General features: G+C 48.8%; 7 protein-coding genes across 12 annotated transcripts in view; 2 read left to right on the top strand and 5 right to left on the bottom strand.

Moving 5' to 3' along the window:
- EPHA1 (EPH receptor A1) overlaps positions 1-3,284 on the top strand; it is a 14,620-nt gene extending 11,336 nt beyond the window's left edge. The window contains exons 12-18 of the mRNA XM_079711348.1: positions 1-157; positions 315-376; positions 496-702; positions 875-1,024; positions 1,288-1,481; positions 2,829-2,984; positions 3,068-3,284. The exon at positions 1-157 is cut by the window's left edge and continues 29 nt beyond it. Of these exons, the coding sequence (XP_079567474.1) occupies positions 1-157; positions 315-376; positions 496-702; positions 875-1,024; positions 1,288-1,481; positions 2,829-2,984; positions 3,068-3,146 (1,005 nt within the window). The 3' untranslated portion in view covers positions 3,147-3,284. The remainder of the gene's footprint in view (positions 158-314; positions 377-495; positions 703-874; positions 1,025-1,287; positions 1,482-2,828; positions 2,985-3,067) is intronic.
- Positions 3,285-3,486: 202 nt separating this feature from the next.
- ZYX (zyxin) lies at positions 3,487-12,357 on the bottom strand (the record flags this gene model as incomplete). The annotated part of the gene is made up of 9 exons (XM_079711516.1): positions 3,487-4,030; positions 4,615-4,735; positions 5,647-5,825; positions 5,960-6,129; positions 6,272-6,392; positions 10,605-11,123; positions 11,239-11,331; positions 11,473-11,672; positions 12,156-12,357. 9 exons carry the CDS (start codon positions 12,355-12,357, stop codon positions 3,926-3,928), a joined length of 1,710 nt encoding a protein of 569 aa, XP_079567642.1. The 3' UTR covers positions 3,487-3,925.
- An 18,137-nt stretch (positions 12,358-30,494) lies between these two features.
- FAM131B (family with sequence similarity 131 member B) lies at positions 30,495-37,521 on the top strand (the record flags this gene model as incomplete). Of its 3 annotated transcripts, none has more annotated exons than XM_079711050.1 (7): positions 30,495-30,564; positions 33,865-33,974; positions 34,278-34,313; positions 34,627-34,720; positions 35,034-35,231; positions 36,687-36,830; positions 37,049-37,521. In XM_079711050.1, the coding sequence occupies 6 exons, from the start codon at positions 33,921-33,923 to the stop codon at positions 37,519-37,521; spliced, it is 999 nt and encodes a 332-aa protein (XP_079567176.1). The 3 variants fall into 3 exon arrangements, with proteins under 3 accessions (XP_079567176.1, XP_079567175.1, XP_079567174.1); XM_079711049.1 differs by lacking the exon at positions 30,495-30,564 and adding an exon at positions 30,986-31,126; XM_079711048.1 differs by lacking the exons at positions 30,495-30,564; positions 34,278-34,313 and adding an exon at positions 31,099-31,126.
- A 4,153-nt stretch (positions 37,522-41,674) lies between these two features.
- On the bottom strand, positions 41,675-73,608 carry CLCN1 (chloride voltage-gated channel 1; the record flags this gene model as incomplete). The annotated part of the gene is made up of 23 exons (XM_079711660.1): positions 73,414-73,608; positions 69,979-70,099; positions 69,434-69,565; positions 68,711-68,839; positions 68,329-68,462; positions 67,056-67,133; positions 65,950-66,028; positions 59,653-59,778; positions 59,238-59,322; positions 58,913-59,014; positions 58,496-58,580; positions 58,072-58,221; positions 53,569-53,638; positions 53,272-53,382; positions 50,851-51,064; positions 50,483-50,616; positions 47,734-47,978; positions 47,339-47,450; positions 46,881-46,960; positions 46,594-46,632; positions 42,778-42,882; positions 42,590-42,676; positions 41,675-42,046 (listed from the first exon to the last, which is right to left on the bottom strand). Exons 1-23 carry the CDS (start codon positions 73,591-73,593, stop codon positions 41,675-41,677), a joined length of 2,970 nt encoding a protein of 989 aa, XP_079567786.1. The 5' UTR covers positions 73,594-73,608.
- Positions 73,609-81,346: 7,738 nt separating this feature from the next.
- CASP2 (caspase 2) lies at positions 81,347-96,476 on the bottom strand (the record flags this gene model as incomplete). Of its 2 annotated transcripts, none has more annotated exons than XM_079711726.1 (11): positions 81,347-81,478; positions 81,642-81,751; positions 81,892-82,041; positions 85,038-85,128; positions 85,279-85,407; positions 91,012-91,188; positions 91,466-91,560; positions 92,152-92,233; positions 92,393-92,560; positions 92,859-93,009; positions 96,388-96,476. In XM_079711726.1, 11 exons carry the CDS (start codon positions 96,459-96,461, stop codon positions 81,347-81,349), a joined length of 1,359 nt encoding a protein of 452 aa, XP_079567852.1. The 2 variants fall into 2 exon arrangements, with proteins under 2 accessions (XP_079567852.1, XP_079567851.1); XM_079711725.1 differs by having other exon boundaries at positions 92,372-92,560; positions 96,388-96,461.
- Positions 96,477-98,037: 1,561 nt separating this feature from the next.
- TMEM139 (transmembrane protein 139) lies at positions 98,038-98,970 on the bottom strand (the record flags this gene model as incomplete). Its single annotated transcript, XM_079711586.1, has 2 exons — positions 98,038-98,431; positions 98,645-98,970. 2 exons carry the CDS (start codon positions 98,968-98,970, stop codon positions 98,038-98,040), a joined length of 720 nt encoding a protein of 239 aa, XP_079567712.1.
- A 15,328-nt stretch (positions 98,971-114,298) lies between these two features.
- GSTK1 (glutathione S-transferase kappa 1) lies at positions 114,299-118,850 on the bottom strand (the record flags this gene model as incomplete). 3 transcript variants are annotated; one of them, XM_079711953.1, is made up of 8 exons in its annotated part: positions 114,299-114,607; positions 114,886-114,979; positions 115,332-115,448; positions 117,229-117,264; positions 117,434-117,534; positions 117,846-117,974; positions 118,174-118,255; positions 118,779-118,850. In XM_079711953.1, the coding sequence occupies 8 exons, from the start codon at positions 118,848-118,850 to the stop codon at positions 114,558-114,560; spliced, it is 681 nt and encodes a 226-aa protein (XP_079568079.1). In that variant the 3' UTR covers positions 114,299-114,557. The 3 variants fall into 3 exon arrangements, with proteins under 3 accessions (XP_079568079.1, XP_079568080.1, XP_079568081.1); XM_079711954.1 differs by lacking the exon at positions 117,229-117,264; XM_079711955.1 differs by lacking the exon at positions 117,846-117,974.
- Between the last annotated feature and the right edge of the window lie 22,804 nt (positions 118,851-141,654).

Below are 141,654 nucleotides of genomic sequence, written 5' to 3'. Positions count from 1 at the left end.
CTGAGAATCCCCAGCCAGGGTGCCAAGACTGTGGCCATTAAGACCTTGAAAGACACATCTCCCAATGGCCAGTGGTGGAACTTCCTTCGAGAGGCAACTATCATGGGCCAGTTCAACCACCCGCACATTCTGCACCTGGAAGGCGTTGTCACGAAGAGTACGAGGGGTGGTGCCCAAGGGCATGCAGGGAGGGAGTGGTAGAGGAGGGGTGAGACCACCGGAAGTGGAGGGAGATGCGCTGTCAAAGGCAGGAAGTCTGGTTCTGGGTGGAGACAGGGTGGAGGCTGCCGTGTGATGTGTGCTTTGTGTCTCAGAAAAGCCCATCATGATCATCACGGAGTTTATGCAGAATGGAGCCCTGGATGCCTTCCTGAGGGTAAGGAGGGCGGAGGACCAGCTTGGAAGGGGGATGAGCCACGGAGCCCTGGGCATTGGCTCTGGGTCCAGGAAGAGGAGACCCCGCCCATCCTCTAACTTGCCCACTCCCTGCTGCAGGAGCAGGAGGACCAGCTGGTCCCTGGGCAGCTGGTGGCCATGCTGCAGGGCATAGCATCTGGCATGAATTACCTCAGTGACCACAGTTATGTCCACCGGGACCTGGCCGCGAGGAACATCTTGGTGAGTCAGAACCTGTGCTGCAAGGTGTCTGACTTTGGCCTGACCCGCCTCCTGGACAACTTTGATGGCACCTATGAAACCCAGGTTAGAGCCTTGTACTTATCACATACACATTCTCCACACACACACACTTACATGCCGTACGTACAGTCAGTATGTACAGAGTACACGATGCATGCTCATGTGGACACAATAACTTCCCCTGCCCTTCTGTGCCCTGAAACACATCAGCCCTCTGCCCCACGTGCCCTGTTAGGGAGGAAAGATCCCCATCCGTTGGACGGCCCCCGAAGCCATTGCCCACCGGATCTTCACCACGGCCAGCGACGTGTGGAGCTTTGGGATCGTCATGTGGGAGGTGCTCAGCTTTGGGGACAAGCCCTATGGGGAGATGAGCAATCAGGAGGTGAGCCCAGGTGTTTCTCACACATCTCATCCCCACCCCCCCAAATCCTCCATGGCCCTTTCCTGCAAATAGCCTCATTTCTTCTTTCTGACCCACAGTTTGTCTGCATTCCTATCCACTCTCGTCCCCTTCACCTCACGCCCTGTTGTCTTGATTATAGCCATCCTGGTCAGGGGGTCTAGAGGCTCCACTGCAACAATCTTGTGTGAACAGAGCTTCCTCATGGGCTGCCGGGTTAGCTTCTCACCCTCTTCCTCGCTCAGGTAATGAAGAGCATTGAGGATGGGTACCGGCTGCCCCCGCCCGTGGACTGCCCTGCCCGCCTCTATGAACTCATGAAGAACTGCTGGGCCTATGACTGTACCCGTCGGCCCCCCTTCCACCAGCTGAAGGCACAGCTGGAGAATCTGCATGCCAACCCCCACTCCCTGCGAACCATTGCCAACTTTGATCCCAGGTAACCACCCTGGGGAGGGCAGATCTAGGAGAATGGAAATGGACATTTGGCCACATCCAGCAAGCGCTGGGCCTGTGGAGCTCCCGACAGAGTCAGGCATAGGAGGCAGCCCCAAATCTGCACCTTTGGGAAGACAGCGCTCTGATGGAGGAGATGCGGTGTCTCGCCCTTGATAGCTCTGGTTTGATGGAAGATAGGAAGCAAACACACTAAGATGCAAAGTACATATAAGCAGCTGCCAACCTGATACCTGCTCCAGGGAGCTCGGTCACTTAGAATAGGGTAGGGAAGACAGAGAAACCAACAAGAGCCAGACGGGGGATGCGTGTCGTGACTGAGAGGGGCAACCTTGTGGAATTCTGGGAAGGCGCCCAGATCCTGCAGCCAGCAAGGGTTGGGGAGCTGAGGGCATGCCAATTGCAAATAGTGCAGGGTGCAGAGAAGTTTGGACTTTATCCTGAGCCTAGAGAACTACGGACCAATTTTTTAAAACTGTCCACGGGCGGGACATGATCATTGAATTTTACCAAAAACATTGCCAGAATATGGAGAATCAACTGTTTGCAGGGGGTAAGATGGGAGAGACGGGCAAGGCTTCAAATGCTTTATCGGGTAAACCAGCCCTGGCGTGCTGGCCTCTGTATCAAACCACCATATATAACCTTGTTCTGGGAGAAAATGTGCTCCAAGTTCCAACTTTTGAAACTATCTTTTGGAGCACAACTCCCTTATACACTGGAGACCGCATGTGCTAATCTTTCTGGAATGTTGGATATTTTTCCCCCAGCAGATTTACTTTACTAATGGTTTTTGGCTCTGGCTGGCTTTAGGACAGGAACACTCATTGTATTGTGGGTGTCAGAGTGCAAGAATAACAGCCAAGGTTGGAGGTGGCAAGCAGGGGGCTGCTCCCAGAACCCGGGGGGCCACCCTGAAAAAAGCCGAGACCACACTGGCCTTCCAGGGCCTCTGCTCACCTCGCCTTCCTGCTTCCTCTCAGCTGGGATAGTTGATACTTCATGTCTTTACTGGCCCCCATCAGTTGTCCAAAGCTGGCCACTGCAGTGCAGATGGGCTGGTGGTACCTTCCGTTTGGACCTCCAAGGCTGCCGCTTGCCCCGGGTCTGTCAGTGCAGCAGGATTGTCAGCCTGCCCGGTGCTGTTGCCAGGAAACCGGCCAGGAAATGGGTTCACTGACAATGGCCGGGCTAATCCACAAAGTCTAGATAATCTCTGTGCTCAGACGTCCAACTTGAATGCTGCCTGCAGATGCACAGAGGCAGAGCCCCCGTTTCAGGAAAGCCCTGCATCCCCCTGCGTGTGACTGAGGTAGCCCATGTCCCACAGGGTGACCCTTCGCTTGCCCAGCTTGAGTGGCTCGGATGGGATCCCCTACCGGAGCGTGGCTGAATGGCTGGAGTCCATCCGAATGAAACGCTACATCCTGCACTTCCACTCCGCCGGGCTGGACACCATGGAGTGTGTGCTGGATCTGACGGCTGAGTGAGGACCCTGGGGGCCCGGGCAGGGGAGGGCTGCTGGGGTCTGAGGCCCAAGACTCACCGATTCCCTCTCCTTGCCCACAGGGACCTGGCGCAGATGGGGATCACACTGCCGGCACACCAGAAGCGCATTCTTTGCAGTATTCAGGGGTTCAAGGACTGAGCCTTCTCCTCACCCACCCTGTCCTCAGGGAGCAAGCATGGGACCATGGTCCCTTGACCTGCCAGACGTAGGACTTCGGTGCTGCTCCTGTCCACCCTTCCCTGAGGAACTGCCTCTGGAGCCAGGAGGCCTATTGTTTTAAAAAGGGGGGGGCGGGTAAAAGTAAAAAGATACTTGTGGGAGTTGGGGGAGGGTTTAATATATATTATATACATATACATATATATTTTTGTTAATAAACAGAAACTGAATTTTCAACTTTACCCCAGGGTTTCTATCCCTCTCTCTCCTCCATCTCACCCTCGAGGGCTGTAGGCACAAAAGAGTCAACTACTAAGAATTCTGGAAAACATCTTTTATTTGTAGCTGTAGCCACAACCTGGCAGCACAGGGGTGGGTGGGAACGTCCGCGTTTCCCGGCCCTCAGCAAGCAGAATAAGAGGCTGCTCGAGGGCCGAGGGCCGAGGGCATTGGTGCCAGCAGTGAAAGCAGCAGCGCTCAGTCTGGTGCCCCCTCAGGTGGGGAACCTAGACGATGGTGGGTGGTCCCTGCAGGATCGGGGAGGACTGGACCCCAGGGCTGGGACTCTGCAGCCCTAGGCCATGTTGGGTGGGGCCCTGAATCAGGGCACAAGGGATACTGGGGTGGGGTCTGGTATGGAGGGAGGGGCTCGACATCAAAAACTAACTGTGGGGACGGTGAAGGGGGGAGGTGTTCTCTTTGTGGGTGGTCGGCTAATGGGGAATGGATTTGCAGTCAAGAAGGGTGCCAGTCCTCGCTCAGGTCTGGGCTCTGGCGGTGTGGCATTTCCGGCAGAGCACGTGGCCATCCAAGGGGAAGCAGCCGTTGTCGTCCGCCTCAATGGACAGTGGCTTCCCACAATCCTGGGAGAAGGAAAAAGAGCACACTGGTGGGGAGGCCCCTAAGCACCCCACCTCCCCTCTTTAAATTAGGAAGGCCAGATGCTTCGTGGCTCAGCCAGGCCCTCGTTGTCTGTGTCTCCCAAATCACAGCCACCTCCATTCCTATCCCCGCCTCCATCACCACACTTTCACTGTTGTCCCCTAGGACTCTCCCCAGGAGGACGGGCAGTGGGTGGAGCCGCTTCCGAGGCGCCCACCCCAATAAAGGATGTGCGGCCTCTCCCACCTGTCTCACCTCTATTCTGACTCTGCTTTAACCTCACTGAGACCCCCCCAGCCCTACCAAAACAAAACAACACGCTTCCCTCCCATCGGCCGGTCCCCTTTCTTGGTCTATCGGAAACTCAGTGACCTCACAGAGGACCCACACCCCGCTGTCCTGGAGTGACGGGGAAGCATCTCTGCTGGGCGGGCGTGGATGCCGCCACTGTCCACCCTCAAAACTGCAGCACTGATTCCCTCCAGGGCCTGGCGCTGTCCATTGCTCAGCTGGTGAGCAGCGTCCCACCACCTCCCATCCCCAGGGGGCCGGAGTGATGGCCAACCTCACACTTGTAGCACTTCATATGGAAGTTCTTGTCCAGAGCGACCACACGCACGGTCTCCTCTCGGCCAGGCTCGGGCATGATGGGCTCTGTGCAGACGGAGCACCTGGGGGCATACTGCCTGCGGGGCAGAGAGCCGGGTGCGAGTCAGAATGGGGACGAGGGGCACCGGCGCTGCCCCCGAGAGCGCGGGGAAACGAGATGGCACACTTCTTGGCCCGCCTCGCCTCACATCTCTAGGTCGAAGAGGCTCAACAGAAAGGCCTAAGACTGGCCACCGTAACTGGCCCTCATCAGGGGAACTGCCCACCTCTCCCGTCACCCTCCCGAAGCACCATCAGCTCCAGGAACCTCTGCCACCAGGTCCTTACCCCCTGCCATACCCACCCTGCAGCTCCTGCAGAAAGCGCCCCCAGAGGACCCCATACCTGGGACCCCATACCTGGAACCCTGCCCCTCGCCGACCCCGCACCACGTGGCTGCCTCTGCCCAACTGCTGAGGGGCACAGAGGGGTGTGACGTTCTGGCCACCCAAGGTGGAGCCCTGAAACGTACGCCTCCCACACACTCAGAGGTGGGAATCCGAGTCTGCAGCGCCCCTGCTCCCGCCCTTAGCTGCATCATGGGATTCTGCCAGTGGCCTGAGCAAGTAGCCACCTTGTAAACACCGTTTCTAAGGGGAAACCCGAGTTCCAAACAGCTGATCTCCAAAGGAACTTTTAGAATCCAGCCTGTGTGTGAGATGAAATCACTCCAGCGCTCAGTGCTGAATGCAAGACCACACCCAAAATAAAGAGAGCCACGGGCCGGGGGAAAGGGACAAGCCAGCAGCAAGACTCGCTATCCAGGCCAAAGGCCGCTGGACAGCTCAGTCCATAAGAACTGGTCTCTGCTGTCTACAGACAGGATGTGGGGACAGAAAGCAAGTCCAAGGGTTTGGAGCTGTCCTGGGGTCAGGGGGCAGCCTGGCTCCCAGAAATATGGGAGCTGGCGCCCAGAGAAGAGCCCGGCGGGGGGGTGGAGGGTCCTCACCTGTGGTAGTCGGGGACGCAGTGGGGCCGGTTGGCCGGGTCCACGATGAAGGCGGTGCCCTCAAGGGGGCAGGCACAGACCACACAGGTGAAGCACTGCGGGTGGTAGGCCTTGCCTGTGGCCCTCAGCATGCGGTCAGTGATGGGCTGCCCACAGGCGTTGCACTTCTCCAGGGTGTCCTGAGGAGGCAGCGGCAGGAGGTTGGCAGGGAGCTGGCACCCACAGGCCAGCTGCCAGGGCACGTCTGCCCCCCGCCCACCCCACCCCCACCCCGGGCTGAGCCCCGCGTGTCCCCAGCCCGACCCTGACTCACAGTATAGCAGCCCTCACAGTACGGTGCCCCCTCCAGGCTGTAGAACTGCTGTCCCTGCAGCCGCTGCTCACACTGATGGCAGGTAAAGCAGGCGATGTGGAACAGCTGCCCCAGGGCGCGCACCGCGGGTTGAGCACGTGCCAGGGGCTGGTGACACCGGCCACAGGACTCTGGGGAAGCCGCAGAGATGGAAGTGAATGGGACGAAGGGCGTGAAGCTTGCAGGGGCTGAGCTGGCCTGGGCAGGGAGTGGAACCACAGACAGCGGGAAGCACGGGAACGGAGATGTCCCTGCGGGCGGGCGGGGGCTCACCGCTGGCCGTCACGTTCTGCCTCTGAGGATGCTCCATGTCCTGCATCAGCTGCTGCGTCAGCTGCTCCAGCTCCTCTACCTCTTTCAGGGTCAAGGCTCCTGGGGCCCCCGAGGAGCGCACCTGCAACCCCAACACTTTCCTCACACTCTCTGAAGGGTCACGCCCTCCAAGAACCCGCCCCAGAGGGCTCACCCACTTTCTTCCAAAAAGGACTAACTCCCTTCCCGTTTCCCAGATACTCAAGTTGGCTGGACCCAAAAGGCTGCTCATCCTCCCCGCCCGCCCCCCGAGGCCCAGCACCACACAGGGAAGGGGAAGGGGACGACACTTCCCCCCGCTTTGCCCGGAGCCCCTGGGCGGTCACAGGCAGGCCAGAAGGACTGAGCAGACGGAGGCCACGCACACAGCAGCGCAGGTCACCGAAGCACTGAACACACCAGGCCACGCGTCAACTCCACAGAGCATGCTGGGACACGGCCCCCGTGAAGAGACCGGCACGCGACGGCGTGTGCACCCACGCGCGCGCACACACCTACCCGTCCCGCCGGCTGCCCAGCAGCCCCTGTCAGCGTGAGGATACAACACAGGCGGGAGGCAGGTTAAACCCCAGGGCTGTCTGCAGGAGCCCAGCCCCCAGCTCCCACGAAGAGGTCCTGGGGTCCCTCCTTAGAGGGGGTTCCTGGACCACCTGACCCCGGTCCCTTCCCAGTAGGCCTCAGAGAAGGGCCACTCTCTAGGCCAGCCCAGCCCTCCTGTTAGGGGATCCTGAGACAGCTGGAGACTGGGGGTGGGGGTGAGGTTAGGGGGGCAGTGCCAGGAACCCTGAGATCTCCCGGGAGGAGGCGCTGCAGGGGCTGTCTGGCCTGTAGCAGCATTTCCAGGACACAGTGCCATGGGAATGCTGGGTGGGTCTCCGTTACTAAGTCCACCCGGGACAGAGGCCCCCGATACCGAATGCTCTACCTGCCCATGCCTTCACCGGCCTAACACCCGGAACTCAAAGCCTCCCCGCTCCTTCCTCCCGTGGCCACCTTTCCCCCAGCCCTGGCTCTACCACCCTCACACCTGTCTGCATCCAGAGTTGCATCCTCCCGGGGAAGCACAGATCCATTGATGCTCCAGCTCTCAGCCATTTTCCCCACGGACTCCTGCTACCTCCTGCCCGTAACTGAGTGCGTAAGTCCCCTGTAAGCCCCCTCTTCTATGTAAGCTTCACCTTTTCCTCTCCCAGTCATCCCTTCCTGGCATCTCGGGGACAAACAAAGAGGACACAGCCAGCCCTTTGTCTCTGGTGCCACTTAAATGCCTCTTCCATTCTTTAGTATGAACTATTCAGACATCAGCCCTCCTTGGGTACCCACGCTCCCCCACGACACACTCAGTCCAGCCACTGTTTTCCCTCTCTGCCTGCGAGCACCGAGGTCCCAGCTTCAACAGGCATGGCACTCAGACCTCTGCAACTCCGACAGCTCCAAACGTCCCTCCAACTCGGGCACCTTCCACCATGGGACAGCCTGGACCTGAGATTTATTGGTCTCTGCCTCCAAGACCCTGGGCTTGACCTCCCAACCATCACCTCCTCCCCCTTTTCCCATCCACACGTACTGAACGAACCTGCTCGGAAAGGCTTTGGTTCCTCTGACTCCCAACCCTCTCCACGTGCCTTCTGCATCCAGCCATTCTGGCTTGCCTCCCCTGAAGCCCAGCCCCTCGACCATCGACTCCTACAAGGCTCTCATGGCCACTCCTGCCACCTTCAGCCACCACCGCTTATCTGATCCAATCTCAACCCTGGGTCACGCCACCACCCGCTTCCTGCTTCTGCCTCCCAACTGCAGAAAGTAGGTGGAGAGATCCCTGAATGCTGCAGAGGGAGTTCACCGAACACTGGCAGCGCCCTCCGGCCCTCCAGCCGCAGCTCGGCTGCCTGGTATTTGGCTCCTGTGGGTTCCCAGTCGCCTTCCCCACAGCAGCTGTTCCAAACCCTTCCATCTCCTCCAGCCCCCAACTGCATCGTCGTCGCGCCCTGGCTCTCACGGATGACCTCACCTCCTACGTGACTGAGGAGCTGGGAGCTGGCCCGCTCGAGCTCCCTCTCCACGCAAGACTGCGGCCACACCTGCAGCCACACCGTCCAGGGTCTCTGGGCTGGGAAAGCCCTGGGGGCGGGGCGGTCACCAGCAGCGCTCTCCTCCCCGCTCTCAGGCAGAACCCCTCTTCCACGGGCTTCTTCCCCCTGGTTCCCACCCATACCTGAACCCTCCTCCCCTAATGTCAGAGACAGACACACACACACACACACACACACACACACGCACGCACGCACACACACACGCCTTCCTCTTCCTGCCAACCTCTGAGAACAGGCCACTCTGGCAACTGCCTTTTCTCACCATCCACTCACTGCTCAACTGTGTCCCCACCACAGGACATAGCTTCCGAGTCATCCAATCTCTGGCCTCATTTCAGTCCTCATCCTCCTCCGACCCCCACTGAAGAGCTCCTCGGACATCACTCTTCGCTGAGATGCCACCTGATCTGTGACTCTCCTCCTGCCATTCTTCCCCCTGGTCCAAGGTTCTTCCCAGGGACCCGGCCCCTCCTGTGTTAAGTGCCCCCGGGGCTTCAGTATCACCACATACAACCACTGCACATAGGCGCACCTCAAGCCCAGGCCCTCTCCTGCCACCCATCCCCCGTTTCTAACTGAATGACAGTTGCAGCTGAAAGAAGGTCCTCCTGGAACCTGTTGCTCAACAGGCTGACAGCTGGACCCGCCTCTTCCGGTCCACACCATTTCCCCTTCTGGACTTCTCTATTTTGTCAGCAACACTATCATTCCCCAACACACCAGGGCTTTTTTTATTTTATTTTTTTAACCCCTCCCTGTCCCTCCTCTCGCAACTGTGTCAGTTACTGAGCCTGGAGGCTCTTCCTCTGTAAAAGCTCTCCTCTCCGGACCTTATTTTTCATTTCCACTAATGTTATTGTCGCCCAGGAGGGAATCCCCACACGTCGCTGACCTCCTGCGTCTAGTCCACACCTCTGCTGGAAAAACTTTCCCAAAAGTTTCCAAAAGCACGGCTGTCACCAGACCTCCCCACCCAGGCACACACCACCTCAAAAATCATTACTGCCTCTCCAGGACCCACAGGCTCCCTGGGTGCGCTATTTCATTTCCTTCCCACTATGCGCCCTCCCACCTCTCTAAGCATGGCTCTATAATTTCCCCACAGGGACCTTCCACTTTCTATCCTCCAGACACCCCTGGTGTATCTGTGCCCTTGAGTTTTGCTCATGCTGTTCCCACCCGAATGCTCGTCCCTCTCCTCTCTGGATTCTTAACTCCCACTATCCTTCAAGGCACACGAGCACCGTGATGCCTTTCCCTAACTTCCCAGACTCAACGTTGACTCCCTGTTTGGAGTTCCTGTAACATAGGATTCTGCAAAACTCATTGGCACTTGGCATCTCTTCCTACCCTGTGCCTGTACACACACAGACATCCATGCCGTCAGTTAACTCCGTGGCTGGTTGGACTAGATAGGTGACTGGCAGGGTCCCTTCAACCCAGAAGATCAGTCTCCTGCACTGGAAGGCATGAATGGTCAGGCAGGAATGATAACTGTTCTGCTTTGGGCGTTCAGGTGCTGGATACAGACCCACAGCACTTTCCACACTTTAGCTCACTTAATCTTCCCAACCATTGTAAGGATGGATAGTGAACTGAGGCTCAAAGTTCGCCTAACTTGCCTGGGGTCTTGTGAGCCACAATTCTATTCCAGGTCCACTGACGCCCTCGGGCTCAACCCTTTTGCATCTCTTCCCTCCCGAGTACAGAGCACAGTGCCTGGCACTGAGCAGAAGCTGGCTGGCTCCGCCAGTGTTTACCAGTGACTCTTATCACCAGATGGGCCCTCGAGCAGTGAAAGCGCTCAGAGGAGCAGAGATTAACTCAAGACTCCAAGAAGGGGGAAGATCTGAAGTTGGACTGGTGATGATCTCATCCTTCCTCTTTAACTTTCTGGGGCAGGGCGCAAGGGAAGGTCAACCAAATCCTCCTCCTAACTCAGAGCCTGTGTGCTCCCCCCCGCCCCCCCACCCCCCGACTCCCAGTCGGGCCCCACCCAGCCCCAGACCCTGCCAGGCTCTCCTCCAGAAGTGCTTTCTCTTGCCCTTGTCCCACCATTCCAACTCCAGAGGCTGAAAACTATCCCACCACCCCACGCCCACCCCACTTTCCAGGACCACCTTCCTCCTCATTCTCGGACTCCTGACTTAGCCCTGCCCCCAGCCCCCTGGTGTCAGCCTGGTCTTCCCAGCCTCCCTCACCTGGTTTTGGTTTTGAGCCGGTGGGGGCACTGGGTGCTGCTTCTCCTGCACTTGGGGCTTCTCCTTCTGCTGAGCATAGGTGAAGCTGGGGGGCTGAGGGGAGCCTGTGCCAGTGGAAGAGGGAGCTTCAGGGGGCCCCAACTTCTGAGTGGGCTGTGACCCGGGTCCACCCGGAGCTCCAGGGCTGAACTTGGAAGCCACAGGAGTAAACTTGGGAGTCACTGGAGAAAACTTAGGGGCTGGAGATGGGGCAGGGGGACCTCGGGGCTGGGTGTTAGCCAAAGGCACAGGCTGGGGCTGGGGCTGGACATGGAGCTGGACCTGAGGCTGGGCCTGGGCCTGGGGCTGGGACTGCACGTGGAATTGTGTCTGGCTCTGAGGCTGAGCCTGCGACAGAGGCTGGGAGCTAGCAGGGGACTTCCAGGGAGGCAGGGGTGCTGTGCCCCCAGCTGCAGGCTTAGAACTGGACTTGGAAATGAATGGTGTGGTGACCGGTGGGAGTACATATCCAGATGACACCTGCAAGGGAAGGCAGAGGGGAGAGAGAAGTGCCTTAGCGAGGCTACTGCCCTCCGAAACTCCAGCCCCACGCCCTTCCTCCCTGCCCTGCCTTTCCTACTCTCCTGCCCCTTACCCGGGCTTTGAAGGGATCATTCTTGGTCATGTCATCCAGCAACGAAGACAGAGAGTCGATCTCCAGATCAATACTGCTCACCTTCTCCCTGGGCTAGAGGGTCAGGGGTCAGAGCACCCATCCCAGTCCTCCACTGCCACCCCACCCCCCATGAGGGCAGAGATGCGGGGAGGTCAGCGGAGAGGACCTTTCCTTGGGGTGTCCACTGTAGCTGCCTCTCCCAGGCCTCCATACCTGTGGTGGGAGCTGTATGGGGGCCTCAGGCCCTCCCTCCTCCACTAGCGGAGGCGGTGGGGAAGGGAAGATCTCCTCCTCCGAAGGCGCAGGGGGAAACGGTTCCTCGATCGGGGGAGGGGGAGGGGGGAAGGCACCTCCCAGAGCGCCCTCGGCGTCGTCGGCCTCCCCAAGCACGGGAGGAGGCGGTAAGGGAAAGTCTGGTGTTGGAAGGAGAGAGAGGGCAGTCAGCAGGGACCCCTCTACGCTTCCTTCAAGTTCCCTTCCTTGAAGCAGCAGCTCTAATCCCTAACCCAATAGCTCTCTCGAGGGTCCTGGGGCGTACGGGAAGTCAACGGGGTGGGGGGCTGGGCGCAGGACGCCCTGGGAGCACTGGGTCAGGAAAGGCCGGGGCTCAGCCGAGGAGTGGTACATCTCCCATTACACTACGGAAAACGGACCCAGAGGGGAAGATTCGTGCCCCACATTCCCGCCTCCCACCCCCAGGCGGGAGACCTGGAACAGTCCCAGGAGCCCTGGCCACCAGCCATGAGCTCCACGATGAGGTAAGAACATCTGCTCGGGACTCGGTGGCTGCGCCCAGCCCCCTCCGCTGCGACCTCTCCAGACATCCCCAAATTCCCGAAACCACTCCCCCCAGGCCGGCGCCCGCCGAGGTCCAGCCCCCAAGCTCGGCCACATACCTTCCGGGGGCGGCGGGGGAATCTCGCCCACGCGGCCCATCTGTGCGCGTTGGGCCCCAGCGGCCGAGGGAGGCTCGCTGTCCCCGGGCCGGAAAGGATTCACTTTGGGCTTTGGGGCCACCACCGGGCCGAACTTCTTCTGCGGGGCGTAAAAAACTGGAGCCGAGACGGAGATCGCGCGAGGCGGGCGGGGGGCCGCCATGGCCAGGCCGTGCTGCGGGGGGTGGGTGGCCGGGTTACGCAGCGCCGAGCCGGGCAGAGGACCCCCTCGCCGGCCCGGCTCCCCTCTGCGCCCCCGACCCCCGACCCCGTGGGCGGCCGCGGAGCGGCTCCCCGCGCCTCACCGCGGGCCGGACCGTGCGCGCCGCGTCTCGGGTGGCCGCCTCGCAGCCGGGTCCGCGGACTCTGCGTCCCGGTCCCGAGCTGCCTCCAGCCCGGCGGGGAGGGACGCGGGAAGAGGGAGGGAGGGAGAGGGCGGGGAGAGAGCGGCGCCGAGACCATACAAGGAGCGGCCCGGGGAGGGGGCGGGGAGAGGCAGGGAGGGCGGACGGGGCAGGAAACTCCCCCAGGAAGGGGCCCTGATCCTGCCCCGCGGCCGGAGGCTTCAGCAAGGTCCTCCCGCCCCCGCCCCCGCCCCCGCCGCCCCGGCCGGGCACGGACCGCCCTCCCCAAACACAGGCCTCTGATGTCATTTCCTGACTTGACCCCCTCCACACTCCCGCGGGTGCCCGAGATCTGACTCACGGTCCCCACTCCGGGCTACGCCGGCGGAGGTCGGGCGGGGGACCCAGAGGTGCCCAAGCAGCCCGGTGGCGCCTCCGCCCCGGCCCAGCCCCCTCCTCTCCGGGCCTGCAGTTACCTGCCTCCGCCACCTCCAGTGGCTCCTCCGCCTTCCCAGCCAGCCGCCAGCCCCGCGCCCCAAATCCCCTCCGGGTCAGCCCAGACAGGAGGGACTGGGATGGAACTGGGCTCCTAGGTGGACGGGGATGGTGAGTGGGGGGCGTCCTCCCCGCCTACGGCCCCCTAGGCCCTCTGTGCCCTGGGGCAGGAGTGGGCGGTGTGAGCACGAACCTCAAGGATCCTTTGGGGGATCCTAACTTCAAATCCTGGGCAGCTACTTAAGGCTTCGAGGAATTCGCATCACCCGCGACCCGCCTGCGGATCGGTTAAACATTGCAGGAGGGAGAGTCGCGGCGGGTGGGGCCAGGCAATGGAGGTGGGAGGGCGGGGCGGAGCGGAGGCGAGAGCGGCCAGCGCGCTTGGGGCCGGGGAGAACGGACGTGGGCGCTGGCTGCACGTCTGCGCCGGTCCTTTTTCGCCCACCGTGACCCACCCCTCGAGGAGGCGGTGCGCGGCCGGGCGGCCCTCGGGGGATTCGGAGACTGCGCTCGGTGGAGCCCCCCATTGGTCCGACCGGATTCCTCAGCCTTCTTGTGCCCTAGGTCACAGGAAAGGGACAAACCTGGGTTCGTTCTTTCTTTCTCTTGTCTTTGTATGAATTGAACATGGAAACTTACCGAATTGCCTCCTGAATTATTCCACACTCACTACCTACAAACTATGGACTCACATGGCCTTTTGGCTTGTAAGTCCAGCGTATCACCCTCAGACGCTTCCTTTTCTCTCACTCTGTACTGCCAGACTTCACTGCCATCTAAGGCAGTCCCCTCGCGCATACTCTACTCAGTATTTCCAGTCCCTGGCCTTCCAAATTGGCTACATCCTACGGTCAACCAGCATCTGCGCTACGCTTTAGAGATTGTCCAGACTCACCCCTTACATTTACCATGAGAAAACAGGCTGGGAACTTAAGAGATGGGCCCAGGGTCATGCCCATGGGGTAAGCTGCAGGATCTAGACTAGAACTGGGTCTCTTTGAGGGCTCTGATGTCAGAGCTCATTCCTCTCCACCCTGGTGTCAGGTGAAGCAACCCTGGGTACAGGAGAGCAGCGTGAGGTCAGGGGGGGAGAGACCCAGCCTGAGTGCCCAAACTAAGGGACAAGTCTCTTTGTTCTCTCCGCATCATTTTCTCCATGTATAAAAGAGTGATGATATTTAATCCATGTACCTTATTGAATTATATAACGAAATAAATGCAATATCATATCTGAAAATGCTGTGTAATACCCAGTATTATTATTCAATTCGCAGTTCTGACAGGTTAACCTAAAGCCATTTTCCCCATATGTCCCCTTCCAGGTTGCCAGGCACGTCTCTCATGGGCCTTGGTTTATGCATGCCGTCTCCTTCCTTCAACTTGATCAAATATTTAATTACACCTAAGACTACCTCTTTGTCTCCTTCTCAGACCCCACTGATCTTTCTTTTCTCTGGTGTCTTATTGCCTTTGTCACTGGTATTTCTCACAGCCACAAGCATGTGTAGCCATGTGTAACATAAAGCATGCAGTGCAGACCTTCTCTGACACGTATAAGCTGGTCCTGGGCCTGTCCCTGTGAAGATCTGCTAGAAATTTGATACTAGATTTCCTGTGAGACCAAAAGTCTCATCGCCAATCCTTCAAAACATACCCACTTAGGAAAGTTAGGAAGATGGTTTCCAGAAAGCATCATGACAGTAAAAGCCATCTGCCCTCTAAATGTCTCCTTAAGGAATGTGCATGTGCAAAATATAGTATATTTAATTGTTAGGCAGCTGAACCTATTTATAAATCAAGAATAGAAGAGTGCATAGGCAAGCGCAGTTTTACTGACAACTAAGAGCATTCGGGATGCAGAATGCTATTCGGGAAGCTAAGAGTTTTAAGCCAGTCATTGTAAATACAGGTAGAAACACAGAATATTCCAGAAGGACAGATTCACTAGGCCAGGATGTCTCAAGTGGAGTTGCAAGGTCAATGCTTTTAAAATGCACACAACCAAAATAAATAAATTAATTTAATTAAATGCACACAATGAATAGGAGCTGTCCTAATGATTTTTAGTTAGTTTTCTTAAGTAAGCAATTCTAATTGATCTCCTCAGGTACTGTGTGTAAAGTGTAGTGCATAAGTAGATGTTCCACCTAATCGTTTCCAACAGCTTGAGGCCAGACAAGAGAGAGGAAGTAAGAAAATGGGCAGTGACCTTTGCTACTTAAAACATCTCTACAGACCTCCAAGGATTTATATCCACCAGGTGCCAGAAAGTTTTCTTCAAGGGCACACAACATAAAGTAAGAAGTTAGAAAGTAGTAAAGAAAAAGAAGCAAAAAAAAAAAGGAAGGGGGCTTCCCTGGTGGCACAGTAGTTGAGAGTCCGCCTGCCGATGCAGGGGACACGGGTTCGTGCCCCGGTCCGGGAAGATCCCACATGCCGCGGAGCGGCTGGGCCCGTGAGCCATGGCCGCTGAGCCTGCGCGTCTGGAGCCTGTGCTCCGCAACGGGAGAGGCCACAGCAGTGAGAGGCCTGCGTACTGCAAAAAAAAAAAAAAAAAAAAAAAGGAAGGAACAAGGGCAATGGCAAAAAAATAAATTCTGAAATGAGAAGAGGGAGGGATGCAATCACGAGGTCCTTTCCATATGCTGGCTGCAGACGGACAGAGGGTCAATTATGTGCCAGGTGCTGTGCTAGGCTCACAAACAACAGCAAGAACAGCAACCACCGTAACAACCACGACAATAACAGCACGCACTTAGATAAAGCTTAGCATGGGGTGCTAAGCACAATACCTATTACCCCACTTAATCTTCACAATAAACCTGTGAGAAATGTACATTATTATCCCATTTTTCAGTTAAGAAAACTGAGGCGAACTGGATGTTAGATTTTCCACCTCCTAAACTGCAGAAAGTTTCTTGCAATGCAAGTATTTTATTATTTGAATAGAGCCCTGCCCGCTACTTACATCCTTGCAGTGCATCACTTGCTTCCTCAGGAGCCCCCGCTTGGTGCAGCTACAGCCTCTTCAGGTCAGCCTCCAACTCCATCCCCCACTTTAAGTCCTTGGGCCACCATTTTCTTCTTCCATTACATCGTACCATCAAATTGTGTCTGTCTGTCTCTCTGTCTGTCCATCCGCATATGTGTATACACACACATGTTTTGTGTATGTGATATATATATATGTATTATATATTTGTGTAATAGAACATTTCCAGAGGCTTCTCAAAGAATTGTTAACAGTGTGGTTGGTGTTAGGGCATAGAATTGGGGGAAGGCAGAAGTCTTTTATAACTGTTTTTTTCTCCATGAATACGTATTACTCTTATCATTTTAAAAAAGGAAAAGAAAGGAGAGAAATGACAGAGACATCATCTCTTTTTCCTTATATCAGAGTGTTTTCTTGCACTGAATACTGGGTGCACGTGGTCTACAGCTTTCCCACTTCCTCCTCCCAAATTTACTCCTCTCTTAGTCCCCACTTGCATTTGCTTGTCAGGACAAAAGAATCTCTCATCCGTGGGACTGCAGGCATGATGGAGGGTAGGGTGGGAATGGAGGTGGAGGGGGGTGAAGTGCCCAGCAAGGCCCAGGGATCTTTGTGGCAAAGCCAAGGAAGAGCAGCTCCCTGCTCTGCCCAGGGGCACCCACACCCCGCGCCCCACCCCTCCAGTCTACCCCTCATCCCCCTCCCTAACGCCCACCTCCACAATGGAAGGGATGAACTTAAAGCCACAGATACCCCCCTTTTCCTCCTTTCTTCCTGACATCAGAACATCATCGTCTGTGCACTTTTCTCTTCCATTCCCCAGCCTCAGTTCAACCAATATTTACCAATAACGTCTATGTTATAGGCACCCGGGATATAAAGATAAATAAGCCCAGTTCTTTCCCTCAAGGTACTCTTGATCTAGAGTAAAAACACTTAAGTAGGTATTTTAATATAATCAAGTAAGTGCTAAGATGAGATTACAAAGTTTTCACCCACCCAATAGTGCTGGCTTGGCGTGGCTACACTAATTACAATAGCTGGGTGGACTTCTCATTATTTAAACTTCATTATTATTATCCCACCAGGTCTGAAGCAGCAGTGAGGATTCCAGGACTAGGGGAGCAAAGCCTGCATAGCGCGTTTAGGGAACAGAGGTCGAAAGAGACACGGGGGCTCCCCTGGTGGTGCAGTGGTTAAGAATCCACCTGTCAATGCAGGGGACGCGGGTTCGACCCCTGGTCCGGGAAGATCCCACATGCTGTGGAGCAACTAAGCCCACGTGCCACAACTACTGAGGCTGCATGCCACAACTTCTGAAGCCCGCGCGCCTAGAGCCCGTGCTCCGCAACAAGAGAAGCCACTGCAAAGAGAAGCCCGCGCGCTGCAACGAAGGCCCAACGCAGCCAAACATAAATAAATAAAATAAATTTTTAAAAAAAGAAGAAGAAGAGGCACAGAAGTCTCCCTACATGCCAAGGTCTGAGCCAGATGGCCACCCAGAGAGCCTGCAAGCATCAGCCAGGCCGAAATGTGTGGTGGTCATAGGGGCAGAGCAAGGCAGATGGTCAGATGGCAAAGAGTCAGCAGCCAAGGGAGCTGGGAAAGGCAGACAGGAAAGGAGGCCCAGGCACCGACAGCAGCACAGGCAGGTTGCTGGCACTGAGGCCGCCGCTAGCGGAGCATCTGCTGCTTTCCTTCTCCCCGAACCCAGGGGAAGCCAAAAAAATCAGAGAGAGCCAGGGCTAGAAGCTAGATTGTTTGTCACTGAAAATAGCCGACTAAGTCACTACAGGAAGTAGACATGTCAGGGAGTGGGGATGTTAAATACAGATACATAACCTAGTTGCCTCCCCACCCCAGACCCTTTAATAATGTGGTCCTAATGTAAAGAAACCCACCAGGCTAGCCTGACGCAGGAAGTGAGTGCCCCTGAGCCAACCCTCAGAGCTTGCTCAAGCCTCCTCAAGCACCTTCCTGCCACCCATTTAGTTGTTGTTGACCTTGCCATCCAGATATATGCTGCTTCAGAACGTGGCAAATGGACCGCTCAGTCTCAGAAAAAGGGACAGGGACCCACCCCGAACAGCAGGTGGCTTCATACCAAGGCTTCTCAGCATGCTTGAGACAGCTGGAGACAGGCCTTCTGTTCCCATGTGTGAGATGCTTCCAGAGGGCACTTAGGCCGCAGAGCAACCTACCCATTTCCAGCACAGCAGAGGAGGCCTAGGACAGTGCCTGCCACCAAGCCAGGACCTCAGATACACTTACCGACTGAAACAGAGTTCCAGAACCATTGAAATCTCGTACTAGATCAAGGGAGATCCTGCGTTTGATAAAGCTTAAAGGCTTTCTATAACATCTTGGATCATTCATTTGTTTACTCCACAAGTATTTATTGAGGATCTACTAGGTGTGGGACACTTTGGTAGGTGCTGGAAATGTAATATTGAGCAAAACCAGACATGATCTGGAGCTCTCATGGAGGGTCCATGCCCTCGGGGAGTTGGCCAGGGGAGATATTAATCAAATAATCACAAACAAAATGTAAAACGGCCACTGTTACCAGAACCTCAGGAGAAAGATTGATGATGCAAATGCTTGAGCACGTAACTGACTGGGAGATTATGTGTCCTGGCTGGGGAGCTCGAGGGAGGGATGTCCAAGCTGAGATCTGAAAGATTAGGAGGCCTTAACCAGGCAAAGTGGGAGGGGAAGCATTCCATGGGGAGGGAGCAGCATTTGCAAAGCCCTGGGACGGCTCTGAGCACAGCCTGTCCCTTGCCTGCACTGAAGGAGGCAGGCGTGACTAGGGTGTCTGAGAGCGAGGTGTAGACACAGGCTTCAGAAGAGCTGGACAGGTGGTTGTGCAGATACTGATCATGTTAAAGCATTTTGACTTTGTCCTGAGAACAGGGAGGAGTGGCTGCAGAGTTTCAGGTTGAAAAGAATGGCATGAAAAGGCTTGAGAGCCTTGAAAATCTCCCAAGATTTCCAATCTTGGGACGGTGTGGAGAATAACAGAAGGGTCCAGTACAGATGTGGACAGACCCGTACAGAGGCTATGGTAGAGCTCTAGGTGCAATGGGGAGGTTTGTGGAGGTGGATAGATTAGAGGGCTACATAGGACATGAAATCATCGACGGAACCGAGTGATGGATTGAATTTGGGGCTGGGGGTTGGTAGGCGGGGAGAAAGAGACATCGGGGATCCAGCGCAGCTTCTGGCTCAGAAGGTGGTGCTCTCTGCTGAGAGCAGCAGGTCTGGGAGGAAGACTGTGTGTTTTGTTCTGGACGTGCTGGGAAAAAGAGGGTGTATGGTAAGCCGTGGGATATCCAGGTCTAGAGCAGAGAAAAGAGGACTGTGCTGAGAATCCACATGTATGAGTCATCGGCCTCTAAGTAGTAATTCAAATCTGTTATTGGATGACAAAGTCACCTAGCGAGTATTACCTGAGAAGTTGAGAAGGCTTAGGACGGGCTTGGATGGATGATAGTGTTTGATGGACAGTTGGAAGAGGTAGGCCTGACTCTCACAGTAAGGAAGCCCTTCCGCAGACTCCATAGACTACGCTTTCCAGGCCTCCATGTCTCCTCCAACAGGAGAGAAGAAAGGACCCCTCTTCCCTCTAATCCGCTTACACTCACCGCCTCGCCTCCATGTGCCCTGCCCCGAGACCACCGGAACTAATTACATTAAGCCCCTTAACCCCGATTGGTCAGTCACCGTAAGAAGCCCCGTATTCCCAGCTCACCCCACGTCTCTCTCCCTGCTCAGCTCCTGAATCCATCGCAGGTGTCCTTCGGAGCTCAGAGACCTACTGCCCATCCGTGTACAGCCATCTGTTGCCTGGGTTGTTCATCCTCATTCCTCAAACATTGTTATGTCCTAGCTCAGTGGCACTCTCTCCAATATGACTTTACTATTAATTCTTGGTGATTTCAGCACCACACAGAGGATCCTTCCTGTCCCTTGCCTCTCTGCCTTCTCTCCTCCCACCAGTCGGCTGTACCTCACTATTCTCACGATAATACCTCAACCGATGGTGACCAATAGAAATATGGTGTGAGACCCATGTGTAATTTTAAAAGAAACTAAAAAAGAAACTAGTAATTGTAATTTTAATAATATACTTTAACCCGGTATATCCAAAATATTATCATTTTAATATACAATAAATATTTTAAAAATTATTGATGAAATATGTTACCTTTCTTCGGTGCTAAGTCCTGGGAATTTGATATGAATTTTTACCCTTATAGTGCATCTTCATTCGGACTAGTCACTAGTAGCGAGTGGCTACTGCATTGGACCCAGTTCTAGACAGACCTTGTACCACTTAAAATTGAGATTTTAAGTAACTCAATTTTAAGTAACTTAAACCTCAATTTTAAGTAACTTTCAATCTCAATTTTAAGTAATCTCAATTTTAAGTAACTTTCTCTCCAACAAGCTCCTTCTGTCTTTCCAGCTCACTCTCTTCTTTTACATTAACCCTAACAATCCTTAGACCCAGTGGGACCTACACTTCATGTCAGCTTCTCTCTCTCCCTTTCCCATCATGCCCTCCTTACCCAGTTTAAATTCCTTGGGCAATCAGGAGCGTTACTCCCTTGAATCTGCTCTCAGCTCCCTTGTGCCTCTCTCTCACTCTGGTACTCACTGGGCAAAACCCAAACCTGGGTTCAACTCTACTCTACCAACCCCACACCTGCACCCAGGCAGCTCAGTGGGGCTGGAGAAAAACACACAGCCCTTCTGCCGAGCCTCATTTGAAATTCATGATGAGTTTCAGGTACCACTCAGCAAAGCTACTTCCGGTCAGCATACTAATTTCTCTTGTCCACTCACTTCCCACTCTTTCAAAAGACTTCTCTCTCTTCAACTTCTCCTTCCTCATCCTCACACACAGCCGATGAACTTGCCTCCTGTTGCACTGGGAAAATCGAAGGAATTGAAAAGACTGCCGGGGCTCCCCTGACATCCTCTCTCCCACCTGAGTGTGCATTCCTGCCCTTTGCCTTTCTTCCTCTTAACTGCAGTATAACAAACTACCCATAATCCTATTGAAGCCTCCTCCGCCACCCTTGTACTAGATTCTATTCCCTCTCACCTGCTCCAGGAGGTTGCTCCAACAATTGATGCACTTCCTTGAATTTCAGCCTTTCCCTCTCTACTTGGTCCTTCTCATCAGTATACTGATAGGCTAGTGTTTGCCCCAACTTAAAAAAATTTTTCCCCTCCCTGTCACTCCATTTCTCTGCTCATTTTTGCAGCAAAACTTGAGTTTTCTATACTTGCTATCTCGGGTTTCTCTTCTCTCATTTTCTCTTAACTTGCTGCAATTATCTTTTTTTATATAAATTTATGTATTATTATTTATTTGGGGCTGCCTTGGGTCTCCGTTGCTGTGCATGGGCTTTCTCTAGTTGCGGCGACTGGGGGCTACTCTTCATTATGGTGTGCGGGCTTCTCATAGCAGTGGCTTCTCTTGTTGCGGAGCACAGGCTCTAGGCTTGTGGACTTCAGTGGTTGTGGTGCGCAGGCTCAGTAGTTGTAGCTCACAGGCTGTAGAGCACAGGCTCTGTAGTTGTGGCGCATGGGCTTAGTTGCTCCACGGCATGTGGGATCTTCCTGGACCAGGGCTCGAACCCGTGTCCCCTGCATTGGCAGGTGGATTCTTAACCACTGTGCCACCAAGGAAGTCCTGCAATTATCTTTTACCCCTACGACTTCACCGAAATTATTCTTCTCAAGGTCAGCAATGACCTCCATGTTGCTAAACACAATAAACGCTTGGTTCCCACTTTTCTTGACATATCAGCTATATTTGATTCAGTTGTTTGCTCTCTCCTTTGTGAAACAGTCGTTGGTTGCCCCACTTTCTGCATATCACATACTCCTACTTTTCCGTCAACCTCACTGGTCCATGTTTTTCGGTCTCCTTGTTTGTCTACAGCTTCTCTGCTAAGCCTCTAAATGCTGGGGTGCCCCAGGGTTGAGTCCTGGTACCGCTTCTTTTACTCTTTCTTTGCTGATTATACCCAGTCTTAAGCCCCTAAATGCCATCTATATGCTAATAATTCCCAAATTTATATCTCTCTGTTGGACCTTTCCTATGACCTAACAACACATATATCCAAACTCTTACTCAAAATTCCCACTTGATTTTTTAAAAATATTTATTTATTTATTTAATTTATTTATTTGGTTGCACCAGGTCTTAGTTGCAGCTCACTGGCTCCTTAGGTGCGGCTCACTGGCTCCTTAGTTGTGGCACACGGGCTCCTTATTTGTGACATGCAAACTCTTAGTTGTGGCATGCATGTGGGATCTAGTTCCCTGCCCAGGGAACGAACCTGGGCCCCCTGCGTTGGAAGCACAGAGCCTTAAACCACTGCTCCACCAGGGACGTCCCTCCCACTTGATTATTGAATAGACATTTCAAATTAAATATGTCCAAAACTTAATTCCTACTCTTTCCCCCTAAAACTTGTTCTACCCATAATCTTCTTCATGTCACTACTAGAAATTCTATTCTTTGGCTCAGGCCAAAAACTTTGGAGTCATCATCAACATCACTCTTTCTTTGGCACTCCAAATCCATCACACCCTGCTGATTCTGTCTTCAAAACATTTCCAGAATCTGACCACTTCTCACCATTTCCACCACTGCCTTTTTGGTCAAAGACTCCATCATTTCTCCTGATTTACTGCAATAGCTCACATCCCTACAATCTACTCTCAATATAGCAGCCAGTGTTATCCTTTCATCTTACTTCAGAGCATGTTATTCTGATCAAAACTCTTCTTCTGGGGCTTCCCTGGTGGCGCAGTGGTTGAGAGTCCACCTGCCGATGCAGGGGACACGGGTTCGTGCCCCGGTCTGGGAGGATCCCACATGCCGCGGAGCGGCTGGGCCCGTGAGCCATGGCCACTGAGCCTGCGCATCCGGAGCCTGTGCTCTGCAACGGGAGAGGCCACAACAGTGAGAGGCCCGCATACCACAAAAAAAAAAAACAAAAAAAACCTCTTCTTCCCTATTTCACTCAGAATGAAAACCACAGTTGTTTTTTTTTTAATATAATGTCTTTTTTCACTTTCATTATTTTGGAAATAATAGGTATGCATAAGTGTTTTTATGTATATTTTCTATAATATACCTATGTCATATATATTAGCATATATATAAACATATATATGTGTGTATATATGTGAAGTAAATATTTTAAGTATGATTCAAAATTTCAATGTCTGTTTTAAATTGACTGCAATTTTTTTCTTTGCCTTTTGACCTCCTTCACCCTTTTCTCCCACTCTTCACCCCCCACCTCTGGCAACCACCAATCTGTTCTCTGCATCTGTGAGCTTGTTTTTTGTTTTGGGGTTTTCTTTTTAGATTCCACATATAAGAGAGTTCATATGGTGTTTGTCTTTCTCTGTCTGACAAATTTCACTTAGCATAATGCCCTCAAGATCCACCTATGTTTCCACAAATGGCAAGATTTCCTTTTTTTTTTTGGCTGAATAATATTCCATTATATATATATATATATATATATATATATATATATATATATATATATATATATATATATATATATATATATATATACCACAATTCTTTATCCAGTTATCTATTGATGGACTCTTAGGTTGTTTCCATATCTTGGCAATTGTAAATAATGCTGCAATGAATATGGGGGTGCAGATATCTTTTCGAGCTAGTGTTTTCATTTTCTTAGGATAAATACCCCAAAGTGGAATTGCTGGGTCATATAGTTGTTCCATTTTTAATTTTTTGAGGAATCTCCATACTGTTTTCCATGGTGGCTACACCAGTTTACATTCTCATCAACAGTGCTCAGGGGTTTCCTTTTATCCACATGCTTGCCAACACTTGTTATTTCTTATCTTTTTGAAAATAGCCATTCTAACAGGTATAAGGTGATATTTCATTGTGGTTTGGATTTGCCTTTCCCTGATAATTAATAATGTTGATCATCTTTTCATGTACCTATTGGCCATCTGTGTGTCTTCTTTGGAAAAATCTCTGTTCAGATCTTCTGCCTATTTTTCAATCGAGTTTTTTGTTTTCTCTGCTATTGAGTTGTAGGAGTTCTTTATATATTCTGGGTATTAGACCTTATCAGATATATGATTTTCAAATATTCTCTCCCATTCCAGAGGTTGCTTTTTCATTTTGCTGTCTGTTTCCTTTGCTGTGCAGAAGCTTTTTAGTTTGATGTAGTCCTGCTTATTTATTTTTGCTTTTGTTGCTTTTGCTTTTGGTGTCAGATTCAAAAAATCATCTCCAAGACCAATGTCAAGGAACTCAAGACCGTGTTTTCTTCAAGGAGTTTTATGGTTTTAGGTCTTACATTCAAGTCTTTAATCCATTTTGAGCTAACTTTTGTGTATGGTGTAAGACAGTGGTCGAGTTTCATACTTTTGCATGTCGCTGGTCGGTTTTCTCACCACTATTTATTGAAGACTGTCCTTTCCCCACTGTATATTCTTAGCTCCTTTGTCAGGCAGCAAAGTTATAGCAGAGTACAAAGCTCTCCCAGACTGGCCCCACCTATTCTCTGAGCTCATCTCCTATGACTCATTCTGCTTCAGCCACACTGTTCTCCCTGCTCTCCCTCCAATGTGCAAAGCACATTGCCGCCTCTGAGCTTTGCACTTGCTGTTCCCTCCGCTTGGAAGGCGCTTCCCCAGACATCTGCCTTGATCACTCTAGTATCTCCTTGATCACTCTATTATCTCCTTCTTGTCTTTCCTCAAATGCCACCTTCTCGGTGAGGCCATCCCTGACCACTGTATTTAGAGCTACATATACCAACACACTTTACTGGTTATCCTCCATTCCTTCACTTTTCTTCATATCCTTTATCACCTTAAATGTATCATTCAGTCCTGGGTTTCAGCACCAAAAACCACTACATCAATTATCTAATTCGTTTATTGCTGTCTCCTTTCCACTACTTCTCACTAGACCCTAAGCCCCATAAAGGCATGAGTTTCAGCCTCCACGACCTAGAATAGTACTGATATATAGTAGGAGCTCAATAAATACCTGTAATATAGAATGAATGAATGAATGGAATGAACTAACGAGCAGTCAAAAAGGCAGGTAGAAAACCAGGAAAGAGTGGTGACAAGGGAGTGGTCAACAGTGTGGAATGCTCCTGATGTGCAAAGATTAGAAATGAATAAAATCTACTGACATAGAGGATAGAGGAGACCCCTGTGTGAGCTGTTTCAGGAGAGTGAAGATGCCAGACTGGAGTGGGATGAGGGCTGAATGGAGGTGAGGAATTGAAGATGAATGTCAGCGGCTCTTTCAAGAGCATTGGCTGTGAAGGAAACTTGAGAGATACAGGGAGAGAAAGATCAAGTGGCAAATTCCAGCTCTTACCTTAGAATGCAGGAATTACTCCTACTCCTTCCCTAAACCCAGTTTTCTGGTCACTGTGGCTAGAAGCAGCGACTGCCTGATGTTACCTATTTGATTCTTCCTTGCTCTGTCAGTGGCTCTGGGATTTATGAGTGCTGAGAACTCGCTGGGTCTCCGAAGATCCCATCTGGTCCAGCTCTCTGGGACTGATGAACTCCAGTGTTGATTGCCTACCTGGCCTCTGACTCATGGTTGCCCAAACTCTAGGCCTGCTTCCTTGGTCCTGGCATCCTGCCTGGTCTGCTGCTGCCTGTGACCAGGACATGATGATGGTACCCTGAGCCCCTGCATATGCTTTGGGGCAGGAAGCAGTAAAGCACTGACACTGTTCCAGGTCCTCTGGATTAAAACCTCCCCTTCTCTGAGAGAGACGTAGGAGCCCATCAGCCCAGAACCCAGGCTTTTCTCATCAGAATGTTTGGATAATACCCCCAAATCTGAAGTGATTCTGTTCCAGACTTTCCCACAGTCCTGTTTCTCCAAGAAAAGACAGGGCAAATGCATTCCCTTGATAATCTAAAGAATAGACTATTAGAGTCACCAGGGAAACATTTGTTCAAGCATTCTTCTCTGCTGAATGGGAACCATAGGCTCCTTCCTGCGAAATGTGTACTCAGTCATGCTGACCCGCCCATGAAAGCTTTGGCTCATGCATGGAGGCGTGTATCTGGGGACAGAACCAAGGTGGGCAGGGGTGAGTGGGGAGCCACCACCGCCCACGCTACTAAGCTTCCTTATCGTACTCCACACTGGAAGGAGCTCACCTTAAATCCCTAATATTTTGCAAAGGTTTCAAACCTCATCTAAAAAGTCAAACGCACAATAACCTGTGCTGATGTAAAAGGTTTTATCTTCCTTGGTGTTCAACAGAACAGAGATTGGTCAAATGAGGCCTTTAGGCTCATTTGAAAGCAGAGAATTTCTGCTATGGAACATGTCATTCTACATAACTAGCTGCCCTGAGAAGTCCTTCCTTCCCCAGCAAACTTGTTCTGCTCAGGAAACCCCCTGCCCCAGCATAACAGCCAGGAACCTCATCTACTAATTACATTGGGAATCCAGAGGACGGTGCGCGTGGGAAAGAGAGCTCCACAGACCACCAGCACAGATTCTGTGGCCACTTCCTACTCTGTGGAAATACAACTTACACACTACCAACATTCCCACTGTGGACCCATCCATGACTTAAGTCTGAGTCTGCCTTGATGTGTCAGCAACCCAACCCCCAAGCCCTATTTTTCGTCTTCCTGTTCACTGGGTATTGAGGAGATTAATCCCTTTGAAAAGAATACAGACTTCCATCACCTTTCTCAGACTCTTCTGACTTCCACCCAAACCCCATGCTATTCCAGGCAAGCCAATGCCAAACCATCTACCCCAGCCCTTTTACCGAGCTTCTCTAGTATCAGCACACCCACTTCTGGTGCCTTAAGCAAATAGGGCCTCCCGTGAGCCACTAAGGGCTGCCCGCAAGCTGACTAAATTTGTAAGCAGCCTGAATCCCCTAATTGTTGCCTCGAGATACAGACTCAGATATGATACACAGATGTTTCTGTGATAGTACAGGTCTTTGGTGTCATGTTTTAGAGCTGCCTCTCCAGTTTTGGGGGGCAGGCCTGCCTTTGGTGTGTCTCTTTCACTCCTGCAGATAAAAAGGGACATATCAGGGCTTCCCTGGTGGCACAGTGGTTGAGAGTCCGCCTGCCGATGCAGGGGACACGGGTTCGTGCCCCGGTCCGGGAAGATCCCACATACCGCAGAGCGGCTGGGCCTATGAGCCATGGCCACTGAGCCTGCGCGTCCGGAGCCTGTGCTCCGCAACGGGAGAGGCCACAACAGTGAGAGGCCCGCGTACCGCAAAAAAAAATTTTTTTTAAATAAAAAGTAAAAAATAAAAAGGGACATATCTTTGTTCTTGGGGACCCAGTCTTCAAAATGGGATGATGGTATCTTGCTTGGTCCTTTAAGTTGGTATATTAACCGGACTATTTATCTCTTGCAGAATTAGAGACTTCCACCACCACTATCACCACCAAATATGTATTTAGAGGCCAGGGGTTCTTAAACTTTTTTGTACCCTAGATCCCTTGGCAATCTGGAAAATCCATGGTTTCCCTCTCAGAATAATATTAAATGCATAAAACAAAATGCAGATTACAAAGGGTACCAATTATATAAAAATACAGTTATAAAATTGTGGTCTAGTAGTATATCTGCTTCTTTATAAAAGCATTAAATAAGTAAACGTAGAGGTAGGTTCAATACTACTATAATTTCAAAGTAGTGACGAACATAAAGAATATTGTAAAAAAATCTGCAACAACTGTTGTATAATAGAAACATCTGCAATTTTCATGGCTGATAAAGACACAGTACAATACCTCTAATACAACTATGGTTTGCTGCCTACATGCCTAATTTAAGTGCATGGGGAATTTCAGTTACAAGTTAGTGAACATAATTTTTTTCCCATCCAAGGTTATGGATTCTGGATTCTGTCCATGAATCCTGGGACAAGAGTCCCCATTTTAGGCAGCACTGGCTCTCAACTTGGTTTGTCCTTCTGTCCAAGACCTATCCACAGGAGATTAGGAGCACAAAGCAGCAACCACAGAGAGGATGGAAGCATAATTTCACCTTGGTGTTGTGTTCCAAAGGGAACCAATAAGGAAGCGCCAGTGTCGTGCTTGGGCATTCTGCCAAAGTCCTGTATTTTTAGACTTTGGAAATGGACTGATTAATATTTTAATTTCATTGAGAGTCAATCTGTAACTGATGAGTGGAATTGGACGTTTGTAAAACATAGGCTTTCTTCAAGGAATCCCATAAATTATTTGGGATGGAAAGCCTGACAAAAGGCAGGAGAAGAATCTGTGTGTGTGTGTGTGTGTGTGTGTGTGTATGTGTGATTTTTAAACAAAAATTGATATACTGTAATTCTTATAGCCTGCTTTTTTATAATATCACAATGTATCATGAATAATTTTCAACAAATACAGTTATAAGATAGTATTAATGGCTGCATAATATTCTATTATAGGCATATAGCATAATTCATTTAATTAAGCCCCAGGTTTGAACATGTGGGCTGTGTACAATCTTTATAATTATTATGAAATTGTGCTCTGATGGATGCTGTAGATTTAATCTTTGTCCACATTCTATTTTTATTTTCTTAGATTATTTCTATAAATGGAATTGCTGTGTCACAATTTAGTAACAATAGTAATGCATATTTTAAAGATTTTTTGATCTGTACTGTCAAATTGTCCTCCAGAAAGGTTGTTCCTGTTCATAACAGAACTAGAATCTTTGACCTTGGCTCAAAGCAAAGAGACTGGAAGAATGTCTGTAAATGGTGAGAAGTAAGAGGATTCATGCAAGAAGCAGGAAGGAAGCATGCCAGTGTTGTGCCTATGCTAGTCTCCTTTTCTCTGATGCTGGAAATACCTTTAAGACAGAATTTGGGATGGGACTGAGTCTTCTAGACCTGGGATCCCTTGTGTTGTCTTGATTTAAACCATTTGGATAAATCCAGCCTTATACAGCTGTGCTAAGGGGACCCAAGGAAGGGTTTGTATCCATGTTTGGACCAGAGTAATACTGAGAATATATAATACTGAGAATATATAATACTGAGAATATATAATACTGAGAATACTGGAAGCAGAAAGCACCCCAAGGGAAGAGCAGTTTCAGGTGAGAAGGCATGAGCAGAGCTGGCCACCTGGTCCATTACTCCTGACCTGGAGAGTCAGTGCCTTCTCTGCTCAAACAATAGGGGTTTGGGAGCGTTACTATAGTAATGGAGGCTGTTTCTTCCTTTTATCTTTTTTTTTTTTTTTAACCATCTTTCCATTTTCTTTCTTTTGCAGCTAGACACTCTATTTCAGGAGGGCAGAAACCACTTAGTACCTCTTTTGTATAACCAACAAAAGCTGACATGGGGGGTGGAAAATACTTTCTAATTCCCTCCACTGTCAAAATAAGATAGGAGATCCTGCCACAAAGTGCACTGGACAATTAAAATCTAAGCCCACCCACCACTGACCTTTCTCTCTTCTCTCTCATGGTTCTATAGATGTAGATTTGGTTTGTTTCTTCATGCACAGAGACCAAAGATTAGTTCCCTTTCCATCATCCTATCTCCTAGATCTGCAATTAAATTATTAGTATCTTCCCCTACATCTCTCATCTGGGATTCCACAGAAGGCAGTGGTTGTCACCCTAAAGTTTAGCTTCCTATTCATAATCTAAAGATCAAAAAATTGCATCCGTTAAGACTTGGTCTCTCTCCCTGTTCCAGGTCCACACCAGGGCCCCCTGGCCCACTGCCCTATTCCCTGTCCAACCTCAGGAGGGACATAAAATCAGGTGGGCAGCAAACAGATCCTAGATTAGCATTTGCTTCTGACATTGGTGCTCACCAGATCGGCTCTCTTGCACTTTGGGGTACTGCTTAGATAAAAGGGTCTCCTTCTTTTCTCATGCGACTTTTCTGGATTCCACTTCTTGCCTGCTGTAACTGTAGTGCCCACCTAACCCTTGCCACTTAGATGTCTCTCTGTCTCTTACCCAAGAGGCCCTTGGTACCTACCCCATCTGACCCCACTAGCCAGAGGGCAATCCACCCCGCTCCTGACCGCTTCTGACATCCTTGCGCTCATTTATCAGAGAAGGCCGAGGCTCAGAAAAGTTACATTGGATATAAAACTGTCTTCTAGCCAGCCTCGGGTCCTGACATTTTTATTTCCCTCGAGATGGGATTGAATTATCTTCTATCCCCCTCCCCGATTGGAACTGGAGTAAGATTATCTGCACCATCGCCACACCCACGCCCGATTTTCCCGCGAGCGCCGAGCACCGGCAAGTCTAAAACACGATCCACTTGCGAAGACTTCGCGATCTGTTTGGGTGGATAAAACAGCGCACAGGAAACGCAGAGCAACCGGAGCTGCATCCAATCACGCTCCCGTTTGTGTCCCAGATGCAGCCCCAGGAAGAAAACAAGTGTTTGCGGAATTTAGCGGCCAAGGCCCTTCATCCAGGCTTTATTCTCACTCCCGCCCCACTTTCTCTCTAGACATCCCCAACCCCGAGCCTCAAAATCAATCCCCCAGATCCGAAGGGTGGGCCCGGGGTTCTTTACCGGCTCCTGAGACCCAAGGCGGGCATCCTCCGGGTCTCCAGCAGCCCCCGGGCGCGAGCCCAGCGGGGACCCGGCGAGCAGCCCCCGAGTGGCTCTGGGGAAGGGCGAGAGAGGCAAGCGGCGGCAAGGACCCCAGACAGCCCGGCTCCCCGAGAGAGCGCGGCGGCGGGGTCGGGGGCAGGGCGGGGAGGCGCCGGCGCAGCCAATCCCCAGGCCGCCCCCTCCCCGCCGCCGCGAGCCGAGCCGGGGCGGGGGAGCCAGGCGGCGGCGGCGGCGGCGGCGGCGGCGGCGGCGGCGGCGGCGACGGAGGCTGCCGTGGGGAGGGATGGAGAGGGGAGGGGGGAGCGGAGCCGAGCGGAGACAGCCGCGGCGCTGCAGAGCGGCTGGGGCGGCGGCGCGGCTCCCGGTGCTCCCCCCGGCGCCCGCCCCGCGTCGGTGAGGGCCCGGCCTGGAGGCCCGGAGCCATGGGCTGCATCGGCTCCCGGACCGTGGGTGGGTACCCCGGCGGCGCGGGCGCGGGCGCGGGCGGAGGCAGGGCTCGGCGGGGTCCGGTCCTCCGGCCCCTCCCCCACCAATCCCCGCGCCCCTCTGGGTCCCTCTCTCCGCACCGCCCGGCCCCGCCGCGCTCCCTCACTTTCCCTCTGTGCCCTCGCGGTCCCTGCCTTCCTCTCTCCTCCCCGCTCTCCCCTCGCGCCTCTCCGTCTCCCTCCGGCTTCCTTGCATTGCCCTTGCCCAGGCGCGGTCCTTCTCCATCATCTCCCCGCCAACCTCCTCTCTCCTCCGTCGCTCTCCCCGACTCTCCCGTCCCCCCACCCTCCATCTCCAGGCCATCGGCCTCGACTCTGCCTTCCCCAGCGCCTCCTCGCCCTCCGTCCATTTCTGGAGCAGCCCCCGTCCTAAGGACCCCCAGTCTCAGTCTCAGCCCCGAGTCCCTTTCGCACGCCCCCCGCCCCCGCTCCGCCTCCATCTGGCTTGGGTGTTTTGCCCCCATCTCTTTCCCTCTCCGTAGCCTTTTTCGGTCGTTTCTGCCTCCCCCGATTTGCTTTGTTCACGTGCATTTTCCCTCCGGGGCGGGGGCGGGGTGAGCCTGGTGCCTCGGGGAGGGGAATGGGGTCCACGACCGGAGGCAACGGGGCCGGGCTGGGTTGGGGTGCAGGGGAAGAGCCGGGGACGCCGGGGGGAGGCCGGGGGTTCGAGGGCCGGAGAGGGTTCGGGAGCCCGCTCCCAGGAGGGTGGGGCCGGCCGAGCGAGGGAACCCGGGGACCTGGCTGCACCTGTCGGCGGGGGCTGGCGGGGCGGGGCCAGCTCTTTATTTACCTTTGACCGGGGGAAGGAAGAGAGGCGCCTCGGAATTCTTCTCCCCTCAGCATTTGCCTTGCTACCCAGTGCCTTCTCCTGCACCCCGTGCACCCACTCCTCTCTCACAGCTCAGCAGACTGATTCAACCCTCTCCCAAAACCCCCAATTTTTCCCATTCCGACTCCCAATTTCTCCCGCCTACATGCCCCAGTGACCTCAGGCTGAGAGAATAATTCGTATTATTGTTATTACAAACACACTCACTGTCCGGAAGCCTGGTTTCTCTGAGACCCGATTTATCTCCACGGACACCCCCACTTGATCCTCTGCTTTCACCTCTTCTCCGGGTTCTTTCCCTCCCCCTCCCCGCCCCCCACGGCTCTGACTCAGCTCTCCCTCTTGTACAAAGGCCACCTCCCCTCAGCCCTCTCTCCCACTCTGCCCTCTCCATCTCCCTTCCCCTCAGAGGTCGTCCTCTGCCTGCCCCATTCCTGCTCTGTCCGCCCAGATGTCCATCTCTCCTCTTCCCTCCCAGCCACGGCCTCTGGTCTGACCCGTCTCACCATTCCCCTGTAGCCCCAAGGGAGAGTGTGCCCACTTTGGAGGGGCCTTACCCCTCGCAGGCCTGTCAAGCCCAATCCCTGCCTCTTGCAGCAGCTATGTTGTTGCATGCCGAACGCCTCCTGCTGCCCAGACCCCATTCAGTTCACCCCTCCTCAAGAGTGGACGCCCAATCCTACATTCAGAAGCAAAAAACTTTATGTGTAGAAAAGATCTATAAGGTCAGGTGGTTCACTTGGGTCTACCACCCGAGTGATTCTTCCCCAAGGCTTCCAGTTGGCATATGCGCCCCCCACCCACGGCAGCAGCCTCCCTTTCCGAGGAGCTGTGGCCTCGGCTGCAGAATTACCATCTTCCTAGGTCCTCCAGCTTGCCTGTCAGCCCTCAAACCCTGCCCACCCTCTCCCATCGTCTTTTGTCTTCTCTCTGACTCGAATTCCTATTCTTTTAGTTCCTATTGGAAAAAGCCCCCCTGCTCTCCTCCTGCTGGCCCCTTTCTCTCCTCTCTAATCCATCACTCGTCTCCCAAGAGTCAGGTGAAGTGATTCCGTCTCACCCGTTGCTTTCTCTGCTCTCATTGCTTCGAGGTGTACACACCCAGCTCTTGCCTCGATCCCCACCATATCTCCTTCCTGTCAGACAAATCCACCAGCTCCTCTGGAGGGGCCGCTGGGGAAGATGCAATCCTTGCACCTCATAAATAATAAAGCCAAAACTTAGGGAAGCTTGCCCCTGGACAAGTTCTGCCCTTATTTGTAGGAACATAAATAGAGGAAAAGCACAGCTCCCATGCACTCCCATACAGAAACCCTCAGAGATTCCTCAGGATAGAACGGAGACCTGTTTTCCTTCTAAAACCCAGCCACTGACCCTTCCATTTAAGCAACAACAAATGAGGCCATAGAACACTTTTTCCGAGTGTGCTATTCTTTTTTTTTTTTTTTTGCGGTACGCGGGCCTCTCACTGTTGTGGCCTCTCCCGCTGCGGAGCACAGGCTCCGGACGCGCAGGCTCAGCGGCCATGGCTCACGGGCCCAGCCGCTCCGCGGCACGTGGGATCTTCCCGGACCGGGGCACGAACCCGTGGCCCCTGCATCGGCAGGCAGACTCTCAACCACTGCGCCACCAGGGCAGCCCCCCGAGTGTGCTATTCTTGATTGAGCTCAGCATTAGTGTCTCTCCTAACAAAAATTTGGGGCGAGTGGGGATGTAAAAGAAAATAGGCAACCAGAAGGGGGGGGCGGGGAGGGGTCTGGAGGGCGTGGCCCCCGTCTGTGGCCTCAGCGTTCTGAAGGAAAAGAACGAGGCGGGGCCTTCGGGGTGGGCATAGGGAGGTGAAGGGGAAGCAGCTAACCATCTGTCCACCTCAGGAAATGAAGTGATTGCCGTGGACTGGAAGGGCCTGAAGGATGTGGACCAAATCAACATGGACAGCACCAGCTCGCTGCACGGGAGCAGCCTCCACCGGCCCTCCACCGAGGTGAGGCCCTCCGTGCCCAGCTGCCCTCCCAGAGGACCTCGAAAACACCCCCAGAACCACCATGCATCAGCCTAGTCCTTCAGCCACCTTCCTAAATTCCAGGACAGCCTCCCAAACACGCCTTCAGACTGACGCCCTCACAGAGCGTTTCTCTTCCTTTCCTCAAACACAAGCCAGATGCTCCCCACGGAGATCCCAGTTCCCTGTGTTAATCTCAGGAAAGCCCTCCCTACCTCACACTCTTCTGGAAGTCCCTGTGAGGAAGTGCCCCGGGTACCCACTCCCTCTCCTCTTTCCTCACAGCAAACCCGGACTGACTTCTCCTGGGATGGCATCAATGTGAGTGCAGCTCCCCCCAGGCCGCTCCAGCCCACCCTACCTCCTCTTCCTTGTCCTCTCCCACCTGCTGCCATAGCACACAGCGCCCCCTCCCTCCAGCGGGGCACTGGGAGCCCTCACATGCTTTAGCCACCCCCGGACTCTCAAGGGTGGTTGGGGGGTAGCCCTCCCAAGGACTCCCGGGTATAATGGCAGCCTGATCGCCCGTCCTAGCTCACGTCCTTCCTCCTGGAAACCGAGGACTGTCCTCCACTTATAAAGCACCTCATACCCTCTTGTTCCTGTGCCCCTCCTCCCGCATTCCCGATCCCAGCTCTCCATGGAGGACACCACGTCCATTCTTCCGAAGCTTAAGCGGAACTCTAACGCCTACGGCATTGGGGCCCTGGCCAAGTCATCGTTCTCAGGTGAGACTCTGACCTGGGGATGCGTGCAGACAGGAGACTCCCTGGGGCCTCCTGGTCTCAGTCTCCCGGCCCCTTCAGGCCTGAAGACGAACCCTCATCCCCAGACCCCGGACCTCTTTGCCCTTTCTGTCAAGCCTCTCCCATCCTCCAGGCTGCCCCTCATAGACAGAGTCTTAGGGCGTACCTGCCCCCTTCGTGGGATGGAGAGCCATGGGACTAGGGTGGGGGTCATGGCGGGGGGCAGGGGCGGGGCAGACCTGGTGCGGGTATTGTGTGATGTTCTGGAGCACCTGGGGAATGTCTGGCCCCTCAGGGATTTCGCGAAGCATGAAGGACCATGTGACAAAGCCCACAGCCATGGGGCAGGGCCGGGTGGCTCACATGATTGAGTGGCAGGGCTGGGGGAAGGCACCAGCCGTTCAGCCGCAACACAGCCACGAGGCCGTGCGCAGGGATACAGATGCCTACTCCGACCTCAGCGATGGCGAGAAGGAGGCACGTTTCCTAGCAGGTACTTGTTCCCCAGCCCCTCAAGAGACACCTTTTCAGGATGGCCAGAGGCCGACCCTTCAGCCTGATCCCCTATGGCAGGATTGGCTCTGTTCATGTGATACCATCAGACTTGATTTCCCAACTAGCTCTAATTTCAAGGACTCTGACTTGTTTATTCTAAGTACCCTCAAACTTATTTTTATTATCGTCTCAGAAGTTGAGGGGAGTTAACATGGGATTGTGGGTCCACCTGATGCCTTCTCTTCTACCTGGTGGGACTATCCAAACCCTGGATTCCCTCAGTACAGGAGGAGAAAAAAGAAAAAAAAAAAAAGGCAGGGATCTTAGGCTTCAAAAGTCTGTGCTTCCACTCATGTTTTATGATGAAAATGAAAGAAAAGCCTTGGGGCTCCCTTCTAGCCTTTGCCCATCAGCACACTGCAGTCATGAATTCAGTTACAGGGCACATTACTTGTGACAACCACCAGAAGATCAAGGGACCTGGGTGAGGAGAGGGTGTGTACAGAAGAGCTTTTAAAATTCAGTATAGGCATGAGGCAGGCATACGGTGTACCTACAACCCTGCCCGAGCCCTAGTGGCAGATCTCAATAAGATACCTAGGAAAAATGATAGATCTGGAATAGACAAGAGGGTTCTTTGGTTGGTGGTGTGGGTGGTGGAAGAAATATCAGTGGGGAGGGGAGACAAACGTAGTGGGTAGTGTAGGGCAGCTAGCAATGTAAGCTTCAGCTTACTCATGGCTTTGACCAACATGGGAACCCCGAGTCTACCCATCTTCGTTATTCTATCCTTCATCCCTTGTCCTCCCCAGACCTTGAACTTGATACCACTGTGGACCTACAATCCCTCCCATTTAGACTCCTCTGGCCTTGACTACCTAACACTAGCTACCATTCCTAAAAAAATTCCAAAGATAAACTTCTGGAAATCCCCAGTTTCAATCCCTTAGGATATCTCACCAGAAGACCCCCCCAACTCTTTCCCCTAGGAATCCTAAATCTGACCTTCTGGGAAGTCCCCCACGATTTTGCCTTGTTTCGGGGCATATACCAAGGCTGTGCTGTCCAATACAGTAGCCACTGGCCACATGTGGCTATTGAGAACTTGAAATGTGGCTAGTCCGAATGGAGATGTGCTGTAAGTGTAAAATATCGACTGGATTTCAAAGATTTCGTATGAATAAAAGAATGTAAAATATCTCAATAGTTTTATATGGATTATACATTGAAATGATAATGTTTTATATAGATTAGGTTAAATAAGATGTATTATTAAAATTAATTTCACCTATTTCTTTTAAATTTTTTTAATATGGCTACTAGAAAATTTAAAATTGCATAAGTAGCTTGCGTTATATCTCTATTGAACAGCGCTGCACTGATGCCCCCCGCCCCATGCATGTGTCTAAGGCTTCCCCGAGGTAGCTCGTGCTAACTACGTTTCTTCTCCCAGGTGTCATGGAACAGTTTGCTATCTCCGAGGCCACTCTCATGGCCTGGTCCTCCATGGATGGTGAGGACATGAGTGTCAACTCCGCCCAGGAGCCATTGGGCTGCAATTACAGTGACAACTACCAGGAATTGATGGAGAGTCAGGGTGAGGGATGGTTCCAGAATCCGACCCCAGAGGCCTAAGAGGCCTCCTCAACTATCTAGGCTACCTCCACGCATCTCTGTTCTAAGACTTTCTGTTCATATAGGCTTTCCTACTCCTCCTCTCACCCCCCGCCCCACATATCACCCTCAATTCTCTGTGCTGTTGTTACTGCCTTTGATATTCTGTGACCCCACCAACCGCCATGATTCTCTTTACAGATGCCCTTGCTCAAGCCCCAATGGATGGATGGCCTCACTCCTATGTGTCCCAGGGCATGTACTGTCTGGGGTCATCGGATGCCTGGGAAGCAAGCGACCAGTCCCTCATTGCCTCTCCGGCCACAGGATCCTATCTCGGCCCTGCATTTGATGACTCACAGCCTAGCTTGCACGAAATGGGACCTTCCCAACCTGCTTTGGGATACTCTGCTCAGGAGCCTCCACCTTTGCTGGGGGGAGACACTGACTGGGCTCCAGGGGTGGGCGGGGTGGACCTGGCAACGGGCCCTGCCGAGGAGGAGAAGAGGCCATTGGCGCCCGAGGAGGAAGAGGATGCGGGATGCCGGGACCTGGAGTCGCTTTCCCCACGAGAAGACCCCGAGATGCCCACCGCTCTCAGCCGGAAGGTGTCTGACGTCACATCCTCAGGCGTGCAGTCCTTTGATGAGGAGGAGGGAGAGGCCAACAACTAGCTTCCTCCCCCCGAATGCCCCACCTTCCACTCCCACCTGAGGGGCATGGCTGCAACCACACCCTCCCTTCCCCCAGCAGTACGGCTGAAACCTGGGCAGAAGACTGTCACGAGCCCAGGAGTCCTTGCCAGCAAAACGGAGGGAGGGCCAGGGTGGGATTTTATCCAGGCTTACACTGTAGAGACCACAGGTCCAGGAACTGAGGCCCAGGCAGCCAGATGGCCATGAACTTCGCTTGGCTGCGGGCTTCTGGGTCTGTGGTGGTGGAGCTCCAGTGTGTATCCTGAGCACAGGAGCGCAGAGCGGCCCGTGGCCGGCCCCTGGATCTCAGTTCTTTGCTCCCTGATCTCTCGTCTTCCAGGAGCCTTGACTGCAGCTGCCTGAAGGCCTCCTTTCTCCACGTCACTCTTGCTTTTCCCAGCTCTGTTTTCTCTGGCTGCGGCCCAAGCTCATCCGTCCTGTGAGGAACAGACCTCAGGGGCTGTTGGACATGGTTCGATGGGCACAGGGGAAGCAACGTACAGACCCCGTCTCCTCAGAGTGAGGGGGCTCTGCCCTCAGAGGTAACTTGGCTTCTGAGGTCAGGAGTCACGGAGGAGGTGGACGTGGCCGCTGGGATGCACAGGGGCACAAGGCCTGTCCAGAGACCAGGCGATCACTGGTGAGACCGAGGACAAACATGGCCACTTGTTCTGGGATCTTGACTATCCTGTGGCTGAAAGAGGACCCTAAGGATCTGGGAAAGGACCCCGCCAGGGCTGGCTACTCCAGCTCTTGCTTCCCTTTTCTGCCTTCTTCCATCTCCTGCTCTGGGAGCCCCGGGGCCCTGAGGGTGGGGAGGTGACACAGGATGCACGTGTCTTGGCTAGACGGGGAAGCATGAGGCTGTGTCTCCCTCCATCCACCCCTAATTCTCTGGAGCTGTTTACACTTTTCTCTCTGCCTTTTCTACATTTTTATAACTTCTCGGGGACTCAGGGTTGAGTAGGGTGGAGGGAGAGGTCCGGTGCTGTCAGGGCCCCAGCCGGGGCAGGGTGTTTGCCGAGGAGCAGCGTGGGCTCTGGGCTCCCTTTGCCCCTCTTCACCTCCTCCCAGGACTCCCAGGAGGGCCTCACAGGTGTCCCCCACCCAACCAGGCGTCCTGAGGAGGAAGGGAGGAGGATCTGGGTATTCTTCCTTCCAGGATGTTTCACAATGAGGCATAAGCCCCTGAAACTGCTTGCCCTCCACACCCACTTTCCATTCTGGTGGGGACTTCCGCGCAGCACCTGGAGCCCCAGCACTTCTGTAAGACATCCTGAGGGCAGAGGACAGGGTCGAAGGGTAGAGTGAAGAGACGGCACCTCCCCTGCTGCAGCGGTGCCCCAGAATGAGGAGGTTGAGAGTTGGGGTGCTCCTGTCCATCTGTGACCCTGCCTCCATCAAGCCCACAGTGTCCTACACTCGTGCCCCTGGAACGCACCCGAGGCCAGGTCCCACATCTTCTGGGGAGGGGGAGGATAGCTACCTGAAGTTGGTTCTTGGAGGAAACAGGAGTAGACATGGCGAGCACAGGTAGCTGAAGTCACCTCGTCTAAGAGTGTTAAAGGGTTGTGCGTGCTCACGTGGCCTCAGGCCCTCGCTGCTGCTGCAGGTCCTTGGGGTTTTGCATGTCACAGCTCCCTCCTCTCACGGGGTCCCCGTTTCCTTACCTTGTGCAACCTGCCCTCTCTAAGGCATCATCCTTTTCTCTTAATCTCACCCCCTTCGCGTCCCATATTCCGCCCCCGGACCGCAGCGGACATCCAGTCCAGGGAGCGGGTTCATGCATCACAGTTCCTTTTTCGCTCAGGGCTCTGCGGAGTTAGGAGAGGTCCTCTAACGCAGCGTTCTTCCCTCCCTCCTTCCCTGAGGAAGCCAAACGGTCCCTGCTGGTCCCTGCCCAAAGACGACTAAAACTCTGAAGGGTTCTGGCAGAGTTCGGACGTGTGCGTGAGCGGGGCACAGCATCCCTGGATGCTGGCATCACTGCTGACCAGAGGTCAGGCGGCGGGGGGCGCGTCTCCACTCTGAAGAGGGAGAAAACCTGAGGAGCTGGCCTGAGACCCTCTCAGGACTCTTCTGGAGGGAGGAACTGCCTCTCTGGTGCTGGGGGGGCCAGGGTGCATGGGGTTTGCTTATAGCCTATCTTAGGGGGAGGGGAGGAGCATGTGCAGGAAGAGGCTGTTGGGGGATGGGGGAGGGTTGCTTTTCCCTTGGGGTTAAAGGCTGTGCCGCACGTTTTACGGCAGTCCCAGAACGGGGCTGTTTTCATATCGTGGTGAATGAAACTGCTCTTGCTCATTGATTTTCTACTGGTGCGTGTGTGTGGGGGTCCCCTTTCACGTTGAGTTCACTTTATTAAAGGAAAATCCAAATCTTCCATCCCTCCCCTCCCGCCACCCCCGCCCCCGCCCCACCCTCACCCACACCTTCCTTCTCATCCTTGTGTCAAGGAGGGAATCTTGGTGAATGAGTTTATTACCTCTTCTCACCCCCACCTGTACATCCCATACTCCGTCTTCCAGGTCTAGGGAATATCCATTTTTACGGCCAGTCTTAGCATGTTTTCTTAATGTGACATTTCCACCCAGGCCCAAGAGAGATTCTATGACATATATTACAGAGAGACTTATATATAAATATATATATAAATATTATAGGTTATATACACATGGGCATGGGCTCGAAGGCCCACTGCCAGTCCCCGTCCCCAGGCTACAGCCTCTCTCTCTTGGCCTGGGGAGGCGGAAGGGATGTATTGTCGGAGAGGGCTCCAGGCTGTGTTCAATGGCACTAAACAGAATGTGGTGGCACCTTCGGCTGTGAGTGTCTTATTTGGGGGATGATGGAGGCCGGGCACAGGGTGGGGAAGGAGGAGAATGCTGGGGAGGGGGCACAACTGCAGAACTAAACGAGGCATAAAAGAAGGGATGGACAAAAGCCCTGGGGGTGGGAGCAAGGGTCTCTGGCTGCTCAGAGCACCTGGGACCACTTATAGAAAAGGCAGGGTGATGGCAGGCTCCCTGTCGCTGGTTTGGGGAGGGTAAGGATCTGACTTCCCAAGTGTGGGAAGCATCAAAAAGGTCTGCCATCTTGACGCTGAACCCCTAGAAGAGAAACACAAAGAACCAGTCCCTAAGAAGGTATAGTCTCTGAGTGAACCAGTGGCCCAGCTGCCCTGAGCTTCCACTCTTGGAAGGAGAAGCCCCAGCTAGAGCACCTCAAGGGCAGAGCTGACCCTTGGGCAGGACAGACCAAGGACTTCCGTGGAGAGGGAGTGACCTGGAAACTGGAGGGGGAGGAAGCTGTGATGTGGGAGGGGAGGAATTTCTGCCAGAGGGAGTTAAGTAAATCCATTGCCCGCAGGACTGTTGGGTACCGCCCCTTTCACACACAGCCTTCCTGCGACCTTTCCTCTTCCAGGCTGTTTCCCCACAGGCCCTTTATCCATGCCTCACTGCTTAAATGGAGGACAAAGGAGGGGGAGATGGGATTGGCCTTTTCCCGCCCTAGTAATGGCTCTGCCCGGGGACAGATAGTGGGAGCCAGGATGGCGTCTGGAGGCAAATTTCAGGGAATGGCTGTGGGCAAGTGGAGGGCGGGGTGGGGGGCTCTGAGAGGAGGGGCTGCGGACAGTTTGCGGGTATGTTCTGGGGCCATCCGTCCATGAGGCCATGAGGGGATCCCACCTCCTCCTCCAGCATGGCACTGGCAGGACCACAGTCATCCTGGGCCTCCCTTAACCCACCCCCCAGGGAAACTAACGGGGGCTGGGCAAGGCCAACAAGAACACGGGGACGTTGTGGGGCAGTGAGGGGCCCAGGGAGAGGCGGGCATTCCCCACCCACACACGGGCAAACTCAAGAAGCCCGTGGACTATCAAGGGCCCTTCGCAGGGGTCAGAACCACCGCCTGTCTGGGCACGGGGGGACATGCCCAAATGACTGACCAGGGCTACTCCTGCCCAGATTCTGGCTCCTTCTCCAACACGATCAGGATGACATTGTAAAATTCCTAGGAGAGGCCGGATATTGGTACGATCTCTCCAGCTTCAGGAAATGCCCTCTTCCACACGGGTCCACCCTCTGGCCTGGATCTCTGGACCGTCTTCGTGCGGCGGTCCGGGAGGCGCTCAGAGGACCAGTTCATCCTCATCCTCGTCATCCGTGGATCGCAGACTGGGGCCCTGCAGGATGTCGGCCAGCTCCTCCTCCGGCCCCGGAGCCCCCACCAGCTCCAGTTCCTCCAGCTCACTCTCTGCCTTGGCCGGAGCCCAGGAGGGAGGGGGCTCTGGGGAGGCGGATGGCACAGGGGGCTCTGGGGAGGCGGGAGCCTCATCCCCTGCCCCAGCGGCCCCACTTCCATCCTGAGGCAGGCTCCAGGCCTCGGCAGCAGGGACTGGGCCCCCAGGAGTCTTTCGAGTCGAAGTTGTACTCCGGAAGCTGGCAAGGGGAGGGCGGAGCTGCACCCCAGACTTGGTGTGCCCCTCGATGGCCTTCTGCAGCTGGGGGGGGACGGCAGAGAGGGTGCAACATGGGGAGGAAGGGAAGACAGGAGCAGTGAGAGAAAGAGACACGAGAGAGGGGCAGACGATAAACGGAAAAAACATGGGAAAGCTATGGCGTGGCAAGCAATGCACGCGAGGATGGATCCAAAGGAGACAGAAAAAGGAAACCAGGGGCGTGACGGACGAAAAGCCCCACCTACAGAGCAGTGACTCTCAAGACCCCTGACCCAGGACCTCCTTGGGCCCCTTCCTAGCAACCCTCAGGCCTTCTTCAGACACTTCCCATCTCCTCCGCCTTCCATGCACCACCACAGCGCACCCCTGTGAAACCACGACTCGGGCCCTGAACCCCCATCCCAAGCCCATGCCGTCCTTAGAAGGGCACAGGGCTGCGCTCCCGCCCCCCTCCAGTCTCTGCATGAAAAACAGGAGGGAAATCTGGAGGAACCTCCCGGATGTTAAGGCCACCCCTGCCCTCCCCCCACCCTGTATCCTGTGCCCCCCTCTTCCTCACTGCTCAAAGGGGACAACCGCGCTTACCTCCTCCAAGGCCAGCACCCCCGTGAGCTTCCCCATGCTGGTCACGTACGCAAGGTGGAGGCCGAGCAGGGAGAAGAGCGTGTGAGTCTGCGCGGAAAGAGCCGCAGGTCAGCACGCAGAGGCCCCGCACCTCCCGGCCCTCCCGGCAGCCCTGCTCCGTGGGCAGTGGGCATCGGGCAAGCACTTGCCTTGTGCAGCGACGTCTGCTCCACCAGCTGGAAGGGGGACTGGTCGATACAGCAAGAGTCAAAACAGACAGGCTGGCTCAGCTGCTCTTGCTCCCAGGCCTCAATCTGCCGGAGAGGAGGGCCGTCACCCGATATCAGAGCCCCCTTAAACCTCGGATCTGGACCCCAAACAGCCCTCCTCGCCCTGGCCCAGAAGCCTGAAATACACAGTGAACCGTCACTGCTCCTCCAGACCACGAGCCCTCTTCCCTTTTCCCCAGGGAGCCGCACCGCCCTCTTCCCTCCTCCAGCCCCAAATCAACCTTCACCCTCAGGTGCTCAGAACACGCTCCTTCTTCCTGGTGCCCCAAACACTTATTTCCAACCCATCTTTCCAGTCTTATTTTCCACTACTCCTGTAACACCCACAGCTCCAGTCAAGCCAGATGTGCTTCCGCTTCTGCGACTGCTGTTCTGGGTTTCCCCAAGAACCCCACCCTGTGCCCATACCCTACACCTGACACTCCGGGTCAGATGTACTCTGCCAGGCTCTCCTTTTCAGAAACGGCGTGGATCGCGTGCCATCTTAGGCTGGCGTTTGTCTTAATTCTGCCCCCTGGGTGGAACTCCTCCAGAGTGCTGTGTGGCATCAGTTGCTGTGTGTCATGGAGAAACCAGCACACTGACCTTTTACACAGCAGATCATGGCAAAGATTTGTTGGATTTGAAGAGCTGTACTGGGTCACATGGCACTTTGTTGACTCAAACAAATCGTTTGTGTGTGTGTGTTTGCTTGGTTTGGTTTACACTGTTTTGTCAATGACCGAAGCATTAAGGCAAAAGTTCAACTTTCCTCTGGATTTTAGATTTGCACGCCCCAAATCCCCAAGATTCTAAGTAATCCAGTATCGCTCCTGTTCTCATAACTGATTTTTAAATTTTCTGTAATCTCTTTTCAGGCAGTCCCTTCTGAATGAGGTACTACTTTGTTTTCCTGTTTGTCCAAATCTATACGTTTCAAGCTTCGAGGACATCGCCGAAGGCCATCCCCTAGTTCTCGTGTTCCTGCTCTTCCTGGACTGCAATCACACCTCCTCTAAACTCTCACCTTCCCTGACGAAAGGTTCACACAAAATTCTCACAGGATGGATGACCACTTAGCAGGTATGTTGCAGAAAGGATTTACTTATAGGATGGGGGGCAGACCCTTGCCAACCCTGGTTTGGCTGGTCTTGTCCTCCTGGAGCATTCTACGATCATTTCTGGCCTCCCTGGTTCCTTTTTTCCCTGCCCTTAGGGAACAACATGAACAGAACCATTTCCAGTGCACATGCACCAAGCACTTCCTCGGTGCCAAGCATTATCCTACTTGCTTCACTCATTGAATCCTCTGCAACAACCCTGTCATTATCCCCATTCTACAGATGAGAAAACAGAGGCATGGAGTGCTTAAGTGTTTGCCCAAGATTACACAGAGGTGGGCTTCTGACCTTGACTGCCGATCATGTTCCTGGGACCCCCAGCCTTTTTCTGCTCTTTGTCTGATGTGTTCCATGACTTGAAAAATCTCAGCATCAATGACAAACCAGGGCTCGAACTGTGTGTATCCCTAACAGAGCATCAGAATTAAACAAGTCATAGCACTTCCCTGGTGGCTCAGTAGTTAAGAATCCGCCTGCCAATGCAGGGGACACGGGTTCAATCCCTAGTCTGGGAAGATCCCATATGCCGCGGAGCAACTAACCCCTGTGCCACAGCTACTGAGCCTGTGTGCCACAACTACTGAAGCCCGGGCACCTAGAGCCTGTGCTCCGCAACAAGAGAAGCCACCGCGATGAGAAGCCCATGCACCACAACGAAGAGTAGCCCCCGCTCGCCACAACTGGAGAAAGCCCGCGTGCAGCAATGAAGACCCAACACAACCAAAAATAAATTAAAAAAAAAAGTCATAGCAAGGACTTCTGGCAACCTAGAACTGAATTCTTTGACTATTCCCAGAGGTATCATCTTGGTATTGTCCAGGGTGTCATCGTGATCTAGCCTGAAAACTGTGTTAAAGTGTCCTGAACTTTGAGTCCTATTGAATCTTATCCTTTCAAAAAGTCTTGGTGGTTCCCATGGGAGTTGAGAGCTGCTTAAAATCTTCCTTGAGAAAGATATCAGCTAAAAACGTATGATCTAGGGCTTCCCTGGTGGCGCAGTGGTTGGGAGTCCGCCTGCCGATGCAGGGGACACGGGTTCGTGCCCCGGTCCGGGAGGATCCCACATGCCGCGGAGCGGCTGGGCCCGTGAGCCATGGCCGCTGAGCCTGCGCGTCCGGAGCCTGTGCTCCGCAACGGGAGAGGCCGCAACGGGAGAGGCCGCAACAGTGAGAGGCCTGCGTACCGCAAAAAAAAAAAGTATGATCTATCTTCTTTTGATCCCTAGTTGCATTTTATTTCCAGTGGTCATTAAATAACCTCACTGATCAACTAGTTGGCTTTCTTCGGTGTATTAAAAAAAAAAAAGTATTATTGGTTTGAGCACCCTAGTAAGGCACTCCTTAATTGTAGTTATGACCTATCTGATTCCTGCTTGTGGGCAGAAGGAATAGTTCGATTTTTTTCTTCTGTGATCATCCATTTGATTTTTTAGGTCATTTATCAGAAATGTGTGTGTCGCGAGGGGTGTCAAGGGGAGAAGGTGAAGGCTGCCTCCCTCTTGTCACTCACCACCCCCTCCTTCAACCCTGAGTACTTTGAATTCTTAGCACATATATATTCTGGACATCCAGTGGATGTTTATTTAAAGATAATACACATTATGGTATTTTGTCAGCTACATACTTTTTTTTTTTTTTTTTTTGTGGTACACGGGCCTCTCACTGCTGTGGCCTCTCCCGTTGCGGAGCACAGGCTCCGGACGCACAGGCTCAGCAGCCACGGCTCACGGGCCCAGCTGCTCCACGGCATGTGGGATCTTCCCGGACCGGGGCACGAACCCGTGTCCCCTGCATCGGCAGGCGGACTCTCAACCACTGCACCACCAGGGAAGCCCAGCTACATACTTTTAAAGCTCTACCTTTCAGCCTTCGAAGCAAGCTGCATTCTCTTTTACTAAGTGGAATGGTTGCTAATGGATGTTGTTGGTGTCTCTCCACACGCCAGGGTAGTTCTGATCGGCACAGCTCAGCCACCTGCTCCCACTCACTGTGCCACGTTCTGTTCACTCCGCACAACCAAACCCACTCAGTGCTTGATTTTCTCTCTCATGGATTCTATAGGGGAATAGTGATTTGTCCCAATGAGGCACCACTGTCAAAATCTGCCCTCAGTTTGTGGTTCTTCCCAGTCTCGCTTCCTGGAATCTTCTCATTGTCCACTGTCTCAGGACCCTGATCAATCCAGCATAGTAACTTCACCAGACACTGAATTCCCCATCTTAGTTTCGATGCTGTTCTTCCACATTGGTTTGTGTAAGTGCTGGCTGCCCGGTGCCATTTTCCTGCAGGTAAATCTCACCCATCCCGCATAGCCTCTGCCTGGTCTAGAACTTCCCTAATGTCTAAAAGCTCCAAGGGCGATCCTAGCACCATGGGCCCATCTACACACAGAGGGTCAAAACTTCCCTCTCCTGAAATGACACTGGTCCCCATGAGGACACCGCCATGTTCCCCTACCTCCGAGCAACGTGCTCAGTACTGTCTCCATGGTCACACCTCATTTCCAACCTCTCAAAATGCTTTCCTGCCTAGACTCACACGTTACTCTTACAACACAATGAAGAAGGTCGAAAAAAGTGAGCAATATCTTCATTTGACAAAACAACCCACCCCAGGTTCCTGTTTCCTTTACTTACCTCTTCAGGTGACATGTTATCCACTAAATCCTCTGATTCCTAGAGAAGAAAGACATAGGTCCAAGTTCCTTCCCTCTTCTTCCAAGTGGAACCATAGCCATCCCTCCCTGGCCAAGCCACAGATGCCTCTTTCCAACCCACCATCCCTTCCATATGATGAAGCTTCTTCTTGGTGGGACCTCTTCTCTCCCGATTTAAGGATCATGGGTTTCTTGCCCCTCAAAGACAAGCTCCCTGTCCCACGTTCCCCACCCCCGCCCCCCTGCCCCCAACACATCTCCTCTCACCTGGGTCATTTTCTTCTTTGTGGGGCAAGCTCTGCCCAGCAAGCAGCGCAGCAGCGACTGAAAGATGGAGGGTCTTTGACCTGAGAGGAGTGGTGAGTGAATGGAAATGCAAAGAAAGCAATATCCATCCTGGGAGGAAATGGTCAGGGGCTTCAAGTGGTCCTGACACTTCGCCACAAGAGGTCCATACTTCTAGGTGCTTCACCTCCGTAGGAACTCCCCCCTTCCATCCTCCTAATCCAGCCCTTGCCCCCATGCCTTGGGATGGTAACATGGAGACTCGAAGAATAGAAACCCCCTCCCGCCATCCTCAGGCCTCACCCCTCCTCATAGTAGGAGCCCTTAGGTTGAGGAGTGCCCAGAGATAACCACAAGGCATGAGGCAAGGGTGAGGTGCATGATGGGAGAATCTTTACCTGCAGTCTCAAGAGTGAAGTGCACGATGGGAGAATCTTTACCTTCGCGCTCCGGTGCTTCCAACTGCTGTTTGTGGCCGGGCAGGGGCCCGTTGGGCTCTTCGGGGGGCAGTGGAGCAGTAGGAAAGGGGTGAGGAGGAGGAAGAGGAGGCAGCTGTAGAGAATAGAAAAAGTTCTCAGTCCTAGAGAAGAGCTACCTTTTCCTGCCTTTACCAGGTGGTGTCCTGGGAAACCTCTCTAACTCTATTCAGTTCAGAAGTCCTTAGAGCACTTTGAATTCTCACGGTACCATCATTTGTAAACTTATCTCCTTCAGTCCCTGGACCCAGGGGCACTTGTCTCTTTGACTTTGTCAACGATCAGCATCTTCCCTCTCTCTTCCTATTTTCCCTTTGCCCCCTCTATCCTGTTCACCTGGCCCTTCCCAGCCCACTCACCTCGGGCTTCCCATGGAGGTCCTCATCTTCATCCTCATCCACAAAGGCAAAGGACTCAGGTCGACCCTGGGGCCAGACGCCACGGTGCCCCTCCCCAGCCTGCCGCACCTTCCCGTCGAAGGGTAGCTCGGACAACTTCCTTGCCATGTCCTGGGCTAACTGCAGCCTCCGCTCAGGACACAGGTGATGCTGCAGAAGGGACTGCAGTTCTGAACGCTCCACGGAGCCCAGCAGGATCATCGAATCTGGGGGAGATCCAAGCTCAGCCTGAGGGCCCCCTCAATTACCCCCCCGCCCTGCTCGGCAGGATGGAATCAGGGACAGAAGCCCAGCACCCAATCTTGTTTCAGCTCTTACCCTCTTTTCCTAAAAACTCATTTCAAAAGTCTTCCAGGATTGATCTCTCTCAATCCCTATTATTTCACCCATTTAGCACTTAGAGCCCCAATTGGTAGTACACTAATTGGTGCTAATTTGTACTTATTTTGATGCAGCCCTTACATAGATTGTTTGTAAATAGGTGAACTTGGTATTAAAACAGGCTAATCAACACTGTCTCCAAAAGAAGACACATTAAAAGCCATTCATACTGAGGTGAATGAATATACTTTGAAAGAAGTCTACAAGGATATCTGATGTTTAATCACTTAAAGACTCTGGGTCCTTGTAGGTATAAACAGAATGCCTACTTTTCCTGGGAAGTTCTTTTATATATTTATCAGAATTCTGCTACTGTAATTAACATTTTCATTAAGTTTTGAGGCCATAAGATTGCAGCAGTGTTACTGAGACAAATCTTACCATGAGGTCTTAGCCATTATTATGAAAACCCTGCAGCCCATCGGCTGTACCCCTATTCCAGTGAGAAGCCACTGCTTTAGAGGCCACTGAAAGGTATTTGGGATTTGGGAAAATATTAAAACTAAGCTAATTTGAGTAGTTTGGATACTCTGATTATCTGAAATTAGAGCTAAAAATTTAAATGGCTCCAAATATCCCTAAATGATTCTATCACACTAATATAATCATTAGACACGTATTTATTTAATATCCAGTAAATACCTATAAGGAGGCAGTCTGAGTGAGACAGGTGTTAGTCTCTGCCCTCAAGGGATACACAAGCTACTGAGGAAGATAAGACATAGATATAGAAACCACAATAAGAAATAATACAGGGCTTCCCTGGTGGCGCAGTGGTTGAGAGGCCGCCTGCCGATGCAGGGAACACGGGTTCGTGCCCCGGTCCGGGAGGATCCCACATGCCGCGGAGCGGCTGGGCCCATGAGCCATGGCCGCTAAGCCTGCACATCTGGAGCCTGTGCTCCGCAACGGGAGAGGCCACAACAGTGAGAGGCCCACGTACCGCAAAAAAAAAAAAAGAAATAATACAAAGCAAGATTAAGTGCCAAAGGTGGGCAGAAAGGATGGTGAAGGAGGTGAAATCACTGCTCATTAAACACGTTCACTCCTTCATATGGAACAGTTTCATCTGCTCCTCAAATTGGGCATTAAAGGACAGCTATCACTTAGCTAGGCAGCAATGAGAACCACATAAGGGGCCGTAAGATTTATAGCCAAGCCTCATTATTCTCGGATTCCCTATTTGTGAATTCACCTATGGGCTTAAATATCTTTGTAACCCAAAATCAATATTTGCAGTACTTTTCCCATCATTCATAGACATGTGCAGAACAGCAAAAAATTTGAGTTACCCCACGCACACATTCCAAGCTGAGTCTGAACAAAGGGATGCTCTGCCTTTTTTTTTTTCCAGCTGTCAGATTGTAAACAAATGTTCTTTTCGTGGTCCATTGAATGCCATATTTTTTGCATTTTTTGTGTTTTGTGTTGGTGATTTTGTTGTTTTTTAAGGAGTTTTGTTTTTTTAATTAATTAATTTTATTTATTTATTTTTGGCTGCATTGGGTCTTCGTTGTGGTGTGCGGGCTTCTCATTGTGCTGGCTTCTCTTGTTGTGGAGCACGGGCTCTAGAGTGCAGGCTCAGTAGTTGTGGCACATGGGCTCAGTAGTTGTGGCTCATGGGCTCTAGAGCGCAGGCTCAGTAGTTGTGGCGCACGGGCTTAGTTGCCCAGCAGCATGTGGGATCTTCCCGGACCAGGGCTCGAACCCGTGTCCCCTGCATTGGCAGGCGGATTCTTAATGACTGCGCCACCAGGGAAGCCCAATTTTGCTGTTTAAAATTGCCCCTAAGCAGGAAGGCTGTGCTGTGTCTTATGGAGAAAAGAAGTGTGTTAGATAAAAGCTTTGTTCAGCCATGAGCTAACCTTCTGTTGGTCGTGGTGAGTTCAATGCTGATGAATTAACAATAGATATTAAATAAGGTGTCTTTAAGGAGAAACACACCTAAGACAAGTGTATACTTTGATTACTTGAAGAAAGTGTTGTGACCAGAGGCTTGCAGGAACCTCACCCTGAATTTCCTCTAGGAGCAATGGTTCAGTGTAGTGTCCCTAATTCAGTGTTCTTGGAAACTTTATAGAACATAACTACAAGGACTAATGAGAATCAGCTGTATTTCTTTCATTGGCTTTTTTAACTGTCTTCTTGTGCTTGTGTTATGGCTGTGTTTTTCCATCCTTGAAGGTGACCATGTTCCCTAAGGCTGGGCATCCTGCAGCAGCCTGGGTGGCCCCTTAGACAAGCCCACACCACAGTGCCGCCCTCCACTTCTGTGGAGCCCTTGTTCAGGTCACTAGCCCAGGAATCTGCTTCCTTCCCTCCCACTGACCTTTTGAATCGACCAGTGGTAAAGTCTTGACTGTGGTGGTCTGGAGCAAGTTTCGCAACTCCCCGTAAGTGCAAGAAGCTGAAACAAACTGCACGTCCCGTACCATGATGTCCTCAACAAAGACTGTAAATTTGCTGCAGAGGGAGAAAGCACAGGCAGGGTTAGCCTTACCATATGCCTGTCCCTTCCACTCCTCCCGTGAGGTCTGCCATGCATTTGATCACTCATAATATTTATTAAGTGCATGGGAATATAAAAATAAGTAAAAAGCAGTGCTTCCAGACGTTGACCTTAACCTTGTGCTCAATCTCAGAACCTCCCACACCAACCCCATCAAATCTGAACTAATTCCAGCTGGTGCCCCTGACCTGAGCTGGTTCCAACCAAGGTCAGGCAAGTAGGGTAGCTTCTTGACCTGGATGATGCTGTCATAAAGGGAGGGCTGCAGGCTCTGAGCCACCATGTTGGCCAAGATAACAGCCACCATCATGGGTAGGATGTGAGCGATCTGACCCGTTAGTTCGAAGCAAATCACGGCTGTGGAGACTGTGTGGGATACCGCACCAGTCAGCGCTGCTGCTCCTAGAATGAGACACGGGAGCGTACCGGTGGGTTAGGGCTGCCTTTCTTGTCATGGGGGCTACATGGGGATGTGACGGGAGTGACACAGGGTGGGGACACATGATCCTGGGCAGTGCCAACACTCCTGAGATAACCGTTTGTCAGTAGTAAGGGTTAGAATGCTGAACTGTTAGAAAATCGTCATTTTGATCTCATTCTATGACCTTGGGCAATTTACAAAAATTTTGTGTGTGGCCAAAGTTTCATTTATAAAATAAAGATGGTGATGTGGCATCTATTACTTGCTTTTAAAAGTTTGGATCACTCTTAACTGAGCATTTAAAACCCCATTTACAGTGTTTTACCTTGGACCTCAGGTTTTGTTCTGTTTTGTTTATAAATTTATTTATTTATTTTTGGCTGCGTTGGGCCTTTGTTGCTACGCGGGTTTTCTCTAGTTGTGGCGAGCGGGGGCTACTCTTCGTTGTGGTTCGTGGGCTTCTCACTGCGGTGACTTCTCTTGTTGTGGAGCATGGGCTCTAGGCGCACAGGCTTCAGTAGCTGTGGCACGCGGGCTTAGTTGCTCCGCGGCACGTGGGATCTTCCCGGACCAGGGGTCGAACCCATGTCCCCTGCATTGGCAGGCAGGTTCTTAACCACTGCGCCACCAGGGAAGCCCAGACCTCAGGTTTTGATGCCAAGAATTTATGAGTGGATAGAGTCAAAATTCAGGAATCATGCTGTGGACTTGGATCAATGAAATCCTGATTCTACTATTTCTCAACTGTACGAATAGAGCTTAATTCTTCTGGAATCCCATGCTCTCATCTCTAAGGTGAAAGGGGTCATTAGATAAGTCCTAAGGCCCTTGCAGATCTAAAACATTATGATTCCATAAGCCCTTTGACGATAGAATCTGTCTTACTTGTTTTTGGTTATGTTTTCCCACCAACCAAAATAGTCCCTAGTGCATTAACGATATTTGTTATTTAAATATGGGAAGATATTCTATGAGAAAAGATGCTGGGGAAGCCATACATCAAAATGGAACAAGAAAAAGTCACAAAAGGGAAATATTGGGAGGAATGATTCTACTGGATGGTGTACCCAATATCCTTCAGAACATAAAGTAACACAGGAGATCTACTGGCAAAGGTCCACCAGGGAGACTGGGGGGATACCTGAGAGGCACGAAGATGGGGAGTAAGAGCAGATGACTCTTATTGATGAAGGAGGTTTTTGTAAAGAACTATGACGGGGGAGTAAGGTCACTGTATGCACTATAAAGCTGGTTAGTTCTAAAGCAAAGGGAGGCATGGCCTTAGATGTTATGGAAGTTCAGTGAGGAGGGGAGGGAGGGAGGAAGCATAATAATTCTGGGGCATATACTGGTCATTTTGTTAGACATGGCCTTTGGTTGGAAGGGACTATAGATTTAATGGAAAAAGATTATCTCAGACTCTCAAAATGTTAGGGCTGTAAGACATCTCAGAAGTCATTTTAGAAGAAAGAAACTAAGGTGCAGAAAGGCCACTAACTTGCCCCATGGTCATCCAGTGACAAAAGACAGGGATGAGTCCAGAGCCCATGTTTCTTAGCTCTTAGTCATGTGCACTTAAGTCCCGTAAACAAGAGCACATCTGCAGGTTAGGAGGATTCAAGCCAGTCACCTGCACTGTTGTTTCCACGATTCTTTGGAAAAAAAAAAAAAAAAAGCCCTTACCAAGCATTCAGAGGTGATCCTAGGTGCTCTCAGCCTTATTATCTCATTTAATCCCCATAATCCCTTTTCTACATGAAGAAACTAAGGCTCAGAGATGTTTAATAAGAGCCAATGAGTCAGAGCCAAGGGTTGATTATGTGAATAAAAGTTGAATTAAACAGCATTAAATTAAAACCATATTGTGGGGCTTCCCTGGTGGCGCAGTAGTTGAGAGTCCACCTGCCGATGCAGGGGACACAGGTTCGTGCCCCGGTCCGGGAGGATCCCACATGCCACGGAGCGGCTGGGCCCGTGAGCCATGGCCGCTGAGCCTGCGTGTCCGGAGCCTGTGCTCCGCAACGAGAGAGGCCACAACAGTGAGAGGCCACAACAGTGAGAGGCCCGCGTACCGCAAAACAAACAAACAAACAAACAAAAAAACCATATTGTGTAGCCTGGAATGCAGATATCATGGGAGAGTTGAGTGTGGGTATTCGGGGTGACAGGAGGGTGGAATGTGTCTCACCAATTACTGCGTAGCCCCCAGGTAGGATCTTGTAGATGATGTCGTCAAATAGGATACCATCTGGGAAAAGCATGGCCATGATCTCTCCTACCAGCCTTCCAAATGCAGCTCCTAGGGAGAGACAAAAGGAAGGAAGGTGTTGAGAGATTCAAGGCCTTTATCCTCTTTTTTCAGAGCCATACCTCCTTGGGCGCTAAGACTAAATACAAACCCCCAGCCTTCCAGGCCTTTCCTTATTTTCTCAGTACACTAGATTGCAGCCATCAGTAAGATCCCAGGCTTCCCATCAGAACTTACCGAGCACAAACACAGGCATGAAGCCTCCGCAGGGTATGGGCATAGTGGTGGCCACGATGGACATCCAGAACTGGGGTAAAAAGAGGCGTCAGGATACCCTCTCAACTCTGCCCAATACACACACACACACACACACACACACACACACACACACACACACACTCAACCTCCTTCCCACTATCCTCCTCCTTCTTGCTTCAAGAGTTACAGAAATCCTGGGGTAGCTAATCCTTCTGGAAGCCATCCTGCCTGTCACCCTTCCTCCAGAACCAAAAACACATGGAGCGCTCAGGCTAAGAGCTCACCAAAGACAACACTATAAGAAGGTTCCTCCAGGCAATCAACCCAAATTGTTCCTACCTGGAGTGACAATATTTGCCTTTAGGCAATCAAAACAAGGAGTGAGGCCCCAGGGGACTCCTCTGTCACTGCCCCCAAAAGGGCCCTAGCCTACTGTATCCTCTTAGCCCAAAAAGGTCACCTCAGCTAAGCAGCCTGAGCTCTTGAAAGTGGAGGATACCTTTTCCTGGCCAGACTATGTTTCTGAAAAAAAAAGCCCCAGCTCCAAGTGGCAGACACCTTAAAGTCATAGTGACTTACTGCAGGACTGCTTTAGCTTCACTATGGTCGTTTACAAAGCCATCTATATGGCAAGCCTCACAAGGGAACCTGGAGTGAAGACAGTCCTGCCTGAGCCATTTCCTTTAACATCAAATCACCTTCAACAAAGGATCAGAAAATCAGATCGGTCCTGACCAACCTGCAGGAGCACATTGAGAGAGCCAGCTAAATCAGCCAGCGTGATAGAAAGGACCTCCAAGGCCAAGGTAGTATTCCAACAGGAATTGGGATGATTTTAGCAAAAGCAATAGGTACATTCTGCAGCAAAGAATGCAAAAGAACTGAGAAACCGAATGGAAAAAGGAGTAGTGGTTGAACTTTTGAAATATCTGTAAAAGAAATAAACATATGAGACATAATATATAAATTAAGCAACAGGTTTACATATCATTTCCAAAATAAGTAAGTCGATCTTAGAAAAAGATCTCAAACTAATTCGGTGAAAGATGACAACAGCTAAAGGTCAAAAAAAAAAAAAAATTGCCAGGCTCAAACTATTTACAATTTAAACACTACACCAACTTTATCGTAAACTAATGAGAAATAAGTTTCCTAATTTTCTGAACCTTAGAGGGAGATTCTTTTGAGCCAGGGCTGTCCTCAAGAGACAATGATGAAGGCTCTGAGAAGCCTTCATCCCTGAAGCTCTGAGAAGAGGCAAAATACATATGTCACCATGTCAGAATAGGACTCTTTAAAACAGTTGAGGACAGCCAAGTTAAATGTACAATTCAAGAGGATACAGATTGCAAATTCTTCGGGTGTGTCACAAGGGTGTATCTTGTTGTCTTTGCCTTCTCTCAGCACTGGCACAGTGCTCAGTAAATGCAGGCAGGATGTAGGTAGGTAAGTTAAGTAAGTAGGTAGGAAGGAAGGAAAGAAGAGAGTTTGGTCAAACAGTATTCATGCAAAGCAGAGACACTTAGAGCTAATATTTGCTTAAAACATCCAACAGTAATGCTTTCAGGGGAACTTGTTTAAACTGCGGGTGACCAGACACCACTGGAGGCTACCCCATCAGACTGTCTGGAGACAGAGGTCTAGGCGCTGACAGGCGCTTCTTAAGTGATCCTGACATATAACATTTTGAGACCCCTTGAACTATTCTGTACTGTCTCTTTGGAATAAGTCCACGAAAGCCATAAGGGATTTTGTAGGCTCAGGTTAATCTGAAAGCTCCAGTAATAAAGATAATAGGTGGCTGATTGGTCTGATTTCAGAGGATGAACTTCAGATTATCCTCCAAGATCAGTGTAAGAATAGCATCAGGATCAGAGGACACCGAAGTTATCAACTCCTATAGCACAGAGAATGACACTTGAGACTAGCATTCTTTTTGCGCTATTAGCACATGAAAGGGAAGATCCAGAAGCAGGGTAAGTGACCTGGAACACCAATAATTCCTAAGATTTTAGACACCCAGTTCTAGAGAACTGGGAAACTAGAGACCCCTTATCACAGATTCTACTTTATTTAAACCCTTCACAGGAAGGAACCATAGGAAGATTAGACAAGAATGCTACAGAGCCTCAGGCTGTACTGAGAACTGAGTGATCTAGGTAATAATGTTAGACTTATTAAAAAGGAAACTGAGATGTTGTAATGATATTCATACTCATTATAAACACTCCAGAGTTACAACATGGTGATGCCTTCCATGTTTTAAAATTGAGAAGATGGAAGGTCCCTTCATCAATGTTATAAACAGCTGAACTGAGAATCTTATCTGTGAGCACTGAGACTGCCAGAAGACCACATAAGCTAAATTTCAAATCAAACTGTGGAAAAATAGTTCTAAGTCACTTGTATGTTTTAATGTGCCTACGCACCCTATTGTCCACACTTTGGAAATAATAAGGGTATGGTTATGCGTCTAATGATAAGACAGTGAAAATGCTGGAAGCAGTGATTACTAGGTAATATCATGGATTTATAGCAGTGAATGGTTTTACATTTTAAATATTATAGAATAGCATAGGCCTGCTGCAAACTGTTGGGCTTGAAATATAGCCCAAGAAATGTGAGTTTCTTCTCGATTCACTTATTATGTAGACTTTGTTGAGGATGTAATTCAGTGAGAAATTAATAAGAATGATATACAGTTGAGTCCTGCTATATAATCCAAGTAGGTTTCTCAGAATAAATTTTAATCTGTAAGGTGAAATCCAGAGATACACTTGGGAATCTGAGGAAATGAGGTCAGGTGGGAAGGAAATGTTGAAAATACATACAGAATTTTGTTTCTCCAAAAATTTTCAAACGCTTAACATTTCAAAAGTATATATGATCCCAAAGTTACCATACAGCTCAGTCTAGAGGAGTATCAGAAAAACACCATTGTTATCACTGAACAAGAAATTCTGAGATGCCATCAAAACTTGGACTTGGTTACTGCAGATGGGTTTGTATGCTCAACAACCAATTACAGGAAGCTGGGGTTTATAAATTAGAGAAGATAAACTCTATAACGAAAGTCCAAAAATCAGACCCCTAACAAGACACTGAGAACTTCTTTATGATAAAAATATCAAATCTTTTGAAGGAAGAAATGAAAATGATCTAATTAATAAAGTGGGTGTGCAAAATATGGAAGCCACAGACCCAATTAATCCCCCTGGAATGGAATGAAAAAGAACATACATAAATACAGCCTCCAGAAACCGCACAGCAAATCCTGAGAACATAAGTAACAGAATTGGAACCTGGTGTGTCAAGCACCTGGTATCTCTAAGGATAAGACCATTGACAAGCACATTAAATGAGCAGCAAAAAACCACGAAGGAAATTTTAAAATAATTTTTCAACCATAAGCATTAGATTCACCAAAGATCAATAATCAAGTATTACATATTTGGCACACAGTAGGTGCATGAGAACATTTATTGAATAAATGAACCCACCTCAGCTATTACAATATAAATATAACTTAGTGACTCATATCCTGGGGAAATATAGATTCACAATCAGTATCAAGAATAAGTTAATAGCAAGGTACGAAAAAACATGAAAGTTTAATGTGGACAGACTTTCAAATGAAGGCCCTTAATATATAGAGGAAAATGCTGGGTTATTCAAGCAAGACATACTATGAATAAGGAGGCAATCATCAAAAAAGAGAAAAAAAAGGCAATCAGCAATTATAACAGATGTCACAACCAGTGATGGAAATAAAAATATACTTGTATAAGGCAGTAATTGAGAAGTCTATAAACACATGATCCTTGACGGGCAAATATGAAAAAGAACTGTTATAAAAGAGATCAGCTTTTGTTTCCTAATTGAAGTTAGAAGAAAATGGTTTAAGAATGGCAAAATCCTCACAGCCTCACTACCTAGAGAATAATAACATTTATAAAAATTATTTATAGTCACTAAGAAAGTGGATTTAAATATTTTATCCCTTTTGTAATTCTAGAAAAGAGATCATCCACTAGACTGGGGAAAAAATGGATATGCAAATCATCTGAAAATGGATAATCAGATGCATGGAGAATGAAGTACCTAATTATCTAACATGTGGGGGGATTTGGTTAATTTATCTGAGGTCTTTACACAGTTATCTGTATTGCTAAGCTCTGTATTGCTAAGCTCTTGTCCTTACTTACGTGGCTGCTGTGATGTCTCAATAATCATGCAAGCAGAACCTTGAGAAGGGTTATAATAATTATGGCAACATCACTAAGCTGACATGAATGGAACACTAACCCAGATATTGGTTCACTTCTCTAGATGAGCAACTTACTTATGTGCTGGTTTCCAAACTGTTTTTTTATTAGGTTGGACGAAGACCAAATGAAGTTTTACCCTTCCCTACCCTATGCACACCCTGGTTCCTAGGTTGAAAACAGAAGCCCAGGGAGCCAGGAATGTAGGGAGGGGTACCTTCATGATGAAGAAGAGGGTGATGATGACGACAACATTGACTTTTGGGTGGATCCACACAGCTGACTGGCCCAGGCTTTCAGGGTCCCCTACATGCTTTACCCACGTGTTGTTGTCAAACAGGGTACTGATGGCTTCACGAGGCATCAACTGTGAGAGGAGGAAGCAAAAGGGAGCAGTTCTCCAGGGATGTTGGGTACTTTCCTTTTTTTAAGAGAACCAATTCCCCAGTTTCATTGTTCAGGGGACACTTTTGCTTTTTTCTCAGGGACAGAGTCTATCCTGGGGCAAAAGCACATACGCTCAGAAGCCTGAGGGACACCTGTGCTCTTTCCTCTTTTCCATGTGGCCCCGTCCTGGCTTGGTCCCAGTCATGTGCTCAGTGACCTGACTCCCACCCTCAGAGGTCACCCTTGGAGCTGACCTCTCCAGCCATGAACTGTCCCATTCCTGGTGGAAAGGTAAAGGAGGCGATGACAAAGGTAACAATTCCAGGATAGAGCAGGCGGCTGAAAAACAAACAGAATTCATCCTCACCTAATTTAGCTAGGCCACAGTGGACAACTCTCTGGACTCTGGTAAGCCGAAGTTTTACTGTAGTCTACTACAGTAAAACTGGAGTCTACTGGAGTCTCAGGCCATTAGACAGAGCATTCTCTCCACCAACAAGCAATCTTTAAAGGGGAAACCGCACCATTCATCCCTGGTAGAGTATCAGGGCTTCTATATTTTATCACAAGCCACCTAAAGGCATATAACGCCTTCCACAAAGATTAAAAGGGAGGAACTCTTGGAGAAACCAGAAGGCAAACAGGTAGGGCAGAAGAAGGCGGTGACTCACTGCTTAGCCAGAAACTGGCTGAGGGCCTTGTGCTTCCGGACACCGAGCATGACTTGGCGATGCAGGTACACAAATACAGCTCCCAGGAAACCACAGCAAATCCTGAGGGTGTAAGTTATGCAGAAATGATACCCTCATCCCTCAGACCTGGCCACCGCAGGGAAACAAATAACAGGCACACACCTTCCCTTTCTACCCACCTCCCCCCAACAATTTACACTTCACCCACACCAACCCCACCTTCCCAGCTTGGGTCCCTTCCAATGCAAAGCCACGCCCCAGCCCTGGTTCCCCACTGTCCTCCAGAGCAGACAAACCCACTGACCCAATGGCTGCGAAGGCTGGGAGTTCCTGCAGGTCAAAGGGGAAATCCATTCGGAAATTGGTTCTGAAGAGAGCTGTGATGGTGACTACAGGATGGAAAGGCCAAGGATTATGGTGGGAGCATCACAGAAACGCACCGAGAAGGAACCAGGGTCATAGGTTTTAAGGATCAAAGCTTCCTCCCATCCCAATGCCTCCTTTTCTATTTGATTTCCTTTTTCTAACACTACTGGCTGAGACACTCTCCCCTATTCCATGACCCGTATCCTTGCCTTATATACACCCTTGGGCCTTGGTCTCACTTCCCAAATGATGCCATCCACTCCTTTTCTGCACTGCCCCACAGAGCTTCCCTCCACGCCCCATTACCAGCCTCCCTATTTCACGCTGCCTCCACCCCAGGGCTCCCCTGTTACCAGCATCCTTGTTCCACACGGCTAGCACTCGGAAAACAAAGGCGCTGAACGTGGCTGCAAAGAATCCTCGCCAGTAGTTCCTCACGGCAAAGTAGGTAGAGGTGACCTCGATGCTAAACAGCACTCCTGTAGGGGCAAGGAAGGAGGGTCAGGTGCAGACAAAAGTGTGAGGCTCTCTCCCACACTCCCACCCTGTGGACCCAAGGAGCTTTTGCTGAAACTTCAATCACAGGGGGAGCAGAACTGGGAAGTGATGATCTCTTAGAGTGTGCCATGCTCTAAACCATACACCTGCTCATGCTAGCAGTTTTTTGCAGGCCAGGGATGTGGTTCAACAAGATACAGAGAGGATGGGAAATGAGGGGGTTTAACCCACAAAACCTGAGGGTCAGGTGGTCGTGCCCTCTCCATCCCTTAGAAAGCAAGGTTGGGTAGGATTCACAGTTGTCTGGTATCCACGGGGATTTGAAAAATTTCTGCAAGAAAAGTTACAGAAGAGAAAGCTTCCAGAGCAGGTGCTCACCAGAGCACCAAGCAGAGCTCAAGATTTACAGGGACTCTCCTTAGCACCCCCCTCAATCTCTCCTCCCTTCTCCCATGCACCACGTACCATGCAACTTTTAGGGAAGAAATAAGAAAAATGAATAGGAAAGGGCTTTGTGAGTGGTGACAATACTCAATATTGCAAGAAAGGAAAGAGGATTCATCCACATTTTTAAAAAATTAATATTAAAAACCTGACTGAAAAGGACCAAATCCAGGGGGAAAACCAAGAGGCAGAAGAAGTTATAAACAACTATGCTTAAGAAAGGTGGGTGATGATCCCCGGTCAGGGAACTAGATCCCACGTGCATGCCGCAACTAAGAGTTCGCGTGCCGCAACTAAGACCTGATGCAACCAAATAAATAAAATTTTTTTTTAAAAAAAAGAGAGGTGAAAAAAAAAAAAGAAAGGTGGGTAAGGTAGAAGGAAACCTAATTAACAGTCCTAAGTTGTACTGTTTCTGAGAGTAGTTGCTGGAACACAAATGAGAAGGTAAATAGATAGAAAGATAGCCAAGAGTTGGTGGAGACAAAGTAAGGAAGCTAATAAGGGTATAAAAGATAGACTTAAAAGATGCAAAGAGGGCTTCCCTGGTGGCAGAGTGGTTAAGAATCCGCCTGCCAATGCAGGGGACACAGGTTCGAGCCCTGGTCCGGGAAGATCCCACATGCCGCGAAGCAACTAAGCCCGTGCGCCACAACTACTGAGCCTGTGCTCTAGAGCCCGTGAGCCACAACTACTGAGTCCACATGCCACAACTACTGAAGCCCGCGTGCCTAGAGCCCATGCTCCGCAACAAGAGAAGCCACCGAATGAGAAACCTGCGCACTGCAACGAAGAGTAGCCCCTGCTCGCTGCAGCTAGAGAAAGCCCGCGTGCAGCACCAAAGACACAAAGCAGCCAAAAATAAATAAAGGGGAAAAAAAAGATGCAAAGAAAATAGTCTTTAAACATACCAAGAATCAGGGCATAGTGGTTAGATGCAAAGAAAAAACTTACAAGAGAATTACCTAACACCTGGCTAAGCCTCATTTTTATCGGAAATGAAGAAGGAAAACAAGGAAATGCAGCCCATAATGAGATGAATGGAGAAGAGGCCCAGACCTAGGAAAGCCCGTGAACTAGACAAGGTTCGTCTCCCCTTGCTCTCTGCGAGAACGGCTGCTGGCCAGCCCAAGACCCCCAGCCCTCTCCTCCGTAGGTGACAGTCAGCGATGACAGGAAGTCATTTATGCCAAGGGAGTGTGGTTACTCCCTCGTGGAGGAGCTGCTGCATTTGGACAGAGGATTCCTCGTGGTTAGCTCAATGGCGCCTTCTCTGGGAAGGTATCCCGGATCCCCCTCCGCGGGTAAAAACAGCCCTTCCCTTACCTTGTTCTCTCGGAATTCTGGACTATCAGAGCACTTAGCACTTTCAGGTATAGTTATTTATTTACATCTCTGAGTTCCCCCAGGATTGAAAGTTCCTTGGAACCCCACGCCTAACACAGTGCCTGGTACATAATCAGGGCTCGAGGCCTGTTTCATGGATGCACAGAAAGGGGAGGGGAGGGGAGGACAGGCAAGGAAGAACGAGAGCAGAAGAGAATAGGTGGGGGGCGTTGCAGGAAGCGGGGAGTCTGAGGGGCGGAGCTTTGCTAACCACCTCTTGCCCCTGCTCCCCAAATCCTGTCAGGTAAGGCAGCTGTTTCCTCGGCCTAAAAGGAGGATTTGACACAGTGGGGAGTCAGGTAGAGCAAGTCTCTCTTTTTCTTTCTTTTTTTTTTTTTTTTTTTTTGCGGTACGTGGGCCTCTCACTGCTGTGGCCTCTCCCGTTGCGGAGCACAGGCTCCGGATGCGCAGGCTCAGCGGCCATGGCTCACGGGCCCAGCCGCTCCGCGGCATGTGGGATCTTCCCGGACCGGGGCACGAACCCGTGTCCCCTGCATCGGCAGGCGGACTCTCAACCACTGCACCACCAGGGAAGCCCCTGTCCTTTTCTTTACCAGTAACAAAACCAAAGTCGGCTTTGATTTGTCGGATGTAAACTATCCAGCTCATGAATACTTTACGACCAGTTTTTGAAATCCTAGGCTAGATTTTCTTTCCTGCGATGTGGTTCTGGGACACCTTCTCTAACAGTCTGTCACTGTGTACTTCGGAACGAGAGCTCATTTTCATATTCGCCTGAGCCAGACAGAAAATGTGCTGCTAAGAGGAAACAAAGCATTAAAAACACAAACAGCATTTGGAAACTCTCTAGTCTCCTAGGTTCCGTAATATTGTTCTCTTTCCCACCCTGAAGGCTCCTCTCTGCCTTCTCCCTGGCGCCTTTGCCTCTGCCCAGCCAGCGCCTTGTCCTTGGTCTCTGACAATGGCTACTCATAGACACACTTTCTCAATCTCATTCATGCCCATGGCTTCAACTACCACCTCCATGCTAACCTACTGGTTAACAAAGCAATGCTTTCAGCTCAGTTCCTGAACTTCAGACTCACCGAGCCAGCTGCCAATTTGAAATCACTTGGAGACGCCACAGGAACTTCAAATGCAACGTATTAAAGTGAAATGTATCAGCTCCCCCAGACCTGTTTCACTTCCTATATTCCCTATCTTTTTTTTTTTTTTTTTTTGCGGTACGCGGGCCTCTCACTGTTGTGGCCTCTCCCGTCACGGAGCATAGGCTCCGGACGCGCAGGCTCAGCGGCCATGGCACACGGGCCCAGCCGCTCCGCGGCATGTGGGATCTTCCCGGACCGGGGCACGAACCTGTGTCCCCTGCATCGGCAGGCGGACTCTCAACCACTGCACCACCAGGGAAGCCCCCTATATTCCCTATCTTGCTTGCAGCATCACTATCCACGCCATTTCCCTCGTTATAAAATTGGAAGTTAGCGTAGATTCCTCGTCCTTTCTTACCTTTCACATCCTCACATAAATCAGCCACCAGGTCCCATCGATTTTATTTTCTATCACCCATATATATCATCCTGTTCTCTATCTCTTCTGCCTCTGCCCAGTTCGGTCTCTCATCATCTAGCATCAGGACTATGACAATAGTCTTCTTGTTAATCTTGGATAAATCCTATTAATCCACAGGCCAGTTCTATCCTGCACAGATCTGCCGGAGTTGGCCATGTCACTTCCTTATTTGAAATTCTTCCATGGCTCCCCTTCACCCGTGACAGCGTTTCCCAAAGTCAGGTCCATGAGATACTATGAGTTCCATAAGAAGGTCCTTGCAAAAAGAATTCTGTGGGAAATGCTACACTTGGGATATTCACAATACATGTCAGCATATCAAACGTTCTGATAACTCTTCCAGTTTAAAAAACTACCTTTTGAACCCAGTATTTTCCAACTTATCTTATCTTGGAACACTGTTTACAGGTTATGTCTGTTAACACCATGAACTGTGTTCCATAAAACACATTCGGGATGCTTCTAGCCTAGAGAATGAAATCGACATTCTTGTGCATTTCCTACTAGGACCTTCATGATTCAGCCCCCACATACCTATCCAGACTCATTTCCTGTCATTCCTTCCCCTGTATCCTCTAGAAATGCACATATATGTTAATTTTAGTCCCTTACATCTTGACTTTGCAAGGCTGTCTCCTCTCTCTCCAGAATATCTTCCTTGCACTTTGCCCAGGCTGCCACTGGGACGCTTCTTGAGTGAACTGTGATGGTCTGCTTGCCTTCCTGTCTGCCCTTTCAGCCGTGGGTACCTGAGAGCACAGGAACCAGCACAGCGCCCAGAGGGCTCACGGCAGAGGGCACATATGGAAGCAAAAACATATTTGCCATTTTAGCCAAACACTGAAGCAAATTTCTTTCATCGGTGTAAGGAATTAAGAGTTGACCATATAGTGAATAAATTATTCTAATACTAATTTTTTTATTTTAGAATTAGTCTATGTTCATAAAATAAAAGCAATCAAGTAATGTTATCTGCAAATTCATTTAATATTTGCCATTTATTACAAACATCCTGAAAACAGCATTTTAACTTTTCAATGCTTAACATTTTCTCAAGAGCCATGTTTTATCTGTAACTTTTCTATTTGCCTCTCCCGTTCTCTACACAGGATCATGAAGAACCTTCCTCATTCACCCCAGAAATTCCAGTTTTATGCAAAAAATTCATATTCTCTTCACTCTAAAAGAATCTGATTAAAAACAAAAACAAAAAAAATGCTACCTTTCTAAAAATATTCTTCAGACCTTCTGGATTTGTAAGGCAAAAGACCAAACAAAGGTGAAAGCGGGTATAAATGCAAGTGCGAACATTTAATGTGTGCAGAAATTCAAACACACTACCTTTCACTGGCTGGGGACTATGGCTTTAATGACAAGAGCTGACAACAAAAGTGCAAACAGGATGCCAGCTGACGTGTTCGCTCACATCGGTGCAGTGTCAGTTCAAGTGAGCATGGTACATTTTCATTAACTGTAAATGTTTATCCATATATCACTTCTGAGCCAAGTCATCTTAGTTTCCTGAAGACTCCTCTAGGAATGGACTGATTACATGTTCATAATTGCAAGATACCTCTAACAGCTGGTGCGTTTAAGAAGCATATGCCTTTCCTGCAGTTTTGCTTCTCAGATTGTCAACATGGTGTCTTTTTTATCACCAATGAATCCAATGAGTGATCTATATAATCCTTGCTCTGTTAGTCTGGTTATAACTGTTATCAATGAGTAAATAAACAGATACAACAGCTTTCTCTGACCACGCCCACTTGTTAGTTATTCAGGACAAGGACAATAATCTGAAAGGTTACCCTTTGTCTAACATTAGTAGAAAGAGCTAAACTCAATCTTAAATTGCTGCCAAGGAAAAACGACACTGTAGTCCTCATTTAAAGCTGATTATTGGGACTTCCCTGGCGGTCCAGTGGTTAAGACTCCATGCTCCCAATGAAGGGGGCACAGGTTTGATCCCTGGTCGGGGGACTAAGATCCCGCATGCCCCAAGGCGTGGCCAAAAAATAAAAATAAAGCTGACTATTAATCTAAATAAGGTCCACCTAAACTTCTGTGTCCTTAACAACATACAACCAAAGGTAAGTCTTCCCTTGGAGAAGAAAATACATAGAGATGTCAATTATACTTCAATTAAAAACAACAATGACAGGCTTCCCTGGTGGCGCGGTGGTTGAGAGTCTGCCTGCCGATGCAGGGGACACGGGTTCGTGCCCCGGTCCGGGAGGATCCCACATGCCGCGGAGCGGCTGGGCCCGGGAGCCATGGCCGCTGAGCCTGTGCGTCTGGAGCCTGTGCTCCGCAACGGGAGAGGCCACAACAGTGAGAGGACCGCGTACAGAAAAAAAAAAAAAAAAAAAGACAAAAATGAATTATTCAAGAGCAAAAAACCAAGAGGAACATCCATAGAAGTCCCCTGTTAGAAGATGTAATACGTGAAGGGCAAAAATATCCAACAATACCAAGGGTTTTAATATAAGTACGGGACCCATAAAGGCCGCCTCGGTTTTCCTTCCTGGCTCTACCACTTATTAACAGGATGACCTTGCTCAAGTCACTAACTCTCTCTCTCTCTTCCTTAATATAGATCTCATCCAGCTTTGGGCAGGAAGGGATGTAAAGTCCTTAGAACATTGCCCGCGCATAGTAAATGCTCACTAAAAGCTATTCTTGCTTGACTCGTGTTTTAACTGCTCATACTCGAACTTGGGGATGCCGACAAAAACTGTTTTGGGAGCAAGACCAGGCAAGTGGACAGACGTAGGCGGGGGTAAATCACTTGCCTCCAAGTGGTGTCCCAAAGCAACAGCCGACTCCTACTGCACAGCCCACGGTCAGCATGTCAGTGTAATAGTATGGCTGCTACTAGGGGAGACACAAACAGGGAGCCAGATGGGAAGGATGGGCAGGGGGGCAGAAGAGGAAAGGAGAACAGGCAAGGGTGGGGAATAAAGAAGGAGCGGCTTAAGTCACAGGGAATCACAGTGGCCCCGTCTCCCCCCTGCGATCCCAGGCCAAGAGAAACTCAGTTAGTTTGGCAAACAGGAAGTGATCTCCTAGCACAAGGCCAAACATAGAAAATGAAATCAATGTTAGGCAAATATATGGGAGGAAGGTCAGCCAATAAATGGTCACCAGAGAGGGGCTGGAGATGGGGACAATCAGGGCAAGAAGTGTCAATAGCAAGAGAGACAGGAAAGGACTTCCGACAAACAGCACCAATAAAGCCGGCAAGAAATAGCCACCAGCCTCAAAAGAACAGACAGCTCTCTGGTAAAAAAAAAAAAAAAAGCGCGGGTGCCTGGAGTCCAGGGCCTGTGATCCAGGGTCACACCCTGAAGGCCCACCCACCAGTCCCTTCCGCGAGCTGCCTGTCCACCCCAAAGCTTGTGGCAACCGCTCCAACCCCTCGGGCCACCGGGGTAGGGAGGAAGTGGGACTTGCCTCCGACAGGGGCTGCAAAGCAGCATCCCACGCCCACCGCGCAGGCCGACACCAGGAGATCAAGCTGCCCAGGCACAGTCTGCAACAGAGAAGCTCGCGGACAGGGCGGGTGGAGCGCTGGGGCGGGGGAGAGCGCACGAGACGGGGTGGAAGGGCAGGAACAACAAAGGGACGGGGCGGCACCGGAGGGGAACTGACACCCGGGCGGCTGAGGCGCGGACCACGTGCCGAGCCCCGATGCGGGGGCAGGGATGGGAGGTGCGTCAGGGAACCGGCACAGGCTAAACAGCGGCATCGCGTGGCTGGAGTAGGCGGGTGGCGCCACGTGTGTGGGGACGAGGGAGCGTGAGTTAGCGCAGTGCCCGGCTCAGCATCACGGCCAAGGCAGCCCTGCCCCACCCGCCAGCGCGCACAGCCCCAGCTCCTTTTACCTTCTCAGCCTTACCTCGTACACCCCACAGAGCACGGACATGAACTTGCTGAGGACAGCGGCGCAGATGCTGGCAATGTGGACAAAAGGGCCCTGGGAGAGAGGAGAGGGACGAGGGGTCAGGGGCAGGGGGCCAGATGGGGGGCTTGGTGGCATTCTTGGACAGACATTGGTTGCTCCAGGCACTGTACCAGGGGCTGGAAATACAGACGTGAGCAAGATAGAGGTTCTGCCTTCGCAGAGCTTCATCCCAGGGAGGAAGCGGGGTGATACGCCGGCATATTATCATTTCAGAAAATGTCCCCCGCTCGCCACAACGAGAGAAAGCCCCCGCGCAGCAACGAAGACCCAACGCAGCCATAAATACATACATACATACACACATACATACATACATACGTACATACATTTGTTTCAAAAAAAGGGGGGGAAAAAAATGCTAGGGGCTAAGAAGAAATTGAGGGAGGGTCAGAGGAGAGAGACAGGAAAGCTGAGGGTGGGATGGGGAAGGTCACAACTGAGTAAGGCCTTGATGGAGATGAGGCGTCATTTGCATCAGGAAGAAGGGTGTTCCAGGCTGAGGGGACAGCAAGTGCAGCAGCCCCAAGAGGCGGGCAGGCTCCCGCCGTAGAGTGGCAGGAAGTGCCTGTCACTCAAGCTCAGGGAAGGAGCCTGATCACCATAGTCCCCCTAGGCCCCAGGAATAAGTGTGGACTTCATTTTAAGAGGAACGGAAAGCCATGTGAGGTTCCTGACCAGAGGGCAGACATTCCTGATTCCATTTTGAAAAGATAACTCTGGCTGCAGGGGGGGGCGAGAAGATAGAGGAGCAGAACCTTGAAAAAAAAACACAGCCTCTTTTAGGTCTCAGTTTTCACAGAATGTGTCTGGATTGTCTTTAAGGCCGTGGTTCTCAACTGGGGGAGATTTTGCCCCCAGGGGACATTTGGCGATGTCTGAGGACATTCTGATGGCCACAATGGGGGTTGGCGGGAGGGAGGGGGGAGGACTGCTGCTGGCATGTAGGGGGCAGAGGCCAGAGACGCTGCTAATCATCCTACAGTGTACGGGACGGCCCCCCAGAACCAAGAATTAGCGGCAAGTGCCAACAGTGCCCAGGATGCGAGATTCTGCTCTAAGGTGCTCCCAGGGCTGATGAAGATCTTCCCAAGTATCTCTCCTCCGGAATCCCCATGGTCCCACGCTGCCCCCGGAGCTCCCTCTAGACTCAGTGCTGCCCTCTGCCTGAGGACCTGCCCAGCTCACCCCACAGTAACTGGAGTCCTACCTCTTTCCCCACAGGGATGCCACTGCCCAGCCCCGCAGTCAGGGCCACAACCTTGGCCACAAAGGCCTTGAGGGTGAGATATTCCTTCAGGACAACCCCGCGAAGTATTGTCTTCATTTCAGGGATTCCAGAGCCTAAAAGGGTTTTTAAAAAATGATTGTGTGCAGGTTCAAGCTGGAGGTTAAAGGTAGATGGACATCCAGATAGTGGACATGAGGGTGGGGCGAGAGGTCTATGGGGGGAGGACAGTAGCAAAGCAGCAAAAGGACTGTCAGGGGCGTGGAGGAGGGAGGGAGGGAGGGGAGCACGGGGTCTCCAGGCCAATGAGATTCTGCTGGATTATGGTGATGGCATGATGGGGCAGGATCTGGGAAGTTCTCACCGACAGCCTGGGGAGAGATGAGGTGGCAGAAGAGGGCACTGAAGAGGATGAGGATGAGTGGGAAGGTGACCCAGACCAGGAACTGCAGAGGCATGTTGGGCTGCATCTGGTAGTAGGTCCACTTGTAGGCTGCAGAGACAGGCGTCTGGGCTTAGTCCTATGTGGATGGCATGTTGCCGCCATCCCACACTCGTGGCATGGAACAGCGTGCTAGGAGTGTGCTCCAGCCATGGCTATCCCGTTTGACCTCAGAAATGGCACTGTTCTCATTTGACACGTGGGGGGGTCTAAGCTGGGGGATGAGACGTGATCCGTTCAAGTTCCCAACACTTGTAGGAGGTCAAGTGGGCGCCAGTGCAGCAAACCACACTCTGTGGGCGCGTCATTAGAGGCTGTGGCGCACCCAACCACCCCGGTTAACCCGGCACTGAGGGGCTCCTGGGACTCCAGGTGTTTTCAGTTGCCTGAACTGAAAAGTCCTAGGAGAACTAGGACAAGTTGGTCACCCTGTGAGAGGGTCCCCACAGCTTGGCTGGTAGCAGGTGGGAGGGGCAGAAAACATGGATCCGGGTCTGGGTCTGGTCTCATCCTGGGCCACAGCTCCACCTGATCTCCTCTGTGCACCATCCTCCTCCCGAAGCCCCCCCAGCTTACCCTAGGTTGAAACTCTAGAACAACAGCTGTATGGGGAGGGCTGAGGGCAAAGGGCCAGGTTAAACCTACCCTGAAGGGTTTTGGCACTGACGTAATCCATGCACCAGCTAACCAGAGCCATAAGCAGCCCCAGAAGCAGCAGAAAGATCCAGTCTTCCCCTAATTTTCTTCTCACCACGAGTCCCAGACGGTGGATACAACCTAGGAAAAGAAAGTAAAGAGGAGCAGGTGACCAGTCACTACCGTGTGTGTGTGGCTGAGGATGGGAGGTGCAGGGCCCTCGGGGTCTTGTCTATACGTCTCATTCCCTGAGTTTCTTCCCACCTCTCTGCCCTTCGGAAGGCACCAAAGTCCAGTTCCCCACTGGCTACTTGGTTCCCTTCTAAACCCTAGTTTCTTGGGGCTGCGTGGGAGGGATGGTGGGAAGGACCTGGGAGCCATGTCTTCTCCTTAATACTTGGGGGAGGGCTTTGGCGTGCGTGGGGGGAGGGGGAGGGCTTTGGCGTGCGTGGGGGGATGGTGAGCCAGAAATATGCAACAGGTCTTCTGAGTTAGTGTCCTAATGCCTGTACCTCCTTCCATTCCACATTCCTTTATTCCCCAGTCCCCATCACCTTGACATTTAGAATAGTGTCCCTCATCCATGTTGTCCATGGAAGCACTGGAGTCCACCGTCTCGGGCATCCCCGTGTCCTGCTCCTTGTGTGAGAACTGTGCTTTGTGATGGCCATAGATCTGGACAGAGGGAGATGGGAAAGGTCTGTCTTGTTGAAGAGTTAAAAGAAATAGAGGGGAGCGTATAGATCCACAGATAAAAGAAACAAACAGCTTTTTATTTATTTTATTTTATTTTTTATTAGCTTCTTCTTTATAACAAAGTGAATCAGTCATACATATACATCTGTTCCCACATCCCTTCCCTCTTGCGTCTCCCTCCCTCCCACCCTCCCTATCCCACCCCTCCAGGCGGTCACAAAGCACCGAGCTGATCTCCCTGTGCTATGCGGCTGCTTCCCACTATCTTTCTACCTTACGTTTGGTAGTGTATATATGTCCATGCCTCTCTTTCGCTTTGTCACAGCTTACCCTTCCCCCTCCCCATATCCTCAAGTCCATTCTCAGTAGGTCTGTGTCTTTATTCCTGACAAACAGCTTTTTAAAATCCTGGGTGTTGAGGGCCTCGGGCAGGGTCACTGTGTGGTCATCCGTGCCCTCCGCTCCCCACTCTCCATCTGCACTTTTCCCACTCCTCACCCTTGTCTATCCATCCACACCCTTGCACGTCTGTAGTCATCTTGGTCAATAGCAGCCTTCGTCAAGGGGACCAATTTCTACTCTGAAGTAGGGATACAAAAACGGTGCTAAGGGCTTCCCTGGTGGCGCAGTGGTTAAGAATCTGCCTGCCAGTGCAGGGCACACAGGTTTGAGCCCTGGTCCGGGAAGATCCCACATGCCGCGGAGCAACTAAGCCCGTGTGCCACAACTACTGAGCCTGCGCTCTACAGCCCGCGTGCCACAACTACTGAAGCCCGTGCCCCTAGAGTCTGTGCTCCACAAGAGAAGCCACCGCAATGAGAAGCCTTTGCACCACAACGAAGAGTAGCCCCTGCTTGCCACAACTAGAGAAAGCCGGTGCACAGCAATGAACACCCGATGTAGCCATAAATAAATACATACATACATGCATACATAAATGTATTAAAAAAAAACTGTGCTGATACTGGGCATCTGCATCAATTACATGTTTTTGTGTCACTGCTTCCTGTGTCTCAGCCTCTCTCTTGTTTCCCCAGACTCCCTCACACTGATGTGGATGGGGTAAGGAAAGACTCGCAGGTGACTCTTCGTTGCTCTTGGCCTTGGTGTGTCTAGCTTTAATGAGGCCCCTCAGATGCCCTGGAGGCTTAGAGAAAGCCCATCCACCTCCGCTTCCTGTGCTCAAATGCACAAACTGGACCCAGCCCGGATAAAGCAAGTCAGTCCACTTCCTCCTGAAGCAGAGCTTGCGTGTTTGGGTGTGTGTGTGTGTGTGTGTGTGTGTGTGTGTGTGTGTGCGCGCGCGCGTGCGTGCGTGCGCAAGGTCTCTAACTGCCCCACCTCCACTGCACTAACTACGTCCTCTGGAGCCAGGGTCAGGCCAGGCCACGTTGCTGGTTCTGGGAGAGCCTGGGTGGAAGAGATCTGATTTCACAATACAAGAAGTAGAGTTTATGCCTGAGTCCTGGACAGGCACGCACTAATACCCTGCTCATGGCTCTTTCGTCTTCTGGGATGAGGTTAGTGACTGGGAGAAGCCGTGTTTCCCTCTGTGTCCTTCCTGGCCCCCGAGAGAAGACATTACCCACAGGGGGCCAGCACACGGGCTGCCTCAGCCCCCTTGGTTCCCAGGCTGGTGGAGATGAGAAGAGGGTGCTCCATACCAAACCTGGGCTGGGAAACACTGAAAGAGCCGGATCTGTGCTGGCTGGACCAATGTGCACCAGTCGAGCAGGGCTGGGAGGGCAGGGAGAAGTCAAGCCTGAAAGCATTCGCAGTGTCTGGATTCCTTAACAAAAACACCCGTGTGTGTAGGGCTGGGGCTGGGGCTGGGAGGATGGATGAAATGATGCTGACAAAATACTGATAACTGATCATTAGGCAAGGGGTACTTGGGCATTCATTACACTGCTCTTTCTGTTTTTGTATAAGTGTGAAATTTCCATAATAAAATTTAAACAGAGAAAAACTTAAGTCCAAACTCCTCTTCTTTGCTTTCAGGGCCCTTTGGAGCCCAGCCCAACCCTACTTCCCAAGCCACCTCAGCATTCCTTTCCAACAGGAAGCTTCACGCTAGTGTACCTGGTTTCCTCACTGTCACCAGAAGGTGCCATAACTGCACCTTTACTCAAGTTGTCATCCCACCCAGACCGCCTACACGGTGACAGTGAGCCCAGAGCCATGAGGAGAGGTCTTTCTGTCCAGCCCCACACAGTGTTCTAGGGTCCCCTCCTCCAGGAAGCCCACTCTGACTCACCATTGGAGCCTCTGCTGGCTTTTGTGTCCCAGTCCCCACCTGATCCTCTGGGGCTGCCCTTACCCACCACCCTCGGGATGGATCAGGACTGAGACGTGGATCCTCTTGACCCCCAGCGCTGAGCTCACCAGCCCAGGCCAGCCCTCAGTTTCCCAGTCCTGTCTAGACCCCATAAACTAGAGGAACCACAGTCCACCCCCTCGTTGGCTAAAACGCTTTTAAATCTTGATTTCCTGGTCCTCCTGAGAGGTTCCATCCTGTCTCTCTCTGCATGCACATTCACTGGCTAATCCTAACCTGTGTATTTATCTGTGACCAGCTCCCAGCCTGTCTTTCAGCGGTGCTCATCCCATTGCCCTTTCCTAGATGTCTAGAAGCCCTGGAGGATATTTATCCCTGGACATCCCTGATTAGTTCACGAGCCCCTCTCTCTGGGTACAGATCTCTGTACCCTTCCAGGTGCCTGCCACTTCATCGGTTCTTACTTAATGAATCCTCCCACCTGAAAGTTTGATTATATTTCTTCTGCTCATTTGACACCGGTCTATCTTTGATCACTGAGATGCAATTCAGTCCATTTTCTCCACTCATCCCAGCTCTTCTGCCTTCTGCAGAAGTGCTGATTTGTGTGTGTCCTGCCGAGGGTGGGGAGGGAGAAATCCGGCGGTGTCTGCGCGCGGGAGAGGGTGTAAGGACAGCTCAGGCACACAGAGCTGTGGTCCCCTCTGCCACTCACCTCGTGTGGGTTATGTAAGCACGAGCTCGTCATGCATGTGTGGCTTTGCCCTCTTCCCCCCAGGATTCGGGGCTTCTGTTAGTAAAGCTTGTGTTAAAGTACCCGTGTGTCTCTGTATAAGGAGCTCACAAGGCTGAACCCAGACCTTTGAAGAATGTTCATATTTTGAACACATGACCGCGTACTTTTTCAAGTTAAAAAGATCACAGTGTTCCCTCTTTCCACCTGATTCCTCTTTTCCCCCAATCCATGGCACCACCGTCTCCTCGAATCCACCGCCCCCTCCCCTTAGGACTTTACCTGTGTGGGGCGGGCGTTGGGACGGGGGCCTGCATCCCTCCGGAGCCTGTGCTGCAGGTCCCCACTCTTGGAGGGCAGTCCGTAGCTGGTGCAGTGTTCAAAGGGCATGTACTGGTACTGGGGGGCGCTACCCCACCAGGTGGGCTCGGCCCCAAGCCTCTGGGACCCAGATGGCTCCATGCTCCCTCCCCCGGCCAGGCCTCGGCCCGCTTGTCCCTGCCCTCCCCCCAGTAAGGCTCCTTAAGCCTGCCCTCCTGCTTGTCCCCAAGGCGTCTGGGGCAGCGTGCCCACCCCCAGCTATTTATAGCCATCTCTCCGTCACATGACCCCCCCCAGCCACATCTGATCTGCTTGGGGTCGAAGCAGGTGTGAGAGCCGTGCGGGGGAGGGGTTGGGCTGAGAACCTGTAGGACAGCCCAGGAGGGAATTCCCTCAGCAGGGCCAGCACTGTCCCCCTCCTTAGTCACTAGGGGGCTCCCAGCCCCAAGCCACTGGTCCGGCTATAAATATTGCCCAGACCAGGATGGAAAACGGCTTCGCAGGCTCTCAGACCTGTGTGCTGCCCCGGGTCTGCATCCTCTAAGCAACCCACCTCTTTTCTTCAGTCTGTGGGGACGTGAGGGCTGAGGAGATGGATGGAGTGATCCTAGGGTCCCGAAGCACCTGGGGTGGGGGGCAGCTCACCTGGCAGAGTAACCGGCGCCTCTCTGCCCTCTTTCCCTGCGGGCTTGTTCCCAGCTCTGTGTCTTCCTGAGGTTTAGTTCTCATCTGTCGAACCAACTCTCTCCCAACCCAGCCGGTGTTCAGCTTTCTCCTCCAGCTCTGCCTTTTCTGTCTGCCAGAGGCTGCTGGTGATGCTTTGGGGTCATCCCCTTGACCACACCTTCATCACCCCCTGGGTGTGGGACCCAGGGGTAATAGCCTTGTGTTCTGGCATTTCTCCCACCTCCCAGACTGGTACACGTCAGCCACACCAGCAGCCTGGATGTACAGGGAGGGAACTGAGCCTCCGTTTAGACCGTTTAGACCGTGGAGCATCCCTCGGAGGTCTATCAGGGCAGGTAAGATAACGGGGGGAGAAGGGGAAGTGGGCCAGGGGAACGAGGGAGGCCGAGGAGGGCAGGGAAAGGGCGTTTCTCGTGATGAGCCCGACAAACATAAAAGATGACAGGGAAGTACTCTGATATTCTTCCCTTTTCAGGTCAATAAATAATTTTTGGCCAAGGCCAAACTACTCTATTTGGCATCACTCTTTTTTGTTTTTTTTTTTTTGCGGTACGCGGGCCTCTCACTGTTGTGGCCTCTCCCGTTGTGGAGCACAGGCTCCGGACGCGCAGGCTCAGCGGCCATGGCTCATGGGCCCAGCCGCTCCGCAGCACATCACACTTTTTTAAAACCGGTTTTCCTAGTACAGTCCTTCCCCTCTGAGCTCTTCACTATAGAATAAAATTGATAAAGATGAGCCAATGTGTGGTTTAGGATCCATCACCAAGTGAGGTCTGGCCCAGGACAGCCAAAGTTCAGGGACTGCAGGGTAGGGACACTAAACATCTGGTCTACAATTACATTTTGTTCTAGGCTAAATGGGACTGTCCAAAGCAGGTGGGGAAATGAATACCATTAAAAGCACCTTTTCTAACATAAATCTGAAGGCCTATAATCTACCCACAAAGATTACAAATGTGTGATTTGAGGGCCTGGAGGTTTGTAGTATCTCACTCCTCCACAGGCAGAATATAAGAAAAGAGATCTAAGGGGTTGGTGTGAGATGAAAGAAATACTTTCTTAATAAAGAAAATAGAATGCCAAAATGAAATTATATTCTTTGCAGGGGGCTTCAGAAACAGAAAAGATTTTCACGCCTTTGTGGAGTATGGCTCCCCTGAAGGTAGTCAGTTTCTGTAGGGGCTTAATAATCCCAAGAGACAAGTAACTAGGGCTATTGCTATTTCTTCACTGTTCCTGAGAAAATCAGGTCCTGGTTATGGATTCCAAAATTTGAAAGCAGAGGTTATTGGCACTGAGAAAACCCTCATACTCCACCAAGCCACCTAGAAGAACCAGCAGCAATTCTAAAAACCAGATTCTAGGGACTTCCCTGGTGGTCCAGTGGTTAGGATTCCATGCTCCCAACGCAGAGGGCCTGGGTTCGATCCCTGGTCAGGGAACTAGATCCCGCATGCCGCAACGAAAAGCCCGCAAGCCACAACTAAAAAAAAAATATCCCATGTGCCACAACTGGGACCCAGTACAGCCAAATAAAAACCAGATTCTGAAATCAGGAGGGTCAAGGAAATCTATAGCTGCTAGTGCTGGAGGGCAAGGATTTGAGAGTAATGATCTTGAGTCTGAGATTAGAACTAGTTAAAATCTCATGGGTTATCAGCCTGCAGGAGAAGAAAATAAAATGTAAGCGGTGCCCCCCTCCATCCCAACACCCCATGGGTGACAGTGCTTAGGCTCTTATTTGGAAGGCTGAAGATGGGTTTCTGGGGAGTTCTTTGAAAAGCTCCTAAATTTGGAAACAAATTCATAAGCATGCATTTATCTATGAGATATGTATACTGTATATGTATTCTTTTGGGGTTTTAAGTAGACTTACTTGAGGTCCATGAGACTAGAAGGTTAAAACCTATAGGCTTGGGCTTCCCTGGAGGTGCAGTGGTTGAGAATCTGCCTGCCAATGCAGGGGACACGGGGTCGAGCCCGTGTCCCACATGCCGCGGAGCAACTAGGCCCGTGAGCCACAACTACTGAGCCTGTGCGTCTAGAGCCTGTGCCCCGCAACAAGATAGGCCGCGACAGTGAGAGGCCCGCGCACCGCGAGGAAGAGTGTCCCCCGCTTGCCGCAACTAGAAAAAGCCCTCGCACAGAAACGAAGACCCAACACAGCCAAAAATAAATAAATTTAAAACAAAAACAAAAACAAAAACCCTATAGGCTTATAGAATTTCTATTTGAAGGAAGGTTGTTGAAATGACCATCTGGGTCACAGGTGCAAGGGGACGTGTGTTAGGGTATAGGTGGTCGTGAACAAGCCAGCCCCTTGGCATCCCCACATCCATTTAAGCAGGAACTTTCTCCCTGGGTTAAACCCTTGTTTTCAGACTCCCACCTCTTCAAGTCTGGTCTCTCCAACCATTGGACGATACACCATTACATTCTCTATAAGGCGCTTTCAGTCATGACTTCCCCTCTGCACATCCAGCCTAGTATGGAACCCATGACCACCTACTTTCTGAAACTTCACCTAGGCAATTGCAACTTCCTCTGAACACACTTTCCCTTTGCAGTTTTCCTCACTGGCAGTCATTTCTCCTCTACTGCTTATTGGACCTTGCCTTCCAGATCCTTCAAAAATCCCTGGTCCCTTCCCATACCCTGCATATGAGGCCTTCCCGAGAGCACTGGACAGGGCTCTTTCTTCCTCCCCTTCTGTATTTTTGAACACGATACAGTACACTTTTTCCCTGTTCTCTGCCCCAAAAGGGCTAAGATGGAATAAAGTCTTTGGTCTCAGGCTCCTTCTCCCAGCTCAGTGGGAAAAATCTCTGGCCCCAAAAAGTGAGGAGGGAGAAAATCGCATGCTAAGAAAAAAGTCAGAGAAGCAATATTGTTAGCTGACAGCATGGACTCAAGTCGCCAGGTTGTTTCCATCCTGGCCTCCGTTTCCTCAGAAAGGCAGTAATTTAAGAGGGTTACAGAGAGAAAAGAACACATGCGAAAGTCATAGTGCCTGCCCCAAAGTGAGCTCTGAATGTTGTGTCATTAAACTGAAGCTCATTCTGTGAGATGGTTAACAGCCGTCTCAGATGCCCAGAGAGGTAGGTGTACACATGCAGGTGGGCTACGGGGTTAACAGATGGTTAACAGATGTGTAATGTGTTAACCCTGTGGGATCCACCATGCATCCTCATAGGGTAGCGTCCTTCATCCTTTTAAGGTAGCAATGATTTCCCCGTGTTTAGATAAGGGTGAGGTTAGCTACCTTAGCCACGGTCTCCGATACCTTAAAAGGCCAAGCCACCATTTGCCATCTATTTAATTCTAGAGTCCATGTCCTTAAAGCTACATCTTTTTTTTTTTTTTTGGATAATTGAAGTCTCGGAGCCTCATTTTCCACTTCTGAAAAAGAACCAGGGAGATGCCGCCCTCCTGGCCTGTGGGAGGACGGTGTAAAGCTGCATAGGCCTGGGAGATGCACCGAGCGCTCGGGCAACTATAGCTGTTATGAACCTCTTCGCCTCAGACCACTTTCCCCCTCTGCTCATATCCCATCGGCCCCATTTCTTCCTGTTTTCCTCTTCCCTATTACAGGAAACGGGATGGGGGAGGGCAGCAAACGGCCGCCCCCAGCTCAGGGATGGGGTATAATTTTAGAAAATCCCCTGGCAGAGGGGACAGAGATCTGAAATTCAACCTGATACCCTTATTCAAGGGTGGGGCGGGAAGGACGTGGAATCCAGCTCAGCATATGCTGCTCTCTAATTCCCGACACACCAGCCTCCCAAACTTTCCTCCCACTATTCCAGTGCCCCTCCCAGAGGCTGTGTCTCCGCCTCCCACCCCTGGAGAAGGTCCCCGGGTCCAGCCCGCTCTGCAGGTCAGTGCCCCTCCTCCACCCAGTGATGTTGCAGCTCAACTTCATCCCTCTTAACTCTTCCTCCTCTGGATTCCTGGACAAGCTTCCTTCCCCCAAGGTCCACAGCAGCTTCCTACCACAATGCTCCAACAGAATGTGTTAGTCCCCCATAGCCCACCTGCATGTGTACACCTACCTTTCTGGGCGTAGACACATCACACCCTGAGAACTCCCCAGGTTACACAGCCCACTGCTTAGACCTCTTCCATGCTGCCCGAGAATTCTCTTACGATCTACGCCCACCCTGGAAAATATTAAATCCAAGTTGGATCACGTGAGATCAGGAATTCTAGGATCCTCCTCATCCTATTCTAGCTCAACCTGCTTCTCCAGCCTCCATCCCATAATCTAAGCAATCCAGAACCAACACTGCTTGCCAATGACTCTTCCATCTCTTCTGACCATGAGGAATCCCAGTGCTGGTAGCCATATTTTGGCCAGTTGCCTGTGGCCATGACAATGGAGATGGGCTCATCCGAGGTGTGGATCTGGTTGTATAAAAAAGATCTGGCAGCAAAACAAGAGGTGTTGGGCTCTGGGTATGCATTGTGAGGTGGTGAGGAACACTGGAAGAAGCTAAGGCAATGGAAATAAGCGGGCTTTAGAACACAGATTATCTACAGATACAGAGACGTCAGGCACACGTCGGTAATAAATATGAGCGTTTATTTGGCACCAGATGGCAATACAAAATCCTGGCAGTGGGACGAGGAGAGGTTCTGTCACCCAAGTACTTCCATACGATACTGAGCCAAGGGCAGGACTTGGCAACAAGTCTCCGAACCCCTGCAGGACAAGTATTCACTGAGCACCTGAACTACGAGGCTGAGCACTGTGCCCGGAACCACGGGAGGCGTGGAAAAAGTTGTCCCACGTGTGACTTCTGTCTCCAGGAGCTAATAATACGAGTGGATAAAACAAAACATGTGGGAAAATAAAGTACAAATACTAAACTGGGTATTTTGCCAAAAGGGAAATTTTGTCAAAAAGTAGGAGTCAAGGGCCTCCCTGGTGGCACAGTGGTTGAGAGTCCGCCTGCCGATGCAGGGGACACGGGTTTGTGCCCCGCTCCGGGAAGATCCCACATGCCGCGGAGCGGCTGGGCCCGTGAGCCATGGCCGCTGCGCCTGCGCGTCCGGAGCCTGTGCTCCGCAATGGGAGAGGCCACAACAGTGAGAGGCCCGCGTAATGCAAAAAAAAAAAAAAAAAAAAAAAAAGTAGGAGTCTAGGTTGCTTCCTTCCTTCCGCAAACATTTATTGAAGACCCAAGACGTGCCAGGCACTGGGTACATATTAGTGAACAAAAGAGACAAGGTTTCTGCTCTCATGGAGCTTAAAGTAGAGACAGGAATGAACAAGTGAAGCACGCTAACTGATGATTATGCATTGAGATAAGTGCAATAAAGGGGATTAAACAGAACACAGTAATAAAGAAACATGATTCTTAGAGACAGAATGACCTGGGAAGGCCTCCACAAAAAGGTGGCATTTAAGCTCAGACTTGAAGGATAAAGAAAGAAGCCACCAGAGCCAAGAGTGGTGAGGAGTGGAGCTCAGTGGACCCTAGAAGAGTGTCTGATGGCCCAGGGCAGGAAAGACCTCAGAATGTTTGAGAAACTGAGGACAGCAGTGGGCTGTTGCTTACAGGGAAATCAGCACTTACTGAGGCCCTGCAGGCCAAGGTAAAGAGTCTGGATTTTAGTTGAGGTGTGATAGGAAACCAGAGGGTTCCAAGCAGGGGAGTAACAGCATCAGATTTATATTTAAAAACCCAAACCAAAATCTGTCATACAGAGACTGGATTGAAAGGGGCAAGAACAGCAGCAAAAAAGAAGGCTTTTACGAATAGGGAAGTTTCGGGCTTCCCTGGTAGCGCAGTGGTTGAAGGTCCGCCTGCCGATGCTGGGGACACGGGTTCGTGCCCCGGTCTGGGAAGATCCCACATGCCGCGGAGCGGCTGGGCCCGTGAGCCATGGCCGCTGAGCCTGCGCGTCCGGAGCCTGTGCTCCGCAACGGGAGAGGCCACAACAGTAAGAGGCCCGCATACCGCACAAAAAAAAAAAAAAAAAAGAAGTTTCATAAAAGCACAGATAAAGATGGCTTCTAGGGTGAACAAATAACATACATAGCAGTGGTCTCCCTGAAATGGAAAGTCATAACGGGAAGGGGAAATAGGCCACATAAAATCAAAAGGGGATTTGATACTGAAGCAGAAAGAGGGAACAAGGTACTACATCACATCCTTGAGCAGCCAAATGATCCAATTAAGCAGTATTTTAGATAGCGTTGGTGGCAGCAGTAAACAGGATGAGACGAAGGTAAAGAAGGGAGAAACAGGAAGCAGGGAGATAACTAGGAAGCTTTTATAGAGGGGACACTTCATAGGAAGAAAAACGAGGATAAGGTGACAGATTACAAAGTATGAGCAAGCATACCACTCTTATCTGCCTCTGCTGACACGCCCTGCAAGGCTTATTTCAGGTACAAAGCTCAGAGAAGGAACAACCAATTAAAAGATCTTTGAAACTTCCATGGGCAAAGATCAACAAGTAACAGATACAAGGCATCCAAACCCTAACCTCCGCTGAACGCTGGATTCCCTGAGCCCCAAAGAGCCAAGAGTGGAGTTGAAAAGACAGTCCTTCCAGGGGATGACATTCCGGAACTGAAGGGAATGTATGCACAGGTAAGGGCCCACCCACAGCAGCAGAGAGTGACTCCTGTCCTGCTTGGCCTTCTGAAACCAAATGAAAAAGGTCTATGTTAAACCAGGACACCTTTCAAACTCTCACTCTGAGACAAATGGGGCTGGGATGTGACAGAAAAGATGGGAGATGACCTCTGAGACATCTCAACTACAGTAATAAAAGCAATCACCAAACGCTTCCTACAAGAGCCCTGGGGGCAGAAACTGAACACAAGCATCGAGGAAACCCACACGCCCTCTCCCCATCGAGACACGATGTTCTTAACATCATTTGCCAGGTCCCTCAACTGATGCCAAACGCTCCAGGCAAGTCCCTCAACTGAGGCCAAACACTCCAGGCAACAGGTCCAGCCGGAGCTGGTTCCACAGGGAGAGAGCCTCCCATGGGAGTAGCCAGCCTGTAGTCTAAGGTCAAAGGTGGAGACGAGGTCAAAGGTGGAGACGATGGGCGTGTGAAACGAGCCTGGGATATTCCCAATCCCTGAGGGGGAGGGACAGAAACCATGCGTCCTGGAGACAGGAGGCTCTATCACGCCTCCTGTGGTCCAGCGGCCTCCTCGTGGCACGGGTGGTGGGAGGTGGCATCATGTGGGAGGGTGTCCCGGGAAGAGATAGAGGTGGCGGCACAGAGTGCTACAGTACTCGGACATCTCCTTGCATCGGTGGAACTCCGTGCCCGGGGCGTAGCCTTCCCGCTCCTTGATGAGCGCGTTCACCTGCAAAGGCAGAAACGCAGGGCCCACGGTTTGAGAATCGGGTGTTTCCATGATCCCAGCAGAAGAGGAAGGGTAGGGAGATCGTGAAAAACAGGGCAAGGGCGGAGGAAGGTAGAACAGCGCGGGGACGTAGAAGGTTCCTGGCGCCACAGAGCCGACTTACCTCCACAAGCATGTCGGCCACATGCTTGTCACAGGCCCTCTCAGAGAACACCTGAGTGAGGGCCTCCACGTACCAGGAGCCCCGCTTGGTGTTGCGCATGGCAGCAGTCCCTGCAACCAGGACAGCAGTGGGCACACAGCGAAGGTCCCGGGCACCCTCACACAGCTGGACGGACCTCGCCGACACCCGCTCCCCCGGCAGTCAGAGAGAGATGCCACCTTCTGGATCTCTCCTTCGGAACTCACGATACCTCTGAGGCAGGCGTAGCCACAAATCATGTCCGAGCAAGTGGGCAGTCGCATCTTCAGCCCCTCCTCTTTACTGGCATCGCTCTCCTCGCACTCGGGGGATCTCTCATGGTTCTTCCCGTCTTGCTGGTCGACCCCACGATCTGTTTCATCTGTACAAAGGCAGACAGAGTGGACAAAGATGTTATTTCCTCTCTTGGGCCTGTCACAGGCAAGCCCGAGTGCCCTGAAACCTTGACTGGGAAGAACCATTTCCAGCTGTTGCCTCCAACCTGTGGCTGATGAATTAAAAAACAAACAAACAAACGAACAAACACCATTACTCCCATTCCTCTGCCAGAGTACACCGATCACACAGAGGGTGCCCGTGACAGGCCAGACACCGTGCCCAAGCACATGCACATATACACAGCCTGAGCTTTGTCCACTCTGTGTAAGACAGGGAAAATGCTGAATCAAATACTCCTTGTAAACAGAATGAAAAGCCACCTGTGTCCATGATTCACTTGTTCAATTGTCAATATTCCTGGAAGTCAAACTGCTCCTTATTGCAATACACAATAAAATATTGATATATTTAGTTTTACTATATAAAAAAGAAAAACAAGAAACCAAAAATATGATTACTACACTTATGCTATATGAAAACTACAACCTCAAATCTATCTATCAATAAACATATTATAAAGCTAAGCATGATCAGCTGTTTTCAGGGTGTTTTGGGTATTTTTAAATCACTTATTGTTTATTAATTTCATAAGCCAAATTGTAGCTGGCGTGCAAAATTTAAGAGAAATTTAAAGAAACTTAAAATTGGGATAATTTGACTATTTTCTCCTACACAATGTAAAAAGAACACTGTTATTCAATATTAGCAGTAGATTCTCAACATAACCTGAGCACATGTCCAACCTCCTGACCTAGGCCTTATCTACCCCAAGACATGTTCTCCTCTGATGCTGTTGTCGTGGGGGCGGTAGGAGAGACACAGGACACACGGCTGTCACGCCGAAGGTGAAGGAGTAAGTATGCTTTCTTACACCTCCCTCTCCACAGGACCCCCAAGACAGCCTGAAACGGGAGTGAGGCTTGAAGGTCTGTGCAGAAAATGACCAAGATTCACTGATCCAATAAAAATTTATTGAGCAACTGCCATATGCCAGGCACTGTTTTTGTTTGAAGCCCTAGGGATATAGTGAAGAGAAAGTCCCTGCCCTTCTGGAGCTTACACTCCAGTTTAGGAGCCAGTCATCCGGGGTGGGGCAGTCCTTCTAACAGGCATCAATTATGTTAACTAAATACAGCGGAAGACAGTTGAACTCAGGCTTTCAAAGGAAGAGCTGGCTACTGGTCATGCCTTGAAGGATTTAATTTTAGAGAGAAGATTCACGTTAGCCCAGAAGAGAGCAATTCTTCCCTATCCAGGTCTAGTATTTGTATATAATCTCTGAACATAGGAGGAGAAAATGATCATGAACATGTTTATTTCCTTTTATTTTGCTAGTGACACCTCCTAAAGGAAACAGGCCAAGCTGAATGTGTCCCTCAAGAGAAAGGAGGCTCCTCCCTTGTCTTTGTGTCTCAGATCTATTAATCAATAAATGTTTTTTTTCACAGTATCCCCATATATGTGTTTTATATTATTGCTACGCTTTTTAGGCAGATTAATTTCCATCCATTCATTCAATATTTATGAAGTGCTACTACATATCAGGTAGTGCTCTGAGCCTGGGGACACAGCAGGTGCATAAAAAAGTAAGCTGCTGCCTGCACATACTCTTTTCTTAGCACTTTTCCCTGCTGTGGTAATTGTCCTGAAAAAAAAATTTATCGCATTATTTCTTACTTAAGCTCCCAATAGCTCTGTACTATTATCTGTCAAAGTCCAAAGTCCAAAATCTCAGCTGTAGCTAAAGGTATATTGTCACGTGGTCAGCCACGTGGCTGACACGGTCACCCACATCTCATTACATATGACTGATGCAGATGCTCAGTTTTTAAATTAGATTTGGGCACACTTCTGGCTCAGCACACCTTTTTTTGGCGGGGGGGGGAAGGGGATATCTTTTTAATCTTGGTATGCTTGTCATATTGCATTCCCCCCTTTTCCCTGAAAGGATCTATCTGTTACTCCACACCCATGTAAAAAATGTATTATTTGAATGCTTGGACAAAGTGACCTTTAAATCAAACTACAAGCCCCTTAAGGGCACGGATCATGTCCTAAGAGTCAGAGCTGGCACTTTCCGTGGATTTCCTATGAGCCAGGTACTGTGCTAAGTAAGTCCTTCATACGAACCATTTCACTTAATCATCACAACAGCCTGACCTTATGAAGTACGTCTGATGATTAACTACATTTTATACTGAGGAAACTAAGGTGCAGGGACATCGAGCAACTTCTCTAACTTGACATAACTAGTCAGTGGTAGAGGCAGAATTTGACTCCACATTTAGAGCTTTTAATTATTACTGTTTTCCTCCAAGATGAGAAGCAGGCCTCCATGTCTTCAGAGCCTAGTCGGGGAGTCCTGGCTCTTCAAGGGGTAAAAGAGACTGCGTGCAAGAAAGAAGAGGGACGGCAGCAGCTCAAAGAAGAGCGCGAGCCAGAGGCTGACACGGGGCTTCTGCGCTGCTTTCCTGCATGACACGTGAGTGACACAGAGAAGGGAGGAGACAAGAACGGAGTGCAGGTGAGACGAGAAGTAAAAGGAGAAAGTGGAAAGGGGGAGGACAGGTGGAGGAAAAAAAAGAGGAAGAGGCTCAAGTGAGAGGGCTAGGAAGCAGAGACAGCCGGAAAATCCTTAACTGGAATGAGTAACCAAAAAAAGCGCATCAGGGTTAATAAGCACAGAAAGAAGGCAGCGTCCTCAGGAAAGAAGGCGAAGACACTGGTAAAGAGCGTCTGGAGGACAGGATGTGGCAGTGCACAGAGAGCTGACCAACCTGAGAGCCATGGGCTGCCCAAGTCCCAGCACACCCCATGCATTGGGAGACACTTACAGAGCAAGAGAGGCGGTGGCAGCAGTGAACAGAAGGAGGTGCCCAAGGGATCCGATAGCACCTGAGAGGAGCAAACAGGACAGTGAGAGCTGGTGGGAGGCTGCCCAGGAGCCACACCCAGGTGCCGGTCTGCCAGGGCACTCACCTCCACGGCAGGCCTGGATGAAGAACATTTTCGGCTTGTTCTGCAGGCTCGGGCAGTTGGCATTGTCAAAGAGCCGAAAAACCTCCTGTAGCTGCCAAACAAGGGAGAAGGGAGGTCGGTGGTCAGCGGGACCGCCTGGGCCCTACACACAACAGCAGCCGCCGCTGGAGAGAGGGGCAGGCAGGCGGGAGGGGCAGCGGCCCAGCAGCTTGCGGAGCTGCGGCCACGGGACGGCACGCACCTGAAGCAGCGCGCCATCCACGCCATAGACGCCGCCCTCCATGCCGTGGGAGAGGAGCGCCACTATGCAGGAGTCCGTGACACGGTGGGCGGGCAGCTGGGCAAAATTCCGGAGCTTCTCTTGCATCTCCTAGAAGAAAGACACCTTTTAGCGTTGTCCGCTAGTCAGCCCCAATGTAAGCTTTTCCTCAGTGTCTGAAACCCTAAGCTATTAGAAGGTACAGTGTGTTCCCTACATTCCTGTGGTCAACGGTAAGTGAAGTCAGAGATGCACCAGAAAACTGCATGACTTCAGACAAAATTCTGAATATAATTTTACAATTCACAGACTCACTGACGTATGTTAAGAACTCCTGGATTAAAGCAAGTTATTAATGAAGCTAATCATGCACGAGCTAGCTAACTTTATCCATTCTCCAATCATCAACCTGATCCTTCTTCAGAGCATATGCCCTTGTATATAAATGGCACAAGGGGGACGGCCGGGTAAACTGTAACAGCTACAAGAACTGCTGTGTGACAGCGGGCTCGCAGGATCGTGAGAGTAGAGAACAGCAGTACTCCTTTGCCGTTTTCTGCCTGAGAATTTAAGTTCCCGGAGACAGTGATGATGTCTGTATAAAACGCTTTCTCCATGGAAGAACACACTCTATGGAGGATTCTGTACAGGGTCATGACTACATATATGGGCCAAGGGATCAGACAGACCTAAGTTGGATCCCTAGGTTCATAAATTAGAACAAGTTATTTAGCCCCTCAAGGCTCTAACACCCATTTTGTAAGACAATTAAGCGTAAATTTCCTCCAAGTTTGTAAAGATTAAATGAGATATGGCATAGAAAGGACTTATCACTATGTCTGGCACATACTGCAAAGATCTGCCATTACAATGTGCTTGTCTAATGAAGGGTAACAATATTATTTTTTCAAAGAAACCGTGTAGTCTAACTTAAGAATCTTTTTGATCTTGCACTAGATTGCCGTATATGAATAACACTCTAACTGAAGCATTATACCTAACAGTATAATAATATGATACAAACTTTTAAACCTATGTCTCCCTCTACAACTCAAGATGTCTGGATTGTCTCTGAGATGAGCAGAGAGAAAAAAAGCTCATTTTACTATGAACTTGATCAAAATATAATGAAGAATATGCTATCTAGGCAGAACAGTTATAGTACACATATATCTAACAGTCCATACACAGCCCCCAATAAAACACACACTTGTATAATACATTGTTGTGGTTCTCCAAGTGTGGCCCCTAAAAGGGCAGCATCAGCATCACCTGGGAACCTGTAAGAACTGCAAAGTCTTGGCCCCCAGCAAACTGTGTTTTCACAAGCCCTCCAGGTAATTCTGATGTGCTAACGTTTGAGAACTGCTTATCTGTTTGGAATAGTTCTGTTTGCACATAACTGAGACTTAATAAGAGACTTGAAAGTCTGCAATTTCACTGGAAATGGAGAAACTGGCTGTGCTGAAAAAGCATGTGTATTTTCTGAGCAAACAGAACCCAACCATAATATTGGAGATCTTAAGGTAATAAAAGATATCCAAAATTCATTCATTTTAAGAATATATCATCTCAAGAGCCTACATAAGTATGACTGCTCCTCTGGAGTTGACTGTAACAGAATTTAACTGTAATAGGTGAAGTTCATTTTGCTCCAAGAAGGGAGTAAATATACAGGTTAGGCACTCAGGAGCATTTTGCACTTAACTGAGATTACTAGGTCAGTAAATAGAAGACAACAAAGCCCAAAGTTAAGAACACACGGGCTTTGTAACTGAATTTAGTAAGATTAAACCATTCAATAAATGGGGGTTAGTCATTTGGGGAAATATTTCCGAAAGTAGCATAGCTTAAAATAGGATCTCTAGATCTATTTCCGATAAAATTACAGAACTTCTATAAATAGCAGGACTCTTAACACTTCCATGTGTTTTTGGCTGGGGGACACAGAAGAAAACTCCCTGAAATGTGAACTCCCTGAAATGATACCCACAATTTTACTGGCAGCTGTATTTTCCAGAGATGACCCATAGCTTGCCCCTATACCCTCAAATCCGTCTGTGACCAAATGCAAGTTACAAACCAATACCACCACATGGTGAAAGGAAACCTGCCACTTTAAAGTGTATCTCATTTCCTAATATACAATAAACTGTAAGTCTAGAACTAGTAAAACTCATGAGGTAGATGCAAGAAGAAAAGACTCTGATGATGAACAGAAGCACTGAACACCTACATGAGTGGTGAGGATAACAGCGTGCTCTCCAGCACTGTCAGGCGAAATGATTCTCTGAGACGACACTATCTCCAATTTTTAAGTGGAATTATCTCTAAAGCAAAAAGGAATAATACGGGGAGAAAAAGAGGATCTAAATTCTCTTGGTTCTGTCTCTTTGCTCACCAAATTATATAAAAGACTTGAGGGACTTCCCCTGAGGTCCAGTGGTTAAGACTCAACGCTTCCACTGCAGGGACCACAGGTTCAATCCCTGGTCGGGGAACTAAGATCCTGCATGCCTTGTGGCATGGCCAAAAAGTTTTTTTAAAAAAAAGAATTGAGCCTCTTGAGATGTTCTATCAGAAAGATAGTATCCTGTACAGATGCCTAGCGCACCAAATTATCACACCCACTGTTGCTACCTGGTTTTAACTGCATCTGAAAGTTCGACTGGTCACTGTCAGAAATCGATTCTGCAACGTCCTCCTCCTGTTTCTGAATCTCCAGAGCTGAGGACTAGGATACATGGAGGGTGATATCCCGAAGGTTCATTCCTAGCCCTTTTGCTTTTTCTCAAAGATCATAATCTCTCATTACTTAAAAGTCTTTTTCCTACACAAGTAGTTCCCAAATTTACATCTTTGGTCCTGACTTCCTCTGAGGCCCTCAATTCCTTACGTTCTCCATCTTCTTCCATAGGCAGTTATTTAATCACAAAGCACTGACAGTACAATCATGCCATTATACTATTTTTCACATATATTCTTTTCCTTTTGGTCCACTATCCCATCCAGGCCCCCACCATCTCATACTGGCATTATGATATTAACTCCAAACTGTATTCCCTGCCACTGGTCTCTACCTCATTCACTACTGTCATATTACTCTTCCTGAATCATCACTGTGAATGCGTCACCTTTCTATTCAAAAACTACTAACGATGTTCTAATGTCAACACAAGGAAGTCCAATTCCTTTGGGAAGACATTCAAGGCCCTGTGCATTTCTCCAATCTCATTTTTGGAACTCCTGTGCCCTAGACATTTGGTTCACCCACGAGGTCCCTAACACACACATTTCTAACCTGTATGCTGTTCTCCCCGTGTAGGACCCCTTCACTCCTCCTCTGCCTCAGTAGCTTCCATCCTTCACGGGCAGCTTAAGTCTCACATCCTCCACTTATCCTTCTGACCATATCTACCCAGGTGATGGTTTCTTCCTCTTAACTACTGTAGAAGACACTGTCTCTAGTCTTTTGCTGTCCTTAGGAAATAGGGGATGTGTCTCTTTTTTTTTTTTAAACTGATGTCAAGATTCCCTCATCTAACTGAGGTCCCTTGAACTCAAGGTCCACATTTAAAAAAATCTCTGGCAGCTAACATAGTTGCCCCCTGTTATAAGGTGCTCAAAATTGAACTCCACTGCAATTCAAGTTATAGAACAACGTAACCAGAGAATCAGAATCCAACCGGTCCTGGAATCTGCATCAGGGAATGGCATTAGTGAAGTGGACCCATAGGCCCATCAAAGCTACTGTCTCTAAGATAAGAATCAGTAGTACACAGCTGACCTGGTGCTTAGTGATATATCTTTAACTATCAAGCACATAAAATCCTTTATCAACTGCATACAATTTGGAAAACCATGACAGAATACATTCCTAGTAAAAAAAAAATGACTAGGCCAAAAGCTGTAAAGAAATGTAAATAGCATTCATTTTGTTAAGTGACCTTCTAATAGGATTCCCTCTGTAAGAATTACAGCTGTTGTCCCACCTTTATTCCCTTCATGCCCAGCAGATCTCTCAGGAAAGCATACAACCTACGTGAATACTTGATGTAGAAAGGAGCTGTTCCAGCCATGGTTTTGAAGCAAGGGTGGGTTTACTTCTTTGCCTGAGCTATTATTGGGAAGCTGGTAATAGCATGTAAAGAACAACATTCAGGTCCCTACCAATGAATCTGGCCTTACCCCAAATTTAGCAAATACACAATTATTCTCACAGAAGCAAGACAGCTGAGAAACAGAAATGAAGACCACAGACAATGCTGACCACCCTACCTCAACAGACCAAAGAGAATCTTCTAGGAACCTTAATTTTACCACGGATATTCCCAAAAGCAAGTTTAGGAAAGCACTATTATTCTGAATCAAAATAAAGAATTAGTTTTAATTTACCAATGGACTATTTTCAATTTCAAAACAGAACTACCTAAAGGTAACAAAGTCAGTGGTACAGCCCGGTAACTGAGGCTAAAGGGGACTAACTCCTAACAAGAATGCTTATGACCTGCAGGAACCTAGCTCAGAAGTAATCTACGCTCAGATCTGTCTTGTGGCCACACAACTGATAAGAATAGGTTATGTTAGGGACCTCCCTGGTGGCGTAGTGGTTAAGAATCCACCTGCCAATGCAGGGGACATAGGTTCGAGCCCTGGCCTGGGAAGATCCCACATGCCGCGGAGCAACTAAGCCCGTGAGCCACAACTACCGAATCCCGCGCACCTAGAGCCCGTGCTCTGCAGCAAGAGAAGCCACTGCAATGAGAAGCCCGCACACCGCAACGAAGAGTAGCTCCCGCTCGCTGCAACCAGAGAAAGCCCGCGCAGCAACAAAGACCCAACACAGCCCAAAGAAAAAAAAAGAATAGGTTAATTCATGAAATGACCACAAAACAGTATTTACAAGGACAATTCTAGCAAACCTTCATTTGTAAGAATTTTATCTGCCAACGTAATCTTGAGAACTGGACTCCTAAGCAGCAACGTCAACCAAGAAGTCACTGTCCTGTGTAACCCTGACTTATAAATATCTTTTCTTAGTTGGTTGGGTGCATATCAGTATCTCACCTCCTGAGGGACTGGGAATCAAGTTGCTGAGCATGTAAAGATGAGAACCCGACCCTGGACTATTCTTACTCAGGGAACGCACAGCCACCCTGAGAAGTCAACACCCAGGCAGCTGGCTGGCCTGAATCCTTTCTCTCTTTTCTTTTGTTTTCTTTTTATTATTTATTTTTTGGCTGTGTTGGGTCTTCGCTGCTGCGCGCAGGGTTTCTCTAGTTGCGGCGAGCGGGGGCTACTCTTCGTTGTGGTATCCGGGCTTCTCATTGCAGTGGCTTCTCTTGTTGCGGAGCATAGGCTCTAGGCACACAGGCTTCAGTAGTTGCGGCAGGCGGGCTCAGTAGTTGTGGCTCGTGGGCTCTAGAGCATAGCCTCAGTAGCTGTGGCGCGCAGGCTCAGTTGCTCCACTGCATATGGGATGTCCCCTGCATGGGCAGGTGGATTCTCAACCACTGCGCCACCAGGGAAGCCCTTTTTTTTTTTTTTTTAAACTAGATTGCAAGATGGGAGGCAGAACACAGCAAGTAAAAGGTAGGGAGAGAACATAACTCTAGTAAGGCACAACCCAGCAGGCAGAGGAGCATGGACGTTTCTGGCCCCCCAAGTGTTGTCCCGTTCTCTAATGCACACGTCAGCATGTCCTGCCTCGGGTACCTGTGCAGTCTGGTCAAGAAGAACATGAACTTTGTAGCCCAAGAGCTTGAAGAGGGTGACTAGAGTGCTGTGGTCCACATCCCCTCCAGAGCGGAATTCCAGGTCTTTGTCTCCAGTGAAGTGCACGTTGCTCAGCACCAGTGCCAGGCCACGAGGCCGAGACTGCAACCTATAGGCCTGGGGAGGGGAGGCCGATTAGACCATGAGCTTCTTGAGGACAGAAACTATGCCTCCCCCACTAGATGAGGCATTTCAAGAAAACAAAGACATCACATTCTTCTTCTTCATCCCACCAGGTCAAGTACAGAAACACCCACAGAACACATTCAATCAGCAATTATTTTCTGACTAATAAAGGCATGAAAGAAATGTATATACACAAACTAAGTTCAGATGCCCAGGAAGGGTATCTCATTTCCCAATGCTTTTCCTCTTGCCATTTTGCAAGACTCACCAGCTGGTAGTGCGTTTGATAAAACTCAGGAGTGCAAGACTTCACCTGAAGGCCGGGAGGACCATCTCCATGGTCTAGGGAGTGTTCCACTGTATCTGCGTCATAAAGAGCAGAAAAACTAGCACACAATCTACACAGCAATTCTAGTTCTTCATTATAACTTCAGGGAGCCTTTTAATACAATTACTGGTCTTGCTCACTTCCCTTGTTTGTAAGCTCTATGGGGGCAGAGACCCTGTTTGCTTTTGCTCACCACTGGATACTCTGCACTTTGCTTGCATATAGTAGTAGGTGCTCAACTCAGTGAATGACTGAATGGGGTATATGATAAAACCCTTGTTCTAATCACTAGGCTACTCAATCAGCAGGGTAGAGGCCCATGATGTAGTCTTTCCTCATCGTAAAATAACTAAGCTTTACAGAGGAGATAGGCCAATTATGTGCAGGAACTTCCTACCTGCACAAGTTGCTCCAAGGGCCAATCACCATTAAAAAACCATAGATGATGGACGAAAAACAGGCCCAACCCATAGCCCATCTAAACTGTCCTGCTGGTCCCTAACAAATTCACTGATGAAACTGTTCCAATATGAACGAAAATGGGTTTCACACTAGGGCAAAGTCAGATGTCAGTCAAGGAAACGGAAGTCAACCTGCGGGACCCATTTTACGCCATCGATTCTCACCTGGAGACAGGCGGCGCTGCTTGCGGGGGGGACAGGACTCACACACCGGGAAAGGGAGACTCGAGTTGTAGTCGCAGCTCAACTGTAAGAAAGCAGGACCCACCGTACCAGGCCTTAGGGAGCTGGTCCAGTCCAAATAATACAGAAATCTAGTCCTGTTCCCCACTTCACCACAGTCTCAAAAATGCCTTTCCCACCAAACCAACCCTTCTCAACACACCACATGTCTAGGGCTCCATACCGGTGGGAGGATGTGCTGAAGACCAGCCAGGGTTGTGAGCAACAGGTCCTCCAGGTGACCCTGCTTGGTCTCCCTCAGGGCCACACAGAAGGCATTAAAGGCCTGGGGGCCCCTCTTGGGCAGCAAGTTGAGGAGTTCCACATTCTGGCTGAAACTGCACACCTTGGCCTACAATACAAGAATAAAACAGGACATCACATTTACTTATCCAGCTGTAATTCTGTTTCTCCAGATGAGCTTCCTAGTAACAGTATCATCCATCTCAAGAACTCCTTTTACAGAAAAATATGTACGTGGGACCCCCATTATTCTTGAATTATATGTCTTTTCTGTTAAATGCTCTAGGGTAGAAGAGCATTTTCATTTCCTCAGTAAAGCACTACATCTTTTTCACACTTTACTATACTCTGTTCCTCTTCCTACCACTAATATATTTACTTGGCTTTTCTCTTTTGCCTTCAGATACCTGAATGTGCTCCCTCATTTCCAAGGTGATAATGTCCTTCTCCAGGAGATGTTCTAACAGTTCGCTCAGCAACAGCTGTTTGGCCAGCACCACTCGGTTCTTTTTGAGAGCTTCCTGATGGTCAGGATGCATGCCATATATTCCCAATATCCTACAGATAAAAGACAGAAAAGCTGTCAAGTACAAGATCTGGCACAGAGAAGTGGAGCGGAAGAGGTGTGGGTAGGAGAAATATAAAGAACAGGACTTACGATAACTAAAACGAGACATATTTTATTGAACGTGCTTAAAATCATAGAAGTATTAAGCAGTAACACACTGATCATAAGGAAATGATATACAATCCTTTATGGAGGATGTTCAACTGAGACCATCTTCTGAGATGAATGGTCTGACGAGGGGAAATATCTATCGTGACAAAAATAATACACACACAAGTACACATACTCACAAGAAGGAATATTCCTCCGTCTGACCCACCAATTTTCATTAAGGAGTATTCCAGAAAACATTTTACATTATTTATCTAAGCTGCTGACAGTGATATGAGTCTAAAATAATCCTTTTTTAATATATAAATTTATTTATTTATTTATTTTTGGCTGTGTTGGGTCTTCGTTGCTGCGTGCAGGCTTTCTCTAGCTGCGGCGAGCGGGGGCTACTCTTTGCTGCAGTGCGCGGGCTTCTCATTGCGGTGGCTTCTCTCGTTGTGGAGCACGGGCTCTAGGTGTGTGGGCTTCAGTAGTTGCGGAATGTGGGCTCAGTAGTTGTGGCTCGCGGGCTCTAGAGCGCAGGCTCAGTAGTTGTGGTACATGGGCTTAGCTGTTCCGTGGCATGTGGGATCTTCCCGGACCAGGGCTCGAACCCATGTCCCCTGCATTGGCAGGCGGATTCTCAACCACTGCGCCACCAAGGAAGCCCTAAAATAATCCTTTGTGATAAAATAATTTAATACAATGGCAAAAACTCAAGCCAATGGACAGCTTCAACATAAAATAAATCAGACACACACACACATTTTCTTAAGCCTACTCTTACCAATTACAACTATGGTTTTTATTTTTATTATTATTATTTTTTTTGTGGTACGCGGGCCTCTCACTATTGTGGCCTCTCCCGTTGCGGAGCACAGGCTCCAGACGCGCAGGCTCAGCGGCCATGGCTCACGGGCCCAGCCGCTCCGCGGCATGTGGGATCTTCCCGGACCGGGGCACGAACCCGTGTCCCCTGCATCGGCAGGCGGACTCTCAACCACTGCGCCACCAGGGAAGCCCACAACTATGGTTTTTAAAAAGGTAAGTTCCTGTGACAAAATAACACTAGAAATGACCAGGATCCTATAAGAACAGAATTAAGTAAAAAATCTGACGGAAAGTCACAGTAGATAAATGCCAATGATGAAAACAATACCTGAAATCACTCAAAGAGTTAAAGCATGTAAAGGCGAAATTATTTTGGTAATTTAGTTTACGAGGGATGTCTTCATTTCAAGGACTCCTTAGTTTTGCTATGCGTTTGGAAAGAGTTCAGCTTCTGTTGATGAACTCAAAGAATCCCATTTCCGGGTGAGAGGGAGACACAAGAGGGAGGAGATACGGGGATATACGTGTACGTGTAGCTGATTCACTTTGTTATACAGCAGAAACTAACACACTATTGTAAAGCAATTATACTCCAACAAAGATGTTATAAAGAAAATAAAAGAATCCCATTTCCAGTGTATAACATCTATGTGCCTAATTTATATAAATCCAGGGTGTGCCAGCCTGCTTAGTCACAGTTTCCAAGCACATGACAACAGTAAGGACCTGATGGCAGTGAGAAAGGAATATGGTACCAGCTTCAGATTATAACTTAAAAAACCTATTTAAAAATGAATCCCGGGGGTTCCCCTGGTGGCGCAGTGGTTAAGAATCCGCCTGCCAATGCAGGGGGCACGGGTTCGAGCCCCGGTCTGGGAAGATACCACATGCCGCGGAGAAACTAAGCCCCTGCGCCACAACTACTGAGCCTGTGCTCTAGAGCCTGCGAGCCACAACTACTGAGCCCGTGTGCCACAACTACTGAAGCCCGCGCACCTAGAGCCCGTGCTCCGCAGAGAAGCCACGGCGAGAAGCCCGTGCACCGCAACGATGAGTAGATCCCGCTCGCCACAACTAGAGAAAGCCTGCTCAGCAACAAAGACCCAATGCAGCCAAAAATAAATAAATAAATAAATAAATAAATAAATAAATAAATAAATAAATAAACTAAAAAACCCAAAAAGAATCACCTTGGAACACAGCAAAGCAGTTAACAATGACAACATGTATGAACGCTGGTAAAAATAAGTGTTAATAGTTCAATCGCAAAATGACATCGTAGCTGGATTCTGGGTATTTCCTCAGGATACACACCAATGGTGGGGTAGGTTTACTCGACTTTTTTCCCTTAATTTACCAGTAGCATTTTCTCCTTAAAACTTTCTCCTCCCTTGGTTTCCATGACACCATTCTCTCCAGTTTCCCTCTCTGCTTACTAGGTCCCCGTTTCCTTCACAGGACCTTTGGTCTGCCCTTAAATGTTGACATTCCATTAGGAAGCCCCCTCAAAAAGCCTCTCCCTACTCAGTATCATCCACACAATTCACTAATTCACTCCCCGTTCTTAACTCTAAGTTGTAGACTTGAATTTTCAATCAATAACTTATTAGGTTTAATCTGAAACAGTATCCATTCTACACACACCTAATCCTTGCAGGATTCCATACTACAGGGAGAGTCTCAAAGGTGGACTTTCCAAAAGTAACCACAATCACTTAGAACTTTAGGACACATCGGGAAAGGGGGGAGGGGTGGAGGAAAGGACACAAAGGCGATACTTAAGTCTTGATTCTGTGTCCTTCTGCAGGTTCTGGTTCCAAAGTCCTCAATTCATCACCTGGGTCTGGACCGGAAGGCATTAAGATCTGTTATCCTGGGTGATGTCTGCCATGATATGATTTAACTGGGGCAGAGGCTGAGACACACTCGGAGCCTCGGGAACCTCCTTGTCTCAGAATACTCAAACCCCAAAATCTGTGTTGACTGCTGTGAAAATCTGGTCATTACACCCAACGCAATACGGATCATGATATATTCAATCCGAAACAAATGCACATCAGGCAGAATTCCGAGATCTGCAGGTCTCATCAGTTTTTATGAGTACAGAGTTTAGTTCCTCAAAAGGGAACCGAGGGACAGAAAGAATAAAGAATCTTTTAAGAGAAACCGAGATTTGACAGGACTGGAAAGAGCTCCCCTGGTTCAGAGCCTCCGGGGTTGGAAGAATCGAGGCTGGGGAGTCTTTGCTCGAGAGGGACAAGGCCCAGAATAGATTCGCCCGCCCGCGCTCCCCTTGGGGGCTCAGCCGGCCTCCCACCCTTGGCTGGAAGCGTGGACACCGAGGCTTCCAGGGGCTCCGAGGGGAGGGGGCGCCAGGGCCATACTCCTGAAACCCGCGTCTCCCTCCCTGGGCCCCACTACGGACCCCTGGGACCCTCCCCACTCACCTGCGCCCCCTATCAGCGGTCATCAGCCCATTTTGCTGGAGGGCGGCCCGGGGGCCTGCGCTCGGCGCCGCCATTTCCCGCTTTTCCCGGGCTGTGCGCGCACCGCCCACAACCCAAACAAACCGCGAGCCCTCGCGTCCTCCGCATCCCTCCCCCGTCCGCCGGCGCGCAAAGCGCCTGCGCGCTGCTATCCCAGGTCCGCCCCCACGCGACGCCGGCCGCGCCGTCGCCGGAGCGCGCGCAGGCGCAGAACCCACGCGGCGGACTCGCTGTCCAATGGGGTGAGCGAGCGCGCTCGGCGGAAGGGGAAGCGAGGAGCCGCCCCGCCCTACTTGGCCATCCGATTGGCCGTCGGTTCCCGCGGAAATCACAGCTCCCTCCCCGGAACCGCCCACCTCTCCTCACCCGCCTGTTGCAAGAACCGTATGGAGATGGGTGTGGCCGGACTTTTCACTTTATTAATGTTAACTGTTGGGACCAGGGTAAGGAGGACAAGGACAGCACTAGAAGGCGCTAGACAGATACCCGCGCAAAGAATGAGCGTGGGTCAGCGATGGTTGGCTCAAACCTGCATCACAGGCACAGCACATGATTACAGAGAAGCTGGTGTTCTCTTTGTATCGGAGGAAGCAGGGCAGGGGGTCCTCGGGTAAAACCCAGCGGGGTCAGGCGCAGGGGTGAGGCTGAAGCTATTGCAGACAGTACAGGTGTTTCCAGTGCTTCATAATAGATGATGCGAGAGGGATCCTTAGATGCTCCACCACCCCTCGCCAAGGACCTCGGGTTTTCTCTTTTCTGACCATCATATCCACCCATCCTCAGAATCAGATGTCCCTCCCCCTGGGGCAGTTTACTCCACTGCTTCTAGATAGGATGGGACCCTGCACTGGGGACTGCTGTCTAGCCCCCCCGGGGCAGGAACTTCCTATCTGGAGCAGGGACCATCACAGTTTTGATCAGTTCTGCTCCTCTAGGAGGCTGGGCACACTCCTGGTCCCACTCAGCACTCCCTGTCTGCAGACTCAGCTGGTCCCCCATTCTGTCTACACGAAGTCTTCTACCCCTCACCAGCCATTGACCAAGGCAGAAATTGAGAGATGTGTGCATGAACTGGCTTCTGTTGCCTTGTATTGAAAACACAAGGGCTATGGGATCAGAAGAGCAGAATTCAAGACATTGGTGTGTTATTTACTAGCGATGTGCCCCTGTGCAAATTATCAATTTTTTCTGACCCTTAGGATCCTCATTTTTCAAATGAGGACAATCATACCTCATTTTTGTGATCTAATAGAGGCAAAGCACCTGGAACAGAAGCAACAGAGCTGTCACTCAGATATTGTTTCTTTTCTTCCTTCACTAGATTCTCTGGAATCTCCTCATCTCAACCTCAGTCTAACTCTGGAAATACCAGGTATGGGGTAGGTCACTGAATATTGCCTGAAGACTCAAATTGTGCCACCTACATCCCTGGGATGTGCCACCTGTAAAACTGGGAAGGGCTCACCATAGCCTCACTCCCCTCTGGGTTAAAGTCATCATTTGTGACATCCAGGTGGAGACAGTTCCTGACCCATAACAGGCACTGGGAAGCATTGTTCGAATGAATGAGTGGGTCTGGTGCAGAAAGATGATATATCCTGGGAAAGTCCTTTAGGGGGGTGTCCAGTTGTTTCCATAGAAAACATCATCATCAAGGGGACCAAAGCTGACATCGTAGGCAGGGGGTGGAGTAAGAGGTTCCAATTTGGGGGGCTCCTGCAAGCTCTGCAGATCAGGAACAGTGGACGCCACTCGTGGTCCCCGAAGCCGCAGGCTGACTGGAGGTCTTCCAGGGCTTCCTGAGATCACAGACCCCTCTGAGCCCACTCGCCTGTCCAGTCTGGCTTTCCTGTTCTCCCCTGGATGGCTAGGCTGTCCCACCTCAAGTTCTGGGGGGATTACAACACTGGTGTAGGAGGGTGGTTGATCCACCCCTGGGGGGTGGCACTGTGATTCCAACACTGTGGCCTCTTCGTAGGTTGGCACCTCAAAGGCTTCATTGTCCCTGAGCGGGGGGAGAAATAAGGTCAATAGTGGCTTCCTGAAAGAAGCCTTTTTTCCCTTTTCTATCTTCTACCAGCAAAAGACCCCTCCACTAGCCCCTGACCCTGATACCTATGACAGGGGGAAAGCAGAGGCTGTCCGCCTAGAGTCTAGAGGGACACAGGGAGAATGGTTCCACATGTAATCCTCCAATCCTGCCCACCCCTTAACTCACCGTGCATTGCTTGAGGCCCCTGGGCTCTCGGTCTGCATTGATTGAGACCCCCATTCCAAAACACAGGCCAGGAGGCAGGCCAACAAAAAGAAGCCACCCAAAGTAAGAAAGAAATAAGCAACAGGGGCGATGTCCGGCCGTATCCCCAGCAAAGCCAGCCCCAGGAGGAAGGAGGTGCAACACAGGAAGAGAAGCGGCTTCTGCAGAGTCCCCCACAATTGCCTTGGCACCATGGCCCCTCGCCAGGCTCCTGCAAAAAGACACACAGCTGTTGTGTCTAAACTAGCAATTGGCATCACCGCTGGGTTAGATTTCAAAGTAAGCATATTAGACACCTTTGTTTGGGTTTGTTTCTTCAATCTCAAATCAAATAAATGGCCCAGAGAAGTGATCTGCAGGGTCCCCTTCAGCTCTGGAATTCTCTCTAGGATCACACTGTTGTCCCAGGGTATCAGTATGTGTGGAATAGCCAGGAAACCAGCCCGGGAGTTCTGACTCCCAGCCCTCATGTGAGTTTACTATGTCAGAGCCCTGCGTTCCTTACTTTTTCCTTCTTCCCTATGGTCTCCCTTCCATCTCTGTATTTCTACCCATTCCAGGATCCAGTCCTGGGCAGGCCCTGCCTGGGGCCTCTGGACTCACGGCATCTCTGGAATCCAGGTGATAGGCAGGCCCCGCCCTTTATTATGGCTTGCATCTAACGTCCACCCCCCCACCTGCCCAGTCTGAGTCCCTCAGTCTGACCCTTTAGGGCACCACTTACCTTGTTTGACCCCGTCTTCCCATTTCCTCCCATCAGCCCCACGCTCCAGTTGGAGGGAGGAAGTGCACATAGACACAACAAAGCCACAGGACACAACTACCTGAGACTCTTACAGACAGAGGTCTAGGGCAATGGACAGAGGCCCAGATGATTCTTGACCTCTCCGTGCCCCATGTCTGGCACAGTCCCCCGCCCTCTACCGGCCCTCACTCGGTAAACTCAGATTTCAAGTTTCCTGCCTGGAGTTATTAGCACAGGGGCTGGGAGGCTGGTGGGGAGAAGCCTTTTCGTTCCCCTGCAACACAGCAGCAGCACCTAGGCAGCCACTACCCCCAGCCAGCCTGTCAGGAGTTCCCTGAGCTCTGCAGGGGAAGGAGTCACCGATTCTACAAAGGGGCCAGACGGCCTCCTTACACGCCAGCCCCAAAGCCACGACCCTCCTGCCCCTCTTACCAGCGCTAGGAGTTCCTCCCTCACCTGTCTCACCAGACTGCAAGGTAGGTAGGTTGTGGGCGGGGGTGGGAGGAGGAGACGGGGTGGCGCCCACTGGTTCCACCCACTTTTCTGCCCCAATCCTGCGCGAGGTTCCTCCTCCCCTTTTCTGCTGAAGGCTGAACTCCTACTACTGCCGCACCTTGATTTTTCTGCCTCTTATTTACTCCACCCATCCCCTCCAGCGCCCTAAAGAGAGAACTCCCCAGACTCACCCCCAGTGATCTTTGTACTTCGGACCAGAGTGAAATTCACATTTCTTCTCCCTTCTGCTCAATGCGCTTGGTATTCCGGGCAGTTTGCATTATATTTAGGTAACACGTTTTGTGCCTGGGAGCGGAGGCCACGGTTTATTTGATCTCTGCGGAACACGCAGTGCTTTGCACACTGTAAGCACCACCGTGGGCATGGAATGATGTGTCCTACTTCTGCTGCCAAAGTACCATTTCTGTAAGTTCCTTGTTTTCCGCAGACCTGTAAGACGTGTTGTGTATGCTTCTTGGCCCAGTTAACGCTTGATTCTTCACAGGCCCCCTCCGAGGTGACGCCTGCTGCGGAGACTGTCTCCACTGCGTCCGCACGGCGTCCCTTCCTTCCCTGCCCACACCTTTTCCCGCTATACAGTGACGTTCTGTTTACATACCTTCCTTCTGAAACCGAGCAGGACCCTGAGGAGCCCTCCGGGGTACAAAAGCCTTTCTGGGTCCCCTGTTTCTTGTTGGTAGGAAAAAGGCTTTAGCCTCCGAGACTTTCCCTGAGTTTCAAAGGGCAGATTCAAACAGTTTCTAATTATGGAAGGAAGGCAATGTAGAAACCGTGGAGGAGCAGTCAAGAAACAATAGCTCTGCGATGAAGCCAAGTCCTGGTTCCTCCTCAAGGGATATAGTGACAGTATACCCTTGAGTTCTTCTACAGGAGCTAAGGCCTCCTCCCAGGTGGAGGATGGTAACTTCAGGCTGTGCACAAAATTCCTGGAGCACCGCCCTGTTACCTTCCCACCAACCAATCAGAGGAAAGTCGCACACCTCACAGCCCTCACCTCGTATTTTGCCTTTGAAAACTCTTCCCCCAAACCATCAGGGAGTTCAGGTCCTTTGAGCAAGTGCTTCCCTTTCTTCTTGCACAGCCCTTGCAATAACTTTTCTCTGCCCCAGACACTGCCGTTTGGGCTTCTTGGGCCTCACTGTGGAGCAGACAAGCGAACTTGTGTTGGGCGGCACTTCTGTTGTGAGCTTCTCAGGGTGAGTGATGAGTGTCAACCATCCCGAATCTTTGAAGCTAACACAGCTCCTGACACATGGTAGGTGCTCACTGAACACGGTCGAGGCTCTCCTTAGAAGGCTCCCGCTCCACCTGGCCTCACCACGCACTGGAGATCTGGAACCCAGTTCAGTTATGGATCTGGCAGTAAGTCTGGGTGAGGCAGGTGCCGGAGGCGTACTTTGTTCCTGAGACAGGGCTGGACTCTGTGACTTCAGAATGTTACTAGTGGACAAACCGAAGAGGTAGCAGTCCTGGGGCACAGCCGGGGCTACTGCAGCGGAGGATGTGTGGCGTTGCGGGGTGGGGGTGGGGCGGAAGAGAGAGGAGGAGAACAAAAATGAGGACACGGGTGAGAGCGAGTGTGCCTGGGGTTGTGTGTGTATGTAGTGGTGGGGTGTCAGTGTCGATTCTCTGTCCCAGACTGGCAACGGAGAGGGAGGTGATCATGTAACAGGAAGGCTATGATAGTCGATAAGTGAGCTGTGTCTCTCTAGGAAGTGGGAATGCAGGGTGTGAGTGTAACAAGGAAGAGAGCCAATTTTGACTCCGTGTGGGATCTGTTGCTTTGACTTTAGCCTTTCTCATTGCTTTTGTGATTATAATCATACATAATGGCCTGCCTCAGGGAACCCTACCCACCTGTGAATGGCTGCAAGAAAGAAGAAATTAACACATCCCCTCCCCGAGGCTGGCCATTCCAAGAGAGGTTTTGCCAGACTGATAGTCCTTTTTACTTAACTTCCTCCCCGCCTCTCTCTCTCTCTCTATTCTACCTTTTTACTTTACTTCCTTCTCTGATTCTATAAAAGAAACTGGCATCCAGACCCCAATAAGATTTTTTGGGGGGGACCCTAGTCCGCCATCTTCTCGGTCTACCGGCTTTCCGAATGTTCCTTGCCTCAACACCTCGCCTCCGATTTATTGGCCCATCGTGTGGCGAGCACAGGGAGCTTGGACTCAGTAACAGGAGGAGAGCTGGTTGTTATGAAACCGGAGGGAAGGGGGCAGGGCACAACCTTTGAAAGCATGACATAGCCCGAGGACATGACATAGACTGATTAGAACCAAATGAGTCCGAGATGGCGGACAAGTCAACTTCCCCTAGACCTTGAGCCTCACAATACACTCACTGTAACACATCAGCAAGCTAAATGACACCACCCACAGGTGCCATGACAGTTCCAAGACCCACCGTAAGGATCAAAAAGTGGGCAGTGGCCCAATTCCTGGAAATCCCCGCCCCTTCCCAAAATAGCTGGAATACTCCTCTCACTCATTAGCCTAGGAAATTACCCACCCCTACAAAAACTGACAACCCCATATACCCTGGTACCTTTCTCACCTTCTGAGATGGCCCACAGTCTATGGAGTGTGTTTCTCTCTAAATAAATCCACTTCTTATCTATCCGTTTGTCTCTCACTGAATTCTTTCTGCGATGAGACATCAAGAACCGGAGCTTCATTAAGTCCTGAAACCAGGTGTGTGATCTCAGTTGGAAGACTGGGTTTTGGCTGGGTTTGAGTCCCCGCTGCATGGGTTCGAGTCCCAATCTGGGTTTAGGCTTAGTTCAAGTCCCAATCTGAGGGGCATGGTTTCAGTTACAGCTGGCCCTTTAAATCTGCGGGTTCCGCATTCACTCAGATTCATCCCACCTCGCATAGAAAATATTCAGAAAAAAAAAAATCTAGAAAGTTCCAACAAGCAAAACTTGAATTTGCTGAGTGCTGGCAACTATTTATATAACATTTACATTGTATTTACAGCTATTACAAATCATTTACATTGTTGGGTATTATAAGTAACATAGAGATTTTTTTTTTTTTTTGAAGATGTTGGGGGTAGGAGTTTATTAATTAATTTATTTATTTTTGCTGTGTTGGGTCTTCGTTTCTGTGCGAGGGCTTTCTCTAGTTGTGGCAAGTGGGGGCCACTCTTCATCGCGGTGCGCGGGCCTCTCACTATCGCGGCCTCTCTTGTTGCGGAGCACAGGCTCCAGACGCGCAGGCTCAGTAGTTGTGGCTCACGGGCCTAGTTGCTCCGCGGCATGTGGGATCCTCCCAGACCAGGGCTCGAACCCGTGTCCCCTGCATTGGCAGGCAGACACTCAACCACTGCGCCACCAGGGAAGCCCCATAGGGATGGTTTTAAAGTGTACAGGAGGATGTGCTGAGTTGTGTGCAAATACTACACCATTTTATATAAGGGACTTGAGCATCCTCAGATTTTGAGCATTTGTAGGGTTTCACTCCAGTGTGTACTCTATGATATCCAATGAGATGTGAGCTTTGAATGAAGGCTTTTCCACATTCATTGCATTTGGGGGTCCTGGAACCAATCCGCTACTAATACTGAGGGATGACTATCTTGTTTCCACCAATTTTCGTACTATTCAGCTCATAAGGAGAAAGTATGGCTGGGATCAGAAGGACTTGGACCTACAGTGAATATATTAATAGAAGGAAATTGGCCAAGAGTCATTGGTATGCAATGATAACTAAGAAGGCTTAGTTAAGGAGTGAGTTCTGGGGAGTTTGGGGAGTGTCGGCTGAGAGGTAAGAGGGTCAAAGGGTGAAGGCCTGAAAGTCTACAGTGTGAAAAGTCATGCAGCCTGGGTGAGGTGGGACCTTTGTAGCTTAAGGCTCTTGGTTGCTAGAAGGAGCCTGCACTAGAGAGATTTGTTAAGTAAGAACTGGATCCAAGTCATAGGGGCTGGACTGCTGTCTGGCTGTGCCCTACAATATATTCTCTATTTCGATAATTTTAAATAGATTTTCTAAAAATTCCATTTTTAAAAAAATATAAAATGTTACAAAATATTTAAAGGCTAAAGAAAAAGTTGTCCACAATCTCATCACCCTAACATGGCCACTTAAAATTTCTATACATTTCTTCCAGTCTGTTCACACACAAACCAGAATATACTCTAGTTGAGATCAGAGTATGTTCACCATTTTGTTATCTTTAAAAAAACTTTAAACATTGTAACAGAATTGCCTTTTGATATAGTTTTTATTGTAGTAATTTCTAACAGCCAATAAGGTAATATTTTATTGAATGGATATACCATAATTTAACAGAGCTTTATATTATGTTATTCAATAACATTGAGTTTATTTTATTCAATTTTTCTTTTTTTTTTCCTCTTGGTCATCAAAAATAATGCTTTAAGAGACAAAAAAGTAGATTAGTGGTTGCTAAGGGCTGGAGAGAGGGAGGAAGAGGAAGTAACTATGAATGGATTTATTGCTTTGGGTTAATGAAAATGTTTTCTAATTAAGTAGTAGTGATTCTTGTACAACTCTGTGAATATACCAAAAAAAAAAAAAAAACAACCCATTGAATTTTACACTTTAAAGGGGTGAATTGTACCTCTATAAAGCTGTTTAAAAAATATAATTCTGGACTTCCCTGGTGGCACAGTGGTTAAGAATCCACCTACCAGTGCAGGGGACACGGGTTCGAGTCCTGGTCTGGGAAGATCCCACATGCCGTGGAGCAACTAAGCCCATGAGCCACAACTACTGAAGCCTGTGAGCCACAACTACTGAGCCCGCGCGCCTAGAGCTCGTGCTCCACAAGAGAAACCACCGCAGTGAGAAGCCCGCGCACCACAACGGAAGAGTAGCCCCCGCTCGCCGCAACTAGAGAAAAGCCTGCGCGCAGCAACAAAGACCCAACGCAGCCAAAAATAAGAATATATATATATATATATATATATATATAAAATTCTATCTTCTTGGGTGTAGTTTTTCCTTCTTTTGGGGTTATTTCCTCCAGCTGAATTCTAAGGAATGTCATTACTGAGACAAGCATGGTGAAAGTTTTTATTGCCCTGAATGCATGTGGCCAAACTCCTTCCCAAAGTTTTTACTTTCCTTTTTTCTTTATCAACTTAGTATCCTTAGCAGAATATGAATTCACCATTTAATTCAATTGTCTTTCCGCTTTCTACTTGCCTGCTTCCCACAAAGCACCTGGCTAGAGGTTGGAACTCCCCTCTTGGCTGGTCTACCACGCTGCCTCATTTTGGAGAATAATGGTGCAGGGAAGTGGGTGGTCAGGGGAAAAGGGAGAAGTACAGATAATCCACAGACTTTCTGGGAAGGGTCACGGGTGTCTACCGCTGTGTGCTTCTGTGTCTCCAGATTTCTGTGGTTTTGTGTTTCTGAATCTGGATCTGTTTTATACTTACAGCCAACATGTGTGGAGTGTTTTGTATGTACTGCTCATTGTGCTAAATGCTTTACACAAATTAGGTAATTTAAAATATAATTTAATAAGGGGTAGTTATATCATTTTGTAGGTGAGGTCAGAGACTTGAGAAAAATACGTAGCTAATCAAGGGTGGGTCAAGATTTGAACCCACAGTCCCAGTCCAGAGCACTGGCTCTTTTTTTTTTTTTTTTATGACTGCAAAGATTTCTTTTTATTTATTTTTTTTTATTTATTTATTTTTTTTTTATTTTTATTTTTTGCTTTATCACAAATTTAATCAGTTATATGTATACATATGTTCCCATATCCCCTCCCTTTTGCGTCTCCCTCCCACCCTCCCTATCCCACCCCTCCAGGCGGTCACAAAGCACCGAGCTGATCTCCCTGTGCTATGCGGCTGCTTCCCACTAGCTATCTACCTTACGTTTGGTAGTGTATATATGTCCATGCCGCTCTTTCACTTTGTCACAGCTTACCCTTCCCCCTCCCCATATCCTCAAGTCCATTCTCTAGTAGGTCTGTGTCTTTATTCCTGTCTTACCCCTATGTTCTTCATGACCTTTTTTTTTCTTAAATTCCATATATATGTGTCAGCATACAGTATTTGTCTTTCTCTTTCTGACTTACTTCACTCTGTATGACAGACTCTAGGTCCATCCACCTCATTACAAATAGTTCAATTTCATTTCTTTTTATGGCTGAGTAATATTCCATTGTATGTATGTGCCACATCTTCTTTACCCATTCATCCAATGATGGACACTTAGGTTGTTTCCATCTCCGCAGAGCACTGGCTCTTAACCACTATGTCATCCAACTCTTAACACTTTTTTTTTGGCTGCCTAATTTAACACAACACCTATGACATTCTAAGATCCTTACCCTGGTCTTCCCTGGAGGAGTGGTTAGATGCCATTTTCCCCATTGTTTGTCATCTTAAGAAAAGACTGATTTTCAGATAGCAAAGGTAGCAAAAGAGAATATCAGAAGATAAGATAAGGTTATTGGCCTATAAAGCAAGATTAGAAATTAAGATTGTAGGCTCTATCAGGATTTTCATCTTTTATGAGCTAATTAAGACTGATTATAAAAAGTAACATTTTAACTGAACAGCTCTTAGAAGCCTCAGGTGCACCGTGACTTCTTCTAACACGGTGTTGGTGGTAGAAACAATTTGGTCCACATCCACAATCTCATTTGATCCTTAATAACAATTGTGGGGTGAATCTGATTATCATTTTCATGTTACAGAGGAAGAAACCAGCTCAGAGAAAGCCCACGATTTGTTTAGTTAGAATCAAACTCAGAATCTTGATCTTTTAACTCTGTTGAGGGTTTTTTCTTCTGTGTTAGTTGCCTTACAGCTCCTCCAAATGTGTAGGGAAGGTGGTTAAATGATATAACAGGAAGTAAATCAGAAACATTGATATTTTGGGGGATGGAAATGCTTTCAAAGAATCCCCAAGTATGTAAGGATAAATATTACCCTCTCCAGCTAGTTGTAACATTGTACAAAGCTCACTGGGAATGAACTGAGTGAACAGTGGTGTTCCGTGCTGTCAGGTATTCAGCACTATGCCACAAAAAGCAATCCTGAAATTTAAGAAACTGAGTGTGGTTTTTGCCAAGTAACACAAAAAGCATTGTTTTTATTAGAAACTTCTACAGATAGTGGCAACAGTGTCCCACATAACTGTGTCCCCACACATGAGAAAATAGGGCTGTATTGTGGTTAATCACATATTTTTTGGAGATGGCCAAACCAGGTTTCAAATCTCAGCTCTACCACTTAACTGTGTGACCTTGGGTAAGTACTTAACCTTTCTGGGCTTCAGTTTCTAATTTGTAAATTGGTGAAAATAAGCCCAAGCTTATCACCCCTTTCCCACCCCGCTCCTGCAGCCTGGCTATGGCCCAGGAGCTACAGCCAAAGTCTGAGTGTAATGGCCACACCAGGGACCCACCTGTAACAGGGCCACCATCCTGTCACGGGGACTGGATTTCACTATGGAGCATTTGTTTGTAACTTACATTGTACATCATCCTCTGCTAATCTCTAAAGTTATCTATCCAGGAAATGTAACACTTTTGATATTGGTCTCCAGGATTTTCTGAGGTGGATGGAAAGATGACAGCCTGACACGCTGTATGAAAGAGTTAATGATTAAACACAGTATCTGAGACAGTATCAATGTGTGAAAGTATCAATGTGTGGATATTAACAAATTTTTTTAAACATAAAACTTAAAGATATAGATTACTAAAGATAATTATTTTAGTTAAAAAAATAATCTATACTCATAGTATAGATTTCAACAGTTAAAAAGGATTAGAGGGGCTTGCCTGGTGGCGCAGTGGTTGAGGGACCGCCTGCCGTGTCGATGCAGGGGACACGGGTTCATGCCCCGGTCCCGGAAGATCCCACATGCCACGGAGCGGCTGGGCCCGTGAGCCATGGCCGCTGAGCCTGCGCGTCCGGAGCCCGTGCTCCGCAACGGGAGAGGCCACAACAGTGAGAGGCCCGCATACCGCAAAAAAAAAAAAAAAAAGGATTAGAGTAAAAAGTAAATCTTTACACCCCCAAACCTCAGTCTCTCAGTCCCCTTTCCTAGAGACAACTACAGTTTCCCAACTTTTTCTGGAGAGCCTCCCAGAGAGATATTGACCAAGCAAATGTAATATAATCAGGCTCCCTTTCTTTATACACATGGGAGCATGTCATAGATATTGTTTTTATATTTTGCTTTTTCTACCTAACAGCATATACTGGAGATTGTTCCTTATCAGTATGTACAGTTCAGCACGTATAGACCATTTTATTATGAGTTCTTAAAAACACAGAAAAGAATTTTTCAGTGAACACTCATGTACACACCATCTATATTCTATAATTAATATTTCATTATACAGGGCTTCCCTGGTGGCGCAGTGGTTAAGAATCCACCTGCCAATGCAGGGGACACGGGTTCAAGCCCTGGTCCAGGCAGATCCCACATGCTGTGGAGCAACTAAGCCTGTGCACTGCAACTACTGAGCCTGCGCTCTAAAGCCTACGAGCCACAACTACTGAGCCAGCGCGCTGCAACTACTGAAGCCCACACACCTAGAGCCCATGCTCCGCAACAAGAGAAGCGACAGCAATGAGAAGCCCGTGCACCACAATGAAGAGTAGCCCCCGCTCGCCACAACTAGAGAAATCCCGCGTGCAGCAACAAAGACCCAACACAGCCAAAAATAAATAAAATAAATAAATTTATAAAATAAATTTCATTATACTTTATTACATATCTATCCATCACTTTATCTATCCATCAATATATCTTATTTTTTGATACATTTCAAAGTAGGCTGCAGACATCAGCACACTTCCACCTAGCTACTTCAGCGTGCATAAAAGTAACAAGAATTAAATATTAGTTCACAGTTAACTTTTTTTTTTTTTTTCCGGTACGCGGGCCTCTCACTGCTGTGACCTCTCCTATTGCAGGGCAACAAGCTCTGGATGCGCAGGCTCAGTGTCCATGGCTCACGGGCCCAGCCGCTCTGCGGCACGCGGGATCTTCCCGGACCGGGGCACGAACCCGTATCCCCCGCATTGGCAGGCGGACTCTCAACCACTGCGCCACCAGGGAAGCCCTAACTTTTTTTTAAAGTAAAATTTGCATGCAGTGAATTGCACAGATTTTAACTGGACCATTCCATGAGTTTTGATAAAATTTACATTGGTATAACCCAAACTCCAATCAAGAGAGGAAACATTACTATCACCCAGAAAGTTCTATCATTCCCCTTCCCACTCAACCCCATAGGCAAAAAGATGTTCAACATTACTAGGGAAATGTACATTAGAATCACAATGAGATACCACTACACACCAATCAGAAAAGGTAAAATAAGAAATTGTAATAACACCAAATCCTGGTGAGGATGTGGAGAAATTGGATCACTCATGAATTGCTGGTGTGAAGGTAAAATGGTACAGCTACTCTGGAAAAGTATAGCAGTTTCTTTACAACACTAAACACTCGCTTACCACATGACTCAGCAATTGTACTCCTGGGCATTTACCCCAGAGAAATGAAAATTTATGTGCACACACAAACCTGTACATGCATGTTCATAGCAGCTTTACTTGTAATAGCCCCTGTGGTATTGTGATTGATAAGATATATATATATTTATATTTATATTTATATATTTATTTATATACACACATATTTGGATATTCAGATGACCAAAATATATTTCTTATATATATGTGGTTTTAGTCCACGGTTCCTGGCTCACAGCTTTCCTAAGCATTGACAGTGATAAGGGTGTCTTTTGTGAATGAAGTGACTTTTAGAAGCACCTAAAGATCGGGGGCCTGGTTGCCAGGAGAACCAACCAAGTGATTAGAGGGTTGGAATTTTCAGTTCCACTCCCTGATTTCTGGGGAGGAGAGAGGAGCTTGAGGTTAAATCAATTGCCATTGGCCAGAGATTTAGTCAATCATGACTATGTAATGAAGTCTCCATAAAAACCCCATTTTCGGAGAGCTTCCACAATGGGAAACCAGGATGCTTCCATGTGCCACCATGCTGGTCCCCAAGCTCCATGAGGACAAAAGCTCCTTTGTTCAGGACCTTGCCCTATGTATCTCTTCATCTGGGTTTTGAATAATATCCTTTAATATGCTTTTATAATAAATCAGTAATCTAGTGAGTAAATGGGTTTATTGAGTTCTGTGAGCCGTTCTAGCAAATTAATTAAACCCGAGAAGGGGGTCATGGGAACCTCTGGTTTATAACCAGTCTGTCAGAAGCACAGGTGACAACCTGGACTTGCACCTGGCATTCGAAGTGGAGGGTGGTCTTACATGTGGAATGTAATGCTATCTCCGGGTAGATAGTGTTGGAATTGAGTTGAATTCTCGAACACCCTGCTGGCATCCAAAAATTGCTTGTTGGTGTGGGGAAGCCTACACCTACACACACACACACACACACACACACACACGTTGGAATTTGGTCCAGAAACTTTTTCAGCCCCAAAGTGGAAACAACTTAAATGTCCTTCAACAGGTTAAACAAACTGGCACATCCATACCAAGGAACAGGACTCAGCAATAAAAAGAAAAAAGCTACAAACTACAGAGACACATAGTACCTTGGGTGGACCTCAGGGGGTTATGCTGAGTGAAAACAAGCCAATCTGATTCCGTTCATACAGCCCTCGTAAAATGACAACTATGTGAACAGATCACGGTTGCCAAGGGTTAGGGAAGTGGGGAGGGAGGGAGGGAGGGAGGTGGCTATAGCTACAAAAAGGGCAGTATGAGGGATCCCTAAGCTGGAAGCATTCTGTGTCTAGACTGTGGTTGTGGTCACATGAGTCCACAGGTGATAAAATTATATGGAATTAAACACAGACACACAAATGTGTGCATATCAAACTGGTGAAATCTGAATGAGGTTGATGGATTGTATCAATGCCAATTTTCTGGTTGTGTCATTGTACCAGACATGCAAGATGTCACCATTGGGGAAACTGGATGAAGGGTATATGGAATCTGTGTATTATGCCTGACATTTGTGTTAAAAAAAAAAAGGGCATTTCTCGAAGCATACACAAAAAAGTGAAGAGTGGGAAAGGGAGGACTCTTCACTTTTCATTTCACACCTTGCTCTGTTTTTTGTTTTTGTTTTACCACATGCATGCAATACTTTGTTGTCTTTAATTACCCCTTGTGTTTTGGTTCTGTAAAAAAGTATCACTTTTGGGACTTCCCTGGTGGTCCAGTGGTAAAGAATCCACCTTCCAATTCAGGGGATATGGGTTCGATCCCTGGTCAGGGAACTAAGACCCTACCTGCCGTGGGAAAACTAAGACCACGTGCCACAACTACTGAGCTCACGTGCCTCAGCGAGAGAGCCCACGTGCTGCAAACTACAGAGCCCACGGTGCCCTGGAGGCCGCACGCCATAGCTAGAGAGAAGCCCGCACACCGCAATTAGAGAGAAGCCCGTGAAGCTGGCGCCCTTCAACAAAGACCCACGCAGCCAAAAAAAAAAAAAAAAAAAAAAACTATATATATATATATATATATATATATATAATTTTTAAGAATTTTACCTAAAAAAGTTGTGTTTTAGAAGCATAACATTATTTGGTAAGCTTGGAATTTGAATTACAACACAAGGAAGTGGGTCAGTATTGAATTCTGAGCATTGACATAATTGCAAATTTTATATTACAACTGTTGATCAGAAGGAGAGGAGAGGAAGCAACTAAGTATGAAACGGTTTAAATTATAGAAAAGAGTTCCTTAATTGAAATAAAATGTAGCTGCATTTGGAGGCTTTTCCTTTTCTCGCTGTGATGGTTAGTTTTATGTGTCAACTTGACTGTGCTAACGGATGCCCAAAGAGCTGATAAAACATAATTTCTGGGTGTGCCTGAGAGGGTGTTTCCAGAAGACATTAGCATTTGAATCCGTAGAAGAGGTGGTTCTCACCAATGCGGGTTTTCATCATCCAATCCACTGAGGGCCTGAATAGCACAAAAAGGCAGAAGGGAGAATCTGCTCTGTTTGAACGGAGACAGCCATCTTCTCCTTCCCTCGGACATTGGCTCTCCTGGTTCTCAGGCCTTTAAACTTGGACTGGAACTGACCCCAGCTTTCCTGGGCCTCCAGCTTGCAGATGGCGAATGATGGGACTCCTCAGCTTCCGTAGTCATGTGAGCCAATACCTCACAATAAATCTTTCTATATATTTATAAACATCCTATTGATTCTTTTTGGGAGAACCCTAATATAATCATTTTTTATTCTATTTGGCATAAGTTCAGACATTAAAATCTAGATCACATGTGTATGGATTAGTCTAGAAATTGTCTCATTCCTTCAGTGAAGATTAAATTCTTCCATTGGATTAGAAAAATAGGATGCTAGGACTTCCCTGGTGGCGCAGTGGTTAAGAATCCACCTGCCAATGCAGGGGACACGGGTTCGAGCCCTGGTCCGGGAAGATCCCACATGCCGCAGAGCAGCTGACCCTGTGCGCCACAACTGCAGAGCCTGCGCTCTAGAGCCCACGGGCCACAACTGCTGAGCCCACGTGCCACAACTACTGAAGCCCACATGCCTAGAGCCCGTGCTCCACAACAAGAGAAGCCCACGCACCACAACGAAGAGCAGCCCCTGTTCGCTGCCAACCAGAGAGAGCCCGCGTGCAGCAGCGAAGACCCAACGCAGCCAAGAAATAAATAAATAAATAAATAAATGAGTAACTTTAAAAAAAAGAAAAAGAAAAAGAAAAATAGGATGCTAGAGCCTTTAAAGGAAGAGTGGCCAGGACTGGGAAATCTGCCTCTACAATAAGAGATTATACCACATCAGTCTGGGATGAGATTTAGGATTAAGTTAAGCAATCGATGAATTTAGGAAACAATGAAGATACACAATTGTACCCAAATGTGAATTTACAAATTTTTATTTTTTTTTACTTAAGTTTTTTTTTGTTTACCAGAATAAATGATCATTTAAAGAACCTATACAAATAAAATGAAAACATTTTGATGTATTTTATTCCAGATTAATACATTAATGCCCTCTGTAATGTATTTTTAACATCAAGACCTAATTGAGATCATACTATATAGTTTCATCTTTTTTCCAATCAATTATTATATCCTAAGAATTTCCAAATTTCCTAAAAATTTTTCACAAATATAATTTTTGATGGCTATGAAACCTTACATCCTGGATGTACCATAACATTAAAAAATCCTCCTGTTTGATATTTAAGTCATTTGGTATCACAAATAATGGTGAGACAAGCATCTCTATTCATAAAACTTTGTCTCTACTCACACTGCTCTCAGCGTATATGAGAACTTCAATATACTTGAATATATTTAACTGCAATACGTGAAAAGTTCCATTTTGTTTTAATTTGCCCCTATGTTTCCCCATATTTTTATCTTACATTAGCTGCACATGTCACAAATCTCCTTTGGAGGAAGGAGTGCTTATTTGGAGATGTACTTCTGACATTACTTCACAGGTAAGCCTGGTAGGATGATTTGAAGTCCTGGAGTATGCTGGAATAATGAAAGAGTGGGGAGAAGAGGAAGACAGAAAGTGATAGGGGATAAGAGGGGAAAATGGGATATGAGATGAGAAAGCCAGAGTGAAGCCAAGGGAAGATGGCATCTCCTCTTAAAGCCCCTCGAGCCATCTAAGTCGCCACACAGGCATCCAAGCGTGGTTTCAGCTTCTAAACAGAGTATTGCCAAAGAAGTGCAGACCCTATCGAAACACAAGGCATTCTGATTATCGTACGGTGGGCACACAAAGAGCAGGGACTTTGGGTTAATAACTGGGGGAGTGGGAAAGCTCTAGGTTTGTGTGGGAGGGAACAGGGGTCATAATAGGCCGGGAGAAAGGCCCGAGTTTTCCTTGGGATCTGCTTTGTGGGTGAGGGGAGGAACCATGAGGGGATGAGCAACTTCAGGCCGTGGCAGCTCCGGCCAGTCTCCTTGCCTGGCCTTGTCCTGGTTCTGCCGGTCAGAGTGGCGGGACCCCGTTTAAATATCTGGATGCAAGCTCAGTCATGCTCTGGTTCCCTCCAGCCTTCATTCCCCAGGGGGCTTCTGGCCCCAGCCCTGTCTCAGGCACCATGGCTGGTCAGAAGACAGTGCCCAACTGGTTAGTGGCAAAACCCATCCGGCTTACTTTTCTGTCTCTGACAGACTCAGGAAGCTTCTGTAGAAGAGAAAGACGGACTGTTTCCCGCTCTCTCCACATAAGCTGCCCCAAGGTGGGCAGGGGGCTGGGAGCACAGTGAGCTGCTCTTCTCAAACGCCTAGAATGGCCCGGATGTGAACGCAGGAACAAGAGCACACAAACACCAGGGAAGACGCAGACTCAGAAATATGACGCCTAATAGCGTTAGGTTTATTTTGTGGGAAGCAGAGTCTGGGGCTCTCGAAAGGCACTCGTGAGGCACAGAAGTAACAGCAGCCGTGAGACTGATGGTAGATGGTGAACTGCAGAGCCCCTCGCCGGCATCCCCCAGGGCCAGGGAGGAACCTCTATCAGACAGGAAACCAGAGTCCCAGGGCCCCACGGTAGAGGGGGGGTAGGGAGATAGTCTGCTTTTTTATACCAATAATCCTGCTGCTTCTGGGCTTCCTTAAAGTCTGGCAGTTACAGCTGGAGGCACAGGGCCCATCCACTTCTCTCCTGGATGGAGAAAATCATGCCAGAGGTTGGCCGCACAAGCCCCTGGGGCTTCTCTAGGACGAGCTCCGCCTGGCTTCAAGGTACAGAGGCTTCCTTCTCTCCTGTGGGAGAAGGTGGCCCCCTCCCCATTCTACCTCAGGCACACCTGTGTCTGTATGAGGCTCCATTACTGGAAGGGCCTAGAACGTTCTTGTTTTTGCTCTGAATCCATCCTTCTGGGCAACTGCTATCACGCAGGGGTGGGGTCAAGGGCAGCTCAGCATGAACCTGTAACTTACCCAGAAGATGTGCCAGCAACTCCATCCGGTCAGAGCCAAACAGCATGTAGGTTTCATCATCCAGGTGGGCCACAGTGACAGGCAGCCCAAAGGCCTGGAGAAAGCAGTCAGCGTGCAGGAAGGAGGGTGATGGAGCAGGTGGTTATTGGGCTGCCGTTGCAGGCTGCACGTCAATACTGGTCTGAGGTCACAGACACAAAGCAGCCAGAGGTGTCCGATAAGAGGCTCCGGGTCTCTGGGGAGAGTTTTGTGTCTCCTCTCTCACCATCTAGCTCCCTCCCTTCCTTTCCTGGGGTCCAGGGAAAGGAAGGGAGAGGGTGAGGGTGGTCTGGGAGAGCCAGGAGGGCTCACGGTTGGTGAGCAGCTTTTGGACAGGAGCATGGGGACCTAGGCGAGAGCCTCACCCTGTCTCAGCACTGGGGCTGGGGACATACAGAGTTGCTCACCCCGTATTTGCAGGCTGCCTCAGTGGTCTCCTTGAGCTGGTTCTTCACCTGTGGTGTTGAGACCCTTTCCAGAAGTTCCCGGGCTCGTCCCGTGGACATGCCAGCCTTCTCTGCAGCCTGAAGGGATGGGGTAGGGAACACAACTGTGTCTGCACTAGTGGGGGAGGGGAATCTTAGGAAAAAACTGTTTTTTTAATTTTCTGTCCCCATGTTATCCTGGCAATGCCTTTACCCACCCATGAGTGGAGGTCTATCCTTGCCAACAGGGGCTGTTTTTCCCTTCAAAATCACGAGATGGGTGGAAAGAGTGGGTGGCAGAGGCATAGTTGCAGAAATTTAATGCCAGAGGGCATCTTAGAGACCAGCTTCCCAACCACTTTGTCAACAGATGAGGAGCCTGAAGTCCAGAAACGGTACATGTCTTGGTCAGTGTTGAAGAGCTCGTTAGTAGCAGAGCCAATGCTAGAATCTGAGTCCCCTGACAGTAAGTCTGGGGCTCGTGCCTTCCTACTTCTTAGAACTCCTGAATCAAGGGCTGGGCTCTAATTCCTATAGAATTTCCTGCGGACTCTGGACAAGGTACACGGCTACAGCTATGAGTGTCTGGCTTCAAGAGAACGTTGAAGGCTTCAGTTTGGGGTTTGCCGGGATCGGTGGCTCTTCACTTTGGCTGCACATATGAGAATCTCCTGGGGGAGCTTTTGAAAATCCCAGTTTGCATGTCATCCCTGAGAACAATTACATCGGAATTTCTGGGCGGTGGTGCCCAGGTGATTTTAATATACAGCCAGGGTTGATAACCACTGTGACCTGACCTCCACGACCTGGACTGGGAAATGCAAAGTCATCCATGACGTTGTCTTTGACCACATGAGGAAATTGTGTTCTGACCAAGGGTTCAATAATAGGGCAGTGGTTAAGTAAACAAATCTACTGAATGGAATGCTATGTGGAAACTAACAATTATACTCTCCAAGAGTGTTAAGTGGCATGGAAAATGACTGTTAAATATTAAGTGAAAAAGCAAGCCTATGCATAGACTTTGCAAGAATAAAAACATGAAGGATATATCGGGCATGCTTTGTATGTTTAACTGTTTTGTGACTTGTCGTTTTATCTATTACATTTGAATATGCCTCAACTGTCTTTTGTAAACTTAAGGAAAAAAAATATGGTGTTGAATTTTCCGATTTAATCCTGCAGAAACACTTACTTTTTATAGCCCTATCTATGGCTGGCACACATTTTAACGTTTTGAGCTATTTCCATTTTTCTCACTCAGGCTTCTGCGTAATTTTGGCTTGAGTCAGTTATCTCTTTTTGTCTTTTTTTTTTTTTTTTTTTTTTTTTTTTTAGCTGTACGCGGGCCTCTCACTGTTGTGGCCTCTCCCATTGCGGAGCGCAGGCTCAGCGGCCATGGCTCACGGGCCCAGCCGCTCCGCGGCATGTGGGATCCTCCCAGACTGGGGCACGAACCCGTGTCCCCTGCATCGGCAGGCGGACTCTCAACCACTGCGCCACCAGGGAAGCCCTCTTTTTGTCTTTTTAAAGCCTGTTTTTAAAGGCTCCTGGATGTGATGGTGAGGTCTGTGTTGGAGTCTTTGGGGCCAAGACTTGCCAGTACTTCACACCTGCAGGTGCCAACATTTAACACCTCTCTCCCACTGACTTCTTGCATCAAATACGTGCTACCCATGTAGAATGTTGCACTTCCTCTTTCAACCATGGGATAGTCTTTCGTGAGCCCTCTTAGTTCCAACCCTTTAGTAATTTGGCCTATCAAAGGTTCTTTCTCCCCTAACTATGACCTCTTCCACCCAACAAGAAAATGATGTCCTCTTTGCCCCTGGATGTCAACTGTCCTCAGACTCCCCACGGGAGGAGTGGGGACACTCACGGCCAGGATGCTCTGGGGCTCTGTGATGTCTTCGTCCTGGAAAAAAGAGGACACTCAGTACGAGGGGGTGGTGAGGTGAGGGGTGTGATGGAGGACACTAGGTCAGTGAACGATGGGGAAGGCAGGACCTGGACCGAACCTAGGGCAGGGTCATCAAATCATCCAGGGTCTCCCTGCAGGTGGGTTCCCAGAGCCCCGCCCTCACCCGTGACCAGATGCGCATCCACAGTTCCCTGGACACTTTCTCCAGCAACTCCGGGTGCTCCAGTTTCACAACGGTGAGGAAGCGCATGGCTGTCAAACTTCCTGTGGGGCGGAGGCACTCAGAGGTAGGGCTCCTCTAGTTTGTTTCCCCATGGAAGACCAGCTCTTTCCTGCTTCTGACACCCCCCAGTGCTCCAAAGCCCTCAGGCTCCCACCCAAGTTTCTGATAACCCGTTTGTCCTGCTCTCCCTCCCCTGACATCCTCAAACCTTCTGCTCCCTGAACTCTGATCCTGAGTTTTCCCAAGGCTTGTTTCACTTAATGGAATCACCCGAACCCCTCCTTTCTGGCCCTGCAATCTCCAAATCCACTCCTCTCTATTTGAGGCCCCATCTATATCCCACTCTCTTCACCTTTTTCAAAGATCACATAGAAGAAATCCTTGGGTAAGTGGATGGGAACCTGGAGATGCTGTCCCAGGAGCCTAACGTCATTTTTCAGGTATAAGCCTTTGCGGGGAAGCAAAGCTGGCGGCTGGTTTCCTGCAAGTGGAAAGCTGGGCTCACTGGAGAGGGACGACCTAAGGGTCCCAGGACTGGGGGACCCCTACCGGGGTTTCAGGCAGAGGGCATGTTACTAGCTGCTGCCACCAATATGAAGACCCAGTGGAGGGCCACCCCCCTGGGCCTTTGCAATCAGTCTTCCCTCAAATCCCTGCCGAAAACGCTGCTGCCTTCATACCGCTGTCTTTCATGATCCCTGCAATTAAGGTCGGGCGCAGCTGCAGGCTGACATTCCAGATGTTCTTATACCGGCACAGGACCTGCAGGGCGGGGGCGAAGATAGAGAGTGAAAACGGCTGAGGGAGGGAAGGGTGCTTCACGGCAGTCATCAGCCAGAAGCTATAGGCGCAGACAAGGGGTTATGAGGACGTCCTAAATTGTTTGGTTTGAAAGGGCAAAACTCTCTCCACTGCTAGAAATCGACCCCACGACCTTTGCTCCTGTGGGCAGTTTTTAATCTGTTCTTCACTCCCCCCCACCCCACCACCAAACGGAAATCGGAGGGCTACGAAGAGGGCTTATATCCTTATTCTCTAAAGTTGATCATCTTCTTCACCACTGGGGGAAGACCCTGCCTTAGGCTATAAGGGTTCGACCTGGAGCCAGTGATCGTATCCGGTTTACCAACAAAGTGACCTTCAGCCTGGCTCTCTATCTGCTTGTCCTAAACCGCGTCGGGCAGCGCCAGGAATTTCACGAGATTGCGGTCCCTACGCCCTTCGCTCGCCCTTCCCTCTGCCCTCGTCCTCCAAGCCCCGGCTGAAGCGGCTCCCCCGGCGTCACCTCGAAGGCCAGCCAGGAATAGGGGGACAGCACATCGTAGAAGAGCTCGAGAGTCCGCGGCAGCGGCCCCATGGTGCGCCCGGGCGCACTCGAAGCCAGCGCGGTCCCGGAAGCGCGCCGGCGGGTACTTCCTTCCTCCTGCGCGCGGCGGCCCCGCCCCGCCGCCCGGCGGCCCCGCCCCGCCGCCCGGCGGCCCCGCCCCGCCGCCCGGCGGCCCCGCCCCGCCGCCCGGCCTCCCCAAGAGGACCGCCCCGCCCCGCCCCGGCCGCGCAGCCTCGCAGGGGAAACCCGCTCCCGGGACAGAGTCAGGGTCGGAGTGTGGGGGGCTACCTGAGGGCGGCCGCGGAGGGCGAGGGTGAGGGGCGTCCCCCGGGGAGCTCGCCGCTGTGGTGACCCGCCCACCTCGTGGTCACCGCCCTGCCCTGGGGTGGAGTGTGGGGCAGAGGGGCGTGGTTTGAGATGCCCTTGCCTCTTGCTTAGCTGTGCACCTCTGGCAAGCCTGTTGACCTCTCTGAACCACAATATCCTCGTCCCTCGTAAAAATAGGCATAAAAATACGGGATACATAATGATAACCCTACCTATAGACTTGTGAGGAGTGAAAGAGTTCCTGTTCACGTTAGATATTAGTGTTGGTTGGTAGTTACAAGAACTTTCTGGGACGGGCAGAGTAAGAAGTGCCCCAATGATACTTTTGTTTGTTTTGTTTTTAATTTCTCAAGAGTTTAGGACGATGTCTGGAATATATTTGCTAATCAATACATATTGTGAGTGAGTGAAGGAAAGGAGACCTTACTGCACCGATAATTGGAGGGATAATGGGAATGGTCGGCCCTACTTTTACCGGTAAGTATGTCACGTTGTCTTATACTGGGATTACATTTAATGCAAAGAAACAGAACTTTCTAAGTTCCATTTAATTTTATTAAAATTATTTTTAGTATTACTAATTTTATGAATTTTAAAACATAATAAGCCTTCCACTTCTCATTTGTGCGCATTGGAAAAACAACCCTAGGCCTTCAGAGTACAAGGACACAGTGGAAACCTTTACATAGAGTAAAACAAAGAAAATGGAAGGAGAAATGAGGTTATCTTCACTCACTTTCACATTAAACTAATTGCTTGATGATCACTGAAACTGAAAAAAATTATACTTTGTTTTCCTCCAATAATACTGATATTAATTTAAAAGTATCCAAGAGCTAATTTAGCCCGGTAATAAGATTTTATTTTGAAAATACCTTTATATTTGGAAATAATTTTAGACTTACAGAAGAGTTGTAAAGGTAGTACAAAGAGTTTCTGCATATCCTTCAACCAGCTTCCCCTAATGTGAACATTTTACATAACCATGGTATAACACCAAAACAGAAATTAACACTTAAAAATTAACTAGATTACAGGCTTCATACTGCACCCGTCTTTCCATTAATGACTTTTTCTGCTCCAGGAACCAGTTCAGGGTACCCCACAGCATTTAGATGTCGTGTCTCTTTAGTCTCCTCTTTTTTTTTTTTCCCCCAAGTTTTTATTTATTTATTTATTTTTGGCTGCTTTGGGTCTTCGTTGCTACACACGGGCTTTGTCTAGTTGCAGCAAGCGGGGGCTCCTCTTCCTGCGGTGTGTGGGCTTCTCATTGCAGTGGCTTCTCTTGTTGAGGAGCATGGGCTCTTAGGGGCGTGGGCTTCAGTAGTTGTGGCTCACGGGCTTCAGTAGTTGTGGCTCGCGGGCTCTAGAGTGCAGGCTCAGTAGCTGTGGCGCACGGGCTTAGTTGCTCCTCGGCATGTGGGATCTTCCCGGACCAGTGATCGAACCCATGTCCCTGCACTGGCAGGTGGATTCTTAACCACTGCGCCACCAGTCCTCTTATCTATGAAAGTGTTTTGGCTTTTTCTTGTGTTTTCTGATCTTGACACTTTTGAAAAGTATTGGGCAAGTATTTTGTAGAGTGTCCCTCAATTTGGCTTTGGTTTTTTCTCGTGCCAAGGCTGGGGTTATGGATTTGGGGGGAGTATACCACGGAGGTGAAGTACTCTTCTCCTGCACTCGAGTCAGGGGGTTTCCAACATAAACATGATTTATTATCAGTGATGTTAACTTTGATCACTTGGTCACTGTTGATCAGTATTTCCCTCCTTTCTGTGTTCTATTCTTTGGAAGGAAGTCACTAAGTGCAGCCCACTCTGGGGGTGGGATTAGGGGTTGGGTAAATTAAACCCACCTTCTGGAGGGAAGAACATCAAAGAATTTGTGGACATATGTTATAACCATCACAGTAATTAAGACATATTTTGGGGGAGATACTTTGAGGCTTGCATAAGTCTTGTTCCTCCTTAAACTTTCACCTACCAATTTTATCATTTATCAGTAGAACTTGCCTGCAGCAATGATTACTGTGGTGTTCTGATCAAGATTTTCTATTTCCCTCATTTCTTCTTCATTTATTAATTAGAATTCTTCTGAAAGGAGAATTGTCCCATTCACTCATTCATTCATTTGATGATTTATTTATATCACTGTGAACTCGTGGATATTTATTTTTTTTTTTTTTTTTTTTTTTTTTTTTTTTTTTTTTTTGCGGTACGCGGGCCTCTCACTGCTGTGGCCTCTCCCGCTGCGGAGCACAGGCTCCGGACGCGCAGGCTCAGCGGCCATGGCTCACGGGCCCAGCCGCTCCGCGGCATGTGGGATCTTCCCGGACCGGGGCACGAACCCGTGTCCCCTGCATCGGCAGGCGGACTCTCAACCACTGCGCCACCAGGGAAGCCCGATATTTATTTTAAGAGTCATAGAATGGTAAACATTGATCTGAGTGTCTATACAGTGCCTCATGCACCATTATTATTATCACTGTTATGAATTAGATTGGGCCCTGTTGTGGGTAATATGGAGTGGGAACAACAACAAAAAATATGTACACTTCTGCGCAGAATGATCTGCACTTTGCTGAAAGGAGTGTCTTGGTACTGATTAGTTGGAACTAGAAATAGCGGTGTAAGTCAATGATTTAAGGTAGCTAAAGTAACTAATAGTACTTAGTAACAGAGGAACTAAACATGATGTACTTATCAAGCTTTGGAGGAGGGAGAGAAAGGGTAGCGTACGGAAACTAAATCCCAGCTTTCACACACAAGTTAGTGAAATAGCCTGCATTCAGAACATCGCTAGAGCTTTAATCATGTAATTTGGAGTTACATATTTGAAACCAGAAATGCTTTAAATAAGTTGCTTTTTAAAATCATTAAAAGATAGATTATTAAATGGTATGGGACAACTGGTAATTTTAAACAAAATGTAACCAGGCCCATACCTCACACCTTACACAAGGAACATCTCTAGATGGATCAAATATTTAATGTTAGAGAAAGAAACCAATAAAGTACCTGAGGAACTTAGGGGAAAAAACCTTTAAAAAAATTCTGGGAGTAGAAACAGCTTTGCTAACTAGTACCAAATGCAGAAGCCTTAGAAGAAAAGATTTATATATTCAATTACATAAAATTTTTAAAAAATCTGTTTGGCAAAATCCAGCAAGTCAAAAAATAACTGGGAAAAATATCTGGGTTCATTTCACAGTCAGAAAGGTAGTTATCCTAGTGTAGAAAGAGCTAAAACATCAATAAAGTAAAAGAACAGAAGCCCAGTGGAAAAGCAGGCAAATGATATGAACAGAACATTCACAGAAATAGACAGATGGCTCTAAAACACCAACCTGCTTGTATACACTTACGAAAACTGTGAGCTAAAATTACATTATGATATGTTTTCATCTATCAAGTTGGCAGAGATCAAAAAGGGTTATGACTCAGGTAGTTGGCAGGAATCCATGGAAAGTCATTGTCTTATGTAAGTGGTGGGAGTGTAAATCAGTACAACCTCTAAGCAGGGCAGTTTGGCAATATCTCTCTGTTTTAAAAATGCACACACCCTTTGACCTAGCAATTCCCTTTTTAAGAATTTATACTATAAACATGTTTACCTACATGCAATATGATGTGCTGTGAGGTTATTCCAGTGTTGTTTGTCATAAAAAATATTGGAAAACTACCTAAATCTTCATCCATGTGGGTCTAATTCAATACAACAATATTTATAATATTTTCAACTTTAAAAAGAACTTGGAAGCTCTTTATGTGTTAATATTGGATGATAGCCTGTATATTAAAAAGTGAAAGACAAGGTGTAAAACAGTGCAAATAATTTGCTATCTTTTTTTTGCAGGGTTTAAATACTCTCTAAGTGTGTGGATATACACATGCCCATATATGCTCATTGATACTGATATATGGAGAGCTAAAAAACTGATAAAACCAGTTGCATTTGAGGAGGGAAGCTAGGTGACTGGGGGCAGGGCAGGAAGCAGACTTTTTGTTGTATATCATGTTTACTACTTTTTGATTTTTGACCCATGTGAGTATATTATCTACCCACTAAAGGAAGACGAGAAAGAAGGACAAAGAGAGGAAGGAAGGAAGAAAAATTTAAAAAGGAAGGTGCCTTTAGGAATTTGTACTGGCAGAAAAGGGGGGAGGAGATTTCAAGGAGATTAACTTACATGATTTATTAGCTTTTGTATATTTTACTTTGATTTAAGGAAAATGTCAATTATGAAGGCCATGTAGCAACACATGTGACACAGTTTTAAGATATAATATTTTCCAAGATACAACTGAGTATTTACATCACTGGTTCTCAGCGCCTGACATTTTCCTAAGGATATGCCAAGGGTGATGTGAAGTTCTGTGTGCTAGCTTCCACACATAAGAAACCATACCAAAATGCAAGAGACTCAAGTTGACATTATTATGGTTCTAGTGTTGGAATATGCTGTGCTATATTAAAAGAGGTAAACCTTGGCAAACCAGGTTTTTTTTTTTTTTTTTTTTTTTTGTGGTACGCGGGCCTCTCGCTGTTGTGGCCTCTCCCATTGCGGAGCACAGGCTCCGGACGCGCAGGCTGAGCAGCCATGGCTCACGGGCCCAGCCGCTCTGCGGCATATGGGATCTTCCCGGACTGGGGCACGAACACGTGTCCCCTGCATCGGCAGGCGGGCTCTCAACCACTGCACCACCAGGGAAGCCCCAAACCAGGTATTTTAAATACGATTAATAACAAATTTAGTTGGAACATCTTGTAGCTCATCAGGACATACCAGTGTGACAACATCGCAGCCTGAGAACAGCTAATATATGCTGTCATTATACCCTTGTAAAATACTCACATATTGGACATAGGGACAAAACCAAAACACAATGGAAAAAATGAAAATAGCTGTATTAGGGATTATACATAATTTTCTTAATTTCTAAGACTCCCTCTCAGGCTTTGATAATTTCTTTTTCTTCCCCCTTCTAAAACAGCTTTATTGAGGTATAACTGACATACGATAAACAGCACATATTTCACGTGTACACTTTGCTAAGTTTCGACATATGCATACACCTGTGAAACCATCACCACAATCAAGATGTGAACATACCCATCCCCACCCCCCGCGTTTCCTGTGTCCCTTGGCAATAACCACACCCTACATCCCCAAACAACCAGTGACCTGCTTTCTGTCACTAGAGGCTAGTTTGCATGAATCTTTCTGTCACTGTTAGATTAGACTTTTATACATTAAAGATATTTATATTCCAAAATAAATTTTAGAAGCCAGAGCCACTGTTTCCAGTTGTCACAATTGGGAGGTTGATTCCTGGAGATTAGAGAGAAGGAGCTCTATTAGGGATTGATTTTATGATTGACACCTGTGGAAAGGAAGGGACCAGAAGGGGAGGAGAGAGATGCTGGGCTGTGATGCTGTCTTAACAGAGGCCTCAGCCAACCCCCAAGGAATTCTGAAGCTGAGCTGGCCCTTCAGAGTTACCCCGAGTTGGGTGACTTGCTTGCCTGTTACCTGCCACCCTCCTCCCCCAATAAACCTGTTATAGGATGTAAGCTGCCCTGGGAAGAGGGCTTGACCTTGGCTGAGGTGACTTCCCACCTACAGGCTGTCAGCTGGCAACACCCCGCGAGATGGGGGTCATGTCTGAAAGGTGATCTGTGCAGAGCATCACAGTGCTCCTGATATAATAATTCTGACATTTTGCCCATCCTGGGCAAAATATTATTATTAGAGCAACAAATGTCAAATCGTGGAAAGGGAAGGGGTGCTGAAATATTTTTAGAGATTTTTCTTAGAATTTGAGAGGACAATCCTTAAATTCAAGTGTAAAACACGATTCATTGGTTCATCGATTCACACTTCCATTCCACTAGAGCAGGATTTCTCAACCTCAGCACTACTGACATTTTGGACTGGGTAATTCTTGCTGTGGGAGCTGTCCTGTGCATTGTAGGATGTTTAGCTGCATCCCTGGCCTCTACCCACTAGATGGCAGTAACATGCTCCAACCCCAGTTGTGACAAAATATATGCTAAGTGAAAGAAAACAGATGCAAAGGACTCCATATCATGATTTCATTTATATGAAATTTTGAGAGACGACAGAAAGCAGATCAGTGGTTTCTCCTGAGGCTGGGAGTAGGAGTGGGTATTGACTGAAAATTGGCACAGTGGAACTTTCTTTCCTTTTTTTTTTAAAATTTATTTATTTAATTTATTTTTGGCTGCGTTGGGTCTTTGTTGCTGGAGTGGGCTTTCTCTAGTTGCGGCGAGCGGGGGCTACTCTTTGTTGCAGTGAGTGGGCTTCTCATTACAGTGGCTTCTCTTGTGGAGCACGGGCTCTTGGCGCGTGGGCTTCAGTAGTTGTGGCGCACGGGCTTTGTTGCTCCGCAGCATGTGGGATCTTCCCATATCCCCTGCATTGGCAGGCGGATTCTTAACCACTGCGCCACCAGGGAAGTCCACAGCGGAACTCTCTGAGGTCATATAATTACTAGATGTCTTCTCAGGGTTTGAATCACCCCACTGCATTGGATGGACCACATTCTGTATATCCATTCACCAGTTGATGGGCATTTGGATTATTCGCAGCTGTTTACCATTATGAACAACGCTGCCAGGATTATTTGCATACAAGTTTTCTTGTGAAAAAGTTTTTATTTCTCTTGGATAGATACCTGGCAGTGAAATTATTGGGTCTAACAATCAGTTTATGTTTAACTCTTTGAGAAACTGACAAACTGTCCACCCAAATGGCTGTTCAGGTAGGTACTATTATCACCCTGGTCCCTGTTTTATTGATGGGGAAACTGAGGCATGGAGAGATTCAGAAACTTGCATAAAGTTATAAAGCCTATAAGTGGTGGAGGTGAGAATTGAACCTGTGGAATTTGGAGCTGGTCTATGTGAACCTGACCCTAAACTTTGGTGGCCACTTCCTGGGTTGGAGACTGCTCTCCGTTTCAAAGAATGCACCTTGTGTTCTTTCCCTGACCAGATTTTGGTTTTGAAACTGCTAGAGAACATGTTATTCAGCTCTGTCCCTGGGAATTGTGCCTGAAAGAATGTCTGTGATGTCCTTTTCCTTCCAAGGTCATTCCCTAAGCAAATTTCAGGCCACTCAAGTATTTCTATCTTCGTGTTCCTTCCATGAGAAAAATGAACAAACCTAGCGAGTGTTTTGCAAATGGGATTTGTAAACTCTCCAGTGATCGAGTCCCTTTCTTGGACCAAGAAACACATCCTTAGGACAAAATAACATTCTAGCTACTGGCTCAATGTGTGTGTCTGGTGGATTTTTTTTTTTTAATGCGGCAGCTGGTAGCCAACAGTACACGTGCCGATGATGGTGTGTGGGCCGACTTGCAGCCACTCACGGGCCAGTTGCTCAAAAGACCCTTTGCATCTGACTGGTTACGCCTCCTGATTTCAAAGGCCAGCACAGTCATCACTCGCTCTGCTTCCAAGATTTGATATGATCACCACTGTCTGTTCCCTTCCTTTGCTGAGGACTGCAAAAGGATGCCACAGCCCTGCCCCCCTCCGTGCTCTAAACAAACCAGGGGGGAGATGCATGTTTAGGCCTTTAGGTTACTGTACATGTGCTTGACAATATGCACTTTGAGGGATTGTTCTTAAAGAGATGTGAACTACACACATCTCTTGAGAGAGTGTTGATCACAGTTAAGGTTATGGTGAGGTTCTGCTGGGGTCTTTGAGCTCTAATAATATATTCTTAGGGATGGGTGTTTTCTAGGTGTCTTTACTCTGGGAATTTTACTTGCCAAAAATCATACAGGCTGGTAGGAGGCACAACTGTGATCCTAACTCAGGTCCCAAATCTTAAGCCCTAAACTGTACTGCCCATCAAGACTCCTATCCTCCAGAATCCCTTTGTGAACCTGCAGGTTATGCTAAATGCCTCTCTTCTGGGTTCCTGTACCGCCCTGTGCATTCTCTTACCACGTCTTTGCCATAGTATATTGAAATGTTCAGTTTCTCCCATTGTATTGCAAGCTTCTGCAGGGAGGAAGACATGTGTGTTGGTGTGTGCCTGTGTATGTGTATGTGTGTGTGTGTGTTTTAACCTCAGGTACCAAGTTAAGTTAATCATTCCCTTCAATTCATAGCTCACTATGACCATACATACAAGTCTCCACACTTTTTTTTTTTTTAATTTATTTTTGGCTGCGTTGGGCGTTGTTGCTGCGCGCGGGCTTTCTTTAGTTGCGGCAGGCGGGGTCTACTCTTTGTTGCAGTGCGCGGGATTCTCATTGCGGTGGCTTCTCTTGTTGTGGAGCATGGGCTCTAGGCGCGCGGGCTTCAGTAGTTGTGGCATGCAGGCTCAGTAGTTGTGGCTCGTGGGCTTAGTTGCTCCGCAGCATGTGGGATCTTCCCGGACCAGGGCTCGAACTCGTGTCCCCTGCATTGGCAGGCGGATTCTTAACCACTGTGCCACCAGGGAAGTCCACACACTTGTTTTTTTAATTTAATTTTCTCTTCCACTCCTCCGCCCCTCATATTATTATGGCTAATAACAACCTCAGCGCTTGCTGATGGGCATGAAGTGTTTTTATTGACTCTGCTCATCCTCACAAGAGCCCCACCGACCAGTCAGTTACTATTATTATCTCTCATTCTTCAGATGAAGAAACTGATTAAACACAGAGGTTGAGAGACTTGCCCAAGGTGACCGAGCAAGTAAAGCAGCAGAGGCAGGATTTGAAGCCAAGTGGTCTGGCTCCAGAAGCCCTGTTCTGTGCCTTTCCCAGACGCGCCGCTGTGGGTGATGACATCCCACAGCTGTTCTACCGCTGTTCTGTGTGGGAGGTGTTTTCCATATGCGTAGGTGGTGCTGGGCTACAGATCTTTTTTTTGCTTGTTTGGCATCCAGTTTATTTTGACAGTGAAGATACGGAACCGTTGCATCACCCCCCGAAATACCTCCTGCTGCCCCTCTGTGGGCTACAGATCTTGTTCGCTTCTTCCACTCGTCTCTGCACCCTCTCCACGGTGCTGTTTGTCCCTCTAGCTCACTGAGTGTGAGTGCTGCATGCCATCCTGCACCGGGCACCCACTGTACCTTGCTGACCCGTCTCCTCTCTCGGGGTGCCTTCAGCTCCGACCCCCACAAATCATGCTGTGAGGGCCATCCTTATCTCTGTTCCCCATGAACTTGTGCTACAGTTCCTTTTTTGGAATGTACCCGGGAGTGAGTTTCTCAGTCAAAGCATGTGTGAATCTTTTATTTTACCAAGTCCTGACGGATTGCTCTCCAGAATGACGGTGCAATTTCACACCCCTTCCAGCAGCACCAAGCTTTCTTTTCTTCACATCCTTGCCAACATTGGGTAATTTTTGGCCATTCTGATGAACGTGAAGTAGTATATTATTGTTGTTTTAACTTGGATATTTCTGGTTACAGGTGAGGACGCCGACCTCTCCTGTTGTGCGTTTGAGTTTCCTCTGCCTCTGTGTGTGTGTGTGTGTGTGTGTGTGTGTACCCCAGTTTTCCTTGTACAGTCTAGCTAGTGGTCTCCTATGTTGTGAATGTTTTCTCCCTGACTGTCATCTGTGCATTTCATTGAATGGAACTCCAGCCAATTTTTGAGCTTTTGGGATCTTGCCATTCCTCACCCTTTAGTCACAAAATTATTCTATATTTTCTTCTATTCATTTTACCTTTCACATTTAGGTCTTTTATCCATTTGGATTTACCTTTGTATAAGGTAAGAGGAAGGGATCCAACTTTATTTTCTTCCCAACAGTGAGTCTCATTCATAGTACCACTTAATGAATGATCCATCCTCTGCCCACGTATATGTGGTTCCCATGTTATCATATCTGAAGTTCCCATGGATAAATGAGTCCATTTTTATGCTCATTTTCCTGTGTATTAGTCTCACTATAACTTCGTAGTATGCCTTCATATCTGGTTGAGGTTAGTATGCCTTACTATCTGTAGATGCCTCTATTCTTCTATATAAGTTTTAGAAATAAGTTGTTGAGTTCCTTTAAAAATTAATATTTTATTTCTGGAAAAATCTTGTAGATTTGTTGATAAGTAAGTTCCTTGCTTCTATATGATTCTTATTTACCTTTATATCCTTACTGCTTGGCCTAGTATCTCACATATACAGTAGCTAAGTAAATATTTATAGAACTGAACTATTGTTCAGTTGATTTAGGTCTCCTTTCTGGGCAGTGAAACGAGTGATGTGGTAATGGACATCATATTTGAAGCCATCTTGTCTTCTTTTGAGCAAGGGGAGAGAGATGAGAGCAAATATCGGGGAGGTGACCCCTCTGTAACAGGGACAACTGCGACTTTGGTTTGATTTCTTATAAGATTGAAAATATTAATAGCTTCTGCCTAGAGTTTTTTATTTTTAATATAAATTTATTTATTTAAAATTTATTTATTATTATTTTTGGCTGCGTTGGGTCTTTGTTGCTGCGTGCAGGCTTTCTCTAGTTACGGAGAGTGGGGGCTACTCTCCGTTTCAGTGCACAGGCTTCTCATTGCGGTGGCTTCTCTTGTTGCGGAGCACTGGCTCTAGGCAGGTGGGCTTCAGTAGTTGTGGCTCGCGGGCTCTAGAGCGCGGGCTCAGTAGTTGTGGCGCATGGGCTTAGTTGCTCCGCAGCACGGGGGATCTTCCCGGACCAGGGCTCGAACCCGTGTTCCCTGCATTGGCAGGCGGATTCTTAACCACTGCACCACCAGGGAAGTCTTGCCTGGAGCTTTAGAGGTGGCTACACTCAAGGGTCAATAGCTGGGTTCCTAATGGATTTTCAGAGGAAAATATGAAGCTTAAACTGGGAGATGAAGGAGGAAAATTTTTGTCAGTTTATTCCTGTGATTGAATTAATGACTTGTTTCGTACCGAATTGCGAATACCTCTGCGGAAAGGGTTTGTGCTACAGAAATGAGGAGGGTGCCATCTAGTGGCAGTAAATTTATACAACACCATTTGATTTTCAGTCCCAAGTAATAACAGGAAATGCGTTACTGTACAGTGGCTGCAGTATGTTAGGCACTGTTCTAAGAATTTTGCACGTTATGACAGTAACCCCATGAGACAGACATGTTATTACCCTTATTTTAAAGATGAAGAAACTGAGGCTCAGAGGAGTTAGGCAACTTGCCCAAGGTCACAGAGATACTACTGTGTTAAAATCTGGACTGTGTGGCTCTGGAATCAGTAGGTACAATCTTTCTGCTATTTTGCCCGAGAGGAAGAGGGAGTGTGGGGCTGTAATTGGCTCCTTCCGCCAAGAGGGCGTAGATAGTGTGCATCTTTTCCCCGCGATCCATCCACTGACATCTCCTTGGTAGTTCAAAGTCCATCATGGTGGGAGAATTTACCCAATGGAAATCAGAAAATTCTACACATTAGGGATTTCTTTCTTTTTTTCTTTTCCTTCCTTCCCTCCTCCCTCCCTCCCCTCCTTCTTTCCTTCTTCTCTCTCCCTTTCTTCCTTCCTTTTTCTTTCTTTCTTTCCTTGCTTCCTTCTCTCTCTCTTTCTCCCTCTCTTCCTTCCTTCCTTTTTTTCTTTCTTTTGTTTCTTTTCTTTCCTTCTTTCCTTCTTTCTTCTCCAGAGAACCATTTGCCTACACACCCTAGGTGAAAATGTCTGAGAAGGCAGACATACAGCACTAAGCTTTCTTTGAGAAAGCTGGAAAAGAGATTTGGAAAGTAATTAAAACCTAGTTTGACGGGGGCAGAGGGGGATAAAGAGATCTTAAGACTTTTCTTCTTGATTTTTTATGTGAGAACAGAAACGGGTAGTTTATGACTAATGTAGAACTCCTTCAAATGAAGACAGACATATTGAAGAGTAATGTGAAATTGTTCAACTGCTTTATGAGAAGAGAAAACAGAATAGTTGCAGGGTCTGTGTGGCATCACAAATGGCCAAAGAGACAGAGGAGTCAGGAAAAACAAGCAGAACCATTTTTAGAGGAACTTAAGCTAAATACAGCGGGGCCTACTTAACCATTGTTGAAACAGGCAAAGTAGAATTGGAAGAGCTAAAGTTCAGAGAACACACGTATGGCGATCTGAAGGCAATCAAATCACAGACTGAGAATGGTCATGGCATTTAGGGGAAATGACACAAAGTTGCTATAGTTTTCTACTTTAGAACCCACAAAATCCTTTGGGCTAAAGCTTCTAGAAATACTTGAATCATAGAATAACCCTACTCAAAACTTTCAATAGATGGTACTGACAAAATGTTGATAGTACTTGAGGCTTAATACATAGAGGATCCTTGTATATTTCTTCTCTTTTCTGTATGTTGGAAATTTTCCATAATTAAAATTTAAAAAGAGAACCAAGCCCTTGTAAGTGATTATATTCCATAGAGTGAATAAAATAAAGCATCAAGATCTGTCAGAAAAAGTAGGCCTGAGATGCAGTTTGCAGGGCTTTGCATGCCAATCTGAAGATCTGTGGGTAACGGGAACCCATTGGAGGATTTTAAGAAGGTGGCATGTATGTGCATGTGCAAATCTGCTCGTAAAGGAAGGGCACTGGAGAGAATAGCATGACTGCAGTTGGAAGGTAATACTTGAAATCTGAATATCGCCTCAGTCATTTGGGTGATGCTAGGGTGACCAACTGTTCTGATTTGCCCAGATCCGAAGGTTTTTCTGAGATGTGGAAATTTCAGTTTTGAAATCTGGATGGCTGGTCACTTTAGCGTTGGCAGCAGATGAAGTGTACAAATTGTGAGTGACTTCTATGTTTGAAGGGTGTTGATGGATAAGGAAACAGGAGAAAAACCAGGCAGCTGAACAGATTCTGAAGCCAAGAGTAGAGCGTTTTAAAAGAGGGGTTGGTCCCAATGTCCCCTGCCATGGAGGACCAGAGAGCATAGAGGCTCAGGCCATAGGGTTTGACTTTTTAGAATGACCTTCAGATCAGGACTTGCCAGACACATTCCTCAGTTACTTAGCCTTTGAAAACACAAAACAAAACAAAAACTTCTGCCATCAGGTACAGTGAATATAATCAGTGCCAAAAAATTAAACTGTATTAGTATTTTTAGATATTAGATACGGGAATTAATTAGTTAAATAACTCATGATAAGATAAACTGCAGGGCTTCCCTGGTGGCACAGTGGTTGAGAGTCCACCTGCCAATGCAGGGGACGCGGGTTTGTGCGGGTTTGTGGAGGATCCCACATGCCGCGGAGCGGCTGGGCCCGTGAGCCATGGCCACTGAGCCTGCACGTCCAGAGCCTGTGCTCCGCAACGGGAGAGGCCACAACAGTGAGAGGCCCGCGTACCGCAAAAAAAAAAAAAGATAAACTGCAAAGGCAAAGGCATTTTAGTCAATAACAATTGATTAGTTCACACAAAGGTTAAAGCCATATCTTGCAGTATTTGGAGATATTTAATTTTTGTACATTAAGATAAATCTCACATAAAGTTGAACACATCTTAGTCAAAAATAAACATAATAAATACAGAACATAAACACACAGCTAACTTAACACACTCCAGAGCAAATGATTTTAGCCTCCTTGCTCATCTTCCTCATTGTAATTAACTGAGGAATGGAGTCCACTTGGCCCTTCGTTCCGCTGCGTTGTGAAGGAGATCCTGGGCCGGGACTTCGGGGCAGAGAAAGATTAGTTAGTCTTCCAATGTGATCGTGGCTGGTTTACTTTTGTCAGAAGGCTGCCTCAGGCAGCTTGGAGGGCAGATCACAGGCTGTACATTCTCTCAGGTTTGCAGCTTGGACTTTGAGCTTCATCCACCAAGCTGTCTGGGCACCGATTCGCTGGAGCGTTGCTTAGTCTGCTCAGATGCACCTGAACCAGAGACCCACCAGGTCACGTGGCCTTTCCTTTCTGGTACCTCAATCCCTCTGTGGCCAGAGCTTGCCCGTGACTTAATCTACTTTCTATTGCTGTCTCCACACCCTCCATGAGCACATAGAGAGAGCTTTGCCCAGTTCTGCTTCCTGATGCCACTGCCTGTTAGGACCTTCTCAGATGGGATGGGGAGCCTGGGATAGGTCCCCAGCTAGGGCAGGGAATCAGGGGTGGCAGGGGGGAAGTGAGGGGGTGGGGGTAGGAGTTAAACCACGGTTCCTTCTGTCTCCAACCTCAACAAAGGATACAGAACCCAGCTTTTCTTTCCCATGCCCCCATGTGGATCTCCTGACAGATACTCCATTGTTCTTTGGGGGAGCCAGGTCATGGCTAGGAGTAAATGCTGGAGGGTAGCAGGGCCCCATATAGACATGCCCTCCAAGTGGCTAGTCTGTGTTTTCCAAGGCATTTTTTCTGGACGTTTGTATCCAAAGGTAAGCATTTTTCTCACTGTATTGATGAGGTTCAATGCAGTGAATTGAGGTTCTATTCCACTGAGAAGTGAGATGAGATGAGAAACCAAACTGGGATCCTGTGAGGTCTCCTGTCTTTTCTGAGAGTTGAATTGCCACCCTCTCCCTGCTAAGGGTTTCAGTCATTCATGGTCCCAGGTGCAATCAGGGCCACCAGCTGTGGTATATTTTCTAGCATCTGGTTTGAATAACTATGGATTTATTTGCCGTCTCTGAGGGCTCTGGGGAGGAGATGCAAACAGCAGCTTTCCCTAGGGAGGGCTGGATGTACTAGGACCCCTATCTCTTGTGCATCCCTAGGCGCTGATGGGGATTTGTGAGGATGCTCAGGGAAACATTTCTTCTCTCAGCCCTGATCTTTCCTAACTGGCCAGTGAGTCTGAGAGATAAGGATTCTGTCCTGAGTTCCTCTCTCTCCAACCCAGAAGGAGATAAAGCAAGAAGATCAGGACTTACAATAATTTGTAGAGAATGAGTTTTAATTGTGAACCTTGGAGTCTTGAGGCACAGCCCTGACCCCACAGTACACAGACGCCACTGAAGTATTTCCCACACAGTAATTTAATGAGTTGGTCTTTCCTAGCCTCTGAGATTGGGGAAGGGAAAGTTTTGTTGCCTTGACCTTTGAGTTGTCAGCACCCAGTTGAGTGAGTAGCCCGTATGCTCCATACACTTTTGTTGGATGAATAAATACCCTTACCTTTGTACGGAGGTTTATGGTTTATTATGCACATAGGTATTATTTCCATTGACCCTCAGAACAACCCCTTGAAGTGGATATTCTGATTATCTCTGTTTTTTAGATGGGGAAACTGAGGCTGAGACAGGTTTAGTGACTGTCCCAAGATCACCCAAGTGAAGACTCAAATCTAGATCTTTGACACCAAAGATCTTCCAGGTCCTTCCCATGTGCTGCACTGACTCTAGGCCTTTCCTGCCATCATATAATAAACCAACCAGTTACCCCCCATCTGAAAGAAGGCAGAGATACAAACATTGCCCCACTGGATCAGTTCCATGAAGAGAATGGCAGCCTAATGTCCAGCCTGACAGCAGGAGTTGGCAGGGGCATGATCATTTCAGAGCTGGAGGCATAGCCTTCAAAACATTCCCAGGGACCCTGTAGGGACTGGTTTGCCAGTCTTTACTCCTTGTTATCGATTGAATAGCTTGAGGGTGGTATCTCTCAAAGCTTTAGATAAAAACTCACTTGGAGACTCTGTGTGTGTCCTTAACAGAATCGTGGTGGTGGCAGAGAGGGGACCAGGGCATTAGATGTCTGTTTGTTTTTCACAAAGAATTAAAGGGTTCCCTGCACTGTTGGTGGGAATGTAAATTGATACAGCCAATATGGAGAACAGTATGGAGGTTCCTTAAAAAACTACAAATAGAACTACCATACAACGCAGCAATCCCACTACTGGGCATATACCCTGAGAAAACCATAAATCAAAAAGAGTCATCTGGGGCTTCCCTGGTGGCGCAGTGGTTGAGAATCTGCCTGCTAATGCAGGGGACATGGGTTCGAGCCCTGGTCTGGGAGGATCCCACATGCCGCGGAGCAACTAGGCCTGTGAGCCACAACTACTGAGCCTGCGCGTCTGGAGCCTGTGCTCCGCAACAAGAGAGGCCGCAATAGTGAGAGGCCTGCGCACCGCAATGAAGAGTGGCCCCCACTTGCCACAACTAGAGAAAGCCCTCGCACAGGAACGAAGACCCAACACAGCCAAAAATAAATAAATAAATAAATACATACATACATACATACATACATACTCCTGTTCTCTGTTTAAAAAAAAAAAAAGAGTCATCTACCACAGTGTTCATGGCAGCTCTATTTACAATAGCCAGGACATGGAAGCAACTTAAGTGTCCATCATCGGATGAATGGATAAAGAAGATGTGGTACATATATACAATGGAATTTTTACTTGGAAAATTAGAAGAAAAACCCTAACCCTAACCCTTGAAAAATGGAAGAATTAGAAGATTTGGCAATATTGGGTCTGCATGGTGAATTGTTTGAAGTAGAATAGTGGCTGCCCATTTAAAACAGGCATGTATGCCCTTTTCAGTGTTACAGTATCCACCAGTTCCTCTTGACCCTGAGGCTTTGTGCCAGTGTGCTTGCCCTATTATACTTGTTATAATATACATGGAAGGATAATAAAGTGGATTTCCCTAATCCCAAATGAATTTTATTTCAAATAAAGTGAGAGATTTATTTTTATCATAAAATTGTATTATTAAATCATATTTGTTTAAAAATAGCACCAGACAAAGCAAAGCAGTATACTGCCAAGTTAAGAAAGCATTGTTTAGAGAAATGAAATTTCATGCAAAATTCAACACAAAGACTGGTACAAGAATGACTTTATTCATAATAGCCAGAGACAGAAAACAAGGTTCTTGGACACATTCTGCATCTTCAGTAAGAGAGTCACGTTACTTACGTTACTTCTACTAATAGAGGAGAGGAGCATTTGTCAGCAGCTTTCACGTGTTACAAAGCAGTGAATTCAGGTTTCCCTGGTGGTGCAGTGGTTGAGAGTCCGCCTGCCGATGCAGGGGACGCGGGTTCATGACCCGATCCGGGAAGATCGCACATGCCGCGGAGCGGCTGGGCCCGTGAGCCATGGCCGTTGAGCCTGCGCGTCTGGAGCCTGTGCTCCGCAACGGGAGAGGCCACAGCAGTGAGAGGCCCGCGTACCGCAAAAAAAAAAAAAAAAAAAAAAAAAAAAAAAGCAGTGAATTCATCTTTCTTATTCTGTCCCAAGTTATACAAGTTTGTAATGAATAACATCTCCCCAAATTTCTTGCACATAATTATTGATTTCCATGGATTTGGTAGCATCTTCTGTTGGTGTTCATTCACGTTTATCTCTGATTTTAAGAGGTGAAAGCATAGGGGGCGTGTGGGCAGGCACCGCATTTATAAGGATGGGGGGCCGATTTATTTTTTATTTTTTGATCCTTTCTCATTTGGGGAGCTAGAATGGAGGCACCTAAATTTTGGGGAGACTCTCATGGTGGAACCAAACACCAAAGGTTTCAGATTCTTAGCTATTAAGTTCAAAAACTTTGGTCCAGGTGTAGGGTAGAACAGATTTGGAAGAATATGTGATTGGGGAACCATTTTCCTTTCACTTCTGTCTCAAGCACCACCATGCAGACTAGAAAATGCTTTTCCAAGTTAGGGAGGAATGAGAGAAGTGGGAGGGAAGAGTTGGAGAGGGTAAGCGTCTCCCTGAGGGGGGCCCTACGTCTTGGCCCATCACTCATGGCTGCGTGGAGTTGTCAGTGGCAGAGGGGGCTCTGCAAGCTTGCTCCCGAGTCTCCCACAGCCCATCCACCCTTGGGAGAATCACTGTATCTTCCTTGTGTTCACAAAAAGGGTTTGGAAATTTGCTGATGGAGTTAGGAGATTCCAAGGGGTCTGGTGGTCGGTCATACCAAGGAGGCTTTGCAAGCTTGGGTTCTGTTGAAGCCAGTGCAAGGACAGAGGAACATCCACCTCCTGCCCCCCTCCAAGTCTCTGTTTGATCCCCAGACAACATATACCTCACCTCAGGGATGGTAGGAAGGAGGACCCCTAAGAAAACCTTGTAATCCTAGGGTTCAAGCCTACTGTGACTGAGAAAACACTAAAGAATAATTGGTTTAGGGAGCGGTGTCAACTCAGTGAGGGGGATAAACATGAACAAGATTTCCCCTTTAATCATAGTGCTCAGCTCTGTGCTGTTGAATCTATTCCCATCCTGTTGTCGAACCCAAGTTCATGTGCCCGATGCACAGTGAGGCCAAACTGCAACAGAGTTTGGAGCAGAGAAAGGTTTATTAGTAGAGGAGGTGCCGACTCAGAAGATGGAGACGTAGATTCATCTCAAATCCAACTGGTTGGCTGGCTGGGGTGTGAGGTTTTTAAAGGCAAAAAAGCTAAAGGGGAGGGGGTCTTTGTGATCTCACCTTTCTGATAAGACCTCCGTTGCAGACTTCCTGGCACTGTCGTGTGACTCGGGGTGTCCTTGGTGATTGTGATTGATCTGTGAGCGCCTGCAAAGCAAACTAGCAAATCATGGTCTTGTGATCCCTTAACTTCTTTCCAGGAGGGAGCAAAAGCCTTGGCTGAAGCATCTTATTATTTACTCAGAGCTTTTGTGGTGGTTCAGAAGCTTCATTTCTTTTTCTTTTTTTTTTTTTTTTTTGCAGGCCTCTCACTATTGTGGCCTCTCCCACCGCGGAGCACAGGCTTCGGACGCGCAGGCCCAGTGGCCACGGCCCACGGGCCCAGCCGCTCCACGGCATGCGGGACCCTCCCGGACCAGGGCACGAACTCGTGTACCCTGCATCGGCAGGCGGACTCTCAACCACTGCGCCACCAGGGAAGCCCAGCTTCATTTCTTAATTAGCCCTCCTGGTGTCATCAATTTTAAGTTCACTTGGGGCAGCTGGTTGAAGCCACAGGACATTATCCACAGTTTGGGGTCATAAGTCAAGGCATTAGTTTAAGCTAACCATCATGGAAAAGATTTTGTTGGGCTTGCTTTTCCTTTGTTTCTGCATTCCCTCACTTCCCTTGTTGTAACTGTTTGAATCTGCTTTGGAACTCAAGGAAAGGTCTAGGAGTCTAAAACCTTTTTCTACAAACAAGAAACAGGAGACATGGAAAGGTTTTTGTACCCGGTGGGACCCCACAAGGTCCTGCTCAGTTTCAATCCCGTAGTGATATCTCGGGCAGGTTGCATCTTTCCTAGTCTTTTTTGGTTATTACTACTCAATCCAATTTAGTGTTCATATTTGGTTTAAACCTTACCTTCTCCCTTTGTCCCAAGCACAGTTTGAGCTGAGACCCATCTGCTTGGGTTGGATGGGAATGGGATAGGCTCTGAGACACCGGTCTCTCCTTCCTCTTCCTCCAGGGTGCTGGTGTGGAGAGGGAGGCCGGAGGATGTCTCATTATTTTACTGGCTGCTGTGGTAAACGTACTGTCTTGTGGGTGCTGCTTCCCCTACACCATCTGGCCGTGGTGCCTCTGGGGGCCAGGCATCCCTGTACTGGCTATCTCCTGAGGAGCACAAGTGAGTTCCTTGAGAGGGCTTTGTGGCACTGTCCAGCATGCTGCCCATGACTCATGTCACCCTCCTCTTCTCTCCCTCCCCTCATCTTTTTTAAAGTATGACCGAGGTGGAGGGTTGCTGTTGGGATCCTGGCTGGTTACAGTAGGGCTGGCATTTCCCCATTTTGGTAAACTTTCAGGGTAAGTACGTAGCCTTAGTTCTTGGCTGCTTTCTTTAATCTGTCCTTCTTAACCCTGTCTACATTACCAGAATTGCCTGAATTACCTGAAGGGCTTAAAAAAAAAGTCCACACCCAGGTCTCCCACCCTCAAAAATTCTGAGCCATTGTCCTGGAGAAAAGCTAAGCATTGGCATCTCCAAAGCTTCCTATTGCAAGTCTAACTTGGAGCAGGGGATGGTTGAGAACGACTACAGGTAAAGGGTACTTTCCTGGGTGGTTTATAGTGTGGGCTCTAGGGTCAATTCTGGGGCAACAGGAACCAAGCCCACCCAACATCTTCATGGAAGTGACTGACTGACCTCCTGGAGGAAACTAAGAGGACAATTCTCCCACCAGGTAGAGGGATACCAGATCCAGAGGTTGAAAATTATAATATTTTTAAAAACTGAGATTTGAGCTTGTGAAAATCACTTCTACTACATAGTGTTAGGAAAGCAAAGATATTTCTCATATCTCTATGAAAAGGAGGAAAAAGAAGATAAGCCTAGAGGGTCAAATGTTCTTTATAAACTGAAAACCATTCCTATGTGCTTATTTGGCAAAGGATATGTGGACAAAAAAATATTGCTTGCCATTTTAGTAAACAAAGAGTGTTGCCTGCCATTACAGTAAACAATGAATTATGCCCACCATAATTATGCCCACACACCCCACTGTGTGCCCTGAGAGGAAATTCAGGATGGTGAAAAAAACTATCTGGTCCTAGATAGTCAAGATGCTTATCAAAGAAATAATTTCAATGGACCCAGACTTTTGCATCTTCCCATATGTAGAAAAGCACTAAAATCATTAACCTGACTTGTCTGTTTTTTTTGTGATTAGCAGTAATCTTTTGATGTTCAGCTACATGTTTTTTTGTTTTTTGTTTTTCCCCAACAAAAACTATATATCCTGGATCTTCCCTTACCTCTTTGGAACAGTTCCTCAGAACTATGTGAGAGGCTGCCTCCCAGTCTATAGTCCTCAGTAATGTCCCTGAATAAAACATAACTCTTTAGGTTGTACCTTTTTTTTTTTCTTAGTCGACAAATGTAATTAAAGAAAACAGCCTAGATGCCCTATGAAATAAACCACTGTAAGAACAAAGACCAGGGATGTGGAAGAGGTGTGATCAAAGCCTAATGCACTGCCAAGAGAACTGAAATGTCAATAAGGTTTGTTCTGGTTGTTCATAAAATAAGCAGTTATGTATTTAAGTGAAAAATCTGCCTGGGACATAAAAGTCTTCACAGACCGCAAGTTGTAACAGAGTATCTTTTGAATGTAGCGGAAATTGTGTGTCCTGAAAAGATGGAAGCACATGCAAATGTAAGCGTAACTGGAAATGCTGTTGTTCAATGTCCTGGAAATATGGCTAGGAAACGAAAAGATAAATTGTGTGAAAAGTTTTAAACATTGTGACATTTGCTATTACAGCTGATGAGGGTACATATTTAGTAGTACTTAGATGTAATAATTAGCTCTATTTATTCACTCTGGGTTTGAGGGGTTTTTTAAATTAATTAATTAAAAAATTTTTTATTTTTGGCTGCGTTGGGTCTTTGTTGCCGCGCGTGGACTTTCTCTAGTTGCGGTGTCCCCTGCATTGGCAGGCGGATTCTTAACCACTGCACCACCAGGGAAGCCCCAAGGGTTTGAGAATTTCTATGATTGAAAATATTTTGGACAGCATGCCTATGACAGGCACAATACGAGGAAGCGATTTAGAAATTCATTTTTGTAACAGAGGAAACTTTCAAACAATTTTATGTAGATGATGTTCCTGGGATTGATGATGCTCATATTGGACTTGCCATTAAATGTAAGTAACTGTCGTAAGTTATGTCGTAAGTTAATGTCGTAAGTTACATAAGGACACAGCTTTTACATCTACTCATTTGCATTATTCAGCAGAAATTGCTTTCTGCTGGAAGTTAAAAATGGAATACATCACAGACACAGAGCTCACCACCTGTAAGCTGGATCTCCTCCTAGGGTTTGGACCACAGAGTGTTCCAGGTGCTGTTTGATGAACTGGACACATAACACAGCAGTCTCCTCACGGCAGGTAGGTTGAGAGGCTTAGTCATGGCTGAAGCTAAGGAGTATTATTGAACTGTTGGAACAAACTCATTCACATCATCTGAGGAAAAAAAAATCTTTGCTTATGTTAAGCAGCAAAGATTGTTGTCACATACTTGGCCCTTTGGGTTGACAGACACTTTGAATATTTCCTACAAAGCCATCCACAGTAGTTATACAGCATTATGGAGACAGTTATCTGGCACAGTGTTACCTGGTCCTCTTTTCTGTGCTAGAATTAGTTTCTCGAACTGTAACTGATGGCCTGAATTCCGTGATGGATACACTGACAACTGACTTTCCAAAGTGGTTTATTGATCTCAAACTCTGAAAATAACCTCCCACTGCTCTGTGCTCCTTTATCATTTCTTACCTATAATGTGGAAGATGATCCATGGTGTCATACAGGATGGAAAATTTGGAACAGTGACACTAGAAAGTCAAGCTCCTGCAAATACCTTAGCAATTGTGCAGAGATTTTTTGAAAATCTTTGAAAATGCCTACGTTTTTCAACGGCTCTTTTCCAATATCAAACATCACTTCTAGTCAAGACTACCTGTCAAGGCTGAATTCTGAGTTCATATCAAACTTAAAACAAGATTTAGCAATGAAATATTGCTGCCAAAGAAAAAGTTACAGATTTCTGGTTCCAAAATAAAAGTCAACAAATTGTGAAAGAAAATATTAGAAGTAAAATATTCCAATTTTTATCTTGGTTTTTATTTATTTATTTATGGCTGTGTTGGGTCTCCGTTGTTGTGTGCGGGC

The sequence above is a fragment of the Hyperoodon ampullatus genome (genome assembly GCF_949752795.1).
Source record: "Hyperoodon ampullatus genome assembly, chromosome: 9".
NCBI lineage: Eukaryota > Metazoa > Chordata > Mammalia > Artiodactyla > Ziphiidae > Hyperoodon > Hyperoodon ampullatus.
This window is presented reverse-complemented; position numbering and strand designations above follow the sequence as displayed.